Genomic DNA, 136,171 nt, shown 5'->3' on the forward strand with positions numbered 1-136,171 from the left:
ATAAGACGTAATAACGCGTGAATTACGTCAGACGTTGTTTTGTGACGTATGGATAATTACCTTAAACTATAAATAAAACTGCCTTTTTTTTAAATTTAACTTTTAAAAAAATCCATGCATTTTTTTTCTGCAAATGATCCATTGCGATATGATCAGAAGTCTTATTCTCTATCTGGGAATCAGTAACTAATATTCAAATTAAAATTAATGTTTGTTTTCATGTGTACAGTAGCATATTCTAAATCATTTCTTGGTTAATATTTTTTCTAGATGCACATTAAGATTCTGGAAACTGCTTTTTAATTTTTAAGATTTAAAAAAATATTCAGTGTATACAGGGCAATAGTAAAGTCTCCTTAACAAAGCAAGGTCATCATTAGGCTAAGAATCAAAAGTTAATAGAGGAGTTGGTGCATTTAATAGCGTCGAGCGATTTTGACGCGGTAGCCCCAATTAACATTGTAACCTTGGGCAAGTTACTTTACTCTCGTAGTGCACTCTCTCCACCCAGGGGTTAAAATGTGAACCTGAAACATGAGACGAACTAGTTATGTGATAATTAAGCATTATCGCTGAAATTTTGCGGTTCCGTTTGTATGCTTCCCAGGGAGTTGAAAATGAGGTGGATTGTACGGGTTTCGCCAGAAGGGTAATATGTAGAAGTCATACGAGACAATTTACTTCGCGGCTAAGACTATATACACCCTACCTTTACACATGCAATGAGCATGATTAAATATGGTATGGGGATCTCAAAAGTTATCAAATATATAATCATTTCCTATTTCAGGGGTGGAGGGGGGGGGGGGGGGGGGGTAAAGACAACTCCGTGGGGTCATGTACTTTACACCATTTGATGCAACATAATTCCATTAGAGACAAGAATATATATAACAGTTTTGTGTTGGGGATCTCAATAGTTTTCAAGATAGTTGGAATTATCCTATTTACGGGATCAGAACAATACTATAGGGTCATGGCCTACATTAAACCATTTCATGCATCATTAAACATTTTTAAAAAACCCTCCCTTTTATAACCCATATGAACATGATAAATCTGTGCACTTAATTAAATGTAATACACAAGTTGAATACCAAATGTCAAAGGATCAATATGGGGTCAACTCAATAATGTAAGTCTGTCAAATGAAAAAATATAATTTTTGAAATAAAAATGACAGACACTGTACAAATGCGAAAGGATAGGTTACGATGATTTAAAAAAAATAAAATATATTACAATATGCTGGCGAAGAATGATCAGTTGTTAAAACAGTGGAAATAATACTTGTGTTTTAATAATTACATGACATAAACATTATAATGTAGCTCCTTTGTCGATTTCATTATTTCAAGATACATATAATAAACATACTAATATAAATACATAATAAAAAATATACTAAACATAAAAATGTATCTTTGCATTGATCACATGTTGATGGAACCAGGTATCAAAATCACATGCTTAAAGCTGCTGATATTCTTATTATGGTACTTTCTAACTATTAGTATTAAATATGGTAACAATTACGAATCTTTCGCATAAATTAGAAATAAAATAATATACATAAGACATCAAAATTATGAATTACTGGAATACTTTATATAATGCATTTTCTTCATAAATAAGGTAATTTAACTGTAACCGGATAGCCATATATGAAATATAATTTTATGATTGTATTGTGCTTTACGTTAATTAGTCATTAGCTTGTTGTGCACTTGATACGAGATAAGTGTATAGTGAACAATGTGAAAGGTCATTGACCGAAAAGGACAACTGACGTAGTTTGAAGTCGTGGTGTCAGCGGAATGACCAGGAAGAATAAAACGGTTGAGATAGTTTTGCATAATTTTATAAACTGCCTATAACAAGCACCCATTGTGTCTTGACACATAATTTTAATTAGCAAGGGCGACACGTTGAATGAACGCGGTCAAGCTTACCCATCCCCCATTTAAAACTAAACGATTATTCCCAACGTTCTTCCTTCAAATGAGAATTCCTATTTGGTACATTGTATAAACATTTGTTTGAAAGAAAATTTATTTAGACGCTTTAAAATCTAGAATATATAGAAATAAATCAATTATGTACTGTATGAAAATATTGGATATTAATCGAAATTCTATGGAGCAAGGTAACAAATTTACCTGTATCCCGCATAATTTAATCGTACGTAAGGGAATTAGATTACATAAACAGTCAACTCGTATGTAAATAATTTCGTGCAGTTAATCCATGATCTTCATTTCTTTTACACTTAAGTTTCTTTAAAAAATAATAGAAGTGAATATTCGTTATGGAGACAAAAAAATTAATTTGTGTGTGAATCCTATATTTTTGTGTATGAATTTTTATTAAAATTGTTTACTCGTAAAAAATAAAACAGTGCATGACTAAAGTACATGCCGCTTTTCAATAAAACACAAACATAAAGGAATACAAATTAAAGCAATACATTTCCTTAATTCTTATCTTAAAAATTAATTTTGATTTTGCGTGTTTAAAGGTATAGAATCGTTTGGTTGCGTGTTTTATCCTTTTTGTTCGTGTATCGTGAAAATTCAGTAAGTTAGACATAAGTGATCGACCGTGTATCGTGTGTGATCGTTTGTGTATCTGAATCGTGCGTGTCGTTTTTCAATAATAACGTTGATACAACTGTATGATTTTATAAAGAATTTGTAGATTAGTTTTATACCAATATACAACAAGCGCGCTTAATAAATATTATAAAACATGAACTGACTTACGATTTCAAAAATCCAAAGAATAACAACAGAAGGATCACAGTAGCAGGGTCAAGAAATTTTATTGTCAAATATAGTTTGATTTTAAAATTTAAAAAATCAAAGCCGAGATAAATTATTTTTATGATGCCAGTGACCACGATAATTCGAAGTACTAAAATAAGGAAAAACGGAACTGTTAAGGTGAGAACTTTTCCTTAATATTTCGATAACCTACATGTATATGGCAACTGGAAATGGGTATGACAGAAAAGAATTCAAAAATCAAATGGAAAAATTGGAAAAACAATTGGCGGGGTTTGGTCAGAGTAAAGAAAAGGAATGGCATGAAACAGGTTAAACATTCTCAGAACAAGAACAGGTGAAACAAAACCCTTCTGAAAACAAACTGAAACATATTATGATTAAGGTTGTAAAAACTAATGAATCTCGACAACAATCCAAAATCAGGATAATGATAAATATGTTTTATGTTTAAGTTCAAGCTTACAGCCGCACTCTCAGTGCCCTTATTTTTAGAGATAACTCCTTTTGAAGGAGATGCTAGAAAATTCAAACTGGATAAAAAAAAAAGATGAAAAGTTTGGTGTTTGTGTCCGGGAAACAGGGTTGCATATATTACGAGTAAAGGTCCGCAAGAAGACTATATAAAAAGATATTTTTTTTATAAGATGCGCCGTACTGTCTCTTAATCAATAAATGAAGAACTATAGTAAACTGGTGATAATATTGAGTAATACTATACTTACATGGTGTTATCAACTCATACTTTTCTCATTTTCAATTATCTGTCACTATAGACGGTGTGGAACTGCATCATGCATATCGAGTTGTCGTCTGTTTACATTTGATACGGGGTATGACTAATAACAGTAAACGCACTGTAAACAATATTTTCCTATTGAAAAACCATTTAAACTGTGACAAACATTTTTTATCAAACAATTGACAATTAAAAGGTCAGAATGTTGTAATTATATCTCGTTTTAACCAACCCATAGACATAACTATAAATAATATGCACATATGCTGAATTTTTTTTTTAATAAAATGTCTATATTAGATATGAACACAGATCTGCTCCACAAAAATTATAAAAACTAAAAACCATTTGATATGTTTTTTAAACTGATACGTAAATAAAATTAGGGCAAACCTGTGCTCTATGAGAACTTTATTTCCAAAAAGTGATAATTTTGAGAAAGTTCTGAATTTTCATGAAAATGTGGTGGTATGCATATATGAAACCTCAAATGATTTCACCAATAAAAAATATAATACCTAGGCAATCTTTAAAGCAGAAAATATATTTATATATATATATATATATATATATATATATATATATATATATATATATATATATATATATATTTATATATATATTTAATTTTCATTAAAGGTTGCGAGTCCTTCACAAATGCAATTGTAAAAATATCTAAATCTATGTCATAAGTGACCAAGGTATTAATTATTTCGCTTTCCTCTCTTATTACAAGTTGTTCGGACTTCAAGCTGCTCATTTTAGGTTGATGCATTTATCTTGTATACATGTACAATTAATCATTTTCTTGAACGAAAAAAAAGAAAATAAAATTGCAAATCTGTAAAACACAGTCTAGCATTTACCATATCTTACGAAAATACAATTTTGATAATGATAATTAGTTCTTATTTATATAATATGGCTTAAGTTTTGAAATTCAACTTTAATGTGTATATTTCCACGTTTCATTTTGGTTCTCATTTTATACAACTCATTATATACGCTATTCTTAAGTGTATTTCGAGTATATGGACATTCATTACATCCTCTATCTGCACTCCTCGTGTAAACTGTAAATGTCAAGTGCCACCTGGTTCATTTATAGGTCAAAATTTTACAACAAAAGCAAAACCGCTGTCCGTTATAAACGACGACTCTTCAATTCAGGACGGCGGACCCAATTCACTTCTACAATAGTAATTTTCATGACAATTTTATAGTTTTTAAAAAACAAGTAGATTTTCTATCCAAATTGAAATATTATACTTACAGGATTATTTTAAATTAAACTCATTTAAAAAGTGGTCATGCCATCGTTTTACGTTTGCAAATGCCAAATTTCTGCGTTTCATTATTTTTCTCAAATTTTCATGAAAAGTAGTTCGCAAACTCTAAAAAAGGGTTATGTACATCATTTCGAGGATGATCATGATTTATAAAACACAATAACTGTCAGATTGAGTTAAAATAATTCAAAAACTAAGCACAGGTACGGTTTTACTATATATTATATAAAAGTATTTAAGCGGATCGAAATGGAATGACAGTAATTTGTTCACTAGCTCAAACTATGTTGATTAATCTAAAATTTAAATTATGCCCCCTTTATGCGGCGGTTGCCGGCTTTAGATATGCTTCTGTGTGCCAACATGTACATAATCGTGTGCACGGATTTAGAAAAGGGGTGGGAGTGAGGGGTTCAGACCCTCTCCCTCCCTCCCCCCCTTCCACCCCCCCCCCCTCCCCGAATGAAAATTCGTTTATATCAATAGTAAAATTACGAAAAATACACCTCAGACTCAAATGCCCTTACAGACATGTAATTGCTCAAACCCATTGCGCTTCAATGTAAGGTAATATTTTTTTGGGAAAATATTATATTTGTACTTTATTGTTTGTTTCAATAGGAAGTATACATCACAATATGCAGGTGTCCTGCACCACCTACAAGCTGTTATTTGCCTAATAAAATAAAGCAAGGGGCTTTGAAGAATAGGTCATAAAAATACATGCATGTTACAAATAACTGATCTTTGAAGTTACGTACACAACACAGGTCTCAATTGCGGGTACTAGTTTTACCCAGCTCTTCGATTTACATGTATGTGTTTTTCATATGCAGAAAAGGATTAGTTAACATGCCTAAACATTTCTTTTGTGTTGATCAGCTAAAGGGATTCATATTGTGTTCTAAATGGATTATCATTATAATGTTGACCAATATAGGTAAGCATAATACATGTATAGTGAGTATTATAGTAGCACAATATTATGAGACACCAGTATGTACATAAGTATTACTTTCACTTTCTAAATAAGTGATCTCCCTTTGCTAGCATACTGTATCATCATCTTTTAATATTTAAATAAGCTTATCATCGTCACATATCCTATTGCATTTGTAAAGTTTCTGTCATTTTAATTGCAAAAGTTATTTTTTCATTTGTCTGACTTACACTATTGAGTTGACCCCTTATTGATCCTGTAACAATTTTGTATTAAATTTGTGTATTACATGTATAAGTAAGTGTAGAGACTTATCATTTTTATGTGAGTTATAAATAATTGGAAGGAAGGGGTTTTTCTTTACTAATGTATTATAATGCATCAAATACAATGTAGGCCATGACCCTATGGGATTGTTCTGAACCCATGAAACAGGAAAATACAAAATATCTTCTTATGTTATTTTGATGCATCAAATGATGTAAAGTACATGACCCCCAGGTGTTGTCTTTAGCCCCCCCCCCCCCCTCCCCCTTATGAAATAGGAAATGATGATACACTGTATATTTTGATAACTTTTGAGATCTTCATCCCTAAACCATATAATTTAATTCTTGCTCTTTGTGTCATTGCGCATCAAATTGTATTTAGACTATGCCCCCTTGGAGACACCCTAACATTCTAGAACAAGAAATAATAAAGAATTTTATAAATGTAGTGTTTGATCCATGTGGGTAATTCCTAGCCTAATGATGACACTGCTTTGTTTAGGAGACTTTACAATTGCCCAAAGTAGGCGGATACAAATGCGTATAAAATTTTGTTTTTAAATATATCATGTACCCCGGTACATATATTTGTATTGTTTCTTTGTTCAAGGCATTTCAGATGGTATGTAGGTCATGATCCCAAGTGCTCTTCCTGAAATTATCAAATATCATAAAAACCATTGAGATTCCCACCTTAATCCAAAGATATTATTCCTCCTTTGGTCATTGTGCATCAGCTCATTAGTGTATGTAAGTCATGACCCTAAAGGGTCATCCTGACCCCCGTAGATTAGAAATTGTCAATCATCTTCAAATTATTGATGTTTGATGATCCTATCTCTATTTAATCTTTATTATTACGTCTCCCAAATGAAATTTTGAGACTCATTGTTTTTGAACGGTTATTATTACCGGTACAGATATATTATTTTAAGACTTCCTTTTCTTCTTTCCCGCTCTGAACTTGTTTCTCAGAGATGGCTGAACAGAATTGTACAAAACTCTAGGATACAATAGGCCTGCATATCCTAGTTTGATTTTTCTCATTTGGGGGTACTTTTCGGGGGGGGGGGGCAAAAGGGTGTGGGTCTAACATTGAACCATACTGGAAGAATCATAGACTCTATTGTAAATTGTAACTTGAAAACGGACACAGATAATAATATAGGTTTTTCATAATCATATGTTGACTGGCAATACATAGGGTTTTTGAGATCTGAACCTTGGGGTCATCCCCACCCCCCAGGAATTGGACATGACTATATATCTCAGAAAATGTTATAATCATGACTCCCAAACCATATATATTCTTGTTCCTAATATCAAGGGACATCAAATGTTATGTAGATTACGGGCTCTGTTGGTGGTCCTGACCCCCCTCGAATAGCAAGTCCCTTAATATCTTCAAAACAGTTGAGATCCTTAACCCTTAAGGTATTCAATGTATAATGGAGGGATATTGAACAATTTTGAATCATTTTAAACTAGTTATATATGTATTGCTAGATAACTATGAAAGTGAAATGAACCAAATTCGCATGACAGACAACATATAGGGAGCCGGTCATTTTGCACCTAAATTTTTTTTTAAAGAGTTATCTCCCCTTGATGAAAAAAAGAAAATTTTAACTTCGTCAAAATATCTGCGGTAAATGATTCATTTTATTTCATATTTTAATAAAGAGAAAGTTTATGCATGTATTAACCAAGAGAGTTTTGCAAATTTTAAGTTACTTTTTACAATATCTTAAGATAACATACGTTGCCCATAGACTTCAATGCAAAATTCCAGGTGTAATTAGTTGGACCATAATCAAAATTTTGAAAATTCCTTTGGTGGAGTATTTTTATTTGATAATACCTTAAAAATGATATCATGATTAAGAATAACGGACCATTCATTTATTAGGTACAAAATGTGGTCGTTATACATTGAATACCTTAAACCATATATTCTTTTTCCTTGTGTCAAGATGCATCAAACGGTATGTAAACATGGCCTTGGGGGTGGTCGTGACCTCCTTCGAACAGGAAGTGCACGAATATTTCGAAAACGGTTGAGATCCCCACCTCTTAACCGTATATATTCTTGATCCTTATAGGGCATCAAACGGTATGTAGGTAATGGGCCTCGGGTTAAATTAAATTTTTCAAAACCGTAATGCACATGTCTAGAACAGTTCCTATAATATCCCAAGATATAATGTGTCTATCCATTAAATCATAAGAGGAGTTCTTGGATCTATGTTTTTTTGAGTGATAAACGTCAATTTTCTGCTACTATTTGACTCCCTGGATGAAATTTAAATTTTTGAAACCTTACTGCACATCTATAGAACAGTCCGTATCATATCCTAGGATATGATGTGTCTATCCATTAAATCATAAGAGGAGTTCTGGGGCCCGTTTCTCAAAAAGGCGTTAATCTGGGCCTAAGTTAGTCCGACTAACAAAGTTACGCCAATATTTAGTCGGGTCTAAGTTGCGTTTCTGAAAGAGGCGTAAGTTAGGGTTTAAATGTCGAAAGACTTAGACATCTCCGCTGAGTACTAAGCATGCGCATATCGTATTTTGTTTTGCTTTGAGGCTATGATTATATGTGGTGGATCAATTCTTCAATTCATAGTACATGTAGTACCCGAAAGTACGCATGTTATACTTTACCACTGAATGTGCATAGTTCAAGCTGTTCATGACATTTTATATTAATAAAAGTAGAACAAATGCCTATAGATACTTTTCTTAACATAATGAAATTTTAGAGAAAAACAGTTGATTTGAAAGCGGCATATATAAGAGGTTTCAGAAACCAAATATTTGGCAATTAAATGCATTGTAAATGATATTGAGGCACAATCTTACATATTAATTGAACGAAACAAAACAGAGAAATTAACTTCAATGTTCGTGTAAACTTCAAATATTTATAGAATACAGGGACAAGGTACAGTGGATATGCCCCAATACTTCTGCAGAATGAGAAGTATGCTTCATAGACACCGTAGATTTTTTGACATTTTCAGATGCTGGGATAAGGCTTGATTCTTTTTTACCAATTCACTATATTATTTATAGAAAATAATATGACCATGAATATAACAGCAACCAACTGACAACCAACTGAAATCGAAAATATCTACTGTATAAATAAGATTCCATCCGCTGTTCCAATATTAAAAGAAAGTAGACAATGACATGGAAACTATTCTTGATTTTCTGCGATTCAGATGATAATAGTTTTGAAAGATATTAATAGTCAACAGTTAACAAAACAGGAATTATCAACATTTGAGGCCGGGGTCTCCCCAAACTCCCTTTCCTGTTTTTGGTTTAATCGATCGATTGCTGTTTTGGGGGTTTTTCGGGGGGGGGGGGGGGGGGGTGAAAGTAATATACACCATAAACAGGGAATAAATCGCTCTGTTTAATTTTCAATCATTTCACCCTCGTTGTCAGCGGGCGAGTTTATGTTGATTTTCAATATCTAATAATAAGTAACTTAAGTAACAGCTTTGACTGGGCGAACTCACGACAGAGTGAAACTGTTTGCAGCGTTGAAGGACGGAAATTACACGGGACCAAAATAACCCTGTATACAGTATCTTGATTAAAATAAAGATATAAAAGCAGTTATCTAAGAACACCCTTAAAAAGGCATACAAAAATCCCCTATCCCCTTCCGGATAAGACATTTTGCATCTTTGCAGTTTTAACAAGCGCATGTGAGTTTTACTTTTTCCTTATTTGCTTTGGGTTATATGGGAGGGGATGTATACAATTGTTTATATAATAAGTATGACAAATGCAGGCTAGTTAAATTTGTAAATAATGCACACTGTTGTAAAACTGCTAAAACAACGCTTTTGTATTGCAAGTTGACAACTTCGAAATAAACAAAAATCCCTTGATATACGTACATCTTAAATATGATGAAACAAAACTATCATAAATTCAAGTAATTAAAGATCAATTCAGTTAAATGAGTACAAATAAACAATGCAATTGAATATGCACGAAGATCATCGATAGTACATGTGCCCCATACCTATTTTAAAAGAATTACCCCGGCCACAAATGTTGTTAAATATGAACGCAATTGATTACTTCTTCCTAGAATTAATAAGATTAATGAATTTGATTTCCAAAAATTCAAGGTGTGCATGTGAAATTTTATAATATTCGATAACATTGACAAACGCTTGTCAACAGATCTAAAATTGATGCACACTCTGCACGCTTCTAAAACATATTTTTAAGTAATATTTTAACAAACAAAAATTGATTGTATCTAAATGCGAGTTCATAAACATTCCAAAATACATGTAGCTTTCATACGGTTTTGTAAAGATACTAGGGGTAAAAAAATGAAAATGAGAATGCATACGTGTTGTAAAGTTTTCAGTAATACATGTATAGGTAAAGAACAAACAACCATACACAAGGAGAAATTACAAATGTAAACGTTTTGAGTTGCTCCTATTCATAATTTTGAAATCAGTTTCGTTTTACAGGTTCAAATTTGATTAGAAACATTAAATTCTAGTTCATGCTTACTGAGTATTGATTAAAAAATCAATAATCTATTCGTACTTATATACATGTACATCTATCTTGTTGGGGAATACATATTTAATTTAAAAATAAAGCATCTCTTTAATTATTGTGTTTATATCATTTATCGGGGTATACCAATTCTTCACACTTTAGGTAAATTTCATTACGAGTAGTAATGTATATTACATACGTTGAATAAGGTGAGCCCATTATTTATCAAATTGATTTAATCTTAATTTATTTGGAAATAGAAACAGTTATCGAACAATAGGGTTTTTTTTAAGTTATACGTACAAGTACAAATATTTAAATGAATGTGAATGTTTTCTTTAATAACACATACAACAAACCAAAAAATAAAATTCTCTGTATATTTTGCCTTAGAAACAAAACATTCGCCATTTTTGTGCACAGACTAAGGACTTAGGCCCACCCATTAGCAGGCGTAGATTTAAACCCAAATTTAGTCCCGACTAAGTTTCCGCCTTTTTGTGAAACGCAGCTTAGTCTGGTTTTGAGGTTTAGTCCCTGATTTAGTCCGGACTAAGCTTACGCCTGGACGTAGGCCTTTTTGAGAAACGGGCCCCTGGGATCTATGTATTTTTGGAGTGATTAACGTCAATTTTCTGATACTATTTGATTCCCTTGATGAAATTTTAATTTTTAAAACCTTACTGCACATCTATAGAACAGTCCCTATCATATCCCAAGATATGATGTGTCTATCCATAATATCAAAAGAGGAGTTCTTGGATCTATGTTTTTTTGAGTGATAAACGTCAATTTTCTGCTACTATTTGACTCCCTGAATAAAATTTAAATTTTTAAAACCTTATTGCACATCTATAGGACAGCTCAAATTATATCCTAAGAGATGACGTAGCTACTCCAACATTTGTAAGAGGGGTTCTTGGAACCATACTTTTTTTGCAAAAAATCGTCATTTTTTGTTGCCCACTGATCCCCTTAGTAAAACAAAAAAATCTGGAACCTGATCACACTTCAATATGACACCCCCAATCATATTCTAGAAGATCATTTGGCTACTGCAAAATGACGTTTTTGAAATCATATTTTTTCGGTAAAAATCATCATTTTTCTGCCATTAAATGACCCCCAGGACAAACTTGAAAATTCCGAAACCTTATTGCGCATCTATAGGGTACCCTAAAACATATTCCAAGAGATGACTTGTCTACTGTTGAAAATGTAGGAGTTTGAGGAAGAAGTTTTTTTTGTGAAAAAACCTCATTTTTTACCAATTATTTTACCCCCAGGACTATCAAAGACTTTTTGAAACCTTTTTACAAAACAACATGGCACCCCCAATCAAACTCCAAGAGTTCAGTTTGCTGGTTTATAAGATGTAAGAGCAGTTTAAGAAAGTAAAACGTGACAGATGGACGGACGGAACAGGGTAACAACAATATACCCGAACTTTCTTTAGAAAGTGCGGGTATAAAAAGGACTCTGGAATCATTTCCTAGAACTTGACCTTAAGATGAGTTCTAAAAATTGATTCAAAATTGCATGGTCTTATTATTAAACAGATTATATCTTACGGGTGATATCTACATATCGTGTTTTCTGATGTTAACCATAATGGAGAGCAGATTTAAGTAAAGGAGTAACAAGTATCCAGTGTCCTTGTTTAACTAGCATAACCATAGTACAGGGCATGTAAATGACGGGCGAATATCCGTCTGTAATTTGGCAATTGCCACATTTAATGTGAGAACAACTGTTCCAATGCTAACGACCTGTTCTCCTTCCGGCGTAGCCATGTATCGAGTGACAGTTATATCCGTAATAAGCAATAGTTAAAATTAAATTTGATGCACACAAACAATTGGACCTATTCATTCAGAGCAAATAAGGTGTGTAACCATATGATTTCGCTTCTCAATGAATTTTCATTTTAAAAGAATTATATAAGTTGAAAATAATAAAATTTATCAGAAATCAGATATTAAGTGAAATATAAAAGATACAGGTGGGTTATCAACTGATTTTTTTTTAAATTCAAAATCCGCACAACGTTCATGTATATAAATCCTTAACGTTCAAGTAGCTATTTCATAGGCAAAGCGTATTGTTTTATAAGTAGTTTCTTGAACTGCAATCTTTGATACTTATTATAACCAGTTTGACTTTCAGTCTTTTTTTCTCATTTCACCCTCAGATGACCATGACGGAGCGTGTGCAATTGAAAAGTTTAACCTTTGTACAAAGTATTAAAACATTATTTTTCATAACTGGAATAATATCAAGTGTATATGTTTTGCTTAACATTTCAAATGCAAAGTTTGACAATTACAACTATGACTTTTCGTCACTTCTTGCTTGCGGCAAAAATGAACATTCTGTATTCCTCTTAATGGCTGTACCAAGTAAAGCAGGCAATTTCAGAGAGAGGATGGCTATCAGGAAGTCATGGGGAAGTGTTGTTAAACACGATACTTCTATACGGTTGTTTTTCTTTGTCGGAAAAGAGGCTGACCAAAAAATAAATGACACGCTAACCATGGAGAAAGAAACATACATGGACATCGTTGAATTAGATATAAGGGAGACGTATAAAAATCTTGTGAAAAAGATAACTGCTCTATTACAATGGGTTACCGTTCATTGTACCAACACCAAATATATTCTTAAAGTAGACGACGATGTGTTTTTGAATTTTAATCTTCTAATAAATTACCTCAGAAACAGCAAACCGGTGAATTCGATTATTGGATGTAAACTAACAAACGCACCCATAGTCAGAGATAAGTTTTCAAAATATTACATCTCAAAAGAGGAATACAAACCAGATACTTTCCCGGTTTACGTCGGAGGCCCAGCATATGTAATATCCGGTGATATCCTCGGTAAACTTTATTTGGCTACGAACAACGTGTCATCCATTTTTCTGGAGGATGTGTACATAAATGGAATGTGTAGAGAATATATAAATGCTTTAGCAGTTGGACATCCGAGCTTTAGCTGCGTTACCAGAGTTAAAGAACCGTGTGGGGGATACTTCAGGAACTTAATCACAGGACATCCTTATTCAGCGGGGGAAATAGAACGCATGTGGATGCAATTAAATGATAATATTACATGCATAAGTAGTAAATCTTATAGATAATCTGACAACTGTAACATGTATATGATGATATTCACTTTTGATGTGTAAATATCGATATGTTTTTTAAATGAAACCTCTATTTCAATGATACTAAACATACATGTTGACAAAATATATCTTTCTCTTTAAATTGACTAGATGATATCCCAGGCAGGCGCCGGAATAAACAATTTACATATCAATATTAAACAAAGTTAATATGTTGAACCATATTTTTTTTTTTGTTTATTTTTGTATATACTTTCAGTTTGTCCGGTTTTTTAATTACTTTTATGACATTTTTTAAAATAAAAATAAAAAAAACACACAATCTGTATGGCTGGATATTTAGACGAGCTGACAGAGGTGAAAAATCTAAGCCGAAATGGATGTGGTATTATTTTATGTTGTTGTAGGATTGGAAAAACTTTTCCTTTTTAATTTCAAACAAGTGCATAGGTCTTTAGTACATCTTATCTTTAAAGGACTTTATGCGGTATAATGTAGTTTTAGCCCCTTAAATCTAAGTTTTTTGAAGAACTTTACAAATAAGGTTGAAGATAACTGAAATCATATCAAAAATAGGTATGTAAAAGGTGATCTTCACAGTGACGTCATAATGTAGAAATGACGTCATGAAAATTGTCCTCATTTGGTAAAACCAAGTTTTGTAGCAAATATTCGTGTTTTTGGATGGTTTTTTGATTGGGAAACATCTAGCACAGGCTTGCTCAAATACCATCTGTACATGTATGATGTGTATAATTAAAGGAATAAAAACATACGTTAAAATGGTATTTGAGCAGATTTGAGCTCTATACTTCCAAATGGAAACTATAAAGAAAAAATGACAATATTTTCATTTTTTTTATACGACACTATTTAAAAATTGGTTAAAATTGGGGGTAGATATGAAACCAAACCAAATATAGTCTTTTTGTTCTTCTAGGTCAAATTGCATCATAATTTTTATTATCATTGTCACAAATAAGAATTTCAGATTAAAGATGTTTTTATTAAAATGGGGGGGGGGGGGGGTATCCCCCCTACCCTCTATTCAACTTCCCTCTTTTATGAATAATACACTCTGTTAATCATATAGTAATATATTTGGACAAAAATTATATGAGACAATGTAATATTGCTTCAACGCTGTTAATATGATATATTGTATCATATGATATTGTTATATATAATATTGAATATTGTGATACGATATTGTATAATATGGTGTTGTATTATATAACATATAATACATATTACATTGTATTTTATCTCGAACAAGTGGTGTGTATACAACCCGTTTGCTAAGCCCTCGCTTTATCAAACGGGCGGTGCTTTATTAAATACTTTCGGTCCAAAATATTTTTAACACAGCCTGCACTCGCTTGAATGCTTCAGTTAGTTAATTTTTCAAAATTTTCCTGAATATTTCACATCCACAATTTCTACTACCAAAATTGATTTAAAACGAATTTGTCGAAACAAATATGAAGGAAAACACATTCAGTCCCTGAAAAGTTCTACTTTCCCATTTTTTCGTCTGGTCACCGTGCACTCATCGTGCGTTCACTTGTGCTCTCCGCTTCACTTCGTTTGCGCTCACCCTGTGTTCACTTTGCGTTCTCAAAAAGTTCAGCGTTTGTTCAGCGTTCACTTATCGTTCAGTCCGTTTTCTTTCATTTTCATTCGAAACTCCAAAATGAAAGGATCGGTCATTGTGCTTCACAGCAACATTATAAAAGAACCCGTACATAAAATAAAGGTTGGAGAAAACTGATATTACTCATAAAACACCATTTTAATAAGAAGATTGAGAAAACTTATATTACTCATAAAACACCGTTTTAATAAGATTTAATCCAAAGAATTTCAAGTACACATTCTTAAGGAGATCCATATTTTTGTTGCTTTTTATGACTTCATACAGCGATGAATTGCTAAACAAATAATATTTATTGATTCATTCAAATACTTCAGTTTTTTGTAAACAGAAAAAAATCAATCAACGAACGATTCCACACCTATAGAAATAAAGAAAATAATAAACAAGCATTCTGAGAGTATTGCATAAGCAATACACGTCCTCTACCGATTTGTATCGTGTGAAAGCAATGCACTGTTACATGTATAGCAGAATATTATTTCTTACCGTCTCAACAGACCAACCCGATCACGAACCCGATTGTATTAATACAAGAAATTTACAACACAATGCTTGACACTATTTTACAGAACTTATTTCTTTGTTATAAAAAATAAAAGGAATGGCGCAAGTAATGCACGATATCATTACTGACAACATTCTTTCCTCGTTTATTTGATACACAACGAGCCCGATAACGAACCCGAACATTAAAAAATTGAAATATAAAAAAAATTAATTTTCTCGAAAATATGTCAACTAGACGTTACAAAAGTGTAAACTTGATCTGTAGTTTGACATTTTGAAGCTGTTCAGCAAATTTCATATTATTCCTCAAACGCATAAAGAAAAAAAAGTGTGGAAAACTGAAGTGGGACATCCAGTCAGACAGACAGGTGGACAGACAGACGGACGGACAGACGGACTCAGAGGAAAGCTATAGTCCCCTCCGGTGAAAACTGGTAGGGGACTAATAAGAAACGGGCGTTGTATTTGTATACTTTTCACGATTCATATAATTCCTTCGACAGGTCTAGGCAACCACCGTTTTTGGAGGATAGATTTTATCCTCCAAAATTGGAGGATAGATGCTTGCGCCCCGAGTGGATCTTTTCAGATGAAAGGCAATTAACTCTATTTTTACAAAGGGAGTTAATTATGAATAAAAAATAATTATTAGACAATTAAAATATCACCTTATTTAGCTATCAATTATTATATCTATTGATAATATTTAATAAATAAGTTTAAATAACTGAAGGGCTAATTTAAAGAAAAATATTTTATGTGAAGACTCACATTTTTTTTTCAATATTCAGTATAATTGGTATCTATAAATGGTATCATTTTGATTAATAAAAACAATGTATTTTTGTGTGAAGTGATTTAATTTAAATGATATTAAATAAGCTGTAAATTAATCAGAATAAGAGCTACAAAATTCCTACAGTATATGCAAACATTTACTTTGTACATGTACAATATAGCAGATCAAGATATCCATTATGAGAATATAAACGTGCATGAACTCATTTATGTTTGAATGAGGAATAAACATCATTATTTTGCTATTTTTATTAAATGTACAGATGTAAATAGTCAATGTCGTTTGTAAAACTGAACACAGGAAGTACACACTTTCAAAGGATATTGTGATAATACTATACATGGAATTTCAAATCGCCGCATACAATCATTAGTTTATTTCCTTAACTTTAGTTTCCATGTGGTCTGGTGCTTGCAGTTTTTCATGAAAGATATGCACGAAGCCTTTGAAATATACACATGCTATCCCCAAAATACGGACGATAATTTCACCCACAATGCAAAGTGATTTTCCATCTCTGGTAAAAATTGGCAGCCATCTTGAAATTGAGCTATCCCCTAAAAATGAGGTTGCCTAGACCTGTTCGATTTCCGATCACAAACGTATCTATGCACGGCAATAAACTGAACGATCAATTTAAGAATTCAAAGCTAAATATGTATATATAAATATATAGATCAACAATAAAAACAAACAATCTATCAATAAATGCAATGCTTTTAAAATGATTTATTAAGTAATTGTAATTTTCCGAATCGTGTTAACTTTAGATATTGAAACGTGTCTGCCTAAACACGCTAATATATATTACGGGTCCCCTCAGATAGCTTGCTAGGGTGTTTGATTTTTATGATAACTGTTTAAGATGTATAATGATTTTCCTTGTCGCTTCCCTAGGTTTATTTATTCAAAACTCAATTTAATATACATATTTAAATGTATGGGCGCTAGCCGAACTCTATGCGTCGCTCCGACGTGACCCGTCGCTTTTATCGGTCGCTTCAAACAACTCGTCGCTTCTATCGGTCACTTCAAACCGACCCCACGAAGCACCCTTTTTCTGACAACAAATGTCTACCGGCTGAATCTAACAAGCAACGCTCACGAAGACAAAATATGAGATAGTTGGAACATCAAAGAGTCGGGCGTTTGCGACTTCAGAGTGTCTCTGTACTCATCACTCATTTTAGTCTGCTTACCCGGCTACATCCCTTGTAGATGGCTCCAGATTGCTACTTTCGTTACGAAACTTCTGATTTTGATTGGTTTCTTCGGATCTGCGTCCAGTGAACAAGAGTTTTCTTCCTCACTATTCTTCCGATTTCTCGATCACTGTCTTCATCCTTTGCCATTGACTCTTCCTCTTCATATATCCCACTACAAGATCCCAATAGAACTTCTTCCAGGTTGCCAGGGTCTTGCATTTCCCATTCACTTGGGCTGTCATCTTCTAAACCTGGTGTAGTGAGTATGGATTCGATCCTTTCTGGAGCTTTCTCTACAGACTGAGAGGGGCTTAACTTCTGCTTCTTTGCCAGTGGCTTTACTGAGGCTGGTTGAGCGTGTCTCTTCATGTGTTTCAGAAGATAGCTGTTCTTCTTAAAGCGAGCTCCACACGTCAGACATTTGTGTTTCTGGCCCGAACATAAGATACCATGATCTTGCCAAGGCGCGTTTACTGGCTGGTCACAGAAAGGACATCCTTCCTGTTGCTTCGCGTTAGTTAACTTGGTATTAGCCATGGGTTTGATTCTGAAAGGATACAAAAACCAATTTCATATATTTACTAGTCCGAGAAATGAATACTCTTAACTGACATGCATATTAAACAACAATTCAAAATTAATCGAAATCTAACACATAGTCCGACAAATAAGCAGGAGCGCGTCTGTTTCTAACAGATCTTTGCGGTAACTCTTGTTCAGCTTCAATATTAACTAAACCCAACTTGTTATCATTTTCATCATCTATCAGATCACCAGATTCTCTTTCATCGAAATTTGACTCTAACTTAGGAACCTCCTCTTCATTAGTCAAAACCCGAGACTTAACCAACCTCATTCTATCAACACGTATCACTTAAAGAGAACCTTTGATTCCACACGTAACTTTGTTCGTGCATTCCGAACACTTTTCGAAGACCGATAACGGACTCTGCCAACGGCTTGTTAGTTTTGGCGATGTACCTAATTTTCTTTGCGGAAAATAGACGTAAACTTTATCTCCGGGGGAAAATATCTGCCACTTTAACTTTCTGTCGTGGTGACGCTTGTGTTGCAACATTTCTGCTTTAGTGTTTTCTCGTACGATGCGATGAGCTTGCTGTAGTCTTTCTTGGAGCAACCACGATTTTGTAGAATAGGTTTTTGTTGCACTTCCATTTCGTATACAAGATCTAACGGGGTCGTTGCTTCTCCACCGAGCATAAGATAATTTGGACTAAACCCAGTAGTATCGTGTTCCGCCGATCTGTACGCCATCATAATGATGGTACAATGTAGCTGCTTGTCCCAATCGGTGTGGTTTTGGTTTACATATGAACTTAACATGGCCACCAGAGTTCTGTTAAACCGTTCCACCATACCATCAGATTGTGGATGGTAAGGTGTAGTATGAGTTTTCTCTACTTGCAACAGGTTGCATACCTCCTTAAACAGTTCACTCTCCTACTGACGCCCTTGGTCCGAATGGATAGTGTATGGTACCCCCAATCTTACTATAACCTCCTCCACTATTATCTGGGCCACTGTTTTGGCCTCCATGTTCGGCATAGCAAAGCATTCAGTCCAACGAGTAAAATAATCGGATACCACGAGAATATACTTGTTCCCAAAATCTGTCACGGGCAATTCACCCATTATGTCCGTTGCTAACTTATCCATTGGAAACCCACTCTGCACAATTTGCATCGGCTCTCTCAGTCCAGCGGCGAAGGAAAGTAGAACGTTTCAGGGAAATATTGTTCATATTAGTATTATTTGATTACATTGTTACTCATAATTTGTACCTTCGACTGAGCATATGATACGTATGACTTAGTATGAATTTCAAATAAACTTCCTGTTTCAAAATGAAGACTGCATTTTGTACTTTACTCGCTGGACTTTACAGTTTTCAGTTTTACTACGGTATTGTATTGCTTTCTTTAGTTTTTGGTTATTTCAGCGAAACAGATCATTTAATTTAAGATCATAAAATGTGTGTTGTATGAAACCCTTAATTAAAACATATAAATTTAAATACATTACCTGTCTGATTTCATTGATAATAGTCATTTCCTGCATGTTGCGTACATAAAAAAAAATAATAGACAAAATGTTTTAGAAATATTGTAAATAAGAAGGTCTTTAAAATTGGTATAAACAGATTAACAGATTGATATTAACAAAATCATTATAATGCGTTGTTCATGTATAGTGTCCTTCTTACGCTTATATTATCATCACTGTAGGCCTAGATAAGAAGGAAATGTAAGTGTAACGAAAATGTCCGGCTTGGAGTCTTGTGTGGATGATGTCAGTCGCTTAAGCCAGGAAATAAATACAACCGATAGCAACAATTTTATTTCTATTAACAATAATAATGATTAATATACTTCACAAAATTGTACGTTAAATACTGTAATAATATTGGAACATTTTTTTTTATAAAGAAATACAATATTCAATGAAGTCATAAAGCATTTTCAAAATCACGTTTTCAAGGATACGTAAATTTTTGGCCCCTGATCAAATTAATACAAAATCTTAATAGAAACTGTAATTCGATGAACATTACATTTCGTGGATCAACTTAACAATTAAATCCACGAAAATTGGTATTCAACGAATATTGATGAAACCACGGTATGCCATTTGTTAATTCATTGCTTTTTTCATAATTATTTTTTAATAAAAAATATGCCCTTTTACAAACTAACTCATTTACTTAATGAAAATTAAACACGCAATTGAATTAACTAATGCAAACTTCTTGTTTTCAGGAAATCAAGGATGTAGTTTGAACTGCAAAAACAATACATGCGATGACTCACAGAACTGTACTGAAGGGTGTAATGAGGGGTACTGCTTGTACATTGGAATGTTCATCGACTTGTTTTCGACAGGCTTGTAACCAAAGTGTTGGTTAATGTAAATACGGATGTATACCGGGACGATATGGTAATACATGTGAGAGACGTTGCAGTTCCCGATGTCTTGAAAACGGCTGCTACCAAAATGGCAACTGTGTTAAGGGCTGTGTACAAAATTGGGCGGGAAATCAATGTGATCGTAAGTATAATATATAAAAAGGACTTGTCGGTAATGTCGATAAAGAAAAAAAAAGTGTTGAAGTAAATGATAACCTAATTTATTCATGTTTTTAGGTTGAACACTCTTTTCCTGGCAATTAAGTTAATATTCTTTAACTGTATACAAATAAATATTCGCCCCCGTCTTATTTTCGCACTTTTTGCCCTTCTTGTCGGTGGGCGAATTTAAAACTGGGCGAATTACAAGTTTCAAATGATATCTCTTTAAAAACAACTGTGTCTTGGCGAATATAAGACGGGGCAAAACTGTTCGCAAAAATAGAAGGGCGTAAATAACCCGGTATACAGTAGTATGTACAATAGTTAGTGTACTGTATTATTGTTGTCATGCTTTTGTATTTTCGATATTAAATCAGAATGGTGGTGAATCACATATTTTCATTTAATTTGGTTATAATATTTTCGGGTTTTTTCATATAAAAATCACACAATGATTTCAGAATGCATTTCCACACATTACGGATCTAACTGTTCCCAATCATGCAGTGTTAATTGTGTACAAAGCGCATGCATCAATGAGACGGGGGTCTGCACATATGGGTGCAAAACAGGATTCTACGGAGACATGTGCAACAGTGAATGCAGGAGGTGTCCACAGGGCTGTGACAGGGAAATGGGGAATTGTAGCGAACATTGTCCAGTTGGAAGATTTGGAGAATTGTGTGAAAGAACATGCAACAAATGGTGTGTGAATGGGTGTGCCAAGTCTTCGGGAACATGCAACAGCTGCGTCGTTGGAAGATGTGGAGATTTCTGTAACGAGTCATGCTACATATTCGATAAATTCCAATACAACTCATCTAAATGTACGTATTTGAAATATTGTTTTTGAAGGGAAAGTGTGGCCATCTTGTACATTTGAAGATAAAAATGTAAACATTTCTTGAACTGGTTTTTTTTTTGCCCGAAACTGTCAAAAATGTTACCAAAAGACACAAAAGCAATACATATGTAAAGTCCTACATGTCAATTTGTTTAAAACGTATGCATACAAGAACACTACAATGCCTTTTAATCTCTTAGAACAGCGGTCGATTTAAAAAGATTTAAAAATTTGACAATAATATCAAGGGTGTTCATTGGTGTCCTCTCTACAACTATTTGTTGAGAATAAGGTCAAAGTTTGTTTATTTAATTGTAACTTTGCATCCAGGTAGAATATCCTATTTTTAAAATTGGCATACAGAATTATCAAGTCCCACAAAACATATTTGTCTGTTTCTATGGAGGTACATGTACATTGAAGATCTTTATTCTTAAAATATAATGCATACTCTTTTTTAAATTAAAGACAATCACTTTTTTGTACCCCAACCCAATTTCTAAAAAATACTTTAATTAAATTTACACTATAGAACTGAAAAAAATTCTATAAAACAAACATAGGTCAGGTATAGAATTGTATATTAAATTCAACACGGACTGTTTGGATTTACATTGTAAAACATATTACAATGTAACGTTAATGTGTCTTCATAAACACAGGATTTCCAAGTATAGACTGGATTTTCCTTGTTCTTAAAATAGATTCAATGTCGACTCATAAAAATAGGGTACCCTATTTTGAAGCAAAGTTACAATTTAATGTGCAAGATTCAAAATTGTTAAACAAATGGTTGTAGAGAGAACATAAATGAACCTCTTTCATACTTTTAAGATTACAAAAGCCTCAAAGTCAGTCTGTAGCTGCGCAATTTAATAGCTTTATTGAGCGATATAAAAGGCTTTGTCCTGTTCTTGTAGGCTATTGGTACTTTGCGGAACGGAACGGAACCAGTTAAGAGGCCCCAAAAGGGGAAACAAGATTTTTTTAAACGTCATTATTTCAATTTAACTTATCGTAAATGGAAGATTGTTTTACAAATTTTGCTGTTTTAATGGACTGTGTATTACATAAAATATGCTACTCATTGCTCTATAAGTCAATACACGCTTCTTTCCCGAGAAAACATAAAGTCACTAGTTGTTTTATGATGTTTGATTGACACTGGAAATATAAAGTTGAGGTTTGAACCAAACTCAATTAATCTGTGTGTGTAACGTCGATGAAAATTACTTAAGTAATCTTTCTTCTGAATAGATTTCTTCTGATTCCGTTCCGTTCCGCAAAATACCATTACCCGTGTGGATATTGGTATTTAACGGAACGGAACGGAATCTTTCAAACTTTTTAAGTAAAGGAAAACATCATAACAACTACTACCTGTTTGTTTATTTCTATGTTCTTTTGAGATAAATGAAGCAAATCATTTTATCAATTCAAACATCTTGCATATATGCATATCACTCCTGTGTTGTGTACAGCTATAACTTTTATTTCATCTATGATACTACATTACTTACACGGATGATGTTACTAGTTTGTTCACCAAGCTAGCAATAACGCAATGTGCATCCCATATTACGTAGAATTCTAAAATATAACGAGCACATTCGCAAGGAAAACGTTTAATATTCATCACTTACCTTCCGTCTGAACAATTTTCTTCTGGTTCCGTTCCGTTCCGCAAAATACCATTACCCGTGTGGATATTGGTATTTAACGGAACGAGCGGAATCTTTCAAACTTTTTAAATAATGGAAAATATCATAACAACTACATGTACTCACCGTTCCTTGAATTTGTTATCAGATTCTTTAAAGATGAATGAGTCTATCAATCAAATCAATTCAGTCATCTTGTGTATTTGCTGATTATTAATTTCAGCGTTTGTGTGCGTGTGCTGCATACACCAACAACTCTGTTTTCATTTTTTGTTTATCAATTTCATATCATTGTCACGGCAGAACTAACCAGTTGGTTAATTAAGCTAGCAAAAACACAATGCTTATATCAAGTAGAATTCATATTATACCAAGATCATTCGCAGCGCAGGGATAATATCGATAAAAATACTTGATAGTCTTATTTGAAATAAATTTGAATGAATGATGATATAACAAATGTTGTTACCATACTTTTAAATAATTTTCTTCTGGTTCCGTTCCGTTCCGCAAAATATCATTACCCTTGTGGATATTGGTATTTAACGGAACGGAACGGAACTGTTTAAAATTTTTGCAATATAAAATATATCATAACAACCACTAGCTGTGTATTTATTTCTATGTTCTTTTGAGATAAATGAAGCAAACCAAAAAATCATTTTATCAATTCAAACATCTTGCATATGTACATATCACTCCTGTGTTGTGTACAGCTATAACTTTTATTTCATCTATGATACTACATTACTTACACGGATGATATTACTAGTTTGTTCATCAAGCTAGCAATAACGCAATGTGTATCCCATATTACGTAGAATTCTAAAATATAACGAGCACATTCGCAAGGAAAAAGTTTAATATTCATCACTTACCTTCCGTCTGAACAATTTTCTTCTGGTTCCGTTCCGTTCCGCAAAATACCATTACCCGTGGGGATATTGGTATTTAACGGAACGGAACGTAATTTTTTAAGATTTTTAAAATGTGAAACATATTTGTACAAAGGTAACATTTATTCATTATATAATAAATTATTTGATTTTTTTTAGGAAGAATTAGCTAGTTGGTTAATCAAGCTAGCGAAAGACAATGTTTACATCAAGTCGAAGTTTATATCAAATCCATTTGCAGGGTTATAATCATTTTTAAAAATAAATACTTGATAGCCTTATGAGTGGGCTGACTTATTAAGTTGGGATTAAACTTCAATTGCGCTTCCGTAAATTAAAATTCTGGGAAGGAATTAGACAGTCCTTGTTAGAGAAACTCCAAAATTCTAGGTCAAACTGGATATATACCTTGAAAGACTGCCCATAAGTATCGTCTGCATTCACGGGCCGGGGTCTTCGGAATCAGCTTAGTGAGATTGGAGAGAAAATGCATTGGCAGTAGTTTGCGACAGGACCATGAAATTCAGAGTGCAATCTTGCAAATTACAATTTTAAGTATTAAGTAGATTTGCAATCGTACAATGTAAGTACTTTGCTATAATATATAAGCTTCTCTCCGCACATATGCATACAGACATGAAAATAAGCGTGCAAACTAAAAATACACTTGCCTATTATCATTCTTCTGAAAACTACATAACCCGTATTTTAATAGATTGTGTATTCACGTTTGACTTAAAATAATATTTTGCTGGCTGACTTTCTTAACTTTCTTTTTAAAAAGCTAACCTATAGCTTGTTTGTTATACATTGATATATAATGATATAACAAATGTTGTTACGAAACTTTTGAATAATTTTCTTATGATTCCGTTCCGTTCTGCAAAATACCATTACCCGTGTGGATATTGGTATTTAACGGAACGGAACGGAATCTTAAAAAAAAAATGATGGAAAATATCAAAACATCATTTTTGGATATAAGAAGCAAGCTAACAAACCATTTCATGAATATAAAATAATAAATATCTTGTGTGCTTATCTTGTGTACAACGTTAACTTTTATTTCTGTTATGTCTTGTGCATATCTTATTTTGATTACTACATGTATTTTGTACGAAAGATTTTGTGTACGACTTGTTTGTTTATGGGTGGAGTACTGCGCCATATTTCTAAACGATCGATTACTAGAGTTTTTTGTAAGCCTTGAATTCCACTGTGTAAGTGTTTTGACTGTTATAATTATGTATTATTAATCTTCTAGTGATGTAATTTACCTCTGTCTTTATTGTCAACTATGCTTAGTTTTGCATATTCTTGTTACCGATGGATTTTAGTTTACCATGTGCTTCAAGTATGGTGCGCCATTTCGTCGACAAACATTACATTTTGAACTTGATAATTACGTACTGTCAGTTTAATAAAGTCAATTGATTACGGTTTTAACTCATTATTTTCTATTCAATTAATGAATTTATTTATAGAATATATTTAAGATATGTTGCATTACTTAATTCTATGTGAAAGGTTTATTGAATTGTTTTTCTATGGAAACCAATACCTGTCATTTTTATTTGTATTTTGTTTATTACAGATTCTTATCGCATTGCATTTATCTGTCAATTAAAATCTTTAATGCTTACTTTATGTCACATTTTGCACGGAAATACTTTAATCACAGGGGCTTGGTTGTTGGATAGTGAATTTCCTAATTATTTGTTCCCGAAGAAAAAATTGATTAAAATTGGTAATCTTATGTGTATTTCTGTGATTTGCAATAAATAAATTAAACGAACCCCCCCGTTTCAATCATGTTAAAAAAGTGTATTCAATGTACATAAAAAAAGTAAAGGGACGACACTCGCCATTTTGGATTTATAGGGGGTCCTCATTTCAAGCTATGTTTTAAACAAATTCTTCCGTGTCTCCAACGATTTCTGACGATATATAGGTTGTAAAATGTTAAAATTACTTATTGCTTCATTTATCTCAAAAGAACATATGAATAGACAAACAGCTAGTAGTTGTTATGATATATTTTATATTTCAAAATTTTTTAACGGTTCCGTTCCGTTCCGTTAAATACCAATATCCACACGTATTTTGCGGAACGGAACCAGAAGAAAATTATTTAAAAGTATGGTAAGAACATTTGTTATATCATCATTCATTCAAATTTATTTCAAATAAGACTATCAAGTATTTTTATCGATATTATCCCTGCGCTGCGAATGATCTTGGTGTAATATGATTTCTACTTGATATAAGCATTGTGTTTTTGCTAGCTTAATTAACCAACTAGTTAGTTCTGCCGTGACAATGATATGAAATTGATAAACAAAAAATGAAAACAGAGTTGTTGTTGTATGCAGCACACGCACACAAACGCTGAAATTAATAATCAGCAAATACACAAGATGACTGAATTGATTTGATTGATAGACTCATTCATCTTTAAAGAATCTGATAACAAATTCAAGGAACGGTGAGTAGTTGTTATTGATATTTTCCATATTATAAAAAGTTTGAAAGATTCCGTTCCGTTCCGTTAAATACTAATATCCACACGGGTAATGGCATTTTGCGGAACGGAACGGAACCAGAAGAAAATTGTTCAGACGGAAGGTAAGTGATGAATATTAAACTTTTTCCTTGCGAATGTGCTCGTTATATTTTAGAATTCTACGTAATATGGGATGCACATTGCGTTATTGCTAGCTTGGTGAACAAACTAGTAATATCATCCGTGTAAGTAATGTAGTATCATAGATGAAATAAAAGTTATAGCTGTACACAACACAGGAGTGATATGCACATATGCAAGATGTTTGCATTGATGAAATGATTTGCTTCATTTATCTCAAAAGAACATAGAAATAAACAAACAGCTAGTAGTTGTTATGATGTTTTCCTTTATTTAAAAAGTTTGAAAGATTCCGTTCCGTTCCGTTAAATACCAATATCCACACGGGTAACGGTATTTTGCGGAACGGAACGGAATCAGCAGAAATCTATTCAGAAGAAAGATTACCTAAGTAATTTTCATCGACGTTACACACACAGATTAATTGAGTTTGGTTTAAACCTCAACTTTATATTTCCAGTGTCAATCAAACATCATAAAACAATTAGTGACTTTAGGTTTTCTCGGGAAAGAAGCGTGTAATGACTTATAGAGCAATGAGTAGCATATTTTATGTAATAAACAGTTCATTAAAACAGCAAAATTTGGAAAACAATCTTCCATTTACGATAAGTTAAATTGAAATAATGACGTTTAAAAAAAAATCTTGTTTCCCCTTTTGGGGCCTCTTAACTGGTTCCGTTCCGTTCCGCAAAGTACCAATAGCCTTCTTGTATGCACAATTTGAATACAAAACAACATGCAAAATCCAACATTTATTGCTTTGTATCATTTGGCAACAGTTTTGGTCAGTTTCGGGCAGACACAAGCCATTTCAAGATATGTTTACATTCCTATTTCCAAATACATAAAATGGCCACACATAAACACAAAAAAACATTTTTTCATAATGTTTACCTTGATTTTATATAAAATGATCATACAGCGACTGATTAAACTTTTTATGGTGAAGTATGTAACAACTGTTCTTTTAAAAGTTGCCATAACATAAATTCATGCTCTCAAGTACAAATAAAAGCTTTTTTATAATAATGACATCTGTTTTCCTTTGAAGAAAAATTCAATACACTTTAATTTTTCCTTTATTATTTTCTTTATAATTTACGCAATTTACTTTCGTTTGAATTTCTTTTCAAATACCCGCAGTACCTTTGAACGATAAAAGGGACGATTTTTATTGCATTGAATAACAGACCTGGAACAAATCACTCAAAAACAGTAAATTATTTGATAATGATATATATGATGATGAATATAACGTACATAAATCAAATAAGCGTAACATTTGCAGTTTTGGGGATACCAAATGAATATCTAAAAGATTCAATTTACAGTAACAAAAAACACCCTGAATTCGATCTTGGTAAATACGGGCATAAGCCAAACACTCTATCAACTCGGCTATGGAATAATTAACATTTTGCCGTCGATATAATCTTTTTAGTAAAACGAAATGTCGTTTTGATCAGAGGTCAGCCATTACGTGATGACGTGCTATTCCACCTTGAAAGATAAATGCAGCTATTTCAATAAACTAAATCTACTATAGAGAGTAATAACCCGTCGACTCGTTAACCACCCGAGCTGCATCAACAACACAACGGGTTATCCCTTTTAACTAAGATGTTCAACTAAAAAGTTAAATTTGTTGCTATCGTCTTGCATAATAGCTCTTTGATATGTAACATTAATACTCACTTGTTTTCAAAGTAGAAGAATTGGAAGATCTAAATTAAAGGAATATATCTTTTATCTACGTTGGAATTGTGTTACTTAGTAAAGGTCTCTCTATCCATGGATACAGCATTATATTGTAAGATGTTATAGTCCTTTTTAAGTTCCTTACATATTTAATGTAACAATGTACCTGTATGCGTAACATCTATTGTTTGATTTATTGTTCAGGAAAACATGCACCTGGTGTTGCTAATAAAAAAGGGGGTATCATTTGCTTTCTAAGGATTTTGAGTCAAAAAATATGTAATATACGAGGGAAGAAAAGACAAAAAGTGATAAATCTGCTTCCAATGAACGCCCGGGAATATACGATACAGTAGGGGAAAACAGTGGCTATCAAGAATTGGGTTATGTCAGTGGACCATCACATTGTGACTGACTTTAGATAAGAAGTTCAGGAGAGACATGGTGATATTTAAAAAACTAGTTTTAACTCTTAGAGGACACACCCACCAACAAACAATTTCAGGTCCTGCAATTATCTGAAAGATAACACTGAAAATATACCATTCAGTTGTATGATAAAAAAAAATTAAATTTGTTAGACTAATATTCAAATACAGAAAGGGCTAAATGGCTTATGGTGATTGGTTGAACGCATGGTCGTTGATCATTTAACTTACAAACTTCAGGTTAAAACATACTGAATCTATACATATACGAATCTATATATGTATCAGGAAATATAAAAAAAAATTAAAAAACATAACATTTGAACTATGTTGGACAAAATGTTAATGTTTAATATCCCATTGCGCAATCACCTTCATTTTCCAATGTTTTAACACTGCATAATTATGAAATTCTTAACTTTTAGGAACTTTGTTCGCTTACAATTTTCTTAATGTCTCTGTTACTTTGACCGAAACGTTACAAGTATTCCTACACAAAATTATTAAATGATGGAATCTATCTCACTCTGTCTACACCCCTTATTGCGATCGAAGCGAGCTCTAAGAACTATTGTACGCGGGAAAAGAACGAGCTAAATCTACAGATTCCTCAATAATTTGTTTGTCTACGTCCCATTATGCTCTCTAATGTTTTCTCCCGTAGTGCTATGACGAAAATGGCTAAATATAACTATAATATAGGGTGTCTTGATGTTTAACTATCTTCGTTAAATGGGTACAGCAATTTACTGAAATTTAATTTTTACAGTTAATATGAAAAAAAAATATTCTTGTACAATTGTTTTAAGTATTAATGCTAATTTTCATTAAGTGGTTTGACTTTGAAATGTTCTCATTTTAAAACTATTTATCAATTTGTAATGTTTTATCTTTGCTATAACCTTTTAACTTTTAAATTAAATATATCGACCTTGGAATTTTTTTTTTCAAATTAGTTCTCAATTGTGTTTGATTTTTCAAATTCCTCATTGTGTATAGTGTAAAATAATGTTTGGATAAACCTCCTATATATTTTTAATATTGTTTGTTTGAACATTGGTATGCTTTATTTTTTTATTTCTAACGACTAAACATTCATTAGTCTTTTATTGTAATTCAATGAATGATAAAAATGAAAGCGATACTTTGTTTTGTTTTTTAATGCTCACACATTAAACCTAAACTTCAACTTAAACGAAATGTAGATATTTCTCTCTCTCTCTCTCTCTCTCTCTCTCTCTCTCTCTCTCTGTTGCTTCGCCAAGCTAAGAGAGAGAGAGAGTAAAACATACGCCTCAAGTTGTACAATTTCACACAGTTTATGTGATTTTGCTACTGAAGAACAAAACAATACAAATCACTTATGTAAAAACGTACATTAGGTAAGGTTAGCGGTTACAGGGAGATAACTCACACATTTTCATTGTGACGTAACACCAACTACCCTGTATTTCAGTTATGACGTCAAAATTTATATGACGTCATAATTGATTTCAGGTTTTTTTTTTATTTCGCGGGTTTTTTTAGTTTCAATGAAAAAATAAGAGGACACAAGCATTTTATCAATTTCCACGAAAACGAAATCCGCATCATATGGTTTTGAATAGTGTTTTAGAAACATCAGATTACACATATTCTAAGATACGTTTTTCTTGAAATCGGTGGACTTGGAAAGGTTTCAAATAAGATGTTTTCGTTTACATAATAGTAGTCCAAAATTAAGACTTTTGTTGCAATTTATTCTATTTTTAGATAGTTCATCAGAAATTATTAAAAGTGAATCATGATATTAATAGTAATATTATTAACAAACATTTTAAGCAGCATAAAAAACCCCCATAATAGTCACATATAAAATGTACATATTTTCACGAAATTGTTTACATTTCATCAAAATGAAAATTGGAAATCATGAACTTTGACCTTTTGTATGTATCAAACGGGACGGGCAAAATTCATTTGAATTTCATGAGAAAAAAGACTTAAGTATAGTGAACAAAATGGTATGTAACTTTGGTACAACTTCTAAAAAATGCAAGCTGCAAACCTTACCTTAAGGTGGTATGGGACACTTCCATATTGTGACATACGGTTTATCGAAATAAACAATAAAATCAAGTGTAATTTTTTAAACAGTTGTTTTCCCAAAATAGAACACAGACAGAGTAGCGCAGTGGGTCAGAGGGTTCCCTTCGAATCTGTAATTCATTAAAATTCTAAACCGGTGACAGTAATTCAATTATAAAAAAAACACAGGATGAATCTCTGCCGTTCAGTCAACTAAAATGTGACTGAAACGTACCTGAAATGTGACTGAATGGTATATCTGTGCCATTCAGTAACCTTTCCAGACCACTCAGTTACCATTTAGTTGACTGAATGGCAGAGATTAATCCAGTGAAAAAAAACTTTAATCTATATTAATATCGTCAAGAAATCCCATACCACCTTCACAAATTTGAAAACATGACAAAGGATGACAAAGTACTTCAAGAAAAGACAATAAACCTGCAACTGACTATGGCCTGGCCAAAAAAAACCCCGACACAGTAGAGAATTATCCGGATCCCAAATCCGACCCCAATAAATATCTAAATTTACCCCCAAAATACATTACCCCATCAACTTTATCTGGAAAAGGAATATCCCTATACCTACCCACCGAAGCCATTTACATTGAGATGTACACAAATATATACAAAAAAGTTAATCAATCACTTTAATTTACAATTTTGGCTATATTGCAAATACACTTTCTTAAACAGTTGACCATTTGCATTACAATTGAGAGTTTACACACAGTCAAATTCATCAGGAAACACAATGTGTGAGGTCCATTGCACTTGGTCTCGCCGTCCTCTCACAATATCAGGTTGTCCATGGTCTGGCATATCGATGAAACCAACTCAATCACCAACCGTCATAGATGTACACGCACCCAGCTACATTCACATCTTTGCTAGATATATTTTCAGACTGCGGATACATCTTAACATGTGCTACGCTCTGTGCTTCGGTGGTTATCTCTGCAGCGGTATCGACCACCGAACTTACTGTGATTTCATTCACCTTCACATGAATTTTCCATAAACTGTTCGTAGAAATGAGCTGTGTGTATTTTGGGTGCAATATTAATTAAATGTTAATAATATCATTAAAGACAAACTTTTAAAGGCCTACAGGTCTTGTATTACATGTACCAAAAGTTTACAATTTTTGGCCCCTGGAGTTAAGGTACATATACATTATCCGAAATTCCTCCGAATATTGCCTCCCTTACCACATTTTCTCTATTGAATGCTTTTCAAACAACAAATAATAAATAAAAGCGGGAGCGGGATTGCAGACAAAGGAGTCTTAAAGTAGGCTTTTGATTTCAAAAGGAAGTTTAAATTGCAAAAATGATACTTTCTGACATGTCAATCTAATGGCGATGGTACACAGGTGACTTTAAAGGCCTGTGGGCCTATTGTTTTATGCGTCACCAGAATGCGACAAAATGTAATCAATAGTATCACAAAGAAGATTCAAACAGCAGTGCACAACAATCAAATCAGATTTCATATTAATATTGATCGTAAGGTATTTGATGCATTAATTTTTCCATGAACTGAAACCAATCGATATATAATTACAGTGGAGGAGTGGAGGCATTGCTGCAGATTGGATGTGTTCGTGCATTTACAAAGCAGAATGTAGGTAATCATTTAATTTAAACAAATTGAATTCATATTTGAATTACTGTTAAAAAGCATTAATGTTAGCTAAAAAGAAGACACATTGAAAGGTTTGATAAAATTGAGTTTACATAGACCATTGTTTAAATCACAGGTATGAATAAGCATTATAGTAAGACATTTCAATATTTGAAATAAAAAAGTTTTGAAATAATTGTTATGGTTTATGCTTATCTGTAGCATTATTTATCATTTTTTAATTGTTCAAATTTCCTGAATCGTAACCCATGTCGGGAAATAAACGCTTTTGATTATACTTTCTAGCGATCCAATTATGTTCCAATCCATTTCTTCTATTCTATTTTTTACTAATATGTAGTGTGGAAATGTAAAATTTTATAAAATAACTGCGCATATTGGTAGCTATTCATGTTTGAATAAAATCGTTAATCCCTTTACGCAATACCCTAAGCCAAACCGAAACTGTTGTCTTTACATCTTGCGAAGTTGAGATTAGACTGCGTAGACATCTAAACATGTGCTACGGTGGATATCTCTGCATCGGTATCAACCACCGTGCTTACTGTCACCTTCGCAGGAATTCTACCCTTCTCTACTGTTCGTAGAAATGAGCTGTGTGCATTTTGTGTATATTATCAATGAAACTTTGAATATTGTGAATTTTATAAAAGACAAATTATAAAAGGCCTGCACGTCACGTAGCAATAAAAGTTTGAAATTATTGGCATCTGAAGATAAGGTACATGTACAGTTATCCGAGATTCCTCCGAATCTTGCGTCCCTTCCCACATTTTATGATTGAATGTTTTTCAAAGAATAGATAATAAAGGCGGGCGGTAATCCATGGAGAGGAGTCTTAAAGTAGGATTCGAATTTTTAAACGAAGCTTGAATTGCAAATATAAATTTTCTGACATGTCAATCTAAGAGCGATGGTACACAGATGACTTTCAAGGCCTGTTGGTTCTTGCTTCATGCTTCACCAGAATGAAAAGTAATAGATTCATTTATTTGTATATTTTTCACTGGTATCCCACAAGTTTTTGATGTGAAAGATTTACTCAGTTTATCAAAAAAATTACCCTAATATTAAATAGAGTAAAACAACAGCACATTTTAAAGTAAAGATGCGACGAAACTAAATCAATAGTATCACCAAAGAGATTTCAGACAACATGACACAACAGTCAAATCAGATTTCATATTAATATTGATCGTAAGGTATTTGATACTTTAATTTGTCCATGAACTGGAACCAATCGTTTATAATTACAGTGGAGGCATTGCTGCAGATTGGATGTGTTTGTGCATTTACAAAGCAGAATTGAGGTAATCATTTAATTTAAACAAATTGAATTCATATTTGAATTACTGTTAAAAAGCATTAATGTTAGCTAAAAAGAAGACACATTGAAATGTTTGATCAAATTGAGTTTACATAGAACAATTTTTAAAACACAGGTATGAATACGCAATTTCAATATTTGAAAAAAAAAAGTTTTGAAATAATTGTTATGGTTTATGCTTATCAGTAGCATTATCTATCATTTTTTAATTGTTCAAATTTCCTGAATCGTAACCCATGTCGGGAAATAAACGTTTTTGATTATACTTTCTAACGATCAAATTATGTTCCAATCCATTTCTTCTATTCTATTTTTTACCAATATGTTGTGTGGAAATGTAAAATTTTATAAAATAACTGTGCATATTGGTAGCTATTCATGTTTGAATAAAATCATTAATCCCTTTACGCAATACCCTAAGCCAAACCGAAACTGTTGTCTTTACATCTTGCGAAGTTGAGATTAGACTGCGTAGACATCTAAACATGTGCTACACTCTGTGCTACGGTGGATATCTCTGCATCGGTATCAACCACCGTGCTTACTGTCACATTCGCAGGAAATCTACCCTTCTCTTCTGTTCGTAGAAATGATTGTGTGCATTTTGTGTGTATTATCAATGAAACTTTGAATATTGTGAATTTTATAAAAGACAAATTATAAAAGGCCTGCACGTCACGTAGCAATAAAAGTTTAAAATTATTGGCATCTGAAGATAAGGTATATGTACAGTTATTCGAGATTCCTCCGAATCTTGCGTCCCTTCCCACATTTTTTGATTGAATGCTTATCCGTAGTATTATCTATCATTTTTTAATTGTTCAAATTTCCTGAATCGTAACCCATGTCGGGAAATAAACGTTTTTGATTATACTTTCTAACGATCAAATTATGTTCCAATCGTAGCAATAAAAGTTTGAAATTATTGGCCCCTGAAGATAAGGTACATGTACAGTTATTCAAGATTCCTCCGAATCTTGCGTCCCTTCCCACATTTTTTGATTGAATGTGTTTCCAAACAATAGATAATAAAGGCGGGCGGTAATCCATGGAGAGGAGTCTTAAAGTAGGATTCGAATTTTTAAACGAAGCTTGAATTGCAAATATAAATTTTCTGACATGTCAATCTAAGAGCGATGGTACACAGATGACTTTCAAGGCCTGTGGGTTCTTGCTTCATGCTTCACAAGAATGAAAAGTAATAGATTCATTTATTTGTATATTTTTCACTAGTATCCCACAAGTTTTTGATGTGAAAGATTTACTCAGTTTATCAAAAAAATTACCCTAATATTAAATAGAGTAAAACAACAGCACATTTAAAAGTAAAGATGCGACGAAATCAAATCAATAGTATCACCAAAGAGATTTCAGACAACATGACACAACAGTCAAATCAGATTTCATATTAATATTGATCGTAAGGTATTTGATACTTTAATTTGTCCATGAACTGGAACCAATCGTTTATAATTACAGTGGAGGCATTGCTGCAGATTGGGTGTGTTTGTGCATTTAAAAGGTGAAATGTAGGTAATCATATAATTCAAAGACATTGAATTCATATTTGAATAACTGTCATGCTTATATTGACCACAAGGCATTTAAATTTATCGTGAACTGGAACAAATCGATTGAATGTGTTTGTGTGTTTATAGGGTGGAATGTAGGAAATAAAATTGGACTTTGCACTTGAATTACCGTTAGAAAGTCAACAAATGTCAACAATAAAAGAGAAAAATGGAAATATCCAACTTAATCGACTTTAAAAATACACTATTTTTTTAAAATACAGGTTTAAATGAGCATTTTACGTCATGACATTTCAAAATTTCAAAATGGGTTTGATCTAAAGGTTTTGGTTTATGCTTACCCACAACATTCTCTCTGATTTTTTAATTGTTCAAATTTCCTGAATTGTAACTGAAAAGAAAACGTCTTATGCTTATTATTTTTAACAATCAAACTATTTTCCAATTCATTTCTTCTATTCTATCATTATGTAATGTGGAAATATAACGGAAAGTTTTTCAAAACTACTGCGCATATTGGTGGCAAGTCATGTTCGAATAGAATCATTAATCTCTTTACGCAATACCCTAACCGAAACCAAAACTGTATTCTGTATATCTTGCAAACTTCAACCTGAACATGGTATCTTCTGATTCATGTATGAGTTTGAATTTCTTTTTAAAGAGAAAAGATCAATAACTAATCAAGGAACCCCTGATTTGCTAAGCTTAGTGTTATTATCATACACGTAGGAAACTTAAATGTTTAGATACTAAATATTCATTCACAAATGACCAATAGAGACCCTTATAATTTGGTCCCCTAAACTTGAATTTATTACAGTTAAAACTTTGTATATAAAGATTCCATATTACTAAATGCATTATATCTTAAACGTTACTTTTTTCTGCACATCATACGAAGTACATGCGAATGTTTATAAATACTGTATTAAGTTTCAAAGTTTAAGCCACATTTCTTTCACCCTCTTTGGGTTTGTTATAATGAATCACATATGAAGGGTCTTTCGATGCTTTTTTTTTCCAGTTAAAAAAAAAATTTCCGGTCTTTCTTTTCCTGTCCTGCGACAAGAAAGCTTGTCACCTTCAGATCTCAGAAATGGTAAATATTGAATAACAAGTCGTTGTGGGATGATACACTTATGTAGATAAGTGTGTTTTAACTATTTGTTTTATTTGTCGTATATTTTGGTCGTTATGTTTTTAAAGTATTATTTCTTTATACATGTAATGGTATTTATTTGATGTTAAATACACAAAAGTACTACATCCGGTACATCCATAAAAGAAGCAGTTTCTTACATGTTTCTTACATGTACGAATTTATAATTCTGTATTTGAACGGAATACATTTTGTTGATACAGGTATAACAACAAAAGTGTATTTTATTTTTAAATTTGTCGGTATTTACATTATCTTAGTTATGTCAAAGGGATTTTAATAGACAAACATGCGCTTATTGTTTAAATTAAAAAAAAAACTGCTCCTCTTTTCTTTCGCTTTCTCTGTGGTAACCAACGGTGGTTATGCTAAGGATATGTATTACAAAAGACATTGCAGTAGTTTTCCTAGTCAGAATTTAATGAAAAAATAATGTGCTTTTTAAAAAAACCCCAAAGAACATAAAAAGGGTGTCGCGTGATTTCGCCTCATATTCAGATTTGCCACTCACGTCGAGGTGCGGATGATGGTACATGTATATTACGATGTTGACCTCGTTATTAATGTTGGAATATGTGTAGTGTTCTGGTAAATAAGGAATAAATCTGTGTCATGTTTTACACTACTATTTCTGAGGTTTTGTTTACAGTCGATGCATAAAATCTAGGTTGAATGAACCCAAACATTCGGGGGAACCAATTGGGGTTTCTTTTTTTAAATATTCCCATTATGCATTTTGGTTTGTTTTTGTATGCCCTTAAAGAGAATATTTTTATCTACTCTAGATATATTTAAATTTGAGAGGAGATCTATTCTTCTGGTGTAAATTATTTTATACTGTAATACCCAAACTCGGACTATGCAACTTTAAACACTTGTTCATTCACATAACGAAAAGCGTACACAGTCACACAGTCTAGTTCATTTCATTATCCAGGGAACACACTGAGTGAGGTCCATTGCAGTGGGTCTCGCCGTCCTCTAAAAATATCAGGTGGTCTTTGGTCTGACATGTTGCATGAAAGCAACTCAATCATCAACTCCTAAAAAGAGTGTACATTCACACGACGCACCAAAAGAGCCTGCCAAAAGGATCTAGTCTTGACCGCAGATTGAACCCCAACTCTAACGTCCCCGGTGCTACAGTGATGTAACACTCCATTAAAGGCATGGAATTGTTACCCGGGAGCATGTCGACCTGTAATGGTGCAACGTACACATGATGCCTGACATGGGTCCCTCCTTTCTCCCTCAGTTATGCCCTCCCAGCCCGCAGCTAGATTCAAATCTTTGCTTAAGAAAATTTCAGGCTGCGGATACATCTAAACATGTACTACGTCCTGTGCTACAGTTGTTATCTCTGCATCGGTATCACCACCGTGCTTACTGTGATATCATTCATCTTCCCTTAACATTACCCCCAGACCTGATGACACAACGCTCTTCTCAGCCTCAGTAGTTGGAGAACTCTTTAACCTCGCATGCGTGTTTTCCATTCCTCTACCAACAGGTAAATTTTGACAAGCTAAGGACTCCTCTGGCCACCTCCATGAACATTTCCCTCTGCAATGCCCCTGCTACTTGCACTTGAAGCAACAACCGGACTACCAACTGATTGTCTTTTACAGAGGGAAAATTCCCTGGCTAGGTGGTGGTACCCTAACCCCCCCCCCCCCCCCGAGAAATGAGCAAGTCCCAGTGTCTTAGTGTCCACTGAAACCGTGCGCACGTTCCTGCGACACCGTGAAAGGGCTTAATGACTTAATTGGTATGTTTTTTTGTGTAAGGGTGGGGGGGGGGGACTTTATATCAACTTCATACCTGCTCTCGTGTCCTGACAGCCCATTGCAAAATGCAGGACTACCTGCACCACAACTGTGAATTTTGTATTTTCTTGTGACGGTGCATTTTACAGCGTTCAACTCAACATTTCAACCTTCAAGTACCCTCTCTGTGTTATGGTGATATATCTGCAATAGCTTTTCACACAGTTTACAAGCAAAACTTATTAAAACGTATCACCATAAAGATTTCAAACAACATCACAAAACAGTTATCTCACAGTTCATGCTTATATTGATAACAAGGCCTTTAAAACAGTATCCATGAATTGGGTCCAATCGATATGAAATCACTAAAGAGGCATGGATGCAAATTACATTGGTTTGTGCATTTGAAGAGTGGAATATAGGTAAATTTAAAACTTTAAACAATTTTGATAAGTTTTGTTGTGGGGATTAGAAATTTGAATTTGTATTTGCTTGCTTATATAATTGTTGGTGGGAAAAGTTTACATCTATCCTCATTAGTTTATCTGTAGCTTTTGAAAGTTCTTGTTAAATTTGATTCCGTGTTAACTAGTAAGCTGTGTTATAAAGAAAGCTAGGTTTATAAAACCTGAATTTTTCCTATTAAGTTTGTTGTTACATTAATTTTTACCTGTTTAGGTCTTAATACTCTTTAATCTGAAACTAAGCTAAAACTTAAATGTTTAAGAATTTATAATGCTTTATTTTGTTATTGCTTATAATAAGTCCGATTTTGCATGTCATTAGTCGAGTAATATGACAGAAACATCGCTCATTGTCCTGTGTTATTGAAACTGATTGTATATAGTATTTGTCGTTCTCTAAATATGTTTTTTTTAATGAACAATGTTTTTTACAGCAGATTTTCTACCTAGTTTGTTTCTTTAGACACAAATCAAGAAATCAGTAATGTATATTCTTTAGATTTATCAATATGTTAACAAAATCAGGGTCTTTTATACAATCAATTGATCTTTGTAACTCGCATATTATTCAATAACTGCCCCTTTGATTAAGGTTGTCTGTTTGAATTACCGTAATAAAATGTTATTATCCACAAAATAAAAGGCGTAAGATAGAAATAATCAACTAAATCCACTTTAAGAATCGACAATATATCAAGAAAAATCTTAAGGCTTATATTAGCCTTAGAAGCTCCAAAAAGATTAAATTTTCATTGGCAATTGTCCAGTTCATTTTGTATGCTGTATTTTTCCAATAGATAATGTAGAAAGGTCGTTTAAATCTTTCAAACTTATTGCGTATATCCACTGCTATTCACGTTCGAACAGGATTGTGAAATCCCTTTAAATTACGCAATACATTAACCGTAACCAATACTGTTGCCTTTGCATATTACAAAAGTAAAGCATTATATTGGTATCTTTTTGAAGGAAAATCTTATTTTTCAAGGTAAGATTTAGCATGATTAATAGGGTTTGCTTTTTATATCAAGCAAATCAAATCTGTATTTGAAGACATTTTTGGTCAAATTTACAAAGCCGTTGCAAGGTTTATTTGTAACATTTATTGATCGATTGCTATAAATGTAAAACTAAACCGTGAAGGTAGATTGGAAGACATCAATATTGTAACGTTTTTCCTATTGAAAAGAAAACTCATAACATCGAATATGATTTGAAACATGTTTTTCCTTTCCCAAGGTTGTTATCTATCAACGTAACACAATGTATAAAACGTTGACTACAAGATATAAAGCATATTTAGTCAAGTTATTTAAACATTGGAAGCAAAATTTGATTTTAATGTCCTTTTAAACACAATAATATCAACAAATGTCTTTTAATAACTTTCTGATATAAACACAAATTACACACATAAAAGGAGCATAGTCAAGATTTTTGTAATATTTTGTTTTTGTACTTTTATTGTTTCCATGATTAAATAAGGAACATAGATAAACAGTTTTCAGGGTTTGTGACATTCATTTTAGGTCTACGGCTGGGATTTCTTTTATTATTCAAAATGAAAACAGTCGCACCTTTACACATTCAAAGACTTATGAATGAACTATGTCTCTCGCTTATAACATAATAATGTTCAAATTTTAGATGATCATTGGAAATGTCATATTCAACTAGAGACGAGCTCGTTGCAAGCAACGATTAGGTTTTCCGTCGTAGCTGCGTCATACTTGTGACGTATTACAAAAAATTGATAGCTGACCATAGTACAATATTAGATGTGTAAACACTGAGAAACAAAGTATTATATTTCTGTGACCGCGTAGATTTTACGGTGATAGAGAATTCGTCTGGATCTGAATCGGTCGTGTGCAGTACGAACCGGGTGAGGGAATGTTGGCGTAAAGTGTATAAGGTAAATGGTTGGGGCGCGCTGTGGGCCGTAAGCTAAAACGAAGGGTAGGTTTGCCATATTCCCGAAGGTCCACCAGTATACAGTTTCAGAAAAATAAACAGGCAATTGATGCAGGATTCCACATTATTGGACGAGACTCAACGATGGCAACAATTTAACAGACAGACATGTTACAAACAAGTCGAATATGGCCAGAAGTGGCCTCCGGACTCAAGACTCTGGGAGAGTAGGACGTGGCCGGGGCTGGCCGCCGTATTCCAGACTGCGCATTGACAATTGTACATAACTATTTATAAGAATCTTAACAATGAGTATAAATTGCAATTGACAGGTAATGATATAAGTAAGCTGAGTGAAAGGTTCACAGATATAAAATAATTAAATAAACTCAATGAGTCTTTGATGTCCAAGAAATGAAAATCTGATAATTGCACAATGTTGTTTTAAGAGGTTAACAGTCCTTGAGACATGACACTCTGTCTTTTTGAAATCACATATAAAGTCTGAAAAGTGTCAATCACTAAATAAAAAAAGGAACTATGTAAGAAATAAACTGTGAGAAAAAATGACGAAACAGGTGTTGAATTTTACAAGTAAAGTAAAAAAAAAATTATAATTGAACAGTGTATTTTGCACGATGATACTACATGTTTATGAGCAAATACAGATCTTAACACGTTGTCCCTAGTTTGATTCGCCGCATTTTATTCAAAGAGTGGGACTGTGGTTATGCCCGGTACGAAGGTAAAAAGACCATTGGCAAACGTTTTACTAGCATTTTTACTAGCATGCGGAGATCCTGGAAATTTTACAAGGGGTTTTGAAGAATAATTTTGTATTTCGAGGAGGTGGAACATGCGCGGATCAGAAATTTTTTCCGGGGTGGGGGTTGAAAAGTCAGACGGTTATTTGAGTTTGCCAAGGGATGTCCGAGGCATATTTGGTAAGTTTATAATGTACACGTAATTGAAAGAAATTTCTCGGGGGGGGGGGGGGGGGGGTCTGGAACCCTTCCCCTTTTAGATCCGCGCACGGAGAAGACCGATGCCGGAAATTTTACTGTACTTTTAACCATTTTTATTTAATTATTCATGTTCATAATTATCAGAAAACCAATATTACCTTTCAAAGCAGTTAAAACTTAAAACTTAAGATACGAACCATTAAGTCTCGGTGAGTATTGCGTCCGCGTACGAAAATAATGGCAATTTTCAAGAAATTCGGATGGACGATCTGTGTCCTAGGTCGTCCATCCGATTCTTTTTCTGACTAAAAGCTACAGACCTGCAGTTAGAGATTGTCAAACTCTTATTGATTATGTCAATTTGTTTGTCTCAAAAAATCATTTTTTAAATCAATAAAGTTTTACCTTAAAAAAAAGAAAGAAATCGGGCACAATTTTCAATGTTAGCATTTTACAATTTTATGGTTTAATAAAATTTCAAGAAACAACTCTTCATTGCTTTATCCGAAATATTGCATGAAAAAAATTTACATCGCATTTTTTAAATTACAAAAGGATATTCAAAATGAACTTGGATTAACCGCTAACAAACAGGCATAAAGAGAGACTGAGAACCAATTTCTTCTCTTTTTTTTTTTTTAACATCAAAAGAAATTCAAAAATAAATCAAAATATAGTTTTTCTTTGTATGCGTTAATGAAAATGTAGATCAGCAAGGGTTTCTATTTCGTGCAAGCACCTACTTAACAGATTGTTACACGGGTCTACAACGATGAGAAATATCGTTGTGGCAATATTGTGGGTGAAGGATGAATGTGTAGTTTGTTTTTTAAGTTTATTTTTGATACATGTAATTATATTTATCTGGATCGGTTATGTTTGTTAGTTTGTTTTGTTTATTAAAGAGGGGAATAAAGAAATGAGTAATTTCCAAGCGCGTAGCATCGTTTTTGAAAGTGGGGGGGGGGGGCAAACTCATCCAACAAATCTTGACAAGAAAAGGAAACAGATTTTTTTTTTGAATTTTTCAAAATTTCACTCATAATTTCATGATTTTCATAGCATTTTTTTTACATGCTACCAAAATGGGGGGGGGGGGGGCAACTCCATGATAATTCAATTTTTTTTATGTAAATTTTATAAAAATAGTTGCTTCGAGAAAAAGTGGGGAGAGGACATCTTTATGTCATATAACATGTGAAACTGATTTCATTCCACCCACAAGCTTGAAATAATGAAATAATTTTAAGGAAAACAATATAAATAGACGTCATAAATCCCATATCAAACGACATATTACCACTTGATTCTGCGCGTCTTTTTAATGAATTTATAAACAGCGGCAAATTCTAAAATGTATTTTTAAAGGTAATGTTACATGTAGCTGCAAGTCTGTAGACCTTGTATGAAAAATTTCGGATGGTAGTCAATTTATCCGGGATACAGACCGAGCGGTACATATATGCAGCTAAGGTAACTAAGAATAATTCCAATAAAATACTTTGTTGAGTAATGCAAGCTTTTAAGATTTGTATAAAATATAACACCCAAATACTTCGTCTTACATTCGCTATTTGTAGAACAAGCAGAACCAGTATCAGTCTGACCGGCCTCACCATATACATTGCTGGAATTTTATTGTCCTAGCATTGCATTGCTCTGCATGTACACAATTTCTTTTAAAAATTAAACACTTAAAGTGTTCATCTATATGGCTACACATAACGTACACACGTGATTCAAAATAACCCAGACGGAAAACGGTAAAGAATTCAGTCATTGAGTCTACGTTTTATAGATCTGGTAAGAAAACACATTGCGGGTCTGAATGTTTGTTGATATGTCAATCTATCAATATACAGTTTGTTAATTATTTTCGATTGCTAAGGCTACAGCGTATTTGATGAACATTGAACAACATTTTTTCCATGCCACTTATTTCCATGGAAGATAGCGAATACAAGTATAAAGCATTTATAAAATTTATTTAATTACCTCTTTAGAATTGTGTATGGAATAAATAATTTATAAGTTGCTGCTGAAGGTTGTTTGGTATTTTCGTTTGTAGACGTTTTGCAAGTAAAAAACCTGAAACGCGGGGCAAGTCATAATTAATATCCCTAATAACCGTAACTTAAAACTAGCGGCTTTGGATTCAAATATTATCGTATACGAATATTAAGTTCACTTTTTAAAATCATCTCCACGATGATAATTATATTATATCCATCGCAAATCAGTATGTTCTATCGGGAGCAATCCCGCGTTCGTTTAAATTGCCAGCGTACATTTGTCATGACAGTAATACACATTGTGCTTTATATGACGGCCGTGTATACGTATTGTAGAAAAGTTGAGTTTAATAACCATGCATTGGAACCATTTTATTAACACATCTCCCAGTACTGAAACAATTCAAAATGTCTCTGTTACAGTAACACAGTGGGGCGTTAATCGTGTACGTCCAGCTCTACAATCACATGCACTGTCGTCTAGGCGACGGCCTGAATACAGCTAGCGTCCTATCGATCGGTTACCTGAGTCTCGTAATGCATCTAAATATAGACAGGGGCACAGTTATGAAACAAACAACAAAAATAAGGTCAAAGAGGTTTATCTATATGAAATGAAAATGTACATATGTATAAAACATTAGGGAATTTTATGTGGAATTATTTTTGCGCGCTACATGTATCAGTTAGTGCATTACAAGAAGCCCTTTGATAACCTCATAAACGTGCGCACCCCCACACAAATGGACCGAACTGACAACAATTGTTTCTGCAAATACTGACTATAAATTACGAAAACATTAAATTAAATACTATAGAAGGATTCAAAATTAATTTCTTTACAACTTTGCTTAAATAATGCATTAGAAATGTTTATTCCTTTTTAAGTTATTGATAAGAAACTTTGGACGCCTCAAACTCCCTAATTATAAGGGCCAGCCCCTTTTTCGGTATACCGAATGAAAGGTCTGGGTAAGACCAAGAACTTTTAAAATACATGTTATAACAAATTTTTATCAGGTAGAAAACTAACACGGAAAATACGCGAATTTTTTTGATTTTTTTTCTTACCTTTGTTTCAACATCTATACCTTCCCTTTTATTTGCATTTAAATAATAAATAAAATATATCTCGCACAAATTCAATGTATAAGCTTCCAAACCAGCCCATCTTTGAGACTCTGCCAGTCATCGTTAAAGCTAAACCCCCTGGACAAAAGAAGTCGTTAAATTTTACTTAAAGGGGAATAACTCAAAACCGGATAGGGATTTTCCTCAACTAAAATATGCAACGACAACATCACGCGGCATGTTATCAGTCCTGAAACTTTCAAAACAATCAGTGAACAAACGAGCGAGATATTAAGGATCAAAGTTGGCGTCTAGAAGAAAAAAAAAATAATAAGAAATTTGAAATTTTTTTCAGAATAATAGTAAGGTTTTCCGCTGAGAGCGGAAAACCTTAAAAATAAATCACATTTAAAATCGAAAGAAAATGTTTAAGCAGGATCGTGACCAGGCCACTTAATTGCTTACATGAAATATTTAAACATGAGAACCCACCATATGATAACAAATCAAAGTTTTTCAATATATGCGTCATATTCAATCCTTTATATTCTAATGACTATATGTATGTTAAAAGTAAAGAATGGGACAAGTCAACCAACAGCATTGCCTTTTTGTTAAGCGCTTCATAAACAAACCAAACGCAAAAATGTCTCTTGCAGAAGAATTGATTTAAATACCTTTTGATATCTATAAGTATTTTTTTTCTATTAATCTTGTATTTCAAATGTCGATTGAAAAAAAAAATCATGATATGTTCCTTGATCGAAACACAAGAAAAATAGATTTTATTTTCTCATACGAATATATTGAGTAAGATATTTTTAGTTAGTGTACGAATATTAAAAATAACATGTAACCAGCATATCAATTCCATGTTTCGATGTTAATGAGTTCATTATTTTCTTTCCCCATATATATCTCAATATTTTTTTCCGATAAGTTTTATATGTATAAGACATCATAATATATGTTATACGTCACTATTCTTTATTAATAAAACAAAATCTTCTTTGGTAAATGGTATTTTTTTTCTATCATATCAAGTCATGTGTAACTCCTTTTCATTTAATAAATGTTCTAAACAAATTTACCATTAACAGTTATCAACTTTATTATATGAGAGTTTTTATTAGCTAAGGCAACGACAAATAGAAAAAATAATTATCATTTAAAGTAAGTTAAAAAAATATTGTTCGTATATTTTTATATCTTTTATTTAGAAAGGGGGAGGGATAATACTGATAATATTTGACGTAGCGTCCATCCCCATTTGAATGCATCAGTTTGCCCAATACCGGTGCATGCCTACAAGTAACGACAAACAAATTTTATCTCAGGACATGCAATAAAAAACTAGCACCATTGATTTGTGGGCACAATTTTGCAGGTCTAAAAAAAGCTCAGTGTTTTTATACATGGAGTGAACTCTTAGTTTGAGATACCTAATACTCATGCACAAAATTACCAAACGAAACCACTCCCTAATGTTTGATACCATTAATCTAAGAGTATTATTTTAAACTTTTGATAGATGCATCCTTATTCAGCATTGATAATAATGTAAAATGTACGAGGGTTGTCCCAAAATAATGTAGACAGGACACATAATTTATACAAGGGTTTTTTACAAAAGTATTGAAACGTCTTACTCCATTTGGAAAAAGATAAAGCATTGAAATTTTACAAAAAAATAAACTAGGATACCGTTTATTAATGTGAAAATTTTCTAATCAAAAGATCATCCCTATTAAACTGACAAACTTGCTAAATCCAATAGCCTTAAGAAACCCCGTACTCATCGCACCTTTTTAAACGCGTTTTCTTGCTCCTATGTGTTAAACATCTTACAAACAAACGTAAACATTTTCATTTTTCATTTTTAGATAGCAACATTTACATAATATCTTTATGCTAGATTTTGTGGCGAAAAAATTGAGTTTTTCTAACAAAACTCAACCCTCTGTGGAACATTATTCTTGATTATGGATATTTTACTTGAAATGGACATTGATGGTAACCCAACAACAAAACTTTATGATAAACGCAATGACTTCTATTTTTCTTAGTTAACTTTTCTTATTTATGTAGCAATATACCTTCATCATCTGCATATAGTGTTTTTGTCTCTCAGTTAATTCGATACGCAAGGGTATGCCCTTCTTATGAACAGTTTTTCAGGCGTTGCAAGCTACTGACAAACTAGTTGATAAAAAAGGACTATCAACAGTCTCGTTTGAAGTCATCTTTTCGTTAGTTCTATGGTCGATGCAACGACCTTGTCAGCAAATACGATTCTCCAATGGGTCGCATGCTGACTGACGTTTTTCGTAATAAATTTGAGATCATGATTAATCATGTAATTGTCTACGGACTGTTTCTGTTTTTTTCCCGATTACGACAAAGAGCACACGTAGGGTGTGAACGGTCAGCAGAGGATGCTCACTCCTTTTAGGCACCTGATCCTACCTTTATCTTTTTGGAGGTCTGTGTTGTTCTGCTTTACATTTGTATTTCGTGTTATGTATTTTTGAGATGGTTTACGGTTTGTTGTTGTCATGTTTTATCTGTTCAAGTCTAAGAATTGTTGCTATATGGTTTTTTTTTTGTAAAAAGCAGTTGATAATTAGTCCCCTTGTTTAAATTTCAGTTTAACAATAAGGAAAAAAACCCAAATAAAATGCAGCTATTGACCACTTTAGATTGTATGACTTTTGTTTAAGCAATTGTTTAGCCTCTTTAGGTCTCCTTCAGAGATTCCAATCAGTTTGAAGTGTTTCGCTACTCCGCGTGACGTCATTGCCATCGTGACGTCAAAATGTAATTTATCGTCGTGGTCAGATTTCTATTACTTGGTAAATATATTTCCACTTTCTCCACATAGTGGACTCGAACACTAGTGAAACTTGCACAAATGTTAGTTCCGATAAACAGCAAAATAAACATAATTATATAATTTGATTGCCATTATTATTTTTTTTTGGACCACTGACACTTAGGAAGTAGTTGTTAAAGTATTTTAATCTCAGAGTTTATGTTTGCGCCGGTACCCTGACCACTTGTTTATGTACCGTCGTAAACAAAGTATTAGCCATTTTTTTTATATTTCTTTGTTCAATCATTTGTGTTGGTTTTTTTTAAATGTTTATGCCAATTGTTATCAACGTAAGTTACATGCAGTTAGAAATGGAAATATTTGTGTTGTCTCAATAATTTTCGAAAAAACCCTCAAAGTTATTTTTTTCCACATAAAACGAAGTAGAGGTGGATTTTGTTGTTTTAGCTGTAATGAGTTTTTACATTTTATTCGAAATTGTAACTCTCCGTTAAGGTTTGTGTGCTAAATCTTGGTTTTTTTTACCAAAAAAACATTAAATGTTTTATGCACTTGCTCTGAAAACAATAATTAGGGGAAAATTGTCTTCGGGCTAACATTGACAATCAAAGGACTTAAAAAAAATAATCCTAAATTGATTGCATATGAAATTTAATTCATTTAAAACTAAAACATGCTGTCTAAAATAGTTCCAAAATAGCTAGATTAAAGGGGGTATTTTCAATGAAAATAAATACATAATTTAAGGCCCACCCATTATTTTCATCTTTATTCAAAAATAACAAATGGCTGCAATCCAGGATAATTTTCCGCTGTAATATTCTCTTAGGAACAGCGATAAGTCCTTTATCCTTGCAAAAGATATGTGTCAGAACTATGGAAACTGTTTTAACGGTGTCATTTTTATTTACTCGTGTCTGAAAAACTATCAAAATTGATGTAAATTTTACATTATTCATTGTATCAATTATACAAACAAAGCAGTCACGCGTCTCTACAAGATATATAAACTGCAAACTGTGATAAATATCAAATACCATATCGTGCGACACTTGTCCACGTGTACCTTGTTTACAGAAATCAAAATAAAAGCTATTTATATCACTACAGGGTACTATTCATCCAAGGGTATATAAGGCAATACCTGGTCACAATAAGAGTCAAGTTAAAGCGTGTCAAATAATAATAAAGTACCGTTCAATTTCCTTAAATTTGTTGTCTTAGTGGTGGGATAAAAAATATTTAAACCCTCGGAGCCTTACGGCTAATTCGGAAAATGACCCTCATTCATCACATCTTAGAGGATGCTCGGATGAGGGTTCCATTTTCCTTCATTGAGCCTCCAGGCTTATCGCTGGTATAAATGGAATCTTTAAAGAAATTAAGACAACAAATTTAGAAAAATTGATCAACATATTGAATTTAAAATTAAATAACTGAACAAAATGTGAAAAACAAATACATTTATTAATAAGTACACATAGAATCAAATGATAATAACATATAATAGTAATGCTTGTTAACCCACAATACAAAAAATATAATTTTACACTTTCCTCAAAACACAATAGTCCATAATATCAATCACTTTTCACGAATACATTGTCCATCAGTTTGTTCACGATAAGTGGTCTGGAATACACTAATCTAAGAAATACATGGACCGGTAATCCATCGATGACATCAGACCATTTTTCTAAGAAAATGCTGCAGTCAGCACCTTGATGAGCTCTAAATGGTATCAGAGAAATTATTGCTTAACTCTCTCCTGTAAAATGTATAAAAAGTTTTAGCGTTTGACCAATTTGCAGCTTCCAAAATATTTTAAAGTTGTACACCACCAGCAAAAGCTGCTGACGTAGAAGCACTTCTGTAAGAATGAGCGGAAAACACTTTCTCATCAATACCAGCTTTTTTCAATATTTCTTTAAACCATCGAGCAACTGTCGAGGTTGAAACCTCTTTAAAAGTTTTATATGAAACTAATAATGTGTTTGTTCTTTGCGTGGACCCTGAGGTCCACGCAGAAAATATATAAGCGAGGTTAAACCGGATGCTATGGGGAAAATTCAGCCTGCGCATAAGCTAGCCTGGTTCCTGTGCGTAATGGGTAGCTCAGGGAACCAGGCTAGCACACGTTTATCTGAATCGGGATGGGGATTTCGTGCCATATGCACACATAAGTTCAAAGGCGCTGTAATTGTAAAGTTGTCGGGTAAACAGTACAGAAACAAAGTGTACGTTTAATAAATGATTGGCATGTAAGTTAATGTTATGCCGAAAGTACAATATGCATCAACTAGCATAATTTGCAATGTTTTGTTGTTTTCCGAATACACATGTAACTTAACTTTACTTTTATAGTAGTCGAGGCTGGAGAACTTCCCGATTAATTTTTTTTAAGCATTTAAGTATGATTGAATAATTATGTCACTGTATAAAAGTTTAAATCTCAAGAAAAATTTACACAAAGCTGTCACTGCATAGTTAACAAAGTAGTGCGAATCGTAATGTGTGCGCAAATAGTAGAATTCACCGAATGCCTGATACTACGATATACATGCAAACTTCATTCATAGATAGATCATAATTATTTTAGAACTATGAATCCATTAAATTCTGAGATAAAAAGTCAGGGCTATACATACACGTATACGTACATGTAATACAACGTACAAATTTAGTGGTTAAAAGCAGAGGGCTAGAGTCGGTGGAATCTCTGATAATCTTAAGGCTTTCACGTTTTCGTTGGAAACACATGCAAATGGTCCACGTATTGTAGTCCTTTTTTAAAGGACAGCAACTTGTCTTGTCTCTCTTGTTTTCTATAGATAAAACCTTAAAGTGTGTAACACACAACAACTCTTACCTGAAAATGAACTGATTTTTACTTGCTGTATATCATGACCTGGTCTTGAAGTTTTTTGTAAATCAGATATAGTGAACACCACGTATTCACCATGATCAGACATATTACTTATGTTCATTGATATCAATGTCTGAACTCTTTGAGCTGTGGTCAAAGCTATTAGAGATGCCAATTTCAATGTAAGATTCTTCAAATCCACATTTTCCAAAGGGTAGAGATATTTTAAATAACCCAATACCTTACCAACATCCCAAGTTGAAGTATATTTTGGTTTAGGTCTGTTATTAAAATATACACCTCTCATAAATCTAACCATCAACTGATTTTTATGAAATGAAAAATTTTTAGAAACAGAGAGTGTTTGCGTTAATGCAGCTTTGTATACATTAATTGTACTGTATGAATAGTTCTCCGCCAATTCAGATAAAAAATTAAATAACTGATTGCAAGCTGGTTGCATGGGATTGATATCCCTTTGATTGCACCAAAAATTCCACTTTGCCCGTATAAAGTTGTATTTTCTATTAGTACTTGGTCTCCATGAATTTGTAATGAATTTTAAAGCTATTTAAAATCTGCGCTGCATAATAATTCAAATACGATGTTAGAAATAAGGGTGCATTTAAAGCTAACGATTGGATTTTTTTCCCTAGTGGCTTCTAATCGAACTAAATATAAACTAGATGTACTGTGAGCAACCTCATAAATGATACCCCCGCTAGGAAAATAAAGAAACTCAAGTACCAGTGTTTCGCTATTGAAAAGTAATGGATGCACCATTTTCCTAGTGACCTTTAACTTGCAAAATGACCAAAGCTCACAATCAGGACAAAACGAATAAGTCACATGCAATCTTTCTGTCAAATTGTAGCTTCTAATCATTTTCCATTACAAAAAATGGCCTAGAGAGGAATTATGATTTTTTTAAGGATGACCTTGGACTTGTATAACGGACCCTTAGTCAAGTTCAGTACACACCCTCAGATCATAGCAGTCTTTGTTTGAAGTACGAACTTCGAATCTTTTTCTATAATATATGGACCGTACACGATTATATATACAGACGGTGGACAAAGTGATTCCTATATACCCTCCAAACCTTGTATGCCTGGGGTATAATAATCTTTCTTGCAGTACTTTTTTTTCCATTTTGGTGACAACACTACATATGTGTATTTTTTTTAAATGGTGTAACTAAAATGTTCTGAATATTTGTAGAGCTTTCAAATTCTTAATGCTTACATGTAGTTTAAAGAATGTTATAAATCTTTATTACATACACTGTATAGGTTATCAGCCCTAGGGCCGTGCGGAACTCCTTTGCCTTTTTCCGGTTCTGCATTTGTGCATGTTAACAGACGAAAATATAAAACGTTTCTTTTAGTCGACATTTTAAAAGCAGTTTTGGAGCAGTTAATTTTAAAACTCAAGGAAATGCAGGTTCTGTAGCTGCATGTTTCGTAAAACTATATTTTTTTAATACATTTACAGGCAACCTTAAATAAAATAAATTTGTACTAGATACTAAGTATGTAATAAATATAAAAAAAATTATTACTAAGTATGTAATAAATATTTAAAAAAAACTAGATCCTCGTTACGAGTAACGAGTATGTGTTCCGTCCGATTTGTTTTAAATGATACGATAAAATATCGATACTCTTTGCCAAATCTGAGGTCACTTGAAACAAGTTTTTTTTGTTTTGGTACCAGGAATGAACGAACGGAAGTGAATAAAATATAAATAAAAGCTAGTATTTTTGTACGTTTACTGAGTGTATATCACTGTTTATCAGGCTATATGAAACACGACAGAAAGTTTGTTAAGTTTGTTAAAACATGAATTGTTTTAACCCTTTCGGTGAGTTGAGGAAGTGAGGATTGACAAAATAAAACCCATTTAACATATCTTCCATCAAGTGTCTATTCATTTCATGTAAAATAAATAAATAAGAAAGATATGATGATTTTTAAGAGCGTCCGGTGACGACCGGAAGTTATGACAAATCAAACAAAATAACGTTAACACGGAAAACATGGAAATGCTTAGTAAAAATAAAAAGTCAGTATTTCTAGAACATTAGATACTTTATTGTTTATCAATTTTACTAAAGTTGTCAAAGAAAAAAACCAGTTAAACTTTCAAACAGCTTGATTTGTTTGAACCTTTCCGGTAAGAACCTGAAGTTGTGGTTGACAAAATGAAATCGGTTAAACGCATTTTCAATCAAATGTCTGTCATCTATATAAGTTTCGTGTCTTGATCACTTGACTATTTGAGATCTAGTGGGTAAAACTTTTAATTAAATAACGCTTTCTGAGATGTTTGAGGTATATCGCCGGAAGTAGAATTTTTAGTTTTTATTTAACATAGGATACATGACATATGTAATGTGAAACAAATTAAATGCAAAAAAAAATAATTTTTGAAGTGCTTTCGGTGACGACCGGAAGTTATGACGAACAAAACAAAATAGTTTAAAGACATCAACAACTATACGTCTATTATCCTACAAAGTCTGAATGCTCAAGTCCTTATCATGTTTTAGATCTCAATGTCACAAGCGTTTTGTCGCGGGACAGGAGACGGACAACAGGAAATAAAATCTGAAAAAATGAAAAGTGAACTCTCACGATGTAATTTTTTTCTATCATTCCTGAAAATTTCAAGAAAATCTATTGAGCCATCTCTAAGAAATCGTTTGTTTAAAAAAGAAGAACACAATATGTACCCAATTTTTGAGCCATAGTGAGCTCTTAAGAATGGTGCCACTGGCGTAAAGAAAAATAATAGACACAACATCAGACTATGGTCTATCCTGAAAACTTCATATTAATATCTCTTATAGTTTTTGTAATCAAGCGTGCACAAAAAAGGTCTTAAAAGTTATCAAATCAGCAATGAATCGGTACCGGAGGTGACGACGGCAAACATATTAAAAACAAAATAAATTAAGATCATCTCCAATTATCTGTGAACAAAGGTGTAAATTGGTTGGGTAGTTTTCGAGAAATCGCGTGCACAAAAGAACAAGTGCACTTAAGCTATAGAGAATGGGCCCGTTTTCAATGCCGTTTTTATGTAGAAAATATCAACAAATTGCTTTTTTCTCGTAATAGTTTAGCACTGATGGATACTTCTGATTTATATACACGCTTAAATTTACCAAAATTAGCATACAGTTTAAAGAATTGAGGATTTTTAAATGCCTATAAATAATCTAAATCCGGAAAAATCGAACCAAACCTACTTGAATTGTGTCTATTTAAATCAGAGAGAGGAGACATTTAAATCAACATCGGTCTGTTGGTGGATCGATTGGCGCGTTTGCTGAATTATGCTTTATGCATTATTTTACGTCTGAAAAAAAAATCTAATAAAGCTTTGAAGTTGCATATTACCAAAGTGACTAAACAGATATTCCTAACCATACAAAGATGATGGAAAGCGATTTAAAACGTGTCAATGTTTTACAGTGAGCACATTTGACAAACGTTTACCTGGATAGAACCCACGTGATTGTTTGAAATAATTTATTCCATACATGGGTTCAAACATGGGTCACGAAGGTAATAGCTTTCGCTTGCTATAAGAAAAACCTTGAAATTTCCATACGTTTTTCATTTTTTAGGTACCAGCCTAATGTAGTACAAACTTCTTACTTTCACAGGAGTTTTCTAAATGTATAATGCGTATTTTGTCATTTCCACAAGTTTGTACTCGGTTAGGCTGACAGTAAACAAAGGCTTTGAAATGAATGCCCGTCCTCGATTTACTATACAAAATCACGAATGTCTGCTGACCCCTATTATGTTTTAAAGCTTCGTGCTTTTTACATACAATGAATTCAGCGCTAAAACTTGTTAATTCTTATGGAATAGATATCAGTAGATAATGTTAGGGGAAAACATATGCTTAATTTGAATCTTTATTTTTTCACCTTTTTATCGGGGCCCATAAGTGCACTCGTCCTTTGTGGAAAAAAAAAGTAAGAAGAAGAAACAGTACGAAAACTATAAGAACGGAAGACCTTAATAAATAACGTTTTCCATATCACAGCCTGTATCAGCCCTCGACCAATATCATCCCTCGGGCTGATATTGGATTCCCGGGCTGATACTGGCTTTGATATGAAAAGGGTATGTATTATTCTCTATATATTTCTAACGAGATAAATATATTCAAATGACATGAACACTTAATAAAAAATTATCAAGCATTTTTAAAATATTAAATAACTTTGTATTATAAAATGAACGATGATGCGTTTCATCTTTCTGGTAAATCTGGGTTTGTTAATTAATGTTTATTTAAAATTGATCTAATCATGTACTATTATTTTATAAAACAACGAACAATAAGCATATTACTGAACCAGCTAGAAATTAGAAATTCTAAACTGATATCCACAAATAACGTATCGAAGAAATCTATAGGATGATAGAGGTATTTAGAATGTTTTTTTTAATTAGGAAGTTTGTCAATTTTTCATACTAAATGTGATCATTTTCTTCATATAAACTAGACTGCTTTTTTTTTTTTTTTTTAAATATTTAGAGATAATATTATTTTAATTTAAAATGTGATTTGTTTTTTTTAGAAAACACTCTAACATATATAAAGGCACAGATGGCTACATCATTGACGGAGCAATGTTTTGAAACTGGTAATATATTTTATATCTTATTGATTAAACTTGTTAAGGTTTTAATGCGACGAAATTCTAATTCAAAAATAGTTTGTTAAAACCCATTGTGAACGGGGTTCCCTAATATCGATTTGTTAAAAGATACAAAAGTTTATCTACGATTATCATTTTTGAACGAAAATGCACATATGTCAAATAATGCAGTTGATATCGATTAAAGGGGAATAAATGCAGAGATTCTGTTAAGACATGCAATGTAATCTGTTTACATAAAAATAATTATTGCGGGGATTTGTAATAGGAGAGTCTGTCAAATAACTTTTTTATCGGAAAGCCCCTAAATCTGTTCTTCGTTAACATCCGGGTTTCTTGCTATGGTGTTTGCAAAGCAAAATTACTGTATACTTATTAACTTAATCTGTGTTTTAAAACCTGGCTAGATAAGAATCATTTCAAGGAAGATTAGTATTGTTATTTTTCCCAATGAAAAGTTTAATATCTGTTGGGACTAGGTGCTCTTTATGAAAATAGAATGATTTAAGAATAAGTGCTGTCTATTCATCGTTGGATAATGTTTATTTAGATTTTTTTTCATAATGTGAGCAATAAAGATTAGAGTTATAGACCATATTGCTACAACAATTGTAGTTTCAAAATAGCATTCTATTTTTTTTAGATGAATCCGAGCCTACAATGAAGAAAATGCGATTGAGACGTAAAAGGCAAGAATCTGATCATGTTATAATTATCCTAATTTGTCAAATTTTGAACGGTTATCAAAGATTCGAATTGTGTATGACATACATGTTTTAATTTTCTTTAGATCTTTCACATAAACAATAACAAACATCGTTCTATAATCTATAACCGTGTGTGAAGAGCTACTGCGTGAATTCCAAATCCGTAACCATTTCAGTATCTTTATTTCCACAACAAGATTAATTTATAAGTGTGAGATAGATTTATATACATAAGGTATAACCAAATGACATAATTTAACACCAAGATTTGGATTACTTTTGCAGCTCATCTGAAAAAGAAAAAGTTGAAACCATTTTGAAGGCAACTAAAATAATATATGATTATGGGCCTCCAGAGCTTAACCTATTCAAGTACCTTGCTGAAGAAGCCCATTTTCTTTGGGAAAAGGAGAACGAAAGACACAGATATGCCAACGAGCCAATGAATGGCATTGTACTAATTCATGACGATGATACTGACATTGCAGAACGTTGTTTACATTATTTTGGTTTTGATCTACGTTCAAACAATCTGGAAAGCGGTTGGTTTATTATATAAGATTTGTAATTTTCAACATAAAATCACTATCAAGAGAAGTATTCTTTCAATAAGTAACTAATGTGTATTTTATGATGATTAAATTGATGTCTCCAAAAACACAATTTACAATTTCATCAAAATTTGTATTCATTGGGACTTACAAAATGCCCTTTTTTATGATAATTTTGGTTGAAGAGATTATCGAAAAGAAAAACTAACAAATATTGAGACAGTCAATAAAAAGCAAGTTTATTGTGTTTTTGAAAAATAATTTACATTCTGTTATAAATTTTAGCCGACTGTTTGCTAAAGGGGCAACAGGAAGTTATATGCGTGTTTTTGCTCCGAGAAACGTTTTGGAAGGCTTCAAATAAAGTGAGTGTTGTAGACACGCGTTAATATCATATATACATGTATATTAGTATATTACACTGAACCAGAAAGAGATTGATTTCTTTATTTTTAAAAATATGAAATAAATAACAAAAACTCTACGCTAGTAAGTTTAGAACGCAGTTAATTTCGTTTCAGATTGTACCATATAAGATGTTTAAATCTAAACTATAAACTAAAAAAAAGTTATTTTGTTTCATTGTTTCCCTGTGAAGAAGATGTCAATCCCGTAAAATCGTGTAATGCATTACAGCCATGTTTAGTGTTGCGTAATTACGATATATAATACTTAATTAAAAAAAGAAAAAATAGCATCATCCCAGGGTCTTCACAAAACAATAAATATATCAAGTAAAGGAAAACCATTACATTTTAATCTGCTTCAAGAACCATATACTACTATTCTCTTCAATACAGTAGTTTTTGGTCCATTTCTCCTAGATTCTTATATCCTCTTTACATTAAAAAAAAATTGACAGAAAACAATATTATTTATTTAAAGAAATGCAGAACACACGACCACTCTAGCAGCACCTTTAAATTGAAACAATGGTCAAATCATTGATACACATTGAATGTTGAATTCAAAATTTTCGGGCTAGTGTTTTTAGATTATGTCTCGTTATTATAAACAGCGACAGGGAAATCATAGACGATACATAAGAAATTATCCCGTATGTTTGAGAAGATATTCGTAAGAAGCAATATACGTATTTTTGGGGTTTTCACACAGGATTACGATTTCATCTATTTCAATGTTTACAATCTTTTTCTTTCAAATTCAAAAGAATTTCATACTAGTCAGAACCTTGTCAATGTATTAAATAACGTAATACAATTTAATTTTTAAAGGAATTTGTCTTTATCAATTGTAAAGGTCAGTAATAATTCTAATGTGTTATATCTCGGGATTACATGCAAATTGGATACATATTGCTTCTCTTACCTCCTGCGTATAATAAGGCTGCATTTTATACAGGCACAGGCACGTAGCATCGTTTTTGAAAATGGGGGGGCAGAAACATCCAAAACATCTTTACAAGCAAGCAATAAAAACGGGAAAAGATTGCTTTTCAAAGTTATGAAAATGAAAAACGTAATCCCGGGGGAGTGGTGGTGGTTAATATAGCTTTTGTTATTGTTTTCATATGGTCCCCCTGCCCCCCCCCCCCCCCCCCACCCCCACCCCCCGATGCTTCGTGCCTGTACAAACATTCATTATTAAATTCAATTTAATTCAGGCATATGAGGAAATACTTAATAACGTCGTGAAAAAGATTGCAAAGGCCAACGTCTTTTTTATGGTATCAAACGAGGACATCAGTAGAGCATCTGAGTTCTGTAAAAGATACAACGTATGCCCCCCATCCAATGTCATCTCGCAGGCAGAAAACAAAAAGGTCTTTTATGACACATTTTATGATATACTTGAAAGACAAATGACAGGTTTTTTGCATGACTTACAAGCAAGAACAATTACGGAAGGTGTTACAATTGAAGAAGAATTAAATGGTCTCATTGAAGAACTGCGAGCGAGAAAGAAAACAAAGATACCAGAGTTGACAGCACAGTGCCTTGCAAGGATAAAAGAGTATGATATACATCACTAAATTCATAATTTAATCATTTTAAGAGAACATTGGATGTGACTTTAAAAAAATACTTTTTACATTTATCATTCCTAAATACATGCACTATTTACAGGGCCAAAGAATATGGAGTCGTTGGACATAGACTGCTGGACAACAAGTTGTTCGTATTTGTAGATGACCCCTTGATAATGGAAGAAGATAAAAAGACGCAACTAGAGAGATACATTGAAGATTCTTTTGATGGGACGGTTAAGATAACACCATTAAGAACAGTTCTGAAACCACATTGCGCAATTAAATGCGGGGGTTATGTAACAAACAACAAAATCAACAAAAGCGGGACAATCGGGATTTTTGGAAAAATGCGTAATTTAGTAAACAATGATATAGAACGAACAGTTGCACTTTCGTCTCCCAATCTCTTCAGCGACGGCGACATCGTAAGTTTACCAAATGGTGAGCACGTTGGTGCATGTTGTTGGCCAGTCAAGCTGGAGCCTCATAGGGAAAATCTCATTGATGTGTCCATAGTCGAAATAGATTCTACAAAGATTGACACGATTAAAAGGGCAATTTTTAACGAGCGCATTTTAGTTGAAGATATTCCACACGAAGATCTTGATCACCAACTAGTTTTTAAATATGGCGCCAAAACTCAAACCACTTACGGTTGGATAAAAAAGATAAGTAACTTTGAACTTTTTGAGAGAGATGTTTTGGTCATTATACCAAAGTCACCAGCGACCTTGTTTTCGGACGAAGGGGATAGTGGTGCAATTGTTGTGACAAGTATTAATAAAATGCATTATGGAATTGGAATGGTTTTTGGAAGTCATCTTGAGCCAGAAGAGTCAAGCAATACAAGCACTAAGATTCCTACAGTTGCAATATTTTTGAAAAATGCGTTAGACCGATTTACAAGCAGAAGACAAAAGTCCATTTGTGTTGAAGAAATATAAGATAATATATAATGATTATATCAATAAAGACAAAAACATATAGGTTTATATTTTTTTAAAACAATAACGATAAATTTCCTGCTAACAATACTGTTAAATTCAATGTGATGTTTCATGTCCATCATACAAGTTTAATGAAATTCTAACATATGTTCTAACAAAATGTTAAAAATTAACAAACTCAAAAGACCATTAGTAATCACCTAATAGTCTTCGGAGTTTTCTAGGGTTTTTATTTTCGATTACGACAAAGAGCACACTGGGGGTGTGACCGGTTAGCATAGGATACGCATTCCTCCTAGGCACCTCATCATACCTCTTTCTATTCGGAGGTCCGCGTTGCTCTGCTTTGAATTAATTTTGTATTTCGTTTTATAGATTTTGGAATGGTTGACAGTTTGTTATTGTCATTTATTATTATTAGAGTTCTAAAGAGGGAAAGGTATATAGTGTACAATTAAAAATAGTTACTCATGAATGGGTCTCTTTGCTACACTCTAGTGAACTCGGATTTGTATTGTTCTACTTTAGTAATAGTGAATATATTATTAACTGGAATGCACTGAGGTATTACATGTACATATATGCAGTTTTTTTTATAAGTAAAATTTAAAATACTGTTATCAATACTTATCAAACATTGCAATCATACGTAGTCGTCCCATTATTAAGTTTTGATACATTTCGCACAATTTACGATAACAACAACAACAAAAAAGTAACATTTGAGGCTTATTTGAATCTCTTAAAGTAGAGTCATGTTTTTTTTTTCTCAAAAAATAACCAATATTTCAATAGTTCATTCCGTGATTTAAACAAGTTATAATCTTCTAACACTTTTATTGCAGTCTTTATATTTTTCTTTCTATCCGTAAACATTATTTTTGTACAATGTGCAGTTTGAATATAAAGGTTAATAGCCATTCTATGTAAGCATTTCAAGACTTGTAGAGGAGGTTTGGCAGGTATAGTCCCCGATTTCTGATTTCAATACAATTTTGTGGTAACTTCAAAGCATTTATTAGATCAGTTTGATCTTGAATGTACCAAGGGTACCTTTTAGGGGAACTACATGTATCTCTTGAGATGTTATTCCTATATAGTTCTGTTTTACCAGGAGATACATGTCAAAGATAGAACATGTGCCATAACTTTATTTCCTTCCTCGTATATGACAACCACGCTTGGTTGGTGTACAAAGAGGCGTGGTCTTACAAACGTCACCTGTGTGGGGGGGGGGGGGGGGGGGGGAGGGCGCTATTGCATCAGATGAATAAGGTCTATTAAGTAGGCAATGGTCTGCCAGGGTGATTAAAATCAGAATTTATGTATGTAAACAAATTATTACAAATACTTTTCACTCAATACCATTGCTGTTTTATCAATACATTTTAAATTTGTTGTAAATTTTATAACCATTGTTTTTTATTTGATTTTCAAAAGTTTATATATATTGTAGTGATATGTTTCTATGTCATCATTATAAGACATTATCGTATATATTTAGAAAATAAATGATATTTTCTTTAAAAACAAAATCACCATTGTCTGTTGTCACATATTATTTTATTTATTATCCTCGATGAAACAACAAATGGAGAAAATTAAACAAAACTTCTGAAAATATTAAAGCAACACTTGTCTTAACCTTATAACAGTTTTATTCATACAATTAATTCATAGTTGCTTATAGCATGCTTTAAGGATAGACCTTTGCATGCCTTTAAGAACATGCTATACTTGATAAATGCCTACATGTAAATGTATGTAAAACATCACCGTTTTCTTATTATCTTAAGGGTGTGGGGGGGGGGGGTAATAGTTTGTTTAACAAGCTTATCATTTAAAAAGATTGGTTAGCTAGCGCTGTAGCCATCAGAAAGCACAGAGGCAGATTTCTAAAATAATGGTTTTAATTTCTGAATCAATTAATCAACATTAGAAAGGCACAGTGGTGTACTGAAACTGTGCTGGAGTGGGGTGTCAATTTAGAATTGTGAACCTAGAGTTGGATTCACATCGGAAATGGCATAGCTCATTGAATGTGCCTTAATCATTATGTATCTACTGTTATTTCAATTTCGAAGTAAAATTTTCAAGGACCATTGGAACTGTTTTGTAATATCGTATCTTCTCCGCCTTTCCGGCAAGCTCGGAAACATGTATCCAAGATTATTTTCCGAGCTTGAAGGAATTTAAGATAAAGCTAGCCATATAATTATTATAAGATTTAGGATAACTTTGCATAATAAGATCGAAGCTACGGTGACGTTTTGACATTTACAATAGGACACAAAATTCCATGTGAAGATGATAAAACAAAATTCAAATGGTACAGTTTATCTACAGTAGTACGGTTTTCTTAGAATCCCCTACTATGGAGTCGAGCATGCGTATTCCAGTGAAAAAGGCTAACGTAGTTGCTAGCGCTCAAGAGCTTTGTTTACTCATTTTTTTTACTCATTGACAGCGCAGGTCTACCGACACTTAGTAAGTGGATATTTAAGGTTTTTTGATCTTCGAGTTTATGTCTGCTCCTGGTATCCCGACCACCGAATTGTAAAAAAAGGTATGCCTTATTTCATTTTATAATGAGTTTGGTGATCTTCGTTGAAATTACACATAAGAACAAACGCCAGAAACCTGAGACGGAAATCCCAGCATCAAAACCAGTCAATTGTAATTAAATGGCAGACGTTTGGGATAAAAGAACTGCGCATAACGATTTACATGAAATAAACCATATGTACTCTTGCTTTCTATAATTTCTAGTTTTAACAAATGGAATGCATTGCTAATGTAAAAGATTTCTATTGACGTATCATTTCCGTAATGTAAAGCTAAATTTTTAAGTAAATATGAGTTAGCACAAAACAAAAGTGCAAAATAAATTAGATGTGTTACTTCAATAAAGGCAGACTTCATTGACAAATTAAAACTCTTAAACAGTCGTTTAGTTAACATTGTGTTGATAAATATGTTTCAAATCTGGCTTTTTGAGGAAAAAATTCAAAATATTATACGAACGAAAAAAAACTAATTACTCATCATAATTGGGAAAGGTGAAACTGTAACAATCAACGTGATTATAGGACTAGAAATAGAAAAAAAATTATAAAATCATTTAGAAACGGATACAACTAAACATTTGGTAACAAACCATTGCCTTAACTTTCCTTAGTAATGTTACTTAAACTATCCTTATTATCAAAAGAATATTTGGAAAAAAAAGCTAACCATATTTCGCGATTTTATAAATTTTGAAATCGAAAAAAAATATTCATGCCATACTAAAAGGATCTAAATCATTTAAACTTATCCTGTCATTCTCATCACCGATATCCTAAATACATGTAAAATCACATTTAGTTTGTGTGAGCATGTCAAATTGTAGGGCAATAATTTGACGCAAACTTTACATTTCTTTTGATTGTGCCAATTTTACCTATTTTGATCAAGAAGATAACGACATCGTTTCCATTGCGTAAAAGAAATTTTTAAAATATCCTTACAAAGCACATTTTATGACGTCTTTTCAACAAATTTCATGCCAAACTACGGTGTACTTTCACTTTTATATATTTAACCAAGTGCGACAACAAAATACAAAAATGTCCATATTTAATTGTGATTGCCTTTGAAGTTTGTAACGATTTTTCCAGAGGTTGTGTGAAATAAAAAAAGCAAATTCATGCTATATTATCCTTTTATTAAGGGTATTTTAAATAGTACTTATATACGTATAATAACTGTGTAGTTTGGTGTCTGATTCACAGTTAAACAGAACACATCTAACAACATGGGGTCGGTCATAGTGTTTACGATGCCATGGTTATTCTACTTTCTTAGACTCGTTCGTCAAACACATGCAGGTTGGGTCGGTAAGTAACTAGTTCCTTGATGATTCAAAATTGGTCTAGATATCATTCTCGGTTAAACTGAGTTGAAATTAGTCAGCACTCCTATATAGTTTGAATTCATGTTATGTTTGGTAATTTTAGCAATTGTCTAAATTTTGCAAAAATATATCTCTTCTGGTTTGCTTTAATAATTTGTTAATATCGTAAAGATGCTAAAAGCAACTTACATAAAAACAACTCATTTGTTTCAATCTTGGCGACAAAATCCAGGATATACTGTATAATGAAATATTTGCATTTTTTTCAAATGTAAACTAAACAAACCTTTTTTCTTCATAAATAGAGTTTACAAACTATTAAAGTCAGTATCATAATGTTTCATGTATTGATATTTTTATTTCACATTTAAATGTGTGCGTATGTTTTTCTAGAATCACAATAAAGCAATGAATTTTTTAACATTTAGTATGCGAGGATCATCGCAATATGCCATTTTTTTTCTAGGAAGCTATACTGTAGATACCAAATGCGTTATACCATTAAATTGTGATAAATATCAAATACATTCGTCAAAAGTTCTAATAGAACCAACATCTACCCCAGATACATCAACAGTATGTTCCTCACGGCCTACAACTGTAGTACCAACCATAAAAGCAGGTGAAGGAAATAATTCAATGTCGGACGATGAACCCAAAATAATTATCGGAGTGTGTGTTTCCGTCCTTGGTTTGATTTTGCTACTGGTTGCTGTCGGAATTGTGACTAAAATTTACAAAGAGAAGTACAAAAATGCTTTTACTCTGCATGAATTTTAAAAAAAAGATAAAAATTATTTTCGACAGTTTCAACATGAGCACATTAATTTCTTCAAACGTTTGCAAAAGGAAAAAACATTAATACCGTGTACAGGGTTACAAACCCTCCCCCCCCCCCCCCCCCCCCCGCCTAGTTATTTTCGCCCTTTTTCACTTGCAAACAGTTTCTCTCCGTCTTGAATTCAGTTGTATTTAAAGAAAGATACTTTGAGATTTTGGACTTCGTCCGGTCTTAAATTCACCCTCTGACAAAGAAGGCAAAACGGGTGGGAATATGTTCCTGTCTATAGTTAATTTTTTTAACTTAGTTGATTTTAAAGGTTGAATCTTAAAGAAATATTTTTCTGATATTTTGTTGATTTTAATTTGTAGAAAACGTAAAGAACAGAATCCAGAAGCACGTGGCAATAACTTCCGCATGTGAAACGACCAAACATTTTACAAGAGTGTTATTCGTGTACGCTGTCAAATATATATACAGAGGAAAATAATAATTAAATGTCGTTCATAAAAAAAATCTCTTTTTAGAATTATCTTTTGTTCCATGTATTTTTTTTTTTTTACAATTTCTTTTTGAATTTCGTGAATTAATTTCATAATATCTATTATATATATCTATAAACCCCAATTACAGTTATTGGTGTTTGCTTTAAATGATATTAGATTTAAGTATTATTTTGCCTCATACACATCTCTTTAGTTTAAGCAATATTAGCTGTATTTTTTTAAGAATTCTATTTGCTGCAAAAACTGCTCGTATGATAAGTCTGCATGTAACTTAAACTTTAATGATAAATAAGGTTTGTAAAAATCATTATTTATTGTCAGAAGAAAGATTTCTCTTATAAGGAATATATAGCAAATTATTGTACAGGACGACAATAATTCAATTTTGCTCAAATTAAGGCTTTTGCGTGGCTTTTCCCCACAAAAATATAGCTAACAGAAATTTAAAAACCATGAATTTTTGGTCATATAAGTAGAAAAAATATTTTGTAAAAAAAATTTCCATTATGAGAATTGCAGCTCATATTGCTTTGTCTGCTTTTCATTCGAATGCCATCTAATCATGTAACATGGTAAATCAACCTTTAGTATCAGCTTGACGTAAATAAAATGTTGATTTTGATTGAAATGAATAATGAATTGTTATTATTAAATCAACACAATTTAATTAGGTTATGATGTTTTATACGAAATATGACAAATAACGCCAACAAATCATTTTTTCTTTTAAAAATAAACCCCCAAAACCAAATATTACAAACAGTTGGTTAAAGCTCACGCTTTTTTATCCTCTCTTAAGTTTTAATATTAACAAACACTTGTGAATTGTTTGAAAAATCAAGGCGATTTCTGTTCAATCATTTGTCTCAACTAAAGTTTAAATGGAATATGATGTCTCACCTGGACCCGTGAACATTGTTTTGATGATAAAAGCTGAGCAGCACTCGTAAATAGGCAATGTTTGTCATAGTTTTCTCTTACTACCGTTATCCCTACAACCCCTTACATAAGCTGGAGACCTCTTAGCAGTTTAAAGAATTTCGCTGGGAGGTCTCACCTGTGAGGAGGTACATCTTGCCTCGCCGTGTTTCTCGGTCGCGAAGAAATTATCGCATTTTTTTTAAGCTGGGAGATTATCAAAATCAATTAAATTGGTCAAAATATGATTTACAAACACAATGTGCAATCGGATGTACCGAAATTAAAGGGTTTATATACCAGGTACCTGTGTGACGGTGCTTATTTACGAGCGGTGTTCAGCTATATAGATAAAAAAAAATACTCACACCTGAGTGGTTCTCATACCGTGCTATATATACCGATTACTGACCATATCCGAGTTAACCGTGTAAACAGTCCCGTAATAATGTCGGTAGGCTAAATGCATTATTGTATTTATTAGTATTGCGTTAAAAAAAAGTTTCCGATCAGAAATTATATTTACATCTACTGATACTCAAGTATAAGGGACAAATTTCAAAATGTAATAGACAGTCGTGATTCAGAATGAAATGATCGTCATTATGTCATCATAATGACAAAAAGAAAAATTGACTCAAAGAAAAATACAAAATAAATAAAATGACACCTGAGCTGGATTGAATCTCTTTTTTCTCTGCCAGGTTATCGTAAATCCGTAGAAAAAATATGTTTCGGGTAAAGTGACCCGCGATTCTGCCAATTCCTTTAAATTGAGTATTTAATTGATGTAAATTTATTTGAGCAGTTATCATTTTTAACAGTTTCTGACATATTAATGAATGCATGTGCAATATTTTCCATCCATTATCCCTCCCACAACTTATACATCAACCATGCTGCAGCGTTAATAATGAAGGTAGAATATTAAGCTGTGGGAAAATCTCCACCTTGAAAGCGCTTAATTTCTAATTTCTTTTTTCGGAGGGACTATAAATGATTATTTTCGAATATCGTTTAATGATCAATGACAGAAAAGGCTTACTGTTCGTTATAAATGTATACTTTTTTCTGCTTCTGAATCAATTTAAACGAATTGACATGAACCACACATGCGTGATCCGGAATTGGAGACGACTCGGAATTAGCGACTTCACTGTTTGTAAAACAATGGGACAGTTTGAATTTAGCGAAATTGAAAATTTTATAATTATGTCATAATGTTTAAAATTTAAGCAGGAGTCTTGTGTAAGTCAGTTATCTGATAATACATTGCAAATATAGTACCGAACAGAGATTATGATTTCTTATGTAATATGTATACATGTACACTGATCTCTTTTAGCGAGATACGTTCTAGTATTAATATTATGTTCACGTTAATCGCATGAATGTACAACGTAAGTACAAGTGGCGCACCTTTGCTCAGCATGAACCCTTTAAATGTGGTAAATTATAACGGTAAGACGATTGAAGTAAATGCATTAAACAAAGAGTCCTTTGAATAAACAAGAGTGTATTGATAAGTGTACAAGTGATAACACTTTTCCCCCAAGATTACAACCCAAAACAATATAAAAATGGTGCGGCATGACACAATCAAATTTAAATGAATGACGTAATCTATCAGAAAAATTAACTCGTACCTAATCAATACTGTTACAAATGATACACATAATTGAGGCGGAACAATAACAACAAAATGTATGAATATCTCTATTAAGCAGATAAATAAAATACTAAATTCTATGAACCATATTAAGATCAATGTTATTGTTTATCAAACAAAAGTTCCTACCATTCACACGCCAGATAGTTTCATCATCCAAAAAAGGAACAATTATCATCGACAAATTGGTTGTAACACAGTTAACTTGGGTGAGCATGCATGCATAGCCCAACTTTGTCAAGCCATGTCAAGACCATTATTTAATTCAAAGAAATATGTTTGGAGATTTTGAGAATCACTAAAACTGAACTTTATTTATTTTACAACGATTGATAAGCAAGTTCTACAATTTATATTAATATCTCTCATTGGCACGGATGTTAGCGCGAGGGGGTCATTGGTGTGGGAAGAAGCCGGAGTACCCGGAGAGAACCCACGTGTCTAAGCGGGCGACCACCATACCCTATCACATACAACCACTGTCTATCACGGGTATCGAACTCGGGTCGCAGCGGTGACAAGCGAGTGCGTTGTCCACTACGCTACTTGGACACCTGAGAATCAATATAAGGTTATAAAAATTAACACAGTAAGATCAGAAAAAACCAGCCTGTATTATTGCATATATATATATTTTTTTTTGGGGGGGGCAATATCTTAACGTTTTGTTTTTTTTGCAGCAACTGTGAAAACAATTTAAAACAAATTAAAACACCATAAATTGTACGTTTCACAAGTCTTATCATATTTACGATCTCCATGTGGAATAAGCTCATTCATATTTGCAACAGCTTGAAAATTACATAGAACAAGGATCCAGATAATCTCCCTGAAACTCGTCGTAGTGAGATGATCCACTGATATAGGCCAGTTCATGGTACCCTGTGTTGTCATCGGCTGTTTCGTAAACAGTTGATTGTCGAATTATACTTGTACTATTTATAGATGAATCGCCGCAACCTTTATTTGATTTCTCTCGCCTTTTAAATCTGTTGGGGCATACAATCCTGTAAATACATTGTAAATAATCACTTGTTTGTTAACATATTAACCAAATCCTTTTGGCAATGATTTGTATTTTGTAACGTGTTTTTGATGTATTGACCAAATTCTTATGTAACATCTCCTGATCTAACCAGGAAGAAGGCAACATTTTACGTTTATGATGCTAGTTTTTGATTTGTTTTATTTTGCTTAAAACTAATATAAAAATAGTGTATTAAATACTCACCACGTCACAGTGAATACATTGACGGTGAGGCTCATGAATAGAAACGAAACAACTATGTACAGAATGAATGGGCTGTCGGGGAATGAGTTATACCGCAGCTCTGTATCTAACAAAAACAATAATAGATAAATCATTCATCGCATTTGATAAATTATTTTTAAGGAGACATGTTTTGATTTCAAAATATTAGCATTAACTATACACACATTTACAAAAATCAGAATTTAGGAGATATTGAAAATGCTACATGTAACATTATATACAGCGTTTTTGTCATCATGCCATTTGGTACGACCCGTATTCTGTATTTAAAGCTAAACACTACATTACTCGCGAAAAGGCACAGTCAAACAGGTATTTACATGTATAAACTTTGATTTTATAACAACCGATTGCACACCAGTATTAACTCGTGGGTAACCTGTAACATTCTGTTTGTGGTATCAGAATTTGTGCATGTATTTCTTATTTTATCTGCATTTTCTGTCTGTAAATTTTCTCGCTTGGAAAAAGGTTCGTAGAAGTTTAATTTAAACACGACCTAGTTACACGACAATGCAAGATGTACGTCCACACAGGCAAAATCCTTGCTGCGAAATACTTTGAACTGTAGAAAGGTTTGCAGCTTATATTGGGGTTTAAAGGAAATATGGCGGACAAGGCCTTATACAAGTACTATTCAGCTTTAGTCAACGATTGCTATAAAATGAATTGTAACAATATCCTTAGATTTCAAATAAACGCATTTAAATTTGTAAAACAAACGAACTTTATTGAATACATGTAAATATATATGTCAGTATCATACCGGGCGGTCTGTCATCATACCACTCGGGTCGTTCTGTACAGTTTCCAGTTGTTTGATCACACCCATAACCACAATCATCCCCGCAGGTCGTGTTGCAAAAATTTCCCATTTTTCCGCTGACACATTCATTGCAAAGACCCGAACTCTTCTCACACCCATTTCTACAATAATTGTTGCAATTCCTATCACAGGAAAATCCATACATTCCGACCGGACAATCTCCAATACATTCTCCTGTAATTCTATCGCATCCAGATTGACATGCATAGCAGGCGATGTTGCACCTGTTTCCATGATAGCCTGATCGGCATCCAAACACACAAAATCCAGTTTCATCACTGCATGATTTCATGGTACATTTATCACTGCATTCATTAGAGCATGTCGGACCGTAATGTGTGTTGTTGCATACTAAAATAAAAGTAAAGTCAATTTCAAACACCGAATTCAATTGGTCTGATTATAATTGAGAGAAATGTGGTTTGTAGAATGTGTTTCAATTTTGATGCTGATTCTGAATGTTCTACTGATAACGATAAGAAATTGTTTATTGCTCAAAATTAACAAAACAATATAATTCCTCATCCTTTACAAATTATCATTAAGAAATCGAGTTTTATCCCCCGCATTTATGAAAATTAATCATGTGAAGAACATACCACATTTTCCACTTTCAATGTTACACGTTTGACACCCTTGACAGGAAATGCAGTCATCACCATATTTACCAATCTCACAACCTATGGAAATATTATCAAAGTACATGTAACGATCGGTAAATAACATTTAGCTTTCCATCCTCATTTTGTTTTATAAATATCATTTAGTATGTTAATCGATTTATAAAGGCAATTTTGCCATCTGTTACACTTGTCAATAAACTTCTAATAAACCGTCTTAGTTCCATACCGTACCATTTATTTCGATCTCGCATATTTCAAGTATCGGCCCTTTGACGGGGTCATCTTCAGGCGCGTCGTATGTAGTTTCAACAATAACATATCTCGCTGTGTGTTGACAGGGTATTGATATCACATCTGGGGGTACTTCTGGGGCTGACGTATTGTCAGTGAAGCATCGCGTTCTGTTAAGTGTTATCGACTCTGTTACTGGTACACCCGAGACATCCAGAAAAAAACTGTCTGAAGCGATATGGTCGCCAAATTCCCTCTGTTTACAAAACAAATCCAATTTTTATGTCGAAAAAACGTTTCATAAACAGTTTTTGTTTAAAAAATGCTGGTTGGTCAAAAAATTAACCATCAGATGTAAATAGAATTTTACGAAATAATAATTTTGGATATATACTATTTTTAGCAAAGAAAAAATATCTAAATTTAACCTTTTAAGACTGGGTATTTTCTCAATCTTTATACGAAGGTTTTCTTCATAGGGAGAGCAATACGGTTTTAAAATGACCACGTGCATAGAACCATGTTACCTTATCTTGCAACGAATCAATGAAAATGGCAAAAAGAAATAAGCAGATACAGCAATTAAAAACGTAATTTACCTTCATTTCTATAAAACAGTTTTACACTGTGTATGCTGTAGTATGCCCCAAGGTCTACCTGTAACCAAGCAATGGCTTGGTCTGTTCCAGTATGACTACAGTAGCTATCAGATGTGTTGGTCAGTCCATCAATAGCTAAGGTCGCATTATACCAGAAATCTGTGTCGGATTTAAAGGTTGTACTCTGTGTAACTGTAGTTGTCCTCCTCCTGCTGAGGTTGTCTGTATGGTTAAGCAAAATAAATGCATTGTAATATTAAATATGTATTTCAAGTTAAAGATACAACTAAACTTCCTCTTTTCCTTGTCCAACAATATATTTAAGCTACGTTAATACGTATATTACTGATAATGATAATAGCTGTGAACCAAACGTCTCCATGAAATTCACCCAAATTGCAAAGGAAGCAGCGTGTTTTAATCTTAATCTAAATGATATTCCTATATTATGATGAGAGTGGTTTTAGCTTTTAAACCAAAATTGTTTTTTAACTGAAAGTATTTAACTCATCGTTTTCTGCGTTGAAAGATTCAAGTTGTTTATGTTGAAACCACACGAGACAATTGTTTGGAATAAAACGCCATTCAGTTTAAGTGTAAAGAAATAAACATATCTAAAGTTTTCAGAATGACACATGAGTGATTATTTTCAACCCGTAAAACACCTGTGTTTTGCGACAGGTAGATCCATGTTTCATTTTTAAAATTGATACTTTAACTTTTGAAATAACAAAAAATATTAAATCTATTTTGTCGTATAGAACGCCATTAAATATACTTTCATTTTTCCAATGCGATAAAGTATATTTTAAAGCATAAAAAATTGAATATTCCACTTTTATTCATAGATAAGATTTTTGAAAGTTTTCTTTGCTATATCATACGGTTTCTTTTATTGCATTCTGTGGATGATGTACTTTATTTTTGTGTGGATCAATGTTAGTCGATATCCAATATGTTCCCGTTTCGCGGGGGCGTAATTTTGTTGGTAGCAAGTTAGGGAGAATCTTAATAAAAATGAAACAAATGTTTTGTATATTCGTTGGGATGTAAATTCGTGGGCAAAGAATATCCACAAAAGCCACGGACATTGGTCTACTACGAACAATGATGATTCCACAGTAAATATTTTCTCCATTCTTCTTAAAAGAAGTTACTTCCGTCTAACATGTGTTTTATTTCTCCAATCAAAGTTTGTACAATTGACCAAAAATAATGCCTGGTAAGGTATATATTCTATGTACTCATTTGATCAGTACATGTACGAGTATGAAGTTTCTAAAAATAATTTTTCCCTCTTAATCACTGGGGAAGAAGTAACTTTAGGACTGCAAATACTGCACTAAAAATACTTTTCTTTGACAAAAACAAGTGTAATCATGATCAATATTTATCAAAAAAATTCTCAACGTGTTCTGGAATCAATCCGGAATTGTTTATTATGTTCAGTTATAATCCGGATTTATATATACATAACCGGTTCGAAGTTTATAGTAGTATATCCGCTCCACGAGCGCCATGCACAAATTCTCGAAACCACGTTCCTTCAGTTGTTTGGTGACATAGAGACCCCACAGTGTATGTATTTTTGTATTATTTAATAACATATAGAGTTATGAACAGTATATTTCTTTCTTATGCACTTTGACTTGTATGTAAATTCCATTAAGGTATATTTTACTATTTGAATGGGCTATGTGTACTTCGTGCAGTAAACAAACATGTTTTTCATATCTACGATATGTATTGGAGCTTTTACTAGATTTAATGTCAGTTAATTTACATGAAGTTCAGTGCATACTCGTTTACGTTCATGCTTACGGGTTCTTAGCTCACCTGAGCTGAAAGATCAAGTGGGCTATTCTGATCACATTTTGTCCGTCGTCCGTCCGTCTGTCTGTCCGTCTGTAAACTTTTTACATTTTGAACTTCTTCTCTAAAAACGCTTATCCAATTTCAACCAAATTTGGCACAAAGCATCCTTATGGGAGGGCGAATATAAATTGCAGAAATAAAAGTCCGATCGGTATTCAAAGCGGAGAAAACCTTGAAACTGTAGAAAAAGGGGGGTGCATTTTTAAAAATCTTCTTCTCAAGAACAACCGAGTCCAATTCAACGTAGTTTAGCATAAATTATGGGAAGAAAAATATCAATTGCAAAAATCAAGTGCTATTTCTGTTTCAAATCTGAGTTATTACGAAAATAATAATAAAGGAAAGGCGTGTTTCAATCAGTTTAATAGCTTCGGGTTCGGCATACGGAAAAATGGGTAGGCAAGACTTGGCCTGAGCAAAACAAAAGATTGGCAGGTATTAATCTGCCAATCTCATTAAAATTTCAGGATATTTGATGGACCAGTATATTTGTATTCGCTGTAAATATTGCTGCAAAATAATGCGTATTTGGAATTGACGATTGCCGATCTGCCCCGGCTTTTATTTTGCCACGGCCCGGGTTTGCATACCCATTTTACCAAGACTCGTATTCTATACTTCTAAAACGAGGTTCTTTGTTTAAAGCAGCCATGACATTATACGAAAAAGGGTCGATCTGACTATGATGAATTTGCTTGCTATACAACAGTTCGCGTATGAAGAAAATTTTTTGAAACATGCAAAATATATTGGTGCCGATTTTGTGAAGTAAATTGAGACTAAATATTTAAATGCGTTGACAGTTTTCACCGTTGACGTTGGTGTTAGCTTGTTCTGATTTTCGCTTCGTTTTCATTATTTACCCTATGTAACCTGGGAAATATCGTCTGTATTTCGTGATTTTTACGTATCAAATCAAACAGAGACTTCGGTAAATCAAACAGTTAACTGTTTACCTGCGCAAATTAAGCAAAATCTGATCTATCAAAAAAGTAGTGAAATACAATTCATTATATCGGTAGTTCGGCATTATCTTTTGCGTAATGGTAGATTAATGCATTAGGTTTTGTTGAGATGCTCGGCATTTTCTCGAGTTTATTCAGTTTAAATAGAGTTTGATATCGCTGACGGTAGGTATATACATGTATATATATGATTCATTTCGAAAAAATAAATTGTGTTCTTTATTTGTTATAGTGCATGTTTCTTGTGTTTAATTGTTTACAATTTCTATTTACTAACCATATTTGAGTGTTAAGCTTCGAATTATAAGCAAGATACAGAGATTTGCTCACAATTCTATGTTTGTACATAGATCTTAAAAACTAAAGATTAAAAAAGTAAAAAATTGGTCAATATTTATTAAGAAAATTTTCAAAGTCTGTTCTTCCAGAAACCAACTTTAACAACTTATTGTATTGTAAACTTAACCTTTTTTCGTCATTATTACTCCTTCTGTACATGTGATCCTTGACTGTGTTTGTGTTCATTGGTATAAACTGATTTTGAACCTCAAATACCAGTGAAATGGTCTTGAGTGAATAAAAGAATTGAAAATATAAGGGCATTCCTTTTTTCCATTTTAAATGCTGAATAGGAAATACCAAGTTAAAAATCTTAAGCTGAATGTAATAAACTCATGTGAACAAAATATGACTCAAACCTAGGCGAACTGTGAGCTCTATATATTGCTTATAATTCTACGATTGGCGCTGAAATTTTGGTTGAACATTAGAAATTCTAAATGAAGTAGAGTATGTTAAATACTTGTACAAACAAAATAAAAGAATGATATTCTGTATATACCTACTCTCTGGGGCCCCCTCTTTATACAATCAATAATGTAAAATCTACATCAATTTTGATAGTTTTTCAGACACGAGTAAATAAAAACGACATCTTTAAAACAGTTTCCATAGTTCTGAAACATTTCTGTTGTGGGGATAAAGTACGTAATTATCGCTATTCCCAAGAAAATATCACAGCGGAAAATTATCCTGGTTTGTACGCAAAGTAAATAACAGTCATTTAATTAAAATGGAGAAGACAAATAAAATTTTTGAATGTTTTCAATTTGAGGAATTGAGCACATTGAGGTACAATTTTCTTCTTCACATCTATACATGTAGGATTTTTTAAATAAAATACAATAACTATTATATATTTTTTTTTAAAAAATACAATAACTAGTAAGTAGTTGATGAAAAAAATGTACCTTTATGCTCTCATATATTTTGATCGCTTTACAAAGTGGGGGAGGGGGGGGGGCGGGGCGGGGGGCAGAACGAAAATATAGGGAATTGGAAGTTAACAACTTAACAGTGTACCCCTACCAAATGTTTAGTTTTATATCTTGCGCAGGATTTTCTTATTCTGGTAAAAAATAGTATTTCATGACCGTTCAATGTCAAACATTACGTGTATGCAAAAATAAGTGTAAAATTCGAATACTTTACAATATTTATTTTTTGTTATTCTACCGATGGACCATATGGCACAATATCTTTTGAACGCCCATTGTTGCTCAGGTGAGCGATGTGGCCCTATGGGCCTCTTGTTATATATTGTGACAATAAAATGACTAGAGTTAAAAAGATACACTTTTGTACATATGTGTAACTGTCTCCCCAACTTATATTATGTAATGACAAGTTCATGCAATTGTGTAATAACTGATTAGTATATAAGTTTATATTGTAGGATCTACAGTTTATTCCTAGTAAATAAAGATGTTTACTAGCTGTCTGTGACTCATTTCTGAACATGGGACAGCATACAACGTATTTTTAAAAAAATACAGTTTTGATATTATTTGATTTTCATCGGACATCGGCTAACAAGCTGAACCTGTCAATCAAATTTTGAGTATTTGATTTCATTGGATGGTAACGCTTTTTAGTCACAGCCAATTAGAACGTATTGACTTTAAGGTCAAGATCTAGTTAATAGTGCTTGAATCATTATGTCGTTGTAATTGAGTTGATGAATCTTTTCCCGTATTTTACGGCTCTAAAGAAATTATATTAAAACATGAATTTTCATTGTGTTTACCAAACATTTAAGCCCCGGTACACCCTATGAAACAAATATATTGTTATGAAGCATCATTAAAAGAATTTATATCCTGAATTTCATAAACCTGTAGGCACCTTTCATTTACTACATCGTGACCTTAAAGAAGAATCAATATTTAATAGTAAAATTTGAATGATAGAAAATCCAGCAATTTAAATAAGATTGAACAATATACTGTTCAATCACATTATATGAATGCAAGAGAAAAATTTGTTAGAATCCCGATGAAAAAATACAGGCAATAATTTGAAATGTCATTATTTTTCTACTGTCAAATTGATAAACGGAAAATAACAAGTAAATGTTTAAAGAAAATGATTACAATTAACGTGTACAAGCAATTTAACAAGGAAATCTGTATGTATGCTACTTATTAAAAATAGTAAGTGATAAATACGCGTTATAAAAATGTTGGTTCCGAAATATTCTGTAGTCACTATGTATAATGAAATTAGGTATACCAAAAATTCAACAAATTAAAAAGAGTCATACAACTACCGGACAACCCCAAATTCAAGTTATGCACAGTCACAGAATCTACGAAATCAATAATTAAAACGACCTATTTTCGACGGAAAACGTGATTTACGCTCTGCAAACTTAACTCTATGAATTAGGTTTTTTTTCTTTCACTTTATCCCAGGAGCGCCGCGGAAAAAAAAATTACGTCATACAACGGCAAATGACGTAAAGCTTCTAAAACCTCATAATACGGGGAAAAAGTTAAAATATTTTGTTTAAAATTTTGTAAAGAAATATTGCTTCACTTAATTTATCAATTCGTAATTTTACGGTTTATTATGTTAAATCAAATAGTTCGACATTTTGAAATTTACTTCAATCTCCGTAACTTACCGAGCTTATTCTGGTAAATACAGAGCTCTCAGGCTTATTTGAAAATACCTTAAATGGGTTAAAAGTATAGTTTGCTTCATGAAGCATTAAGCAATTATTAAGCATGTAATAAATGTTTTAGAATGTACAAAGATATGATGCAATTATTACCTTACCATAACAAGCAACTAAACAGAAAACGCCAGCTAAATATGTCCACTCTTGTAGTCGCATCTTAAAGAGGAAGTTTTAAAAAGTTGAAGAGGCTCTGTTTGATATTTTTAAGACCTTTCTTATTCAACCCTATCTTTAAATCTGACACATTTTGAGTAAACATAATAAGCAATAATAAAGCTCTGAAAACGAAACCTATGAGTCATTTCTATTTAACATGTGTTTACATTATAAGACTCTGTTTTTCAAAAATGTGGGCAGTATCGTGTATCTAAAGCGACTGGTTTCTACCTGCATACGTGAGGTTTAAATGCTACATGTTACCATTGAATTCTTCTAACTATCTAGGTCAACTGAAGACACCCTGTTTCCATACAGTGATTTTTTAGGGAAATTTTGTAATCTCTAAAGCATTGTACATGTCAGTTTAAAAAGCGATTCTTTATAAAAAAAAAAAAAAAAAAAAAAAAAAAGGAAAATGAGCATTTGATCTACCATCGTTACATACAAACTTTTTTTTATATGAGAAAGATTAAAAAAGTAAATCGTCTGAAACACTGATTCCAAACTGTTAAACGTTCCCCTTCTGTTGAACTATCACATGTAACTGTTTTCATTTTTGTTTAAAAGGTTACACTATAAGAGTTCATACAGAAATTGATCCCGTGCCTTTTTAGAAGTTTTATTACAGATCTCAATAATAGGCCAGATTTAAAAGCCATCGACTACTCAGCATGCAAGTCTAATGTTGAAAACCCCTGTCCCTTTTGATTGTCATAGATTATCGGGCCGATCGACATTGCAGAAAAGAAATACATTACCAACGCGGGTTATTTTTTTTTCTGTAACGATAGCTACCTCCATATTCCGCATGAATCGTCAACAAAATCATTTTTTTTGTTTATCTTTACATCTGACTTTTTCAATTTTTTAAATTGATCGTAAATAGTAGGAAACATAAACTGAATTATTTTATATGTACATCAAAACGATTTTTCCTAGATTGTTGAAGAAATCGATATATTAATAAACGAACCACGTCAATTTTAGAGATATGAATTACAATCTTCGTAAGAAATAGAGAGATTCATTCTTGATGGATTTAAAAAAAAAGTATTGTATATCCCAAAGCATATGTTTGGCACTTGTGATTGTGTAGGAATATAAAGATAATCCATTCACACTTTCATTGAGATTAGTTTATTATTGCGTTGTAAAAATAAGAAATTTTAAGATATCGGAAAAAAATGAATCTCTAATATAATTAAATCTTTGATATTATTTTCAAATTTATTTGAATTTCAACAACGGTTCTGATATTCTATCGGAATAAGTGTTTTTTTAAAGCAATACATATGACATATTTCATTTTATATATATTCTGTTTAACAATGAAAAATAATCCGTCCGAGTCGGTTCATTTCAACTTGTATTCTCATTTATAATTTAAACGAAGAAGAAAAACATTTACGAAGTAAAATATAATCACGGTTTATTGTTTTTACATGTTATAGCGAGCGCAGCTCGCCGGCGCGCAGCGCCTGGGCGAAGCGAGCTCTTCCGACAAAGCGTGTGTGAATAGAAAATTCGGACAAGTTGTACATTCATTAAATGGATTTTTTTGGCGTCAGTAAATCGTACCAGTAATGCATTGTTTTAATCGTCGCAGTAGTTCCCTGTTATCATGGCAATTTTTATCACTTCACACTCTCACGAGAATCAGCAAGACAATATAAAAACAATAACGATGTATACGACATTCAGTCAATGCTACCTCTAAAGTTCATTCAAATTCATTTACGTTGCTAATTTTATTTTTATTGATTTAATATAATTCATTGTTCATCACATGCTGTGCTCGCCCCAACGGTCGCGCCGTAAAACATATTAGGTTCAAACATTTTGATATAATCTTTATATTCCAAAAGTAAATTCCTTAAAGCTGCTTGGTCCGATTTTATTCTTTCCACACGTGCAATTAGGAAAATCAACAATATTTCCTCTGTGTAAATCATAATTTATTAAACAATTGTGTCTTAATTTTGTATGAATGATGTTAGCTACTCTTTTACAATGAAGAAAATATTTAGGAATTTTTGAATCACTGGTGTTATTAAAGATGCTTCTTTGAAACTGGCGGATAGATGTTGATTTTTTGGTGTCTGTATTTAGTGAGTTCCATTTGCTTATAGCATCGTGGATAAATGATTTTTTATATGTATCATACTTAACTCTTGGAGGTTTATAATTGTCTTCATACCGAGTACTGTAGCGAGAATAATCAGAGACATAACTTTAAATAAAGGTCATAATGTTCAAATTAAACATAAACCTGTGTACATTTTGTTCGCTAATTTTTCTTAAGTTTTCTTTGTTTACAATCGATGCATAACATGCAGAATAAATACACCCGATTATTCGGGGGACGAAACCATCCCTTCTCTTTTCTAAACATTCTCATGATGCATTATGGTTTTTTTTCGTTTGCCCATAAAGAAATTATTATTATTATTTACTTTGAATATTTCTTACTCACTTTGAAAGGAGACCGATTCTGTAAATAGGAGAAAGTCCATTATTTTCTACGATAAATGGTTTGTATGTGGCTGTTTAAATTGGGCAAAGAGAAATAACTCTTTTAAGTTTTTGGATCTTTACGTTACTGAGAAACATCATGTCAAGAATCGATAGCGGTTCTTATCATATAATCTACAATATATTCTGATATAACTCGATTCCATTTATACAGATAGTATATATTTTCTAAGTCAAAACCTACATTTTTTTCTTCAGATACAATTGTCCATTGTTTAAGATATCATTATTTTTTTTTAAATTTATGATTGGTAATGTATCAGATATCGTTGTACATGTTTTACAAAGAATTGCGAACAGTAGCTATGTCTAGCCGCCTAACTTAACTAAAATAAATATTCATATATCCCGAAAGTTAATGCAGTAAATTGTTAATTATACCGAACGATGGGTGATAATTTAGAATACATCAATTTTTAGTCGTTTTTCAGTTGTAGTAAAGCAATAACGTACTTAATGTTTACCATGTTTTTTTCAATGTCAGTTTCTTGATATAAATTTGATAAGGGCACCGCAAAGCCGAGCACCCCCTTGCGAAATGAAAATATTGTTGGAGGAAATGTATTGTTTAAGAATAAACAAGGAATAATGAAATCACAGCGGTAGTATCATTAGTGTAACATTGACTCAAATACGTCTTGTTTGAATTATGTTTTACTCAATACCCATTCTATTGCATCCTTGTCATGCTTTAAAAAACGCCAGATATTCATTTTAAAGGAAAACAAAACTTCATAATAAAGCAGATTGCAGATAAGACCAATGCAGTGTAATGCTGCTCTTAGTTAAATGACAAGATGAATGTGTTAATTTGCAATGCACATCCTATACATTTAAATATCTTATAAGCACGAGATCGATGCCTGTCAACTTAAAGTTATTTCCCTGGAGGTTCATTGCAATAAGGTGTATTATATTTCACTGTGTTGAAAAGACAATTGAAACCATTATATATTAAAGATGTATATTAATGTCTATGACAGCAGACATTAGGGTTGTACATTTGAACCAAGGCATTGTGAAACTAAATAAAACGTCATTGATCCACATAGTAAAACTGACAATGAACGTGCAAATTGTAAATTTATAGTCGTGTCCGAGTTCTAATTACAAAAAGGAACACACTAAACAAAACGATAGAGCATCAAATATTTATTACACATTTATTGATTGAAAATATTATTTAACACTATTGTATTAAAAATTAACAAGTTGCATCCAGTTCTCGTCTGAAAGTAATTGAAAGACGTTATGAAAAAAATATAAGTGGGTACTCTGGAATCATTAAAACTCGTAGGGGCCAATTTTTGTGGATTGCTTAAACTGTACAGGTTCGTGGAGACATATTTCGTGTATTCTCATATACCTTCAAAAGGAAATATGACTTTATTGCCTAAATTTATTAATTCGTGGTGAATGTTAATTCGTAGATGAGAGGTACCAACGAATTCCACGAAAATTGAGCCACCACAAAATCTAATGATTCCACACTATTACATTGATTTGTTACACTAAGATATGAATATGTGTTAATAAAGAACATTTGGTAATGAATAAATTATGTTCTTAAACTGATTTAATAATGTTATATATGACTTATATTACATGTCTTGTTGGCCGACAATTCCAGAAAGTTTGTATATCGGTGGCAGGAAAGCCACGGAGTGCTACATCGCCCCTTATCTTCGGCATCATGAATTATCAAAAATCAACATTTAAGCAAAATGCACATCTCTGATATATGTATCTTGGTCCGCAACAAAAAAACCCATCCCGGTTTGAATACTTTGGATGACATGTCCGTACAATAGGGGCACGAATTTTGCACAGACAGACGGATACGGTGATTCCTAAATACCCCGCTGCCAAAACGTTGTTTACGGGGGGTATAAAAATATATAAACACGAGTCTAATTATGTATTTTCTAAAATGCAGAATTAGAAATTCGACATATCTGTTTGCAGTGGGTTCAGTTGTAAGCCCTTGTAATACAAATGTAACAATTTGACACAATACATCTAGACAGGGTGTTGATCAAAACAAGACTGCTATTGAAGCCAAAATGTGATCATCGAAAATAAACAGTATATATTAATTAATTGATATAGTAATATTGATTGAGATTGAGAAAAACATTGAGTATCTTGAACCCCCAACCCATCTCACAAAGGACGAATTTTGCTAACGATTTTCATAGAACCAAGGGGGCTGACAAATCAAAGTTGCCGGGAAAATTTTACCATTTTTGTTCCAAAACAAATCCCCGTAACTTTACAGACTCACAAGCTTATTATTGCATTCCATGTTTATTTCTTTACAGTAAAAGAAAACTCATTTTTTCTGCATGCACGTATGTTATTTTTCATGTTTATATTTTATCAAACTCAATGGTCATATTTTTCTCAGTTGTAAATTGATCTATTGCCTTTTTCAGAAATATCGCAATGCTTTCGTTTTCCGTGATACTGCTGTTTGCTCCTCGATCATCAAGGCTGCCTCCGTAAATAACTCCAATACCATAATGTTTTCCATCAATTATTGTTAACACAATAGCACCACTACCTCCATTCGTGGAGAATGGATTTTTAGGGTCGTCTGATGAAATCGCCATAACGTCTCTGTCAAAACGTTGAAAATCATTTATCTGTTCAATTGAGCCACTTGTTTTACCTGTGGTTGCTCCATATTTGAACACGTCTTGATAACAAAGAATCCCCTGGGGACGTTCTTCGACTGTGATATTTTCGTTAAAGTAAGTTCGTTTTAAGGAGTTGATCAATGAGGAATCAATTTTGACTATAGATACATCGTGAATGTTTGCTTTGCTTCCTGGCCAGATACATTCACCAATTCTCTCCCCAGTGGATGAACATGCAACATCACCGCTACTGATAACATGCGGAGAGGAGAGCGCCACGGTATGAAGAGAATGATTTTCGAGGGTATTTTTCATCTCGCCAAACATGCCTATGGTGCCCATTATGCCAAGTGCATCGTTTCTTAAATAATCACCGCACCTTACAGTACATTGTGGTTTTAAAACTTTGTTTAGCGGTCTAAAAGGGACTTCTCCTTTAAAATTATTTTTGATACAATTTTCAATTTCCGATCTCCTCTCCGTTTCGGTTCTCAAGTGTTCGTTTTCATAGATATGCAATTCATTTCTAAGGAGCCTATATCCAATGACACCATTTTTCCTTGATCTGTATTAAAGAATAAAATAAGCATAATAACAAACACGAATGAATGATAAATTCAAAACAATTCACTGAAATAACACGACACGTACGATTTGATAATTTCTAAGCATTGCTTTGTCAAAGGTGATTTGATTGATGCATTCCTTGATTGAAGTTTTTCAACGAGAAAGTTCAATTTGCACTTGATTGCATAGATCGGTCGTGTAGATGTCCGTGTTTCAAAATCAGATAAAAATATTTGAAGTTCCTTCTCAAGTACCTTGTAGAATGCTTCGTAAAAAGCCGTTTTGTCTGACGCTGGGGAGATTACATGGGAAATTGGGCAAAGTTTGAATCTTTTGCAGCATTCAACTGCTTCATCTTTCCCTACGTCAGAAGTCGTTAAGATGAACACATTTGTGTTTGAAACCCTCCTTAAGGCCTCCCTTATTGTTTGAACGCGTGCCTACAAAGATATAACGTTGAAATGAATAGCATTTCACCTAACATTCAAGCATGAAACACATTGAATTAATAATGTATTCACATTAGTTAGAGCTACGTATATTTATACACGTCTTGAAAATTATCTTATAATTAAGTAGCATGATCAAAACACATAATAAGAAACAAACTTTGTTCATTGTTTTCCGAAACTGCTCCCGAAAGTAAAAGATGCAAACACTTTTCCGTTCATCATCCATCACATCGTCCGCTTAAAATGACAAATAATAAAGAATAGATTATGCACAAAACCCATAAAAACAAAACAAACAAGATCGTTAAGCAGATGCGAAAGTGAATAAAATGGAAACAGTAAGCTGATTTTGAGGAAAAGATTTCAAAACAATCATTTGTTCTTACATCAAAGTTTTAAATGTGGTATTTTAATTAAGAAATATCGATAATTTCTTTAGAAACTTTTTCTTCATGGCATATATAAGAAAATTATGTAGAAGACTTTCGTGCTTTTTCATCACAAAGGCGAACATATACATTTTCTGATATATATTATATCAGTTGAAATTTTCATTATTGTTAAACCCAGGAATGGATATCAATATATAATGGAGGTAAGTATTTCAAAGCCCGTTTGTATATTTTTTTTATAATTCATATATTTAAAATTAAAACAATGTAAACAATGCTTTAATTTTTTAGGAGTGGAAACCAACTTTCTAAAAGTCTCTCAAGTTGATAAACGTCAAAGCCAACGACTTTTAAACAGTCGTTTACAGTCCTTTCATCATCTTCGCATATAAGTAGTAGTCCATTTGTTGGTTTCCCGCCATCTTTCAAATTGCATTTCTCTTTTGCTTCTTTCCAAAGAATTCCGACTTTCTTGGTAATGTATCTAAATAGATTCAGCTGAGGTGGTCAGAATTCAAATATGATTTTTTAAGTTTGTAGGCTGGATATATCTTGTCCTCCAAGTCGTGGGCTTGATAAATAAAAAAGAAATTGGCACTTTGAACCGTAATCGAGCCAACATAAACGATTCCGAATAAATAATGTTGAGTTATATAATTTTCTATGACACTGTTTTCTTGGTTAAAGTAACAAGTTCATGATCAATATTTTTAATTTAACACAGAAGTTTGATTTCAACTGATTTTTTTTACATTTATTATCTAAAATGTTATATAACTACACAAAAATAGTCGGGAAATATCAACATTTGAACTAATAGTTTAAAATAATGTTTCCCTACATAAATATTAAACATCAATGCAGACCAAGATTACATATAAGGTACTACGCTGTCATTTCTGTTAAATAAAATTTTCATGCTAATAGTCTGCTAAAATGTTCATCACAAACACATACGTCGTTGAAACAAGTTTTGATTGTAGCTTCGAATTGCAGAGGTATACGCCGCTTTGAATAAATTCACATGTTTAGCCTGCTGTAAAATATACGTGTATAATCAAGTGTCATTTTTGGTGATAGAACGTTAGTTGCGGAAATATAATATCGTCATTATTTATTCATATATATAGCCTGGTAAATGTATCGTTTATAGACACTCGATTCTCCCATTAGAATCTCTTTTGCATCACATGCTATCAGATGACAATGTTTATACACAAAGGATTTCGAAAAAGTAGAGCGGGTTTTAAAGGGTAGCAACAAATGATAATCGGCATAATTGGAAAATGTTACCGAAAAACAAGAAATCTTTTTGAATGAAAGAAAATTTGAAATTAAACATTCAAATGCAAACATTGTCAGAAGTTGTTTTTTTATCATTGCTATGCTTTGTCAACCAATGAACGAATGTCGGAAAGGACAAAGTACTGAATACTCATGAGACCGAAGTTCAACACGTACAGAACAGTTCAGAAGCAATTTTATTTTAAACGTACAATAAGAATTTGTAGGGTCTTAGGCTCGTTTTTTTGTTACAAAGGATGTAATGAATGTAATGTAATTAAAGATAAAAAGAAACATGTTATACCTTTACAATGTATGTAAAGATTAAAAAAATGAAAAATAAATTATATGATCAGGTGTCAATTTCAACAACAACCAACTATCTATAGCTACACGTGTATCATATATACGTATATATAAACACTTACCTTCTACTTTTTCTTTTAATTTTTTGTGGCACTTGGAGGTTTACTAATTCTTTAAAGAAACAAATTAAAACAAATATATGTGGAATATATATATGTCCACGTTCATAATGCAAAACAGAGAAAAAAATAAACCAGTAAGCATGATGTCAGAAAATATATGGTCTGAATCAAATGATTGTTAATTAAAACTTCAAATATTGTAGAAATGAATGAAACCGATAAGGTGAACAATATCATTGAATTCATTTTACTTCCTAGAAATCCTTACCGTTTTCAATTGATCTTTTCATCAAGCACGTTGTCATTTTTCTTATTATGATATGACGGACATGAAATCAATTATGAAGATTTGATCAAAGATACAAAACTTTCCCCGGAATTACTACAAGTAACAGAGATACAAAATTACAATCTAATTTATTTCATAAAGCAGCTTAAATGCTTTAAATGGTTTGATAATCATTCAACAACTAGTAAGTTTTTTATTATCAGTTACTAAACTTTGACCCGTGCATGCACCGGTTGACATTGCATAATGGACATTTACGAAAAAGATACATCGAATCACACACCGTATTGTTGACATTTACATAACAAAGCTATAAGCCTACATTAATGCTTATAAATTCACTACACTCTTCTTAGTAAGAATAATCTAACTGTGTCTCGAAAAACGCCCTCACACCAGTTAGAATGCCTAACATATACCCGTAATGTAGCAGAAAATTGAAGAATCGCTCCGAAACGATTTTGGAGAAAATTAATGAAGTTGCATTGAGATAACAGTCAAATTAATCATAAAAACTTTTTGTGACTGTAAATAAATTTCGTCTAAACATTTAATCCATACAATGGAAGAATTCACCGCTTCTTTTCGCCAACGTTCTTTGCTACAGAGACAATACACGGAACGCATTCTATCGTTAAACCGGGTCCGTAAGACATTTATCATTTTAACAATAAAACATTCTATATTCTCTCTCCTAAGGAATATAATGTGAATTTTTAGCATGGAACAAATAATTTAAACCAGTATATATACTAATTGATGTATATATTTGCTATTTTATAATTTCTCCCATAAGAAATCATACACATATAAAAAAGAATATTTAGCACATTCCCAAATTTATACTTATTTGTATTATCGTTTTTTAGTTTGTTCATGCAAATATGATATTGTTGAAACATTAACTTAAGATCCGTTAGTATAAATGTAATGCGCAGGCGCAAGATTGTAAATTCCAAAAAGCCAGATGATTTTCGGGATTTTTTTAGGCCTTTTCGTTGATTATTGATTAGCGAAGCTTAGTTGAGAAAAAAATAACAACTTAGTATTCTTCAAGTACCAAAGCTGTTTAAAATATATAATACAAAAGACAGTACTCTTCCGATTTCTCGGTATTAAATCCCAAAAATTCGAAATTTATATTGTAGTATATATGGTAACGGCCATTTCATAGATTGCATAACGCTGTCTTAAAATCTAAAAAATATAATGAATATTGTTCCTCCAGGTTAGCCAATTTTGGCTGCGTGTTTTGTTAACTCGGTTGTTTAAAGTAGTAATACTCAATCTGTTACAAAAGAATTATAACCGAGTGAAATTGTTTCAAAGAGACATTATTGTTTGCATGTCTTAACAATTTTAAATGTAAGGGACTGTAAACACTCCTTGGTAGAGTAATTGATTTTTTAAAACAAAACGTGCAGCCAACTCAATTTATGTTTTTAAAGCACACTTTTCGGAAAACAAAACCTGTTTTGTTTTTCTGCAGTGAAAGGGTGCTACCAGTTTAGGTAATACAAACACTTTTAAGAGAAAAAAAAGCCGGCTCAAAATGAGGACCATAGCGTCATGCTACCAAATCAATATATATGCTTCTAACAATGCAAATAAACTTCTTTAGATGAGACTAAAATAAAATGAACAGAAAAAGTAATAAAAGGGAAAATATATCAAACTAGCTGACATGTTTGAATAAACATGTTCACATACCAAGAGCAGTTTTGTCGGTTGTTTTCGTTATCACAGCCATTAGATCAAAATGTTGACATTAATTCAGTGGCTCTAAAGTCGTATTTATCCTTATGCGAATAGCTTACATGTATGTTACACACAAGGTATTAACAACTGCAGTTAAAATCGTTTGTTATATATGAAAATTCGCTTTAGGAAACAAATTCATAAAAATCACTTGAACATATAAAATTATCTCTCATTTTACCTTAACTATGTATTTTTGCGTTGTTATATCACTTCTCTTTGTAAGAAACCAAGAATATGAAGATATATAACGGAAAAATATAGAAACGTGTTAGTTTAAACATGTACACATGTCATACATTTTACCTTTATCTTTCTAATTCTGACTCTTATTTCAATTTAAAGCAAAATGTGTAGCCAAAAAGGCCACCTAAAAACCCTTAGAAACATTGAAAAAAATTGTAGGATTTTGATTTGTTGTTAAACATTCTTTAGAGACAATAAACAAATTTAAATAAAACAGTTTTAATGATTGCTATTAATGATATTGCCTAACTTGTAAGAGGTGTAACGAATGCCAATTTTAGTATTTTACACCAACAACTATTTATTTGATGATACATGTAATACATAAAATTTTATTAAAAAAAAAAAAAAAAAAAAAAAAAAACCGTTTGGTCGATTTTGATACTAAACTGAAATCAACAATTATAATTTGTAAATAAAACTACATGTAGTAATGATTCAAATGTTTGATATAACAAATACAAACCAATCAACAAATGACATTGGATAAAGAAAAAAGTAATACATTTTAGTTGTGCTTAGATGTTATCTCCAGGAAAAAAAAATCCATTTTCTTTCTAAAATACTAATGTTCCAATAACAAGAACCCATTTGGATAGATTTATTAACCTGTCTGTTTTAACAATATGTAGGAAGGTATTTAAATCTCCGATAACAGTGTTGCCCGTATACGCATATATGACGTCTCGTACTTGTAATCTTTTCTTTGTGTCTACACTATTAAGTTTCATACGATCAATTTGTGTATATTTTTATGAATTTGAAAGGACTGTAATGAACGAAATGTTTCCTGCCTTCACGTAAAAATAGAATTCTAGATTTTTTAACAAAATATATATATTTAAAAAAAATCTTCTTGCAAAATGGAACCATAAATTAAATTTAGCCTAAACTATCGAAAGTAATTGAATATAGAAAAAAAGCGCAATTATTATTATATCACTCAAGGGTGATATCTGCTTAAGTAAAACGTAAAGGTCACTTTCATTTGTTTTGAGATAATTTAGCAGCTTTATGAAATCAATTTATATTTTCATATAGTGATGTAAATAAAATGTGTGTTATAGAAAATTATAGATACATGACCCTTTTTGTCAATTTTATATTCATATTCTCATGTTTAATACAGGGAAGTAATAGTAAAAATGTAAGCCAAATGCAGCCTGGTGGACTAGGTTATTGTAGGACACAACACGGAAAAACAAGAAACTTTAAGTTACACCCTTGGCTACTGAGTAATGTTCAAGGAAATTATTATGATAAAATACGTTAGCCAGAAATGTTTACATATAAAATATAAAATACATTTACGATTCGAATGCTTTAAATCTTATGCTAGATTCGAGTGGTTGATTCAGTAGGTCATACATAAACAAACCTACATACAAAAGTGGAAGTCGTAAAAATGCCTACCTTGTCATTGGAATTATAAAAAAAAATTCTGTTAAAAAACCATTCTGATTGCACACACAAGTACTCTAAAGCTGACATTAAAAAATGCTTGAGTTTCTGATAAACAACATCTATGTAGTTTTTGGAAATCAGGTCTCCCAACAATCTGCTGGAATTCCCATGGGTGTCAATTGTGCCCCATTCTTAGAAAACCTCTTTTTGTATTCTTATGAAGCAGAATTTTTTTCAAAAACTTGTACGTGAAACTCAACATTCATGTATATTGACGACGTATTATCAATCAACAGTTGTTATTTCCATTCTTACGGCGACTCGATATATACCAGTGAACTGGAAATAACAGATACCACTGAATCTGCGTCATCGGTTTCATATTTGGATACTTTACTGGAAATCGATATTGATGATAACCTAACAACGAAACTTTATGATAAACGCGATGACTTCAATTTTTCTACAGTCAACTTTCCTTACTTATGTAGCAATATAACTTCATCATCAGCATATGGTGTTTTTGTCTTTCAGTTAGTTTGATACACAATGGCATGCTCTTCCTATGAACAGTTTCTGAGGCGAGGCAAGCTACTGACAAACAAGTTGATAAAACAAGACTACCAACAGTCTCGTTTGAAGTCATATTTTCGTAAGTTCTATGGTCGATACAACGACCTTGTCAACAAATACAATCTTCTACTGGGTCGCATGCTGACTGACATTTTTCCAACTAATTGTTAGACCATAATTAATCTTATTGATTAGACCTTATTGTTTACGGCGTTGCTTTTGCTCTGATTTGCGGTGCCCTTGTTCAAATTCTATATTTCTGTTTTTATATTTTACAATGCTGTAGAAGAATGCATTTCGAATGATCAAATTAAGTTTGAGGGTCAGCCATAGAGTTATGAGCAATATACAAGGCTCTGAAATTTTAGTCATGTAAACAAGGCTCGTGCCCTGTTTTAGTTTACATAGGTTCAATATACCAGTAAACAATCCTTTTCAAACTGTTCGTCTATCTTCTGCGTAACAAAACAGTTCATACAGTTAACACATTCATTTAATGTCTTAAACTAGAACTTTCACTCAGACATTCAAATTCAAATTTAGAACAATTTTCATAATTTTTGTTTCATGCAACATTAAATCCATCAAAGACAATGTACGGTATTTGGTCATTAATGAGTTCGCAGAATGACCGACGTTTACTCAGGTCTCGTCATTTCACTGAGAGTGAAATAATCTAAGAGTTTTCTTCGTTTAGCGATGTATAGACTTGCATTAAATATAAAGGAAGACTACTTTAATTGTCAACAACTCTTCCTTGGTCAACAAAGATTGGGTTTCATTTGTTCTTCCTTTGTACTTGTGTAATCGATAGTTTGCTATGTTTCAATGATATGAAATGCCTGGATGTTATGTATGCCAAAAATTGTGTTGATATCGTTTACATTTAGGGTTTCATTGAACTCGTTGAGTATACTCAACATAGAATTCGTGTTTGTTGTTTTTTTTAACAAACTATCGGCGATTTGTAAAGTGACGAACGATGGCTGTTGAAACGTTTTTTGTCAAAAATTAATTTTCCAATTTTGATGTTTACAGTGCCTCAGTAAGTCATTTTAAATAGGCAACCAAAATTTGAGTGTCATTTGATGAGTTATAAGCGAGTTACATAACTTACAATTCTTCGCTATGTAAACAAATTGTTTGTTTACATTTCGAATGTTGAGGTGAAAATTCCAGTTTAAGACCTATAATAAATGTGGTAATCGTTAGGAACCGTTTATTTATGCTTTAAATGAATAATAAGATAGACGAACTAGCTTTAAAAAGATTTTTTACAGGTATATTGAACCTATGCAAACAAAAACAGGGCACGAGCCTTGTTTACATGACGAAGAATTGTGAACCCTGTATCTTGCTTAAAACTCAACGACTGGCACCGAAATTTCATTTAATCATTAGAAATGCATTCCTAAAGCATTGCAAGTGATAAAAACAGAAAAATAAAATTTGACCAAAATCCAGACCATGCCCCTTTTTAAATTATATAACACACGCCGTAACAAAAATAAACCTACCATGGTTCTAAATATAAAATGATATACAGAAGTGGGAGATTTTTCCATCCCTTTATCATAACATTATTGAAATTGTCAGTTACCTGTCTTATATACGTACCCTTTTTTAAATTATTGTTTACAAACACCCTGTGTTGGAATTTAAATACCATCATGAAACATAATTTAATGCTTATGAAAATGTTAACAAAAGGTTTTACAAAGCATCACAGGAAATAAAAGACTTGAGGCGTAATATTTGTGTTTATTGTCCAGTTAGCGGAAACCAACCCAAAAATATTACATTAAATACAACAAGAAATCATCTTGACGCAAGCGTCAAATGGGCCGCAAAAATATAATTGTTGTATGAATCATTGGTTGTTTACATAAAAACACACCACAAAGAAGAAAATAAAAGTTGGTTGTACTAATTTTTATGGTAAATCTAAATATAATTTCAGAAACTTGTTTTGAAGTTTAACATTTTACTATTATCATAAAGAATCAAGTTTATTACTGTAAGCATTTCTAACGGTAATTGTTTGATCATTGCCATAGTATAAAGTAATGGAAAACACATTGATTTGTACAATACAAAGTTCAACTCATCATTTTTCTCTTGGGGATTATGTATTTCAAACCATTTTTTGTTGTTGCATTGTATTGAATGAAAACTTAAATAAATGCATTAGTTTATATGATTTTAAGTGACCACGTGATAAAATAGCAATTGATTAGTTCAAATTTTCCAGTCAATTCAAATTTTCATTTCTGTTATATTTTTGAGTTAATAATTGATATGGATGTCATTTCATGATATTTTCTACGACATTTTACATGGAAATATAAAAAATTCACACACAAAGTCATTTTATTTGACACGGCACATAGAAATTCAAATATTTCATTTATATAAAATTTAATGACATTAAGGTCTTTAGTATTTCAGGTCTTTAGTATGTCCCGCATACCGGAATTTTCCGAATAGATTATAGTCTCGATAAAAACGCGCCAAACACGACAATCTACTAAGTATGACCTATTTTTCATTCACGAGTAAAACAAAAAATATGTGATATTTTTTAAAAGGCATTAAACATATTTCAACATGCAAATTTACTTTTAATTCATAAAGATATTCATAATATTAATTCTATTAAAAAAGAACCATCCCGCAGAAACGCAGTAACACTATTTAAATGTGTATCAAATAACGGACCGCCTTCCGGCGGCCCGTAATAACAGCCCTTGGTATCAATAAACTTAAACACACACGTCATGATCAGGTTAGAGACAGTTTTAAAACGTCACTGTTTAGATAGTATAAGCAAAAAAAATTATTAGGTAATATTTGTCACCAGCGTCTTAGGCATGTCTATGTAGGGTATGTAATGATTCCCGAATTACGGAAAAATCTCAGTACAAAGCTCAATATCGACATACTGTACGTTTTAATGGAATGCATTCTCACTCTACAATGAATTTTAAGAGAAGCAGTATTTTCATTCATTAGATAAAGAAGATCAAGATAATTATGAGTATTTATTTTTTAAACATGGATTCTACAAATTATATGATATATCCAAACGCAACACAATTGGAACAAATTCAATAATAAAACATATTAAAACCAAATGCAACAAAAAGTGCGTTTATGTTACTCTAAAAGTTAATAAATGTTTAGCATTTGGAACTACTTTAAAAGTTTAAACTTGATCATTTAAAACTTCAATGATTTAAAAATAACAAGAGGCCCAGGGGCCACATCGCTCACCTGAGCAACAATTGCCTTAATTCTGATCAAATTAGCATTACAGTATCAAAATATCTTGACAACTGAGTACAGTAGATCTTGCTAAAAAAAACTTGAAAATCTGCTAATTTTTATCCACCTCTTATTTTTTGGTAAATACCAAGCCCCTTTTGTTGTTGTATCTGTAAGAAGATTTTTCTCTATTCCTATATACCCCCCCCCTCCCCATTTTATGGCCCCACTTTTCTCTAGGAAATCATGGTTTCATCAAACTTAAATCTGCATAACCTGTGCTTTCACACTAAGTACTGAGTTTTGAACCGAAAACTTTCCCAGAATACTTTAAAAGATTTTCTCTTTATATTCATATGTAAAAATTCAAACCGCCATCACGGTCCCGCCCTACCACTAGGGACTGTGATTTTGCAAACTTGAATTTACATACCCGAGGATGCCTCTACACAAGTTTAAACCTTTTCTGGCCAAATAGTCTTTAAAAAGAAGATTTTTAAAGATTTTCTCTATATATTCCTAAGTAAAAATTCATCCCCCATTGTGGCCTCACCCTACCCCTGGACTATTATTTAAACAAACTTGAATCTATATGATCTGGGGATGCTTCCACTCAAATTTGGGCTTTCTTGGCCTAATAGTTTTGATAAGAAGACTTTTAAAGATTTTCTCTATCTATAAAAATTCATCCCCCATTGTGACCCCGCCCCACCCCCAGGGACCATGATTTGAACAAACTTGAATCTACACTTCCTAAGAATGGTTACATGCCAATTTGAGCTTTTCTGGCCAAATAATTTTGAGAAGAAGATTTTTTAAAGATTTCCTCTATATATTCCTATATAAAACTTGATCCCCCAATTGTGGCCCCATCCTACCCCCGGGGACGATGATTTGAACAAACTTGCATCTACACTATCTGAGGATGCTTCCACTCAAATTTGAGCTTTCCTGGCCTAATAGTTTTTAAGAAGAAGATTTTCAAAGATTGTCTCAATATATTCCTATGTAAAACTTGATCCCCCAATTGTGGCCCCACCCTACCCCCGGGAACTATGATTTGAACAGACTTGAATCTACACTTCCTAAGAATGGTTACATGCCAATTTGAGCTTTTCTGGCCAAATAATTTTGAGAAGAAGATTTTTAAAAGATTTCCTCTATATATTCCTATATAAAACTTTATCCCCCAATTGTGGCCCCATCCTACCCCCGGGGACGATGATTTGAACAAACTTGCATCTACACTATCTGAGGATGCTTCCACTCAAATTTGAGCTTTCCTGGCCTAATAGTTTTTAAGAAGAAGATTTTCAAAGATTGTCTCAATATATTCCTATGTAAAACTTGATCCCCCAATTGTGGCCCCACCCTACCCCCGGGAACTATGATTTGAACAGACTTGAATCTACACTACCTGAGGATGCTTCCATTTTTATTTGAGCTTTCCTGGCCTAATAGTTTTTGAGAAGAAGATTTTTAAAAGATTTCCTCTATATATTCCTATATAAAACTTGATCCCCCAATTGTGGCCCCACCCTACCCCCGGGGACCATGATTTGAACAAACTTGAATCTACACTACCTGAAGATGCTTCTATTTTAATTTGAGCTTTTCTGGCCTAATAGTTTTTTAGAAGATTTTTAAAGATTTTCTCTATATATTCTTATGTAAAACATGATCCCCCTATTGTGGCCCCACCCTACCCCCAGGGACCATGGTTTGAACAAACTTGAATATACACTATCTGAGGATGCTTCCACTCAAATTTGGGCTTTCCTGGCCTAATAGTTTTTGAGAAGAAGATTTTTAAAGATTTTCTCTATATATTCCTATGTAAAATTTGATCCCCCAATTGTGGCCCCACCCTACCCACTGAAATCATGGTTTGAACAAACTTGAATCTACACTATCTGAGGATGCTCTCATTTTAATTTGAACTTTTCTGGTCTAATAGTTTTAAATAAAAATATGTTTAAAGATATTCACTATATATTCCTATGTAAAACATGATCCCCCTACCCCCGGGAACCATGATTTGAACAAACTTGAATCTACACTACCTAATGATGCCTCCACACAAGTTTAAGCTTTTCAGGCCGAATAGTTTTTGAGAAGAAGATTTTTGAAAAATACCAACAAATTTTCAATAATTCTTAATTATCTCCCCTTTAAAAGAGGGCGTGGCACTTCATTTGAACAAACTTGAATCCCCTTTACCTAGTGATGCTTTGTGCCAAATTTGGTTGAAATCTGCTCAGTGGTTCTTGAAAAGAAGATGAAAATGTGAAAAGTTTACAACAAGGACGACGACGACAGACAACGGACAAATTGTGATCAGAAAAGCTCACTTGAGCCTTTGGCTCAGGTGAGCTAAAAAAGGTTAAGTTTACAATACAATAAGTTGTTAAAGTTGGTTTCTGGAAGAACAGACTTTGAAAATTTTCTTAATAAATATTGACAATTTTTTTTACTTTTTTAATCTTTAGTTTTTAAGATCTGTGTACAAACATAGAATTGTGAGCAAATCTTTGTATCTTGCTTATAATTCGAAGCTTAACACTCAAATATGGTTAGTAAATAGAATTTGTAAACAATTAAACACAAGAAACATGCACTATAACAAATAAAGAACACAATTTATTTTTTCGAAATGAATCATATATATACATGTACATGTATATACCTACATATTTCCGACAGCGATATCAAACTCTATTTAAACTGAATAAACTCGATAAAATGCCGAGCATCTCAACAAAACCTATTGCATTAGTTTACCATTACGCAAAAGATAATGCCAAATTACCGATAGAATGAATTGTATTTCAGTACTTTTTTGATACATCAGATTTTGCTTAATTTGCGCAGGTAGTGAGTTAACTGTTTGATTTACCGAAGTCTTTGGTTGATTTGATACTTAAAAATCACGAAATACATAAATAGCATAAATAATGAAAACGAAACGAAAATCATAACAAGCTAACACCAACGTCATGTGTGAAAACTGTCAGCGCATTGAAATATTTAGCCTCAATTTACTTCACAAAATAGGCACTAATATATTTTGCATGTTTCAAAAATTTCCCTTCATTCGCGAACTGTTGCACAACAAGCAAATTCATCATAGTCAGATCGACCCTTTTTCGTATAATGTCATGGCTGCTTTAAACAAAGAACCTCGTTTTAGAAGTATGGAATACGAGTCTTGGTAAAATGGGTATGCAAACCCGGGCCGTGGCAAAATAAAAGCCGAGGCAGATCGGCAATCGTCAATTCCAAATACGCATTATTTTGCAGCAATATTTACAACAAATAAAAATATACTGGTCCATTAAATATCCTGAAATTTTAATGAGATTGGCAGATTAATAACTGCCAATTTTTTGTTTTCCCAAGGCCACGTCTTGTCTACCCATTTTATCGGATGCCGAGCCCGAAGCTATTAAACTGACTGAAACACGCATTTCCTTTATTATTATTTTCGTAATAACTCAGATTTGAAATAGAATTAGACCTTAATTTTTGCAATTTATATTTTCCTTCTCATAAGGATAATTTATGGTAAACTACGTTGAATTGGAATCAGTAGTTCTTGAGAAGAAGATTTTTAAAAATGCACCCCCCTTTTTCTACAGTTTCAAGGTTTTCTCCGCTTTGAATATAGATCTTACTTTTATTTCTGCAATTTATATTCGCCCTCCCATAAGGATGCTTTGTGCCAAATTTGGTTGAAATTGGATACGCGGTTTCAGAGAAGAAGTTCAAAATGTAAAAAGTTTACAGACGGACAGACAGACGGACGGACGGACGGACAGACGGACGACGGACAAAAAGTGATCAGAATAGCTCACTTGAGCTTTCAGCTCAGGTGAGCTAAAAACGTTTTAGACAAACAAAATTTTAACGCTGTAAATTCCTTAATTCCGCTATTTTTATGAAATCGCAAAGAATATAAAATAATTATTGGGATTACCAATTTTTTGTTATGATTTCTTTTAGTTCAAATCTATTTCAAAAAAGAGCGAGATTTTAAAAGCTTTATTTAATTAATGGATGAAGTCGGACAAGTTTTGTTACGTTAGAAAAATTCATATTTATTAGTCAAAAGCTTGGCTATTAACTATCAGTAGGCCTTACTTTCAACAATTGGAGTTTGAAACGAAATGCCAAAAGTTCTTGTTAAATAACGCTACTGTCCTTTTAATGCATATAACCCGTATATGTGTAGATTATAGCTGAAATAAAATATTTTTTCATTATTGAGCTCTTGTGTTGTTTTCATATTTTGAAAAAAGGTATTCTTTTGTTTACCTTTGATACTTTAGATTCCTAATTAAACGCCAGGAATTAATGTCAGCGTTAAATCGCAGGTAACATGAGCAAACTAGATAGTTACATTCAACCGAGAGTCCAAGATCCTTAATTTCCAAAACACAGATGTTTATATTTTTAAAATTAGTTTTACCTGCATTATTTGCAGTAAAAAATGTCTTTATATTTTATGAAATTTAATGCTCATGTTTTTCTCTTTCGTAAATCGGTCTAAGGCATTTTTCAGAAATATTGCTATAATCTCGTTTTCGGGTATTTTGATTCCTTTCTCTCGAATATCCACGTTACCCCCGTAAATAACACCAATACCATGATGTTTTCCATCTTGTATTGTCAACACAATCGCCCCACTATCCCCATTGGTGGAAAAAAGACGTTCAGGATCCTCTGATGAAATTGTCATGACGTCACTCCCGAAAAGTTTAAAGTGATCTATTTGTTCAATAAAGCCACGTGTTTTTTGTGTTTTTGCCCCATATTTAAAAACCTCTCGCAAACGGAGATTTTCTTTGGAAATTTCTTCAATTGTGATATCTTCGTTAAAGATTGTTTGTTGTAATGTGCTAATAGAAGAGGGGTCAATTTGTATTATGGACACATCATGAATGTTTGCAATGCTTCCTGGCCAAATGCATTCACCAAATCTTCCTCCTGCGGACGTGCATGCAACTTCACCTTTACTGATTACATGCGCAGACGAAAGTGCCACGGTTTGAATCGATTCATTTTCAACTGCAGGTTTGATTTCGCCGAAAATACCTAAAGTTCCCATTCTTCCAGTTTTTCTGTTTTTTAAGTATTCCCCACACTTTACAGTGCATTGGGGTTTTAAAACATTCATTAAAGATCTTAACAGGACATGTCCGTTAAAATGTTCTTTGATAGAATTTTCAATTTCAAGTCTTTTCTCAGTCTCGATTATCAGTTGATCGTTTCCATATATATGTAATTCATCTCCAAATAACCTATATCCAACGACACCATTTTTTCTGCATCTGTAACATAAAAAAGATATGAAATAAGCAAATTAACCCATAAAATTATTTTGTTTTTTTAAACTGTGATGAGTTGGTCATATGCTACCTACGCGTTGATTATTTCTAAACATTGCTTTGATAGCGGTGATTTCATTGATGCATTCCTTGATCGGAGCTTTTCAATGAGAGAGTTCAATTTGCACTTGATTGCATAGATCTGTCGTGTAGATGTGCGTGTTTCCAAGTCAGATGAAAATGTTTGAAGTTCCTTCTCAAGTACCTTGTAGAATGCTTCGTAAAAAGCCGTTTTGTCTGATGAGGGTGAGATAATATGGGACATGGGACAAAATTTGAATCTTTTGCAGCATTCAATTGCTTCATCTCTCTCTTTATCAGAGGTAGTTATGATGAAGACGTCTGTGTTTGAAACCCTCCTTATGGCGTCCCGTATTGTTTGCACGCGTGACTACAAATATATTACATTTACATAAAAAAAACGTCCATTTAATACTTGAGCATGAACCACATTGAATTGAATGTGCATTCACATCTATTTAAGTTACCTTTTTATATAAATCTTGAAAATCACTATGAAATGCAGTTTCATGATCAATACACATAACAAGATACATACTGTGTTCATTGTTTTCCAAAATTGCTTTCCAAAGTAAACGATACAAACACTTTTCCGTTCATCAATCATCACACTGTCGGCTTAAAAATGCAATATAAAAGGACAAATTTATGTAAATAAAAAAATGAAGGAATTGCGAAATGAGAACTTTAGGCTGATTTTTTTTTAATTTAACTGCAATTATTTTTTTTCTGAAATAAAAACTTAGAATTAAGTATTTCAGTTTTGGAAAATGGATAATATCGTTGCCATAAGAAGAAATATTGACAAGATGTTCGCGCTATTCGCCATCAAAATGGCGACACTATACATTTCCTAATATACGTAAAATCAGTTGAAACATGCATCATTTATAAACCGAGTAATGGATATCAAAACATAATGGTAGTACATTACTTGTATCGATAATGCTTTAATAAGAAATTGTTTATCAATGCTTTAATTTTTTCGTTTACAAAAGATTGGTTACTAACTTTCTATCAGTTTTTCATATTTATAAACGTGGAAGCCAGCCACTTTCAAACACTCGTTTATTGTGCCTTCATCATATTCGCATATTAGAAGTAGTCCATCGGTCGGTTTCCCACCATCTTTCAATATGCATTTTTCTTTTGCATCTTTCCAAAGAATTCCAGATTTATTGGTAATGTATCTGAACAGATTAAGCTGATGTGGGCCAAATTCAAATATGATTTTGTAAGTCTGTAAGCTGGATATATTTCGTCTTCCGAGTCGAGGGCTTTATTGATAAATAAAAATGCAAGATAAAGATACAAAAAGAAACACATTTGTAACATATCCCGTAATCCCAACGATATACACGATTCCAAATTATAATTGTTGAGTTTTCCATGATACTGTTTTTCTTTAGTAAAGGCACAAATTCATGATTAAAATTTTTGATTGTTTACAGACGTCGATTTTCTACAATAAATTTATTTCTTTTAATGACTCCAATAAAAATCGGGGATTGATACACAAACGAACACCGGCTGTCTCCGTAAATCCTTGTCGGAGATTTACGGTGTCAGCCGAGCGTGTGGTTGAACGAGACTAGAGTTCAATATTGCTTGGATCCATACAGTTTTCGAGAATTATTTCTATTACTGATACATAGTTTGATTGAATTAATTTTATCTTAAAATATTATTTAACATCATTTATATGGGGGTTTCTCGATATTCATGTCGAAAAAGTCCAAAAACTCAAATTATAAAAATGTGCGTAATTCAAATCTGAAACTACATGTACTTGTCATGCAAAATAACATTATCATTGATTTTAAAATTAATAAAACATCGACAAAATCAACTCCCGTCAGTTCTTGCTAATATCAACTTTTATTGATTTATCATACTTCACTATTTGATATTATGCTGCGCTCGCCTCAATGGTCGCACCGAAAAATATATCAAAATAAATAATAATCAAAGTACTGAAGAACTGACGGGAGTTGACTGGCATACATGTATATCTTCAATTTATATATACAGCTAATTGTGTCGTAATATATGTGGGTGACTTGAAGGAATGTTGATATTAACATCTCTGGCATATATCTTCAATCTATATATTCAGCTACTTGAGATATATTGACAAAACCGCCAAAAAATAAACATATTTGAAACAAAATGCACTAGTAGCTGACTACACAAAGAGAGATATCTTAGTAATTGTGTCGTAATATTGTGTGGATGACTTGAAGGACTGTTGATATTAGCAAGACTGGTCTATATCTTCAGTTTATATACACAGCTACTTGAGATATATTGACAAAACCGCCAAAAATAAGATATTTGTAACAAAATGCACTAGTAGCTTACTACAAAAAGAGAGATATCTGAGTAATTGTGTCGAAATATTATGTGGATGACTTAAAGAAATGTTTATTTTAGCAAGACTTGCATATATCTTTAACATGTATATACAGCTACTTGAGATATATTGACAAAACTGCCAAAATAAAAAAGATATTTGTAACAAAATGCACTAATAGCTGACTACATAAAGAGAGATATTTGAGTAATTGTGTCGTAATATTATGTGGATGACTTGACAGAATGTTGATATTTAGCAAGACTGGCATATATCTTCAATCTATATATACAGCTACTTGAGATATATTGACAAAACCGCCAAAAAATAAAGATAGTTGTAACAAAATGCACTAGTAGATAACTACATAAAGAGAGATATCTCTGTACCTCTATCGTATTATATTGTGGATGACCTGAGACAATGTTTATATTAATAACCCTTGAAGATGTCTTCAATCTTTATATACGGCTACTTGAGTTGCATAAAAAAATTGTGTTTGAAATAGAGATAGTTGAAACGAAATGCACTGGTAGCTGACAAGATTAAGAGAGATATCTGGGTAATTTTGTTGTAATATTAAGCGGATGACATGATAGATTATTATAATAAATAACGCCTGTTGATATTTTCAATCTATAAGCACAGCTACTTGAGTCAACTGGACAATATTGTGTAAAATAGAGATAATTTAAACGAAACGCACCAATTATCGATGAGAGTATGAGAGGAATATAGGTAAATAATGATAAAGTGCATTGTACATCTAAAGAACACAAATAGAAATCCTAGGTATGTTTTCTCACTTGGACAGTAACTAGTAGCCAACTTTCTTTCATCTCGTAGCCAGTTACTAGTAGCTAGCTTTTCTTACTTCTCGTAGCCAGTTACTAGTAGATAGCTTTTCTTACTTCTAGTAGCCAGTTACTAGTAGCTAACTTTACCTATCTCAATGCGAATTGTGACGATCTTTGTTTTTGTCACAACAATTTATCGAATTAGGCAATAAAATTTATGCAATTAAACACTGCATTTGAACGATAAGCACGGTGCACCACGACGGATGAAGACAGCTAAGAAAGACATTGATGATAATTTTAAGAGTCAATACAGACAAATTGCAGAAAAAAAATTAGGTCAGTTTATATATATATATATATATATATATATATATATATATATATATATATATATATATATATATATATATATATATATGTGTTACTTACGCGATTTCAGCAAATAAAAAAACAAAAACAAAACAAATCTTTAGAATCATTCAAATTGTGACGGTCTGTGCTTTTTTGACATTGCAATGATTTATCGATCAATCCAAATTGGGCAATATTGTTTCTGCAAATAAACACTGCATTTTAACAATAAGCTTGTTGCACTACGACGTACGACAAAGGGAAAGAAATAGATACTCATCTGTTCTTAAAAAGATAAGAAGTTAAATCAATGTATACGTAATTGATCAATTATTTCGAAAAATAATAAGCGGTGCGATATTGATTCCTGAAATAGCATAGGTAATCGGCAGTTCTTGTTGGATTTTAGTAATTAGAGTATCCCCGTGGGGAATATCTATTATATGTTACTATCAAATGCCCTTGACAATATTTGTACCCTACGATACAAAAACCATTAAAAAAGCATGATAATGACTAATAATGATAGAGACTGTGGACTAAGAAAATTAGGAATATTGAGTTTTTAAATCAGTGAAGAGGACAGATTCAGTTTTCACAAATAAAAATATTCTATTTTTTGGTTCACGATTACATTAATTATACCCTAAAAATGACAAAATTTACATCCATGCTTATTGTGACGATCTTGTCTTTTGTGTCATTTGCAACGATATATCGTTTCATACGAAAAAAAACAATATATATCTTTCTATCTACTACATGTAAACGTATGTTCTCACCTTTTACTTCTTCTTGGAATTTTTCGTGGCACTTCGGGGCTTTCTATTTGTGAAGATAAGATATTGATTTAAGTGTGTATTTAAACGTTAAAGCAAATGGCAAATAATAAAGTAAAAAGTTTCCGTATTTAATCCTATGCTAATTAAAAATCTTCACGAAAAGTAAAAAAAAATAGTAAACACGTTATTTTACATATCATTTAGTCCAATCTGACAAAATTCAAAGATCGATTTACTTTGTATGTATCCTTACCAAAGTCGGACAACAGTCTCGTCGAAACCTTTGCCATGATATTTTTCTAGTTAATATAGGGCTGTCATCTCAATTTTTCTGCAAAAAAGGTATAACAGAATAGGTAGTTTTGTCCTGGTTGTCTAGGAAAAGACAAACAAAATTATAATATTGCCATCAACACTCTTTCTGTACGAGTCAATTGTATTAAATGGGACAAACTGATTTGTTTATATATATTTTAGTGAACATTGTGCAGTTCTGGATAAAACGCATAAACAAGTAAAAGGTTATCCAATCGCAGACGTTTGTTATACACCGAAACGATTACGAAATTAAATAAAAAGAGGATAATCTCTATCGATTTAAATATTTTCTTTCGATGTTATTAATAATTTATTACAGATATCTTCCTGGTGTCTTTCATATTCGTTAAAGTGGTCTGGAATTGTGCCTAACGGGAAACATTATTGTTTAGTTTCGTTTTGTTTCTTTCTTTTTCCCTATTACTCTTTTTTGCTCACCTGAGCTGAAAGCTCAAGTAAGGTATTCTGATCACATTTTGTCCGTCATCCGTCTGTCCGTCTGTATACTTTTTACATTTTGAACTTCTTCTCTAAAACCGCTTATCCAATTCCAACCAAAGGCACAAAGCATCCTAATGGGAGGGCGAATATAAATTGCAGAAATAAAAGTCGTTTTCATTAATTACGGTTTGTAACTTAGGGGAACTATCGCCTGCATTTTGTAATTTTTACGTTCCAATCAAAAATAGACATCGGGAAGTAAGACAGCTGACCGTTACTTGCGGAAAATAAGAAACATTAACAGGTTCGGTACTTTAACAACTGAAATACAAATTCTAGTAGTAATACGGTATGGTTTTTGCGTAATAGCTGATTACTGTAATGAGTTTTAGGCTAGTTGTAAGTATTTTCTTGTCTATTCAGTCTAAACGGAGATTAATTTTGCTGATGGAAATACTAAGTACGTGTACATGTAGCAGAGACATACACAATTGTTAGCTCACCTGAGGTGAGATATACAGAGAAATATCTTTAAAAATATTCTTCTCAAAAATCAATCGGCCAAAAAAGCTGTAACTTGTGCGGAAGCATCCTAAAGTAGTGTAGATTCAAGCTTGTCCAAACCATGATCCCCGGGGGTACAGTGGGGCCCCAATTGGGGACCAAATGTTTAGATACAAATGTATAGAGAATCTTCTTTTCAAAAACCATTTAGCCAAAAAATCTGGAACTGTGGAAGCATCTTCAGGTAGTGTAGATTCAATTTTTTTCCAAATCACGATCCCCGGGGGTAAAGTTGGGCCACATTGGGGGGGGGGGGCGGGGGGGGCGGTCAAAATATTCACATAGGAATACATAGAGAAAAATCTTTTTAACAAAAACCAGTAGGTCAGAAAAGCTGTAACCTTCTCTGAAAGCATCCTCAGGTAGCTTAGATTGACATTTGTTCAAACATGATCCCGGTGGTAGGGTGCTGCCACAATGGGCGGGTTGAATTTTACATAGGAATAAATAGAGAAAAATCTTTTTAAAAAACGTTTCTTAAAAACCTATTGGCCAGAAAAGCTGTAACTTGTGTGGAAGCATCGTTAGGTAGTGTTGATTCATTCTAGTTTTTTAAAACCATGATTTCATGGGATAGGGTGAGGCCACTATGGGGGGGGGGGTCAAATTATGGCGGTGCGTGTAATTCGGTATTATCTCTACGTAAGAGTTGATTAATGCAACATGTTCTATTAAGATGTTCAGCAATTTCAATCTAAACGGAGATTATTCTCGCTGCTAGAAATATATAACTAAATTATATATATATATATATATATATATATATATATATATATATATATATATATATATATATATATATATATAGATGAAAATAAATCGAGTTTTCTCTTTGTTAAAGTGCAGTTTTCTCTTGTTCTAATTTTTTACAAATTCCTTTAATTTTACTAACCTGAGAGTCAAGCTTCGAGCTATAAGCAAGATACAGAGTTTTGCGCACAATGCTACTATATGTTTGTACACAAAGCTGAGGTCATCCTTTCGTTTGTATTATTTTAAATGCAGCTATGCTGAATAGGAAATACCAAGTTTAAAAGTTGAATGTAAAAAACTCATGGGAACAAAAACATGACTCAAACTAAGCTATGTATCTTGCTTATGATTCAACGATTGACACTGGAATTTTGGTTGATCAATAGGAATGTCTTGCTAATAGGATGATATGCCGTAATTACTTTCTGGTGCCCCTTCTCTAACGATGAATTGCATAAAATCTACACAATTTTTTGATAGTTTTTCGAACACAAGTAAATGAAAACAATGCCTTTTAAACAGTTCCCATAGGCCTGACACATTATTATTATGAGGATAAAAGCATTAACGGTGTTCTTAAAAAATTATTGCAATGGAAAATCATCTGTGTTTGTACACATTTGTTGTTTTTAAATAAAGATGAAAATAATGGATGGGCATTTGAACAATAGAGCGACATGCCTGCCAACACATTAATTTGAATCATAGCTCTTTAACATGTATATGTGACAACATTTTCAGTTCAGTTTATTCCTTCAATCAAGGGAGTAAAGATGATAAGGTCATACGAAATGAATTCATGCCTGGTAAATGACAATCGTCTATAATGGAGAAGGCCAAAAAAACTTTTTCAATGTTTTTTATTTAAGGAATTGAGCGCATTTGTTCTGGTGCATTGAGGTACGCTTTTCTTCTTTCACATATAGAATTCTTTAAAATACAATAAGTAGCAAGTATTGGAGGGAAAAAATGTACCTTTATGCTCTCATGTATTTTAATTGTTTTATAAAGTGATGGGGGGGGGGGGGGGGCTAAAATAAAGGGAACATGAAGTTAACCGTGAACACCAACTGAAAATTTAGTTATTTATATTGCATATGATCTTATTTTAGGTAAAAATGGTATTTCATGAAGGTAAATATGTCAAAGATTAAGTATATGCAAAAATAAGTGAAAATTCGGATACTCATTTTTGGTTAATCTAGTGAGGGGCCACATGGCAATATATCCTTTGAACGCCCATATAAAGCAAGTGTTGCTAAGGTGAGCAATGTGGCCCATTGGGTCTCTTGTTTTCCTACAAATTTTATGCACGCAATTTTTCAAAAATGACTAGGCCGATTTTTAGTTAACGTGCAGGTGTAAAATGAAGGGGGGGGGGGAACGGGCGTTCGCGATCGCAGTTTTTATGGGTTTAAAGGAGTCAGAAGTCATAAACTATGATTACTTTTTTTTCAAAAAGGTATCTTATTTTGACATGCAGTAAAGAAGAAAAGATGTTCAAAATGATACGCGAAACAATATGCAACCATCAACATTTCGTTAAAAGGTCCCGATGAAGAGAAAAGGGATCGGTTCCTAAAACGTGTTTGCTCATATACCTCAAGAACACAGTAACGAACGAGTGTTGTAAAGAATGTCTTTAAGGGAGTATGGGACTGACACCAAAGTAATTAAAAAATTTTAAAAATTGGTTCAACAAATAGCATTGCATTTTTTCTAACAGAATATAACAATTTTTTGATAGGTTAATATGTTTGTTTCCATGGTAACGGTATCCAAACATACCCTTGTTGAAAATACTTCCGTTCATCAAAATACACCACTTGCAACAGAAGTGAAGCAATGCTACATAGTTTATAATCATTTTATTTCATTTTTCTTATATGCTATTTATAATACATTGACAGAAAAACAATTAATCAAAAAAAAATTCTGAAAGCCTCCTCAGTATCATACAATGTGCGACCAAATTTCCTCTGCATGGTTCAAATTTGTTGCTTTTTGTGTTGACCTTTAATGCAAAATGGTCAAACAATCTGTTTAGATATAATTAGAAGTTTTATTTTTGAACTTAAACGAATATAGAAATGTTATGCTTTCACTGGAAAAGGAGAAACTCATATGTCAATGACTTAAATAAAAAGATATTGCAGTCTGAATTTACTCTGGTCTGTTTTTACAATTTCGCGCCATTTTCACTTGATCACTATTCTAGTGTAGATAAGATGATCAATACCAACTTTTTGTTCAATAAACATTGAGTCAATTAATAATATCTTTACTAAAATGCTAGTACTTTATAAAATTCACCAAAAAAGTACAAAATTATTCATTTAAATCCCAACTTTCCTCTGCTTAACTTGAAATTCCTCTGTTAAGATAATTTTTAAACCATTTGCACCTTATAACAATATACCAGGTAGGAACAAAATAATTCTAGTAGGTATAAACAAATAAATATTTAATTTATGATTTGCTACATGTATCTCATCATTATTTTTTTTAACTCTGAAACGTTAAAAAGGATTGAAATCAGCATTACATCATGTACAAAATGCACAGTACAAATGCCAAATATAATTTTAAGCCATTTGGCAGAACAACATTCATTACTGTAACAACCATATATTATGGTATGAATTTTTTTTTATACTACGGTATAAATCAAGTTTATACTGGACATTTAACTCCTCACATGTATATGGACACTGTAATAAATCAACAAACTTATACAAAAATCCAAATCAAAAGCCCTCTCAACATTATTACATGTATTACCAATCTAGCATAAATAATGAAGCTGACGATTACCGCTCCAGAACGAACGCTATCAACAATTTTATTATATACCTAACATAAGTATTGAAGCGGACAAGAGCACATCCTTGGCTTATCCTTGCAACATCTGCTTTTATTTGGGCAAATATGTAGTATAAACATTTTTGAGATACTGTATGACTTTGAAAGTTAAGGTTGTGTGTTATTTTTTCACAAACTATAGATGGTACCTTAAGATTTCCTTCACATGATTAGCATCCAATGTTTTACAAATATTTGTGTCAATGTTTGTCCGAATTTTGGAAATCATTGTGCTATCTTCATCACCAACTATTGTCTTTATGCAAACAGACCCATCATTCACATCCTTGACCATCTCTTCTATCATATCACTCTCCATGGCCTTCATAGAAATTTCCGTTCCAGTTGATACTGCAATCATGTGGAGGAGGTGTTGATTTGGAATTGAGAGACAAAGTACATGTGCGACAGGATTTCGATCTTGTTGAAAAGTTTTCTATTTTTCCAGAAAATGTCCCGATCATAGATGAATGACCTGAAAGATGAAAAATAGCATCAACTTAAATACTTATACATAGAACAATATCTAAAAACTGTTGTGACATTCAAACACAAGGATTTCTTAGGATGTACAATTTATAGTTCACAAAGGCTAGGGCTGGGACAATTTGATGTTTATTCAAATACATGTAGTTCGATTTCCATGGCATTCAAAATTATATAATTTAGAATTAACTGATATAATAAACAAACTTTTTAAATAAATGAAATACTTTCAATTGACACAATCATGCTTAGAGGATTAAAAAGAATAAAATAAATGACAAAAAATAAATTGCACAGTGATAATCTCTGGGACTAAGTATTCAGTCAAAATATATATGGAATAATACATTAACTTTTACCTTACTGTATGGGGGTTTTAATTTGTTGATATGAAAGAGTATACCCTTGAAATCCATGAAAATTAAACCAATAACAGTGATACACTGTATCAAACGAAATTACCCAGTATTTATGTACTAGTAATTTATCAAATACCTGATAAACCGCCATGACTTCACTCTCTCTATCGATTCGGCCAACCAGCATATTTCTATATATAGCTCTTCTTCATTAGGAGATCAATACAGTCTAAAAATGGCCACGACCATCGAGCACTCTTAAATGCGTATCTGCTTACATCCCTAATTCCACCAAACTCCTCCACTGTCTCCAACCACAATCAGACATTTTGACAATTTCTTCATGGTCAACATCTGTAATATTAAGTTACATAATCAGGAATTTTGGCACCATGAGAGAATATTAAATGGAACACCAGTTGGTTGCAAAGTTGATCAGTAAAAAAAATATATGCATATTTACTTGATATTATACAGGCATAAACAGACTTTTAGGTTAACTCAGATTTAACAAACATAATTATAATATTTACTAGGAAAGGGATAGTTAATATTAGAAAATGACTTCTAAAGTCTTTACTTTTAAATTAGTTGTTCAAATAAATGCAAATATTTCAACATGGAGAAGGGCATGGGGCTGTGAAAAGTAATTTTTGAGGGAGCATTATTGTGAAAGACTGCAAGTCACACAAGAACTCCAGACACTGTTTTAACGAAAAAAAAGACACCATCTGAGGTTAACATTGTACTTGACATATATCTCACACCTATTTGAAATTTATTTTGCTGTCAATATGTCAATTATGAGTTCATGTTTATACCATAGTGTATATCATTACATAAAGTGTTCAATCTGTCTTTCTATTTTAAAATACATCTCCTGACGTCATGGGTTTCCAATAGTCTAACTCTTAACGCCCCACATAATGGCTGTCAGTTTACAATTTCTATCTAAACTAAATCATTTTTATCCTCACTCATATATAGCATCAGAAATTACTGATACAAAATCAAAGTCATCATCATTTGCAGTTTCTATTTGTAGCTTACAGTCTGTCCCGAGTTATTGCTTACACCATTTCTTGATTATTTTTAATAAAAATACACATACCTGTGAAAAAAAAAATGCTGTTGAAGTCAATAAAAGGGAAAATATCCAAGATATCTTAACTGACAAAATATCATTTTTCACCAACGAAAACAAATTTCTTACCGAGATTTATAATGGGAAATATTTACAAAAAGAGGAACTTGTAAGTTGTTAGAACTTGTTTCTGATCCTTTTGTTTAGTCAATAAAATATGTTCAAAACAAAATGTTTACATCTTTTCTCCATTCGGAAGTACTATGGACACCTCGCAATTTTTCAACGTTATCATCTGGGCTAATGCAATGCAAAATCTCAGTAAGACTTTTTATTTTGGGATGTGTATTGAAACCCAAAGCGGTAGAGGGGGCGTTTCAAAACATAAATGTAGTTTGAACTTAAAGGTATTTATGATTATCGAAGTATCAAGCGAAAAGTAGTGGAAGCAAAAACTCGGGACAGAGTATAAAGCCACATAATTTGACTAATGAATATGCATAGAGACGACAGGAGATTTCGTATGTGTGGTATGACATCATTTTAAATCATGCGCTGAATATTGAATACTGGAAACATCTGATCATCTGAAACATGTGACGACATGATACAAATTCTGATACATGTTAGAATTAAGTTTAACTATTAATAATGAGAGACATAAAGAATTTTACTGTGTTCTGATATGTATATTGAACTATAGTGGCATACTGTCAAAAACTTGTATAAATGATTATTATTTTTTCTATTATGAAATTACATCTCAGGTGCTTGGGGCTTTACTAACGAGTATGTACGATGCCTACTTTTATAGGCATGGGTATCTTACATACCAATGCTTGTTCATTACAACGCCATAGCATTTATATAAGAAAAATTGAATGATGTCCATACCAATTTTACTTTACCTCTAGTCTCAGCAAGATTCATTGAAACAGAAAATCTGAAGAAACGTCTATCAAAAACGTTCAGTCTCGACGAACTTAATCCTGCTGAGATTACCAAATACTCTTACTCTATCAATGAATTGTAGGTCAAACCTGGACAGATCGCTTTTGCTGGCGTCGAGTCATCTTCCTTCATCTCTGATGAGAATTTTTCAGCTGTAATATCAAAATATGTGATTGGTCTGCCCAAGAGAGCGTCCAAGTTCGCACCAGACCATCCTTTTTCTGAGTTTTAGCAACCTTAATGTGGCGATTGGTCTTCTCAGCGTTCAAAATCAAATCCACGTTTCCTCCGCATTGCCGAAAACTGAACCGATATTTATGTCGTAAAAAAGAATTTAGGGTTAAATTTGCTCTTATTATCATTTATATTCACGATTTATTTTTAAAAAAACCCAATAAAATCCTTTCCATTATAAATTTTAGTGTTTAATACCTTAGAAATGAACCAACAGATTTAACGACCGCGAATTGGTTTACGTCATTCGGAGTTGCGCGGTAGATTCAAATCGTGAGTCCCATACTTCCTTAAAATAAACTATGATTACTTTTTCTCAAAAATGTATCTTATTTTGACATGAAGTGAAGAAGAAAAGATGCTCAAAATGATACGCAAAACAATATGCAACCATCAACATTTCGTTAAAAAGTCCCGATGAAGAGAAAAGGGATCGGTTCCTTAAACGTATTCGCTCATATACCTCATGAACACAGTAATGAACGAGTGTTGTAAAAATGTCTTTAAAATTAAAAAACATCACGTTTGATATCAAGAAATGAGTCTGGCCCTTGAAACTAAGCGAACCAGATGAGTTTCAAGGTGTTTTTTTTATCTATGGCCCTTTAATAAGGGATATTTTGTAATACGTTATAAAAGCATATATGTTTAAAATACGTATACGTAAACATAAATGTTTGGAAAAATCACTGTTAAGTCCATTTATGACGTAATTACAGATTTCCTTAACTCATTACCTGTCTGTGTGTGTGTGTGTGTGGGGGGGGGGGGGGGGTTAATTTCGAAATTGTACCGATATATCTTAATTTTTTTTTAAATCGGACGGAAGACCAACTGCTTACTTGAGATTGGTCCTAGTTATTTTTACAGTCTTTCAGTATTAAATATGTTTCAATATAAAACATTTATATTCGATAAAAATTAGTGGAGCTGTCCTTTTTTGTAAATAGATGCAAACATATTCTGCTTGACAGCAAGAATAGGTAAATTTTGAAGATACATGTTTCTTTTTGTAAACAGGACAATTTATCAAAGCAAAGAGACATTCATTAATTTAGTATCCATTCTTCTATATTGAGCCAAAGCTCTTTAACATGTAAACAATAAACAAAATGTGTTCGATTGTTTCTGTAGAAGTTTTGCAAAATGTGTATAACGATGATATCAGCATATTTAAATTGAAGAGATATTCATTAATTGGAAATATGCTATTGAATATTTGAAATTGAAACCACTGGAGACGTTTTAAATTTGTAACTTTTAAAGGGGTGTCAAATTTGTACTATTATAGTACATTACAAATCTGTATAAATTTTCAAGGTAAAATAAACGTCCATCTCAGACAAGAAAACTCAAATGAACGAAATGAAAATAAAATAATGAGATGAAATACAGTTGGTATGCTTCAACAAATTTTGATATTTACAATGGGAAATTTAGCCAATTAAAATAAGGATGTCCTTTTGTAAATAATCAAAAATGATGTTTAAATTTTATAATCTCTAATACAATTATATCAATGTATTATAATCTATAATAAAGTGCATAAGCTCGATCGGTCTTAAGTTTGTTAACCGTACAGTTATATCTGGAAAAGAGCATTGAGGGATAAATCTGCAAATAGTGTATATAGCAGAAATCATTAATAACAAACTAAAAAATACTATACTGGGACCCTATTTAACGAATAGATGGATAAGAATATTCCTTTAATGACTTTAGAAAAATCAGCCAACATTATTGATTAAATAATGAATAGAAAACTTCATACCTTAACTTGTCTTAATGAAGTAATGTCCTGGTATGCAAATACTGTTTGTATGCCCACACCTTTAAAGCTCGTAGCATGTGGTTTTTTTCTATTTAAACATTGACAATGCCAAACTAAAACACGCATTGCATTTCAATGTATTTCAAGGTCTATCCGATCTACATCTAGATACACCCGACGTAGACAGGTATTAGATGTGCTGTGCATTGTTTCCACCTGACTGAATACATGCTATCAGTAGACGATGTAATATTCTTTACGTGTTTTTTATGCTTTTATTTCTCTTTTTATTTTAGGTGAAATGTTTGTTTGTTTAAAAGCAGCAACCTATACATGTACGCTCATTTTGAATCTTGAAATGAACATTGTTATATAACAATCAATAGTTCCGTGAAATGATGTAAGCTTTTTTGAAATGAGTGTTCTAAAGATTAAAGTGGCGTAATTGGAAAATGGTGAAGTAAAAAAAAAATTTGCGAAATGAGGAAAAAATCGATTTTGAAATTTAAATTTACATACAGGCAAGAGACAACGATGCTAATTTAAAACAGGACTTGCATTTAAATGTCTATTGATCTATACCTAACTACACCCAATGTAGACAGGTATCACCAGTGTGCATTGTTTCTTCCTGACTAAATACATGCTATCAGAGTGTTTAAAGATTAAAGTAATTTGAAAGTAGTAGAAAAATATTTCTAAAAGAAGGAAAAAATCAATGAAAAACGCATAAAGAAATAATTGAAAGGCAGGGTAATGTAAACACTACCGGGCAATCATTAAATCTTGAAATATAATGTTTTGTTTTTAAAGGTGCACTGCTACCATGCAATCATCAAAAGTTTTTCTGTTATCACAAAAACAAATTCCAGATAAGAAACGTCATTGAAATAAAAATAAACTTGGCCATTTGCATAAAGAATATATTCATACTATATCAACTATGAATTATAGATGGGCTTATGTGTTCCTAAGTATTAGTTTGTGAGTTTTGCAATATGTTGATATCTTGGATCAGCGTTTTCGGCGAAATCCGGTGTTAAAGGGTGTATATGTACACTCTAATACTAGATAATGGTTTTTATTATATGTTAAGCTGGGTAAAGAGCAATCCTTTATCACTAGCTAGATATATAATGATAAAACATGACTTCCAATAAACCGACAAAGCCTCCGATTAACGGCCAGTCTATTCGAGTAAAAAAAATATATCTCATACTTAAACAATAAATAAACTTAAACTCAGAGTCAAATCTTTTTTTTCGATCATATAATATTTATATTTTCAGTGTTCTCGTCTGTGTTAAGGGTGCGTATCGATTTTGTGCTATACAGTACAATAGATTTAGATTGTGTTAAATTGAGGCGCAAGCGGCCTTTGCTCTTTTATACTCAGATATTGATCATGAAACGTACACTTGCTTAAAATTATATAAATATAAGTAACACGGAATCGTTTTTGAATATTATTAGGTATTAACTACGGTTGGCGCGCGATCAAGATTATTATAACGCTCTTCAAACTTTATTGGATTTGATCAGGCCCCGACAAAAATTATCATCTCATGATACTTAAAGAATGACATTATTCCCTAGTTAATAACAAATAACAGGATCATGAATATCAATTTGTTATTTTGCCCGAATTGTATCGATATGACCTTTAAAACACCGTTAGGTTGGTCTAAAAAGTTAATTCACAAGCGCTATGTTAACATTATATTACATAGGAATTTACCATGAGTTGCTAGTAATGATGTTTTAGTATGTTGCATAACAATTGTCTCCTGTATAATTAGCAGTAGAAGCTATTTTAATATCTTAAAATCTACATTTTTAACATTTAAAATCTTAACAAGAAGATTCAAATGTTATAATTAAGGCGATGTGGGCAAAATTGTTAGGTCGGATTTGACTAAAAAAATCAATATATGTAGATCTAAAAAAGGAACAATTTTGGATTTACAGAGAGATTAAAACATAGGAAAGGGTAGCTTATCTGTTAAGTTCTACCCAAATTTAAAACTAAGAGTATTGGTTTCTTGACCAACAAACACCAGACGTTGATCAGATGCTCTTAATAATGAGCTCGAGTCATTCAATATCTATTAACCAAATGATAAAAAAAAACAGTTTTGATTTTTTTTGGAACTAGCTGATTAAAAACAGACTAATATTGAACAAAATATTAGAAAGGTTCTATTTCATGAGATATACTAAAGATATTTTAAAAATTTAGCCAATTATAGTGAACAAAGAAAAACATTGTACTGAAAAAATGGCGCATTGTGGTAGTAACACTGTGCCAGACAATTATACCAGTGCCAAAATGTCTGGCAAAATGCCAGTCCCGCTTAGGATACAATTTCGAGAAAAATCTATATATAATAAATGATATACCATTGTCTTAATAGTATATATTTTGTTTTTAGTGTGTATCATATGGCAGATGAAATTTTAACCTTTGAAAATTATTATCCCATAGGAAAATAATAATTCTCATATTAAAAATGATTCTCTTACTCGAAATCTTGACAATCCTACAGGATATTCTAAAAATGGGTTTCCTATAAGAAATTAAGTTTTTATATCGGGTTTTACAAATTCTATCGTAATTTAAATTCTCGTAGGAAGTTTTTGTTTTGTTTAATGACTGATGGTTTAAAAAAGTCAGCCAACAATGTTGATTGAATAATTAATCTAAAACGTCGTATCTGAACTTGTCGCAATGAAGTAAAGTTCTGAAATGAAAATCTTTTTTTTGTGTGCCCACACTTTAAAACTCGCAGCAGGTGCGGTTTTAACAGGTATTGCATTTCAATGTCTATCCGATCGATAACCAACTACCGATGTAGACAGCTATGAAAGCGATGTGCATTATATCGACCTGACTGAATACATGCTATCATTAAACGACGAAAAAATCTTTAAGTGATTTTAAATGCTTATATTTCACTGTTTATTTTAGGTGAAATTTCCGTTTGTTTAAAAGCATCAACCTATACATGTACGGGTATATTGAATCTTAATATAAACATTGTTGTATTGAAATCAATGGTTTCGTGTAATGATGGAAGCTTTTTTGAAATGAGTGTTCTAAAGATGAAAGTGGCGTAATTGGAAAATGGTGTAGTAAAAAAATATTTGTAAAAAGAGGAAAACTTCGATTTTAAAATTTAAATTTGCATACAGGCAAGAGACAACGATGCTAAAGGTAATGTCCAAAATGTTCAAAATTTAAAAAAAATACAGAAACACGTAATTTAGGCCAATGCAGAGCTTCATGTTTAGATTGTATCAAACTAAGTTATTAATTTTAAACACCTTTGCCGTTTTACGTATCAATACAAATCTTATTTAAAAAAACAGAAACACAACGATTAAACCATTGTTCTTAGTTTGTATTCTGCTTAATTGTTAGTTTTATCTATCAACATGAATAAATGTATCAAATTAAGATATTTCAGTGGCTGTTTTTATCAAGCATTGATTGTGAATGTTTCCTTTTTTTAACCTTAGAATGTACAAAATGTTTACAACAATTATTTTGATACCCATGTTTACATATAAACATATTGGGAATCTAGAAAATAGCAATGAACAAGAATTAAGGTTATAAAACCCATTTCTTACCTTAAAAAGAGAAGAAGCATGCATAAGATATTAATTTGGCGGGTTTCAGCACATAGGAAGTAAAACCAATTACCTCATATTCCGGTCTTCACATCAAAATAATCCTCCTTCTACATTATATAACAAAAAGGTTGGGATGGCTGAAATCCCAAAAACTACCTGTCGCACACATACACTTAAAACCTATCGTGAAAGTTAACAATTATTGGGATAATTATTTTCTATCAGAGCTTTGTACCTTTTCAATATCGGGTCTTGCACGCAATTATGGTCTTTAAGTTTTTCAGTAAATTAAAACTATAGGTTTTGTAGTCCTTTTTGAAAGATTTCAGGCAGGGAGGTTGTCGTCATTACAATATTATAATTTTTTACACAAGAATGAAACTTAACAAGCATTCTGAGAGTACTGCATAAGCAATACACGTCCCATACCGGTTTCTGGAAATTGTGAAAACAATGCACTGTTATGCAGAATATCGAACCCGAACATTTAAAAAATTCCCGACAAGTTTCTGTGTGGGCTATGTACTCTGGAGACAGTTAAGGCCTATTGGCCTCTTGTAAAATAGCCCATCCGCTTCTATCAATACTGTTAAAACAGCTTTGGTCACCATACTTTGAACATTCATGATGGTAAATCTCGTTTTTTAGTGAATGGGTGTCTTTGCATTTGTTCCCATATTTCTGTATTCACAAGAGGAACATAACTACACCCAATGTAGACAGGTATCAACAGTGTGCATTGTTTCTTCCTGACTAAATACATGCTAACAGAGTGTTTAAAGATTAAAGTAATTTGAAAGTAGTAAAACCTTAACTTGTCTCAATGAAGTAATGTCCTGGTATGCAAATAGTTTCTGTATGCCCACATTTTAAAGCTCGTAGCATGTGTTTTTTTTTCTATTTAAACATTGACAATGCCAAACTAAAACACGTATTGCATTTCAATGTATTTCAAGGTCTATCCGATCTACATCTAGATACACCCGACGTAGACAGGTATTAGATGTGCTGTGCATTGTTTCCACCTAACTGAATACATGCTATCAGTAGACGATGTAATATTCTTTACGTGTTTTTATGTTTTTATTTCTCTTTTTATTTTAGGTGAAATGTTCCTTTGTTTAAAAGCATCAACCTATACATGTACACCTATTTTGAATCTTGAAACGAACATTGTTATATAACAATCAATGGTTCCGTCAAATGATGTAAACTTTTTGAACTGAGTGTTTAAAAATTAAAGTAATTTGAAAGTAGTAGAAAAATATTTCTAAAAGAAGGAAAAAATCAATGAAAAACGCAGAGGGAAATAGTTGAAGGGCAGGGTAATGTAAACACTACCGGGCGATCATTAAATCTTGAAATATAATGTTTTGTTTTTAAAGGTGCACTGCTACCATGCAATCATCAAAAGTTTTTCTGTTAACACAAAAACAAATTCCAAATAAGAAACGTCATTGAAATAAAAATAAACGTGGCCATTTGCATAAAGAATATATTCATTATATATCAACTATGAATTATAGATGGACTTTTGTGTTACTAAGTATTAGTTTGAGAGTTTTGCAATATGTTGATATCTTGGATCAGCGTTTTCGGCGAAATCCGGTTTTAAAAGGTGTATATGTACACTCTAATACTAGATAATGGGTTTTTGTTACTTTATGTTAAGCTGGGGAAAGAGCAATCCTTTATCACGAGCTAGGTATATAATGGTAAAACATGACTTCCAATAAACCAACAAAGCCTCCGATTTACAGCCAGTCTATTCGAGTAAAAAATATATCTCATACTTAACAATAAATAAACTTAACCTCAAAGTCAAATCTTGTTTTTCGATCATAAAAAATTTATATTTTCAGTGTCCTCGTCTGTGTTAACACTGCGTATCGATTTTGTGCTGTACAGTACAATAGATACAGATTGCGATAAATTGAGGCGCAAGCGGGTTAGCTCTTTTATATTCAAATATTGATCACGCATCATACAATTGTTAAAAATTAAATATAAGTAATCAGTAATCATCATCTAAATAATATGGGGTGATAATTACGGTTGGGTCGCGATCAAGATTATCATAACTATCTTCAAACCTCTTTGGATTTAATCAGGCCCTGACCAAAATTATCACATCATGATAAACAAAAAATTATTTCTTATTCCTTCGAAAATAACAGGATCATGAATATCAAATTGTAATTTTTTCCCTGAATTGTAATAACATGACTTTTAAGACACCGTTGAGTGTGTCTTAAAAGATAATTCAAAAGCTCTATGTTTACATCATATAAGATAGAAATTTACTTTGAATTGCTAGTAATGATGTTTTAGTATGTTGCATAACAACTGTCTCCTGTAAAATTAGCAGCAGGAACTATCTTTATATCGTAAAAGCTACCTTTCTGACATTTCAAATGATAACAATCACAGTATATTTTTAAATTGAATGTTTAAGGCAATGTCGGCAAAATTGTTAAGTTGAAGTTTACTACAAATAATAATATGTACATCTAATCCAAAAAAGGAACAATTTGGATTTTCGGATAAATTGAAATATAGGAAAAGTTTAGCTTATCTGTTAAGTACTACCCAAATTTGAAATTAAGTGTATTTGTTACTTGTCCAACAAACTCCAGACATTGACCAGATGCTCCTAATGAAATTAAACTAAAAATATATAAAAAGATTCTATTTAATGAGATATACTGTCATTTAAACTATAAAATGCTTTCTTTGGTAATTCATTCAGGATATGAAGGTAGTGGCATTGCAGAAAAAATACATAAACCGCTAACGCGGGTTATGTAATTTTTTTCTGCAATGACACTACCTTCATATCCTGAATGAATCATCAAAGAAAGCATTTTTTTGTTTATATTAACATTGTTCTTTATGCTAATCGATAAATTGATTAGGAAAAGCAAGTAAAATTCTTTAAATTAATGTTGATGTACGTAAGTAAGTTAGCTAAGAAAAACGGCCAAATCGTCTCTTATGAGACTTTGAGTCGAACACCGTCATGGTTATTTCGAGCAGTCCGTGATTTTTCCTAGGTCGCTATAGGTTTGGACCAATCGATAAACAAGACATGTCTATATATGTCCTGTCATTTTCCTGTCATTTTCAACTGCTGTAGATTTCGATTATTCGATAAATGGGGCGTGTAGATTTCAGTCTGGCTGTTTCTATAGAGCTATGAATTAACTAAAACTTTCCGTAAGAAATAGAGGGAATAACACTTGGGAGATGTAAATATATGTCATTGTGTTAAATATGGACAAACCTACATGTATTTTATTTCACACCGAAAAACTGACACTCTTTGTTCATTTCTACATGTTATTTGATACAATGACGTGTTTTTAATGTTATTGCTAAACATTTCCCTATATCAAAGTACTATTTCCGTGGATAAGACACGCACAAAGTGTTTTCTTTTTACGCAGAAGGAAATTTTTGAAAGGCGGGGTAATGTTAACACTACCGGGCGATCATTAAATCTGTAAACTTAAAATGTTTTGATTTTTAAGGTGCACAGCTACCGGGCAATCATCAAAAGTTTTCTTGTTATCACAAACCAAAAATCCAGATAAGAAAGGTCGAATAGAATAAAAATAAATCTATTGGATTAAAGACAGCTAGAGTAAACGTGTTTCAACAAACCTGGCGATTTTCATAAAGAATATATCCATTGTATATCAACTATAAATTATATATGGACTTTTGTGTTACTAAGCATTAGTTTGAGTTTTGCAATATGTTGATATATTGGATTAGTGTTTTCTGCGAAATCCGGCGTTAATGGGTGTATATGTACACCCTAATACTAGATAATGGGTTTTTCCCTAGTTTTATGTTAAGCTGGGGAAAGAGCAATCCTTCGAGGAAAAAAAAAACTCTCTCAAACATTTAATAATCACCAACCTCAGAGTCAAATCCTTATTTTTCGATCATAATGATATAACATTTACATTTTCAGTGTCCTTGTCTGTGTTTACCCTAGGTGTCGATTTTGTGCTATACAGTCCAATAAATACAGATTGCGATAAATTTAGGCGCAAGCGGGGCTAGCTCTTTTATATTCAAATGTTGATCATGAATCATACAATTGCTCAAAATTATATAAATATACGTAATCAGGAATCGTTACTTAATATTATTTTATTTAATTTAACCTCATTAATTTAATTTAATGAGGTAATTACTACGGTTGGGACGCGATCAAGATTATTATAACGCTCTTCAAACCTTATTGGAGTTGATCAGGCCCCGACCAAATTATCACCTCATGATACTTAATGACATTATTCCCTAGTTAATAAGATATAACAGGATCATGACTATCAATTTGTTATATTTTCCCAAATTGTATCGACATGACTTTTAAAACACTGTTAGGTTTGTCTTAAAAGATAATTCACAAGCGCTATGTTAAAATTATATTACATAGGAATTCACTTTGAGTTGCTAGTAATGATGTTTCAGTATGTTGCATAACAACTGTCTCCTGTATGAATAGCAGTAGAAACTATTTGAAAAATTGTAAAAGCTACCTTTTTTACATTTGAAATGTTAACAACCATAAGTTTACTGAAAGAAGATTCAAATGGTATATTTAAGGCGATCTGGGCAAAAATTGTTAGGTTGAATTTGACTAAAAAATCAATATATGTAGATCTCATCCAAAAAGGAACAATTTTGGACTTACAGAGAGACTAAAACATAGAAAAGGGTTAGCTTATCTATTAAGAACTACCCAAATTTGAAATTAAGTGTATTGGTTACTTGTCCAACAAACACCAGACGTTGATCTGTTGCTCTTTAAAATGACCTCGTGTCATTCAATATATAGTAACCAAAATAATAAAAAAACATTTTTGATTTTTTTAAAACTAGCTGCTTTAACACTATTATTGAACAAAATTATAGAAAGGTTCTATTTCATGAGATATACTAAAACATTTTAAAAATTTAGCCAATTATAGTGAACAAAGAAAAACATCGTACTGAAAAATGGCGCATGGTGGTAGTAACACTGCGCAAGTGCCAAAATGGTATTTTCGTACCCGCTTAGGATACAATTTCGGGGAAAATCTATATATAATAAATGATATACCATTGTCTTAATAGTATATATTTTGTTTTTTGTGTGTTTCACATGGCAGATGAAATTTTAACCTTTGAAATTATTATCCCATAGGAAAAAAATAATTCTCATATTGAAAATATTTCTCCTACTGGAAATCTTGACAATCCTACAGGGTCTTATAAAATAGGTTTCCTATAAGAAATTAAGATTTTCTATCGGATTTCAGCAAATTCTATCAGAATTTAAACCACCATAGGAAGGTTTTGTTTTGTTAAATGACTGATGGTTAAAAAAAGTCAGCCAACACTGTTGATCAAATAATAAATAAAAACGTCATACCTGAACTTGTCGCAATGAGGTAATGTTCTGAAATGGAAATCTTTATTTGTATGCCCACACTTTAAATATCGTAGCAGGTGCAGCTTTAAAAGGTATTGCATTTCAATTTGTATCCGATCTTTACCCACCTACCGATGTGGCAAGGCATTCAAAGCGCTGCGCATTGTTTCCACCTGACTAAATACATGCTATTATTAGACGACGAAATAATCTTTTAGTGATTTTAAATGCTTATATTTAACTTTTTATTTTAGGTGAAATTTCCATTTGTTTAATAGCATCAACCTATACATGTACGAGTATATTGAATCTTGAAATGAACATTGTAATATTGCAATCAATGGTTTCATGTAATGATGGAAGCTTTTTTGAAATGACTGTTCTAAAGATTAAAGTGGCGTAATTGGAAAATGGTGTAGTAAAAAAAATGTTTGTAAAATGAGGAAAATTCGATTTTAAAATTTAAATTTGCATACAGGCAAGAGACAACGATGCTAAAGGTAATGTTTAAAATGTTCAAAATAAAAAAAATACAGAAACACATAATTTAGGCCAATGCAGAGCTTCATGTTTAGATTGTCTTAAACTTAATTACTAATTTTAAACACCTTTGCCGTTTTACGTATCAATACAAATCTTATTAAAAAAAATACAGAAACACAACGATTAAACCATTGTTCTTAGTTTGTATTCTGCTTTATTGTTAGTTTTATCTATCAACAAGAATAAATGTATCAAATTATTTAGAGATATTTTCAGTGGCTGTTTTTAGCATGCATTGGTTATGAATGTTTCCTTTTTTTAAACATGCAATCCTTCAATTTGTTAAACTTTACTTAATTTCCTGCCAAATTATGGTTTGCAGATAAAACATTATTACCCAATTATCTTTATTGATCTGATTTTAAATGCGTCTTATTATACTAATGTGTTGCGTATAAATTACGTAATGAGTGTTAAGTCATGCAGCATGAGGATAACGATTCCGAAGTATTGTCGAGTTTTTGAAATGTAAAGAGGTAGGATATATTAGGTAGTTTCTTTTTTGGTTTGTCGAGAAAAAAAAAACACAAATGTAAAATTATGTAAGTAATAATCACGTGTTTTCTGTCATAAGTCACAAAGTGAAATGGGACAAACCTACATTTATTTTATTTCATTAACTAGGTACATAGAGATTATACATGACTTCCAATAAATCAACACTTTTTTATACATTACACAACAAAGAGATTAAACATCAATTTAATCTTAATTTGATTTGAATATGTAACTTGTGTTGCATTTATGTTAAAGACCAGAGGCTTTAAAACAACCATCTGTTATTTTATGTATTTTAAATATCATTGGTACTTGAAGATTGCCAATTTGTTTTTTATTTTGTCTCAATCAAGCTTCACTAATTTAAAATTAATGAAAGTTCCTTAACAAAATCAAAAAAAAAAAAATCTTTTAGATTTTTTTTATTTTACAATATTGTGCATGCGCATTACATTCCCGCTAAATCACAGTGGGCTCTCTATTAGTGTCTACAATATCGCATTTGCATGGATAAGCTTAGAAACGATTCTACAAATACATGTACGTGTATATTTTCATTGGAAATTAGCAATATATTCTGTTCATCAAAGGAAATACGGGAGATAACTCTTAACTCAGTGCATTTAATATGAAAGTTCCGAATGTCAACATGGTGCGAGTAAAAAACGTTGGTAATAAAGTGCTGAATCCCTCAAAAATAGATTTAAATTTTAATATGAAAGGTATTTACTGCCTCAAAATGGTCTGTTTTGGATAATTTGACTGTTATTTTCAATGCAGCTTCATTAATTTTCTACACAATCGTTGAGGAGCGATTCTGCAATTATTTGCATCATTACGTGTACATAGAGGTTAGTAGGTCTATTTAGTGTAAAAAGTCATTGGGAAAAGAAAATCCTTGGCATTTATTAACAGATGCTTAGATATATCAAAATACCTTTTGATTTAATTATAGACAAGGTTTAACTATTCGAGAAAGGATCTTTTAAATAGTGGTTTAAAGTATATATTTATGTTTTGAAAGATTTTGAGTTTAAAACATTTATCTGTGAGAGCGTCATTATTTGAATTGTAAAAGAACGCATGACTTACAAGCGCTATGGTTACATTATAAAACATAAGAATTAACTTTAAGTTGCTTAAAATTATGTTCTAGTATGTTGCATAACTGTCCCCCGTATAGTAGCAGCAGAAACTATTTTAATATCGTTAATGCTACCTATTTGACATTTCAAATGTTAACAATCACAATATACAGTAAAACACAGTTATAGCAAACACGCTTATAATAAATTGACGCTTACAGCGAAGCGAATTTCATTCCACAAGTCTCTATTTCTTGTAAACTTGACGGATATAACGAATTACGCTTGTAACGAAGTTAAATTGTCCGTCCCTGGGACTTCGTTATAAGCGTCTTTTGCTGTAGTTTTACAGTTAACTGAATGGAGATTAAAATGCTATGTTTATGGCGATATGGGCAAAAATTGTTAAATCGGATTTTACTACTAATACATGTGTGTAATTCTCATTAAAAAAAAGGAACGATTTTGGATTTTCAGAGAAATTGAAATATGGGAAAACTTCAGCTTTTTAGTCAAGTACTACCCAAATTTGAAATTAAGTGTATTGATTACTTGTCCATCAAACACTAGATGTTGATCAGATGCTCCTAAAAAATTGAACAAAAATATAGAAAGGTTCTATTTCATGAGATATACCAAAGATATTTGAACAATTCAGCGAATTATAGTAAACACAGAAAACATCGTACCGGAAATTGGCGCATTTAGGTGCCAGATAATTATACCAGTGCCAAAATGGCATTTTTGCACTTGCTTAGGATACAGTTTCGTGAAAATCCATATATACTAAATGATAGACCATTTTCTTAATAGTATATATCCAATTATGTTTTTAGCGTGTTTCACCTGGCAGGTGAAAAGTTAATCTTTTAGACCTAATATTAAAAAAATAATAATTCCAACAATTAAAATGGTTCTCCTTCTAGAAATATTGACAATCCTACAGGAATTTTAGAAACCCCAGTAGGATTCTATTTCTTGTACGAGAAAGGTATATCCTGTAGGAATTTGATTCAGACAGGTAGGTTTCCTATAAGTAATTAAGATTTCTTACGGATTTTAGCAAATCCTATCGGAATTTGAATTCTAACAGGAAGTTCTCTTATTCCGAAAGGTAATTTATCTACCTATTCAAACGTTATTTTAAAACAACTTGTATCATAAATGCCACGTTAGATTAAGTCAAAACCGGAAGTACAGGAAGAAAACGAAATGAAAGCATGTCAACTCATCGGAAGCATTGGTAGATCTTGCAACTTTCCAACTAGTAAACGTTAATGTTATCAATAAAATTGACTCTTTTTTAAGAATAGACATTCAACCTTGAATAAGACAGTTTAAATGATAGTTCTTAATGATATCACTATACTTGTTTAAAGGTGTAACGAATGCCATTTTTTATACTTTACTCCCTAAACGATACATGTAATACGTAAACTCGAATGAGTTTTACCTGTATACATCAATGTGAGGTATAGTTTATTTCAATCTTGTTTTTGTGTCTACACTATTTAGTTCTGTTTCTTTTCATGAATTTGAAAGGATTCTCAATAAAAAAAAAAAGACATTACCTGCCTTTGAATAGAAAAAAAAATCGATTTGTTTAACAATAAACCATTTCTCACCGCCCATAGTAAATTATAAAAAAAAAATCTTTCCGCAAACTAACTCAAATCTGTCGAATTATAACCTTAAATAAAGGCTATCGAATGTGCTAGAATATAGAAAACGGTACGGAGGTAGTATTATATAGTACATGTATTGAGGTTTAAAAACATTGGGCAAAATAAATGTTTACTTATCATATGACTTATTTTTGTCATTCTTATATATTCATAGTCAATGCAAGGTAGTCCATAGTTAATCTGTTAGCTAGGTGCTGCTGAGTAGACTATAATAAGTATAGGACAAATCACACAAAGTCAAGTGTCTTGAACTGACTACCTTTGGGGTTCACCTCTGATCATTCAGTCATGTGCATCGATATATTAAGATTACCGCTAAATACTGCTGAGAGGTTTTATAGATATCGTAGAAAGTAGTTGACGTATTTTATAAGGTTGCACAAAAATGAGAGAGAGCTCAAAATTAGAAGCATTATTTAGCAGAGTCTAGAAAATGAAGCACTCTCCGAGCGTTCGAGGCAGGATTAAAAATAATCAAACTAACACATGCGGTAGAGGCTGAAACGATTAAAGATTTGTCCAGATTTGAGAGATTCAGTGATTATTTTTAGAATGTTCACATGAGTTTTTAAACAAGATTTGTTTAGATTTTATCGGTTTCATGATCACAGTGCAAGGGCTGTATATTTTTTTCCAAATGTGGCGAAATATTAACAAGTGTAAATTTTTCTCCTCAATGTGTGTCACTTTCCCACCCATGTGTTTATTCGGTCAGTCTATGCTAATTCAATCCGCTCCACGTGCAGCTCAGAATATCGGTATTGCCCCCGGGCAGCAGATCAGCAATTGTTATATAATTGAGTAACATTTGGAAGAATGCTTTCACTGCAGAGGTCAATTGTTAAACAAAAAGTGTATAAATATTCGATGTCAATCAACCTAAAAAATTAACCTGTTGAACACGCTAAACTTCTATAGTTATGAACAAAATAAAATATATATTATCAAAGACATAAATAACTTAATAAGTTCTCTGGTTTTATAAGTTAACAGTTTTAAGTCAAAGATTAAATAAATTTTGTTCTCAGGATTAGTAGTAATGATACGACTACATAAAGCAATGAAGTCCGTCGTCATTAAATCATCAGAGTACTGCAAGTGCCGACAGTTTTCTTATTTCTTTGAAAGACCATAGTTCAATTGACTTGCAGACTATAATATAGTGACTTTTCTGCTTCCCAAGAATGTATGCACTTAATTGCGATAGATATTTGTTCAGGGGGGGGGGGGGGGGGGTTACTTATTGTTTTATGCACATGTGGAGTATGAGGTTGTAATGCAAATTAAGTGACTTAAAACTCAGCTGAATATTTAATTTTTAATCTGGCTTGTCAAAATGGGAGATTGTTAACTTGTAGCTTGTTAACTCTGAAAATATCTAGAACAGAAGAAACAAATAAAGTCTTTATAGCTTTTGCTAAATCATTTTATTTATGTGTACGAGTACATAAGGAAGCTATTTTAGATTTTGTCTTACTATATAAAAGGGTTGTTTTTCCTAACCTTAAATTTAGATCTATAGAAATTCAGTATCTACAAGTAACATCTGAAAACCTTTGATATCTTACCACTTGAAAATCATTTAGTCATGCAAAATGACAAATGCTAATGAAAATACATCATTGGAACCCAAGGGTTTCTTATCCTTTCCGACGATTATGAGAAGAACTCAAATGTGCATACAAATAATACCTTGACATGTATATTTATGTGTGATATGATATAAATAATTGAAAAATATAGGTCTTTTTTTGTGCCGCACAAAACGGGCGAAAAGGATTTTTATACATTACGAAAATAAATTTGGGGGGGGGGGGGGTGGCAAATAAAAATCACATTGTCCGTCCGTCCGTCGTGTCCGGTCTATATCTTTCTGATGGAGAAACATTGGAAGTGTTCTTACTTCATACAAATATTACTCATTACCTGACGAAGCGTCATGACCTTAACCCAAGGTCATTTGGACAAAGTAAAGGTCACCGGCAGGAAAAGTGCAAAATTTGTTTCCGGTCCATTTTGGAATTTTTTACTTCACACAAAGGTTGCTTATGACCTGAGGGTGTGTAATGATTTGTCCCTAAGTCATTTAAGGAGAAACATTGGGAGTTTCTATTTCATGTAAAGATTCCTTACGACCGATGATGTGTCATGAACTTGACCCAAGGTCAGTTGTGCAAGTTTACAGTCATATTAAACATGTGCCATATCTTGTATTAATGGAAATGAGTAAAAGCTGAAGTTTGACATAAAGATTACTTGTGACCTGTAAATATAACCGGCCTTGTCTGACTCACTATAAGAAAAAGAAGCATCCATTATTCTCTAATAGAGAAATACCGGAGTTATGACTTCTTTCTTAGCGGGGATATCGTTTGTAAACTTGCTAACATTACCTTTTAGATGGTCCAGTGGGAGCAATGCCCCCTTTTCTCGCAACCAAAATTTCCCTTAAGTTAACGTATATAAAATTGATTTTTGGGTCATTCCCCCCACCGCCACACACACACTTTTATTATAATTAAATTAATAATATACATGTACATATATGATATGCTTTTTAAAGCTATTCTAAACGTGAAGTAAGTTAAACGAAGAACTTACCTGGTATGAAAATAATACTTTTAAATCGAGTCTCGTTTTCGATTTCTTGAACCTACTATTATCATATTGATAATCCAGTCTCATTAAAACAATTTCCCTTCTCCTTACACTCGCCAGGGTCTGATAGACCTGTATCAATAACAGATCATATGCACTTGACCTCCACATTTGTATACAATCTAAATAAACACCTACTTAGCAAATATATGCCTTTATCCTTTTAATAAGTGGTGCAATACTCAATATAGAGGTTATATAGAAAACAGGCGTGAATTAATTTTTTGGTCTCCATTTGAAGAGTTTTCTAAAGCTCTAATTGGTAAGAAGAAATGGACGTGTACAGATGAATTTTATCAATACAGGGTCTGTCAGGTTCTGACAAGTGTGAGGAGAAGGAGGTGTTTTAATCAGACTGATGGACAATCCTTTAGCGACACGAAGTTGCGACAGAAGACCTACTCGTTGCTTTGCAACGAGCTTGGCTCTAGTTGTTATGAAGATTCATTGAAAGAATTAATATCTTAAATTGTTTAAATGTTTGTAAAAAAGATATATTTACCAAGTTTATATTGTTAACTAAAAAATTGAAAAAAATAATAATTGATCAATTGTGACTAGTAACGAGATACAACGATTATAAAAATGTTTGTTAAAAACATATTTAAACAAATCAAAAAAATGCCGATGACAATAAATAATGGGGGGAAATTTACCCTAATGTAGTATTGCTGAAAAAAATAGAGAGAGCGAAAAAGAGCGCAATTAAAGTCTTTACAAATTTTATAGTTATATATCAAATCCTACTCAATTAGTTGTGATGGCTGTAATCATGGTAATGTTAGGCCCATGTCCCACAATGCCACAATACAATGATGTATACGCACATAAAAAGTAATATCCGAGACACACCCTTATGTGTTGATGTAATGACGGTATTAAGCTTTGTAGTTCTAGTATATTTTTTTCTCTTATCTACAGAACTGCATATCTATTAGTTTTATGACTTTTTATCCCAGAATAATATATGTAAGGTCATTCATTTTTTTTTCATTGATTTAAAAAAAAGAATGTCATTAAATCTACTTTTTTTAAATTCACATTATACAGTGTTTTTTATACAGTTTATTAATTGAATGTAGTTGTATAGATTTATACCTACAAAAAACATACTTCACTCGGTACATGCTCCATATGTTCCTTATAAACATCGTTATATGTATTAGCTATAATTAAAACATTTCCAAAACTTTTCTCTTTTAAGGGTGTTGCTTACTCGGGGTTTGAGTTCTCAAATTCGGATTGTTATAAAGTTCAATGTCATGAGTAAAACTTGTTCTAAACACAAAAAGTATTTATGAAACGAATTATTATTGACATAACATTCTATATTTTTACTTTATTATGAAATTAGGCTCAAACAAAAATAGACTATTAGCAAAATAGAAGAAATTCGAACTGAATTTTGCTGATTTTGTTTTCTGCTTAAACATTTTTGGCAGTACTCTAATAATAAAAGTTAAGACTTTATAATTTAGTCTATATGATTTTGCATAATTGCTGTTGGTTTTACCTCACTTGATTATTAAATAAATCGAATGACACGAATTGTAAAAATATTGAAAAATGCTTAAAAACGATAAAAGACACCAAATCTCAAAATTTTGATCATTGACCTCATATAAATTTTATGCCAACAGAATAAGGTCAATATAAGAAGTTTAATAATATAAATGTTTTTGTATTCTCATCATTCAATTTTTTGTAATATTGGATAAAAAAATGGGTAGGAATTTGAAAACTGATAGAGGAAATTCGGACTGGAACAATTTTTTTAATCTTAATGCTTTGTATCTATCTAGTGCCCCTACCATTCATAAACTGTATTTAATTGTTTAAAGTGTTTATTTATTTGTAATATTTTTACAATTAAAAAAATCTCAATCGTAGTGTACAATTTTATGGGATTTTACTTGATTTTTCAAAAAATATTCAATGGCCATTAACTCAAAAAGTCGGTCATTGACCAACTTTTTTGAAAGTGAAAAATAACACAACAATCAAAGTTCTATAACATACAATAGATGGTTTTTCATTATCATCAGTGGATTCTTATATTCATTCTGAGTAAACGTCATCCTTAACCTATTTATTATTTTAATAAGATTAAGAAAAAGACATAGTCAATACACGTTTTTAAGAGTTGTCACTCATGCAGACAACGAAAAATGAATATTGAGAAGGTTACGTGGAATGAGAGAAATTAAAGTTAAAAGAAATAAAATAAAGGTCACTGTCTTTTTTTTGCGATTAATTGGCAGCATCAGAAGATAAAGTAGTTAAATAAGCTCATATTCAGCTCTGTCACCATTTGAGTTTTCAGATAATTGTTTGGATGTCACATCCAAAGTATACAGGTGTTTTATATGAATGTGCATGCATTGAACTCCTTTCTTCTTTTACTCTTTTAGAAATCTGTTCCATTTACTTCGTTTTCGGCGTTCATCTAGCTAAAGACTGGTTATTAAGTCTATAAAATGCCTATTGAACTAAATAATGCCTGTGTTAAAAGCCCAGCGGGTTAATTGCTAATCTATTTTACTTGTGAAAAGATGTGGGATATCTTCTTTTTTTTACATACACCTGTGTATATATTCTTTTTCTGAATACCTGGGTCAGTAGTTTCAGGGCATTCATCCGTGATGTCCAGCATTTTATAACGATTATATACAATCAAAACAGTTGATGGAATTTCTTTTAAATAATATTTTTGTCACCCATATTTCATGCATGTCAGTAAGTCTTTGAAAACTTCAGATTTATGTATGTCCCTGCTTACGAAATGCACCTTTGCTCAGAAAAATACTGAGGATATAGCATGTGACACTCAAAATGAACACACGGCTAATCAAACTTGTGAATTAATTTTCACAATATGATTTATTTATAGTTTAAAATTAAGAAAAGTAATATAAGTTTAAATTATCATTTGTTACAGATATTTGAATGCATTAACACCTACCGGCAGTGACAAATGTTTCATTAACGAAGGAGTCTTTTCTGGTTTTCGACTTGTCAAACGTAAATTCGATTAATTGTCCATTAAATCAAGAAGATTTCAAATAGTATATTTTTTTTTCTTTTTAACTATCATACAACTTGGCATAGAAAAAGTAATCAATGTTTAGAATCTAACAAGGACTATATTTATTATTGGAAGCATACTAGTAAAAAAAATAACCAAAATTTCTTCAAAGTTTAAGAAAATTAGAGGAAATGCGGGCTAATCAATATCAATTTTAGTATAAATATTCCAATTTAGTAGTATAAGCTGATAGACATTCTAATATTCTATCATTTCATTGAAGAATAGAATCTTCAAATCTTAAACAAATGTCTACAGAACAACAAAGAGCTACACTTAATTTTATCATTCTGTACATTGAGGAAAAAGATAGTCACATTGACCTGACCTTTGTGCGAAAACAAAAAGGTCAAATTTGGTTAAACTGATAGAATCATTTGGTAATATGATTCGTTTTACTGTGTCAGAATTTCACGAATTTCTTATTATGAGAAGTATGATTGATAATGAGAAGACTCCCTCCTTAAAGTCTTTCATACGTATAAAACTCTGCTCATTATACCAATGCTATGATGTTGAACAAAATGTCGCGCATTCAAAAACGCACTATATTTACAAAATAACCACTGGCAAAAGATACAATCATAAAACGTTGTGTTCAGAAAATAAATGAGAAAGAATGCCTTTTCATGAATTCGTGATTTACAGTTCGTTGTGTATCTTGTGAATTCTATTTCAAACGCGGGAAATAAAGACCGCATTATACAAAACTTGGTGTTTAATAGCAAATATTGTGCTCTAGATCTGCCCCTCTGTACCTGGATTCTCGTAAATTGCATTATTTAACTGTTAATCATGCCTAAAATGCATTGTTCATGTTGTACAATGCGTTTACATTGATTATATGGCATATGTTGTCCTTTCGGGTTTGTCAGTCAATACATGTTTGTTACAGTTTGTTTTACGATAGATGAGAAAGACGAATGTTACAATTTACGTGCATTGTCATAGACATTATCAATAAAACCTGACACAGACTAAATAACCTTTAGGTATAAATACATTAAAAATATTTTTTTTTAAATTGCATCAGACATCGACATCGACACCCGATAATATCCGTTATTGCAATTACAAATGCAAAAACTGAACAATGGTAAATGAGGTAAGCTTTTTTAAATAACCTTTAGGTATAAATACATTAAAAATCCCTTTTTTTAAATTGCATCAGACATCGACATCGACATCGACACCCCATAATATCCGTTATTGCAATTACAAATGCAAAAACTGAACAATGGTAAATGAGGTAAGCTTTTTAATTATCTAACTCTTACTAATATAGCTAAAATAATTTTTTTTACATCCTACATTGCTTGTTTTGGTTTTGTTATGTTCTGTTTTTTTTTGGTTTATTTTAATTATATTGTTGAATAAAGATAAATGTATTATTTAAACAATTTAAAGGGTCATCGTCGTGGATATTTCGAGTTGAAAGTTAACTTATCTTGCTTACAGTTTTGCAATTAAATTATCAAAATTATTGTTCATTAAAGTAAGTTTAACCATGCAATCAGTATATACAGTTATATGAAGTATAATTCGTACGGTTGCATGCCTACCACTTCGATCGCTTTAATCTATTTTCATATGTTACAATAATCATATCACAAAAGACCCATATGTTGTATATATAGTTAGAAAAATATTGATTCGTCGTTTGCAACAGCAGTTGCTAATAAAGAAATCCATTTCAGATAAAAGGCTGCTTTTCAAACATTTGTACAAAATATAAAAATACAAAAGATAACTGTGAGCCAATGCTCACTGTTGATACCTCGCTTTGACATCAATATACAAAATAAGCAATGGCAATGTTTAACAGGTACTTGATATCGAATTTGTTCAAATTGAACCCCACCTTATTGCATAGCTAACCGAAGAGTGTGGTAAAAGTTGAAGCATCTGCCTTTAATAGTTGGTAAGTTATCTTAGCCTTAAAAAATGTACGAAAATTAAGCCTAGATATAAACATTAATTTCGGGAAAATGACCTCTGACTGGTATAAACAATAATTTTACTATACAGCAGAAATATTCAAAAAGTGTTTGAAAAAAAAATTTGGAGCATCTTCGATTAATAGTAGCCGAGTAAAATGCGACAAAAATTTTCTACAGACTGACAGGCAGACAAGGTTAAAACAGTATATCCCTCTTGTGGATTTTGGATAAAGTTACAAAAATATATTATTCACAAAATGTGAATGTAAGTTTCATTTTCCATTTAATGTAATGTAGACAGCATAGTACCTTTAGATGATAAATTAATTAATTTTATGATATTTTCAAAGGATCCAAAAGCTTATAATGTTAATCGAATATGCATATAGCTAGATATCAATGTTTCGCGTGTAATTAAAATGTTATTTCTGGTGCAATATATGTTGTCAAGAAAATCAAGAAATACAAAACTTATAGATATTTTATAAATAATGTTTAAGATTTCTTCTGGAGCTTTAACATGCTTAATGCATAGAAAGGACTATATAAAATATGGGCCAAAATGGCCCCCCTAAAATGAACATCATCGTTTAACTTTGTTGTTGTTTTTGGTACAGATATAAATGGGATGTTTTTACATTATGTTCCTTATGATTGAAGTGCCCACATTTAAGAATTATGATATCGTAATGACAGCCTTTCCCCGTCACTTTTGCATTTTTAGCGTAAAACAGCTTGTTTCAAGCATTTTTTCTTTCAGAAAACATAGAATGCATGCTTGAACAAACAAAATATTTTAATCAGAAAATGATGCAACTATCCAAGACTAATAACTGACAAATTGTGTTTCCCTTGATCAAGCATGCGCTCTTTTATTCGTAAAAAGAGAAGAAAAATGTAAACTTTTGACTGATTTTGATAAAATAATAGAAATAGCGTCACTTTTAACGTCATATACTTCAAGTAAGTGGAAATACATAAAATAAATAGGTGAAAAATGTATTTTATATCAACTCTTCTAAAAAAAAAAAGTATAACATTTTATTGTTCTCGAGACACTTTAAAAAATGGGGAATTATGGGGGCCAAATTTAACTCATATCATATATCGTTCTTAAAAATTTAAAGCAAAATATTTAAGGAACTGACTAAACAACTGTGAGTGAAAAACTGTTATGTGTGAAATGCGACGGAGGAAATGATATGTTAGCATATTGAACTCTTATACTGGGTGTTTTAAATGATCCACGGTCGTGTTGCCCTAATAAACAGAACTTGTTATGACAAAAGTCCTTGTTAACGTCGGTTGATTAATGCAGTCTAGTAACAAGATTGTACTTGTTTACACTGTTCATTTTCATGATCTCTGGGCAATGACTTCTAAGGATACTGTTCTTCTTAGTGGAATAGGAAAGGGGAAATAAATCAAAAAGTATTTAAATAATAAAAACAATGAATTGAGAGCATTTCATTTTCTTTCCATCAACATATTTAATTTTTAAAAAAGTATATTATGTTGATGTTAATGTCATATATCAACTACATGACATTGTGTATTATGCATTATATTTCAAGCAATGAATGTTATAAACAATGTCAATAGTTTGGAGGTTTTTTTTCTGATTTTACGCAATTGGTTATTTTCATACATGTTAAAAGAATTTTCAGGTCATTAGATGAACAAATAGATGTTCATTGACTGATACAGTGCTCAGCGTAACGTTAGATACACGCCATGTGTGAATCTGACGAGGGTAATGGTATTTTGAACTGTTTTGTGAAATGGTATACTAGGTATTTAAAATAAACTTATTCTTAATAAAATAAACTTATTCTGATAATTTAAATGTGTCGTGTATATAATAGATTTCATTATCTCACTTCTTCAATTCCTTCCCTAGAGCTGTTGATTACCTTACCAGATTAATTCGCATACCTTTATTATACGTCTGAACATGTTTAAGCAGTTTATTGTCACTTTGTGTAATGTTGTTCTACCAAATCAATTGCAATTGTGTAAATCCTCTTCATATATCCCCTAACATCTGATAAATGTATTATATCCCACGTCCTTGATGTAAGCTTGATTCGAATGTGTGCATCAGCGCAAAGTACGGTAGTTTGATTTAACACAGCTTTGATTTTGAGGAACGAATGAAGTTTAAATCAAAATATACAAATCACCATACAGAACGAACGACTTTTAATGAATAGCTTATCGATTGGTTAGATCCAAGCTTATTTATAGACGGTAACACCTAAAGCCTGAATGTGAGTTGGATATTTAACGTCCATCTGAAACTTTAGTGAAGGTAAATTAATTACTTTTAACAATTGAGACTGCGATTGTATATTTGAAATAACTCTTTTCGGCCAAGTTTTTTTTCTGCACATTGTTTATTTCACTGATTTTTTTTATTTGATTTTTTTTTTTGGGAGAGAGGAATGCGTGTTGAGAAATTGCCGGTAGATAAAAATAAATCTTACTTTACTTCGGTTTATATAGAATATTGCTTGCACTTCAGTTACCTCATACCTGTTTTAAAATCTGGGTTCTTTATTAAACATAGGCATTGTAGCTTATGATAACCCTTATCTTATAACATGTTTATTAACATGATTAAAAAAAACCTTTTCAATAAATGAATATTCGAAAACAAATTGTTAAAAATGAAATGAAGAGTTACAACAGATATCTACATAAGGGATTACCGTAAAAATGTTGTTTCATGCTGAAACATGCTTAAAGATGTTTACAGCGATTTGAAGTTAAAGAACTAAAATCAGACGGGACAACGGTTTGTTGTGAAATTTTATATTGGGTGTTTAAAATGATAAGATCTTGTCATTAAACAGGTCCCATTTAAAACACCCTGCCTTTCAAATGTCGGTCGACTTACATCTCGCAAAAAGTTTGTGTTGGCCTTTAAATGTTAAATATATCAACACTGGATTATTGCGTATGCTGAAATGATATGCTTTAATTCCTTGAATATGTACTGAACTACAAATATGCACTAAAAATAGAACAATAATATTATCTGTCTGAATACTTTTTTGCTTGCTTTATATAAGACTGTCTGATATTATAATAGATAAACTTAATGAAAGAAAAATATATGAACACTTTCAATATTATGCGTTCGATTCTCTAATAAAATGGATGCGTCAATGTCGTATTTTGCTACCTCAAATCCCATGAACCACTTAGAATGTGAGTTTTCTTGTCTCTCTTGCTTACGGTGATGTAGAGAAACTTCAAGGATATAGTAAAACTTCTTACGACATTTCAAAAT

General features: G+C 32.2%; 5 protein-coding genes across 12 annotated transcripts; 2 read left to right on the forward strand and 3 right to left on the reverse strand.

Annotated features, from left to right (window-relative positions):
• The first annotated feature begins 11,901 nt into the window (after positions 1 to 11,901).
• LOC109620814 (UDP-GlcNAc:betaGal beta-1,3-N-acetylglucosaminyltransferase 7) lies at positions 11,902 to 13,953 on the forward strand. The gene is made up of 2 exons (XM_066077217.1): positions 11,902 to 12,451; positions 12,757 to 13,953. Exons 1-2 carry the CDS (start codon positions 12,410 to 12,412, stop codon positions 13,702 to 13,704), a joined length of 990 nt encoding a protein of 329 aa, XP_065933289.1. The 5' UTR covers positions 11,902 to 12,409; the 3' UTR covers positions 13,705 to 13,953.
• An 18,720-nt stretch (positions 13,954 to 32,673) lies between these two features.
• Positions 32,674 to 60,873, forward strand: LOC105344929 (uncharacterized). 5 transcript variants are annotated; one of them, XM_034462580.2, is made up of 8 exons: positions 32,674 to 32,819; positions 34,093 to 34,146; positions 55,356 to 55,421; positions 56,080 to 56,125; positions 56,429 to 56,685; positions 56,980 to 57,059; positions 58,319 to 58,668; positions 58,782 to 60,873. In XM_034462580.2, exons 3-8 carry the CDS (start codon positions 55,385 to 55,387, stop codon positions 59,626 to 59,628), a joined length of 1,617 nt encoding a protein of 538 aa, XP_034318471.2. In that variant the 5' UTR covers positions 32,674 to 32,819; positions 34,093 to 34,146; positions 55,356 to 55,384; the 3' UTR covers positions 59,629 to 60,873. The 5 variants fall into 5 exon arrangements, with proteins under 5 accessions (XP_034318471.2, XP_065939213.1, XP_065939239.1 ...); XM_066083141.1 differs by having other exon boundaries at positions 34,093 to 34,142; XM_066083167.1 differs by lacking the exon at positions 34,093 to 34,146.
• A 6,688-nt stretch (positions 60,874 to 67,561) lies between these two features.
• Positions 67,562 to 77,069, reverse strand: LOC105347877 (uncharacterized). Of its 2 annotated transcripts, none has more exons than XM_066083170.1 (8): positions 76,913 to 77,069; positions 70,953 to 71,174; positions 70,354 to 70,609; positions 70,099 to 70,179; positions 69,440 to 69,850; positions 68,632 to 68,737; positions 68,204 to 68,407; positions 67,562 to 67,954 (listed from the first exon to the last, which is right to left on the reverse strand). In XM_066083170.1, the coding sequence occupies exons 2-8, from the start codon at positions 70,956 to 70,958 to the stop codon at positions 67,867 to 67,869; spliced, it is 1,152 nt and encodes a 383-aa protein (XP_065939242.1). In that variant the 5' UTR covers positions 70,959 to 71,174; positions 76,913 to 77,069; the 3' UTR covers positions 67,562 to 67,866. The 2 variants fall into 2 exon arrangements, with proteins under 2 accessions (XP_065939242.1, XP_065939250.1); XM_066083178.1 differs by having other exon boundaries at positions 76,908 to 77,053.
• A 3,575-nt stretch (positions 77,070 to 80,644) lies between these two features.
• Positions 80,645 to 86,123, reverse strand: LOC105346392 (uncharacterized). 2 transcript variants are annotated; one of them, XM_066083200.1, is made up of 7 exons: positions 85,536 to 86,123; positions 85,268 to 85,316; positions 84,513 to 84,591; positions 83,861 to 84,126; positions 83,321 to 83,400; positions 82,796 to 83,151; positions 80,645 to 82,709 (listed from the first exon to the last, which is right to left on the reverse strand). In XM_066083200.1, exons 5-7 carry the CDS (start codon positions 83,387 to 83,389, stop codon positions 81,875 to 81,877), a joined length of 1,260 nt encoding a protein of 419 aa, XP_065939272.1. In that variant the 5' UTR covers positions 83,390 to 83,400; positions 83,861 to 84,126; positions 84,513 to 84,591; positions 85,268 to 85,316; positions 85,536 to 86,123; the 3' UTR covers positions 80,645 to 81,874. The 2 variants fall into 2 exon arrangements, with proteins under 2 accessions (XP_065939272.1, XP_065939263.1); XM_066083191.1 differs by lacking the exon at positions 84,513 to 84,591.
• A 5,195-nt stretch (positions 86,124 to 91,318) lies between these two features.
• On the reverse strand, positions 91,319 to 121,416 carry LOC117688396 (uncharacterized). 2 transcript variants are annotated; one of them, XM_066083206.1, is made up of 7 exons: positions 121,383 to 121,416; positions 102,749 to 102,826; positions 102,496 to 102,538; positions 99,221 to 99,486; positions 98,748 to 98,827; positions 98,224 to 98,579; positions 91,319 to 98,131 (listed from the first exon to the last, which is right to left on the reverse strand). In XM_066083206.1, the coding sequence occupies exons 2-7, from the start codon at positions 102,783 to 102,785 to the stop codon at positions 97,297 to 97,299; spliced, it is 1,617 nt and encodes a 538-aa protein (XP_065939278.1). In that variant the 5' UTR covers positions 102,786 to 102,826; positions 121,383 to 121,416; the 3' UTR covers positions 91,319 to 97,296. The 2 variants fall into 2 exon arrangements, with proteins under 2 accessions (XP_065939278.1, XP_065939275.1); XM_066083203.1 differs by lacking the exon at positions 121,383 to 121,416 and adding an exon at positions 112,319 to 112,962.
• Positions 121,417 to 136,171: the final 14,755 nt, after the last annotated feature.

This window comes from Magallana gigas, chromosome 1 (genome assembly GCF_963853765.1).
Source record: "Magallana gigas chromosome 1, xbMagGiga1.1, whole genome shotgun sequence".
NCBI lineage: Eukaryota > Metazoa > Mollusca > Bivalvia > Ostreida > Ostreidae > Magallana > Magallana gigas.

Bases quoted from the DNA above. Each gene is read 5' to 3' on its own strand.
- LOC109620814 (XM_066077217.1), top strand. From the start codon at position 12,410: ATGCACACAAACAATTGGACCTATTCATTCAGAGCAAATAAG. The intron at 12,452-12,756 runs GTGTGTAACCAT...TTTCACCCTCAG, and splicing joins ATTCATTCAGAGCAAATAAG to ATGACCATGACGGAGCGTGT.
- LOC105344929 (XM_034462580.2), top strand. From the start codon at position 55,385: ATGGCTACATCATTGACGGAGCAATGTTTTGAAACTG. The intron at 55,422-56,079 runs GTAATATATTTT...TATTTTTTTTAG, and splicing joins GGAGCAATGTTTTGAAACTG to ATGAATCCGAGCCTACAATG. The intron at 57,060-58,318 runs GTGAGTGTTGTA...AATTTAATTCAG, and splicing joins TTTGGAAGGCTTCAAATAAA to GCATATGAGGAAATACTTAA.
- LOC105347877 (XM_066083170.1), bottom strand. The intron at 70,180-70,353 runs GTACGGTATGGA...ATATTTCCATAG, and splicing joins ATGCGAGATCGAAATAAATG to GTTGTGAGATTGGTAAATAT. The intron at 68,408-68,631 runs GTGAGTATTTAA...ATGTATTTACAG, and splicing joins AATGTATTCACTGTGACGTG to GATTGTATGCCCCAACAGAT.
- LOC105346392 (XM_066083191.1), bottom strand. From the start codon at position 83,389: ATGGATGATGAACGGAAAAGTGTTTGCATCTTTTACTTTCGGGAGCAG. The intron at 83,152-83,320 runs GTTTGTTTCTTA...ATATCTTTGTAG, and splicing joins TTCGGAAAACAATGAACAAA to GCACGCGTTCAAACAATAAG. The intron at 82,710-82,795 runs GTACGTGTCGTG...TCTTTAATACAG, and splicing joins TGCTTAGAAATTATCAAATC to ATCAAGGAAAAATGGTGTCA.
- LOC117688396 (XM_066083206.1), bottom strand. From the start codon at position 102,785: ATGGCAAAGGTTTCGACGAGACTGTTGTCCGACTTTG. The intron at 99,487-102,495 runs GTGAGAACATAC...TTATCAATAAAG, and splicing joins ATTCCAAGAAGAAGTAAAAG to CCCTCGACTCGGAAGACGAA. The intron at 98,828-99,220 runs GTTAGTAACCAA...TGCATTTTTAAG, and splicing joins ATATGAAAAACTGATAGAAA to CCGACAGTGTGATGATTGAT.